Genomic DNA, 121,896 nt, shown 5'->3' with positions numbered 1-121,896 from the left:
CTAAAATATAACTTCACACAAAACCTGAAGTTTTTCAGCTCGTAAAAATGCTGTGAACACTTGTACATTTCCCATCATGAAAAAAATTATAACATATTGCTCCCAATTGTATATATTGAGGTTACTTAATTGTATTGTCCTGAATGACTGCTTATTAAAAGATTATTCATAAATAAGCAAGAATTTAGGGGCAATGCTCCTTCTGATTGATAAAAAGTTCATGTTTATTTATTCAGGCTGCCCAGTACAACACGCAAGTGCCTGTACAACACACAAGTGTCCCGTACGACACACAAGTGTCCCGTACGACACACAAGTGTCCCGTACGACACACAATTGTCCCGTACGACACATTATTTTGTTTATGATATATTGACAGAAATATTCACCTAATAGCGGTTTCTAACCTAATGAATGTCTTAGTTTGATGGGATTATCATCAGCCAAATAATGTGATTGAAGAAGTCAAAGTGACATAAAGTAAGAAAGTTTGGCTTCAATTTAGAGATGTCCCGTACGACACATTTTGAATGTCCCGTACGCCACAATGTTCTTGAAAATTATAATTTGCTTTATTTATTCATGAATGTTTATTTTGCTTTCTTTTGTAAATGTGTTTGTTCTTGGGTAATTGAGTGTCAATTTGAGTTCAGTTTCTATGAAATTTATCTGCCCAACTCACAGACTTTTGAGTACAAACTTGAGGTTTCTAAAAAAGCCACTTTTTCTGCGTCCGTACGACACATTACTATTTTTAATCTGTAATATACAGGATGTGAATTCAAGTCATGTTAAGTCTTGGTTTTTCTTACACTCTGGTAGTAGTTGATGACCACCTATAGTTACTGGAATATTTTTTGTTTTTTCTTGTCAAAAACTGTCAAATATTCTCTAAATGTCCCGTACGACACGTATGGAATCACCCATAAGACAGAAAATTTGCTTGAAAATGGGTTGAAAAGTTCACCAAGACCAAAAATTTTGTTAAAAAATTTACTGTACTTTCAATATATCGACAGACAAATCATTTACACCCGCTCCTGAGAGAGAAAAAAATTATCACCATCAATAAAGAAATTTAGGCTTTTTATATCACATAGCATATGGGGCAGTTGCTCGTCTGTGCGTCAAAAATTTAAAAAAATGAAAATTCTAATAATTTTCTTCACCTTAAACAGATTTTTCTCCAACCTTCACCAATGTTTTTTCATTATGTTTCTATTTTTCAAAAAAACTTTTGTCAGGGTGAACTTCCTTTTTAAAATTAGACAATGAATAAAGGAGGTATGACATTTTAAAAAATTGCATTATATTGGTGAAACAGTTCTAAGCATGTCTTTATCAATATTCAATGAGCAAACTGATGTCATATCCCCACTCGTTTTTAAGTATTTTGTTTAATGTTCATTCAAATTTTGTCCTCCAAAAAAGGTATAAAAAATAATTGAATGGACACTGATTTAATGTGCGAGATGTTCATTGCTGCAACTTACTTTATCATAAAGGGAACATACCGTATACTCATGTATGAAAATATGAATTATGACATCGTTAGCCAATAATGAATATTCATGATGTGCATATAATTGTTTCCATAGAATACTGCTGAACTTTAAAATTCAGTAGCTTCATTATATTGTTTTGATAAAATGTCAGCATTTTGCTCAGTGAATTTACTCGATTTATTTAGATACAAATTTTTTTGGGCGGAGAATACCCCTTTAAAAATGAAGGTCCTCTGAGATGACCTAGGGCCCGTAAAACAAAGCTTGGCAATGATCGTAAAATTGACTACAATGTACAATCAATCGTGAAAACCAAGCGTACGATCAATCGCTAACCTTTGTGTGACGGGACCCTGGTAACGAGGACACCTTCCCAATGGGCAGCAGCACACCAAGTAGGAATCAAACAAGAGTCATCAGAATCCCCCCCCCCCCGAACAACTAAGCTATAAGACTGAACCTCCTTCATATATACATTATATCCTGAATTTTTAGCTGTCAAATAATGGCAACAAAACTATATCATTACCAAAATCAGAGAATATTCAATGGCGACACATTTGCTCTGGGCTGAAAATTTCATCAAAATATAATAGCAAAGTTATTGAATTTTAAAGTTTAGCAATATATTGTAACACAGTTATATGCACATCTCATGAATATTCATTAGATGGACTGATTATGTAACATTCCCACTTTCCTTTTTCCATTATTACATGAAATCAATCATTTCATTTTGTTCATACATGTGAATATGTCGCCATCGTAATGAATTAACTTGCAGCAATGAATATCTAATGCACTTAATCAGTCGTTATTCCAATATTTTTGGTTCTTGAAGAAAAAAAAATGAATAAACCTAATTTCATATAATAAAATGCAAATGAAGTGGGGATATGACATCATAGTTTGCTCACTGAATATTCATGAAGCATGCCTAGAACCGTTTCCCCGAAATAACGATAGTCTTTAAAATGCCATGACTTTGTAATTCCTTGTCCGATTCTGATCAAATTTTCAGTATTTTGTTTGTCTGATGTTGCTCAGTCTGTTCAAATCCTATTATTTTCAGCCTGGATTACCGCTTTAATTTTGTACAAGATGAAGGGTTAAGGTTGCAAAAGGGTTTTATGTTAGGCTTAGGGTAAGATTTAGGGTAGGTTGTAGTGTTAAACCAAGGGTTGAAGTTGGTCATTTGATTAGTGTGTGGAATCTAGAGCCGAGTAATTGTCGCCAGAGCAATTGTTATGGAACCCATTCAATAAATCAAACCATCACAAACAAATATTCCTTCTTCTCAATTTATTTTGTTAGACTTCAGTATAATAAAATATACAAGCTTCACTATATTCTACTCCAGTGCATACATATATTTGTGAATTGGTACACATGTACATACGATCGTGTAAAGAAATTACAACAAGGGATCTTTATGGCCAGTAAATCAAAAGCCTTCAGACAAAAACCAAGTAATTACTACCACAAATAATGCAATAGTTCTCATTTATATGATCTTTACAACATAAACCTTGTCTTGGCCATTAAAATAAGAGTACACATTTTTTTTTCATTGTTCACACACATAAAACAGTCATAAATACTAGCAACATACATTATTACATGAACTACAGTATTGGTTATATTCTCCAACAAAGTATGGACATAGTTAATCAAATTGTAACCAAAAACATTGTGCTTTGCTAATGGATCCTATTTTCCCCCAAAATTTCTTAAGAATTGTAGTGACAAAATAAATGAAAACATGAATAACACTTTCAGACTAATTTCATGACACTAATTCTTTTCTTTTTAAGCTGCATTGTTAATGCTACTTGCAAGCTTTATTCTTTAGATTTTAACTTTGCACTTTTTTGGACAAATAGGAATTTCTTTATCATTATCGAGGTGAGATTATTTCTCTGTATAATCTCTATTTTTTAAACCCCAAATGAAGCAGACATGTCAAGACAAATGAAATAAATATCCTAACTGGTTTGCCTGTCTTAACACCCAAGCAAAATCCTACTATCACAACACAAAATGCAGTAATGGTATCGTTCTGAAAATGTTCACATTTTCATTCAAAGTCAACTGAAATGTTTTATGAACATCGATCATGTTAACATAAATTTTGAAGCCATTTGTTGAGCAACTAAACTAAATCTTGATGCCAAATCCTTGTGAAAACCGACATACAAACTTTTTCGAGAAGTTGGCCCTTTACATTGACTAAAACTATAATGATTCTCATTCTAGAAAACACTGTATTAGTATTCATTTTAGAAAACTATTTTGTTGCCACTTTTTTTCAAATTCATTGTTTATGGCAGTTTCTTTCAATACTGATACTTGAATACAACTTTGGAGAAAATCAAATGATATGCCATAGTAAGGAAATGGGTGCAAATTTATGTACTTTGTGGAATGTAAAAAAAAAGTGATTTGGGGGCAGGGCGAAAAGCCATTGTAAGTGCTATCATTATTGCAAGAATTAAAAGAAATAATTGCTTTAACCTATATATTTAATTGTCACTAGTAATCTCTCACATACCAGCTGCAAATTGATAATCTTTTATGTACAAATCTCAATGAAAAAACAACAAAATCATAAAATATTTGGAAACCAAAACATGAATTTCCACACAGTATCTATGAATAGCAGCAAGAATTTGATTGGTAACATCTTAGAAATTATATTCTCTCACTTTCTGATATATTTTCATGTTTCCTCTCTGAAATAGACCAAATGAGCCTATATAATTCACAAATCCCAAATCATCATTTTACCTTAATATCAAATCATCAGTTATGATAAAAACAAAGTTCATTTGAATGATAGCAGTAGACAATTTCATGCTTTCTGTCCGCTATAAATAATGATTGTGCTATGTTTGTGGGGAGAAAATGTGCAGAGTACTTTCAGAAAAAATCAAATTCTTGTTGCCATTACAAATACTCTAGAAAACATACAAAACAATATACAAAAAATAGTGAAATCTACAATTCAAATGAAAATACTTAAAATAATACTGAGAGTGTGCTGATGTCAAATATGCATAGAAAAAAAATTAATCTATAACTAAAATAAAATTCTTGCAATCAATGATGTATGTCAATTTCTACCAGTCAATGGGATCAAAAGAAGAGCTATGGCATGAGCTTCTGCAATATCATCAAAACTAGTTTGCGAAGTCAGCATGGACAGATAATTTCTCATCAAAAATGAACTTGACAGTTTGACTGAGATACTGCTATAAAGAGATAGAGAAGAAAAAAATCATGAATTCTCATTATGATTAAAATACTCAAGGCCAATGCCGAAACAGGGCTATCGATTGTCTACCCTTCTTCATTATTTTTTCCCACTTGTGTTTTATTTTCATCGCGCCAGCAATCCCACGATATTCCACAAACTAGGAAAAGAAGGCCAAAAACTAGCAAGATGCATGGATCATTCATAATGAAATAACTAGACAGAAATTGGTTACAGCCGTTAAAGACATCAAAAAGTTGATTTAATCAAGAGAGGAGCCAACTGGAGTTTTGAAAACTTTCCTCATCCCCCCCCCCATCCCAATCAAAAAGGAAAAGTTTGACAGGAAAAAAATTGTCATATTGCAAATGAAATTGCCAGCCTACTTGCCTTGGACACTATGTACCATTCATTAACTCCATCCAAAAAGATAGGAAATATACTCCAATATCTCACAATTTGTACCAGATAGAAATACAGAGAGAGATAGTGAGAGAGAGTTCATAAAAAGTCCAAAAAGGCAGATGTTAGCTAGATAGGGCATTGTTTGCAACTATGCTTTTTATCTGTCATAACTATCCTACCGGGCTTCCCTAAATTTTATTTTCATAATGAAATTCGCAGGAAGTTTGGACAAGTGGCGAAGTGATTTTGATATTCCATGGTTGTCAAAAAACCAGGGTATGATATGTGAAGCAAAAAAAACTGTTTTGACTTCAAAGGGGTTCCTGTTCGATCCACTTTTGTTTGTTATCATTTATTGTATGCATTAATTTTGCGGTCGACAGATTTTTCTGGATTTTCTCACGAGAGCAGTGTGTAGGATAATTAGGAGTTCAACCACCCAATTAAAATAGACCTCAAACTCTTACCAAGTTCAAACCAAACACCAAACTTTCTAAACAGACATCCATCATTAAAAAAATTAATAAAATAATCTTTCCTGAAAGGAAATTATCTCAACATGATATCATCTCATGCAATGCCAGTCTGATGTTTAAAAATCAGATTTTCTGACACTCCTTTACACTAAGTAGAAGTAACACGCAATTTGTGACAAGAAATTTGAGAAAAACCAGCCGATTTGTTTGCAGAGTTGAATCAGAGATTTTCTTGTCATTATGAAAAGCATTTCCCTTTGAATGACTGATCGGTTGATATTGATCAAAATATGACATGTCAACACTGTAACATACCGTTGCAGTTACATGTCTGAAAATCGAAGAGTATTTGGTTCCAAAATGATTACTGCAGACAAGTGCCTAGTTTTTGTAAACCGGTTATATAATATTACAGCAACATGTAAACAAATAAAGAAAAAGAATGATTAATCTGGCAGTTCTTCGCTTTTCTTTCAGTTGTTTTTGTGACCTTGATTGTGAATGACAGTTTACAACGCTAACTTCCCTGAGAATCACAAATTGAACAAACAAAAAATAACTTGTGCTATTAGCAACATTGATATATATACAATGTATATAAAATGCCCGTCATTGATTTAGCAAAGTTAATCAAACTTCACAAAAGAAACAACAAAAGAAGTCCCATTCCACATATTCAAGTAACCAATGATCAATACAAGCTTTTTTAACCCTCAAAACCAATCTCTGTACTACTTTGGGTTGTTTTCTCCCACGAACAGTTTTCTCTCTTTTCTCTCTTATTTGAAGATTAATCTATCAACATATTTGGGATATTCAAATTATGTTAAACCAGAGGCATCTTCAATTGATACAGTTAACAGCATTAAAAAGAAATGAAGTGAAATAAAAACAAGTGTCCAAATTATTAAAAACAATGAAATGAAATGTACATATACGCCTACTTTAAGTAAGGGCAGGTTACATACCGATCCCGATTTGGTTTGATGGAACGTTAAATAAAGTCTCAGACCTTTTAAACTTATGCCCTTTTTTCAGTTGGAAAAGATGTGAGCGTTTCATGAAACAAATCAACAGTGATCGCCACTGACAAATTAGCTCTCAGTCAATCAGATTCAGGCATTTCAGTAGCTTGTCACAGTTGCAAATAAAAATTCATTGACGAGTCACTTCATGAAACACTCCCGTTGGATGGACCAGTTGGAGCAAATCAATGAGGGTAACCCTGACCAGAGAATGACCCTTCCATTTAGGGCTGCCTTTCATGAAACGTTGTGTCTGTCATTTCCATTGGCAATTGTTACAAGCTACTGAAATCTTTGCATCTGATTGGCTAAAAGATAATTTGACTGTGGACATCACTGACAAGATGACTGATGAAACACTCCCCTGTACTAGGACAGATTCTGACGTTGCTAATTGGTCTTTAAGAGTGTGATTCCAATAGTGTTATCTTCATAGCAACTCATCTACACAAGATCACGATTTAGAAAATCTAAAAAAATAAAAAGTTCTGGTGGTAACATACAAAACTTGAACTGTACTTGAATCTCCTTTATAGAGAGTATAACGGGTTTATCATTCTAAAAGAAAGAGTTTTTAAATATCATGAACAGGCATTGTATATTTCACAGTACATGTATTTGAAATGTATACAAACAAACACCCTTTTTGCCAAGACAGGATTCCCATCGTGAATTTTGCATCAAATGGGCAATAAATTACGGCCTAAATAAAAATGAATTTTCACTTTTGATTACAACATACTTGGATAAAACTAAAAAGGGCCAAACAGGGGGGGGGGCATTCTCACTTTTGCATGGTATATGCATCATGTGGTACAAACTGAATATGAAATTTCACCATTAGCAGATAAATATACTACTAAAAAAAAGTCTTGGCCCCAAGAGAATATTATGCAACTAGTACAATATACTTGAATGACTGGAAGTTATCACAAAGACTCATTTCTAAAATTGACCATATTTTTCCAAAGGGACGCAAATATGTACCATCCATAACATGTTAACATTAAAGGGCATTACATTTCTAAAATACCACTTTGATGTCTACAATCACCAATCATCACTTCTTAACCAAGTTTGGTGGGGGAGGTGTGGCAAATAGGATCATTTTCAAGTTGGAAATATCACATGGAGGGGGGGGGGGATCAAGGTGCATTACATTTCAAACAGAACCAAGGAAAATAGTTTTTTCAAAGGGTTACGAAACCAAAAGAAAAATGGTGTACTTTTATCAACAAACTCACATTATATTTGACAAAACAAGTAACAATAGCACACACAAGTTTTAAGCAGTTCATGGCTCCTTAGTTCACAAATCTAGCAGAAGAAAGAACCACAACTTTCGACTCCATTTCAAATTTGAAATTTATCCAAAAAGGGGGAGAATGCGGTTTCTTTCCTTTTTCCTTAAATATGCACTAACAGTTTAGACTACGAGGTGAATAAATACGGTTTTGAATGCTGTACAAACAGATGTAGTTTTCATATTCAATTTTTTTCCATCATAAGAACAAAGGTTCACAACATCACATGTATTCTAACTTTTAAACAACACTCATAGATCATTTTATCATAATCAACAATCTTAGCACACTACTTGCTTCATCGGAGCAGGTGGCAGATACATTTTGTATTTCTAATTAGACGACAGTTCTTCGGATTTCCTATTTACAACAAACTTTTTTTTTCTTATGTCCTTTTTTCTTCATATATTACACTTTCTCTAAAGTCATACGCAAAGCTACTGTTAAATTCTGTACATTGTTCAACTGAACAAAGTCTTTGGTTTTAATCAAAACAAATTTTAAGGATGATAAACTGAAGCTCATGATAGGAGATATGTAAATAAAAATACCCAAATAAATCCTCAACACATGATTTTGAAAACACCTTTATACACCAAGACATTAAGCTAGTTCATATTGCCTTATATCTTCAGCAAATCTGGTTTCATGTCCATGATATACAGTACTTTAAGCAATTGTCCATTTCAATTTCATTCCAAGGTTGTAATAATCTAGGCATGACTGTAGGATTAAAACCAGTTTTCTTTCTTACCAAACAGGCAGCTGAAGGGGTTACAGCATAGGATTTTAATTACACATGAACATGATTACCCTTCATAATTTGATATATATATTATATAAATTTGTTATATAAATACTGATTCACATTCAGACACTGAATTAGTCCACACATACATATATCCTCATCCACAGATTACATATCATTTGCATTCTCAATTTGTTAATCATCACAATCATGACTCGCAGCGAGAGTGACTACACTGCTGTCAATCGTAAATATCACGCCCTCAATCCGGAGTAAGTACAAAAAAACCTATTTCATGTTAAGCTGATTTTGTTTCAAGTCATTTCTGAGGTATCGCAGGTGTCTCGTTAGCTTTTCGTTTCATCATACCGAAGCATTTTCTGCATCATGCCATATACATAAAATTAAGTAATCATTCATAAATACTTCCATATTCATGATACTCAAAAAGAGATTACAAGTTACAACTTCCAATAAGAGATCAAATACTGGCTGATATACTCCAAAGCCAGACTCTAAGCTCTTTGCAAAACATAATTGGAATCCTTTGTAATATCTAAATGACGTTCCTATATAACAATGCCAAAAGTACATCTTTAAAAAAAATGGTGTAGCATACCATTTCAAAATTTACCCTGTCGTAAATAAATTGCCTTTGGGGGATGGGATGCAGAGAGAGTTCAAGTTGATAACTAGCTGGGAAAATAAGCACCAAAAATGAAGAAAACAATAACACGAGATGGATGAATCTACAGCATGCACAAAAAATAACCCTGATGGAAGCAAGAAATAACAAACAAAATCATCTGATATCATTCCTTTCCTTAAAAAAAATGTACAAGTTTGACAATTTTGTCATACTAACAGGTCTCCCTCAAGAGAAAACGCATATATGTATATATAAACATACAAAATAACATCGCAAAACCAAGGTCTTGGAAGAAAAGAAATTGGAAGCTCTCCTGACTAAAGTCACGTAGGACTTTCCCACAAATGACATATAAAGGTTTAATCAAGATTGTGTGTAAAAAAAGGTGGGTGAATCAAACTCAAATAATTCAAGACTATGAACTCAATTGTGGTGCAACAGGTGGGGTTCTGCTGTTGGATCTTTCTAGGGCTAACTCCTTATTCTGGGCTAATTCTCTTTTCAGGGCCATCTCCCTGGAGAAGGCTTCTTCTCTATTCAGAGCGATTTCACGGTTGAGAGCCTCTTCTCTTTTAATTGTCATTTCACGCGAAAGAGCCTCTTCCCTGCTGATGGCCATCTCACGAGAGAGAGCTTCTTCCCTGCTAAGGGCCATCTCACGAGAGAGAGCTTCTTCCCTGTCACGAGAGAGCACCTCTTCCCTTGTATGGGCCAACTCGCGAGCTTCTTCTCTGCTATGGGCCCTCTCGCGAGATAGTGCCTCTTCCCTGCTATGGGCCAGCTCGCGAGAAAATGCCTCCTCGCGGTTCATTGCAATTTCACGGGCGAGAGCTTCTTCTCTGTTAAGAGCAATCTCATGGTTGAGTGCCTCATCTCTGCTCAGGACCATTTCACGGTGGCGCTCTGCTTCTCGGCTGTATGTTGCCTCCCTGCTCTCTACAGATGGAGCCAAGCTGTTCCTCATGATGACTGACCCAGAATCTTGAAGATGGAGGCTAGTGGGCTGCTGAATGACCGAGATCTCATTGGCCTTTGAGTTTGCAGCTGCTGCGGCAAAGCCATTCAGAAGATGAGGAGGAGGGTAGTGGTAAAAAGCACCCTCTGCAAAACCTGGGTGCATGCCGAAGAGATCCCCACGGAAGATCTCTCCTTCTTTGGGGCTGACAATGAATGGAGGTTCAACAGCGATGCGCCGTCCCCGTCGTCCGCCTCCATTCCACATATGGGTGCCAAGATGAACCTTCAGGTTGCCTTTGGTGGTGAAGGCTCGGCTGCAGATGTGGCAACGGAATGGTTTCTCTCCTGTATGCGTGCGCATATGAATCTCCAGGGCACTGTTGGTCTGGAACTGTTTCCCACAGACAGAGCAGGAGTGCTTGAATTGACTGCGCTTGTTGGCTTCTTCTGGAGAGACACTCAAGCTGCGCTTCAGGGGTGGGGTTTGGGAGTTGGTAGTGGTTGTCTGCTGTAGAGGGAGTTCCTGGCTAATTGGTTTTGGCATGACTGGAGATTTGGCATTGGAGTTTCCAGGGATATTAATTGGTGAATCATATCTTGGCATGGGCATATCTCTGATTTTGTGTGTAAGCATATGCTGCTTGAGGTTACCTTTGGTTGAGAACCCCTTGCTGCAGACATCACAGCGGAATGGACGCTCCTTGGTGTGGCTGCGATAGTGGATATTCAGGGCACTGGTGCATGCAAACACCTTTCCGCAGTAGTGGCAGGTTGTGTTTGGTCTCATAGGCCTTCTGCTTCCAAGTTGCATGCTAGGGACACTCATCAGCAAGCCAGCAGATGTCATATTTGGCTTTACATCTTCAAGATAATGACCATCATGTTGGTAGTAGCCTGGCATATCACCAGTATCTCTAGAATGTGGAGGAATGTTTTCCTGAGGAGTTCCCTTTGGTCTTAAATCAAGTGCTCCGCTCATATCAGTATCGTTCTCCTCATTTTTATAGTTCCCATCATATTCTTCATCAGCCATGCTAGATGAGATAGATTCAGGTCCATCATGGTTATACATGGCCATATTGATATTTCGATTTTCATCTTCAGACATCATTGATTTTGTATCGACACTGTGTCCAGGGCTTGGAGCAGTAGAGGAATCTCCATTTGCCATGGAACTAACAGGCTGCAATCCAAGGATACTTGGCATGAACGGTCTGCTTTGGAGCTGACCTGTCTCTTTTTCGTCATCAGATGCCCGACTTTCAGATGCATGGTTTTCTGCTGGTGGCGAATTGACATCTGATGGGAGGGTACCATCTTCAGGCTTGTCACCTTCAGGAAATGTATCATCAGGGAGTTCTCCTTCCTCAGGTGTTGGAAGGTCATTACGCTCATCCACATCCATGTGGTTGTCTTCACCAACTGTCTTTTCTATATCATCTTCATCGTCCTTCATGTGCATTTCTTCAGATCTTGGATGATCCAGATGTGGAGGTATTGTCATCCCTTCTGCTGCATGAAGGCGCAAATGCTGTTGTAGCACGAGTGGGTTGCTGAAGCGCTTCTCACAGATGGGACAGTCATGGAGAATTCTGATTGGTCCTTTACTTCTATGGACAGCATAATGCGTCTTGAGGTTCCCTTTGGTAGTAAATGAACGACCACAGATTTTACATTTGAAGGGGCGTTCACCAGTATGTGTGCGATAGTGAAGCTGGAGAGAGCTCTTGCAACTCAGAACCCGGTGACAGATGACACATTGGTTTGGGTCAGTTATTTTCTGCTCGATGTTCTCCACTAATTGCTGGAGTTTGGATGTTTCAGATGCCCGCATACCAGCCTCGGCAAGGTTAGCCAATGATGGAGGTGTTTCAGGTTTGACTGGGTCTACGTCTGCAGCACTTTTGGAAGACTCAAATGGCATAATACCATTCTGGCCAAATGCCATTCTCGGAAAACCAGTATATGGTAGGGGATATCCAGAAGACATCGGAATACCACCTGCAGACATGACAGGGAAGACATTGGAGGACAGGGCAATGGAAGGAGAGGTGGATGTGGTTTGCCTCCTTTCATTTGGGGATAAACTTCCAGACTGACTTGTTGATGGACTGTCATGATCATCATCACCATTCCTGTCAGCGCTGTTGTACTGCTTCATCTCTTCCTCCTGATAATGCCGAGAGCTGTCTGCCATACTTCCTTCAGATTCTCTGGGGGAAGTGCTCTTGGATGGTTGATGAGGTAACATGTCTTCTTCATACATAGCTCTGGCTTGGTCATTTGGAATGGTGGAAATGGGAATCTGGTGGATTGAAGGTGGTTGGAGAGGCTGGTCCATAAGAGGTGGTGTTGGTGGATGGTGTCTGACATCCATATGGATGTGGGGGTACCTAGACTGGTGGCGCTGGAAATGTACCTTCAGGTTACCCTTGGTAGAAAATCGGTTCCCGCAGATGTTGCACTTGTATGGTCGTTCACCGGTGTGGGAGCGAATGTGGATCTGGAGGGCACTGTCACTTCCAAATACTTTGTGACAGAATCTGCATTTGTGACGGAAGAAGGGATCATCAGCACTGAATTTGGGGTCAAAAACTGAGACATTGGGGGGCTTTGCTTTTTGGTTACCAGAAAGCAAACTCTCATGATAAGGGAGCGGTGGCGGAATTCCAAGAGGGTTGAGCGGCATATGTCGGTTGGCATGCTGTTGAAGCATCTCAAAAGGTGACTTCTGGCTAGGCAGATGGAATGGTGGTGGTAGAGGTGGCAGCAACCTTCCTTGAGCATGCATGGCCTCTATAGCAGATTGTTGCACAGCTGATGCTGCTGCAGCTCCTGCAGGAGACAATATATGTGGTGGATGAATCATACCAGGTATGGTAGGGATTGGTACAATGGGTGTGGATGGAATGCTAGATGTGGTAGCAGTGTTTGTGTCAGAACTGGGGGCTGGTTCAGTTTTGCTTTCTAAAGGCTTTTCATCAAGTTCTGGCGATTCCTGACTCCCTGAGGAATCTTTTGGTTCTTGTTTCGGTTGATTTTGTTGCTGAAGCTGCTGAAGTTGTTGGTGCTGAATCTGCTGCCTTTGTTGCTGGGCAGTTAAGTGGTTGATCTGGTGCTGGATGCTCTGGATCATATGAAGTTGGTGAAGATGCTGCTGTTGAAGGGCATACAGCTGTTCTCGTATCATCACTACATCAGGGTGCCCAGGAACCATAGCAGATTCTCGAGGAAACTGTGCCACAGCATATGGAGTGTTTTCAAGGTTATCCAAGGAAACATTTGAAGGTGGGAGACTTGGGTTTGGGCTTTGATCTGAAGACCTGCCAGGTTGTTCATCCTGCTGTTGAGCTTTTCCTTCAGAGACATAGTTTGGTTCAACGGATTTCCTGCTATCAGGGGTCATTGAACGATCAGAGGCAGTGTCCTGGTCTTTCTCAGACATCCTGCTAGAATCTTCCATCTGCTCCTGTCCCTCATTGTAGATCATCACGACCTGCTTCTTGATGCAGTTCTGCTTATGTTTTACAAAGTCAGCAAAGACAACAAACTCCCCACGGCAGTTGCCACAGACATGGACATCTCCGATAACTTCATCATGTTCGTCTGAGTTCATGGCATCTAGAGGCTGGTTGATGCCTTCAGATGAACCTGTACATGGGAAAACAAAAAGAGAAGAACATGATTTAATAAAAATGTCACAAATCATCAAAAAGCTTTTTTTAAATATATATACATACTTTCAATTGAAGTACATATAATGTACAGTGTACATTAAAACAAGAACAATCTTGCAATTATGGGCTATATACTCTATATCTCACTCCAAAGCTGGTGAGGTAATTTCATTTTTATGATAAGAGGACAAAGGGCAAAACTTGGTTGTTTTAAGGAATTAGTGCCATGGATTAAAATTAAATTTAGACATCTGACATTTTTCAATCAAGAAATTAAGTACATATAGAAAGTGCTTGCAATTGACAGAAGTGAGGGAAATGCTAATAACATGAACAGAGGCCGTTCCAACAACTACATATTAAAGAAACAAATGTTATCATAGACAACGTCCTTCACTCAGCAGCTATACAAACACCAAGTTTCACCCTTGTCAAATGCTTGTGTAATTCTATTTCACAAACTGATAAGAGGTGCCCTCTGAGGAAAGAACTAAACCTCATTTCCTTCTGAACATTTTTTTTTTCTGTTTTGGTTTATGTTCTGTCAGGAGGCTTGTATCAGTACAACTGGTAATCATTTCATTTTGACAGTGCTCTCAGTAACCTAACATGACCAGTTAATCATTCATTTGCACTTCTTTTTACGAGGTTGACTGAAATAAGGTAAAAAGGATCAGTACATATTTGAAATGAACTACCAATAATAGCAACACTCCCCCATAAAGAAATTTCCCCCCCACAAAACAAAGGTATCAACACAAGCTATGAAATAATTAGCAACAATAGCATCACCATGATTCTAACTTACAAGTGATATGATGTATGAAAAGCAAGTGAAATGTAAAATTCACGTCAGTAGAAAGATGAAGAGAACTTGACAAATATCTTAAGTGTACAACACAAGCTGAAAGCAATCCAAGTAAAATATCACTATGGACAGTGTCAAAACATTAGTGTACGAAATTCAACATATTCGGTTTGAGGTCCAATTTATGTACAGGCTCCGAGATTTCTTTCCTCTTCCAGTACTAATCCACAAGAACAACTCAAAAGTGAGCAAAATATGTTTGTTTTTCTACATATCTGGTAAAAAGTCTAATGTTCTCTTAAATGACAAAAAAGAGCCAAGTCCATTGAGGTTCATTTCCTCTTCAACACAACTGATTCCTTTGCATGGGTAGATTGGATGATGCCCGTCAATTGAACAGCAAATGCGATAAAAAAAACTGTGAGAATTGAAAGTTGTCTATTCAAACAGAATATTATTTGACAGTATCTATTCACTGAAGCATGAAATTGTGCACATGACTACATCACTTGAGCGAATTCAGATCAGGGAATCAGAGATAACCAAAGAGAAACGCTTGCTATCCCCTCATCATGTAATCTCCTAGAGATCTCTCAGCGACAAGCTTGTTACCGTTCTCCGGGCGGGAAGAGAGCCGAGCCGAGGAACATCAGCTACGCATGTTTACAGTCAGAATATCATCGCATTTATGGGTGACACATCCCCGTATATTGGCTGGCTGGATTATTATGATAACAATAATAATCAAACATTGGTGAGCTCTCCAATGCATAACATTATGATATGAAAAGCCTCAGCAATCTTTTGTCGCTCTGCCATCAACTGACAAAAGCGTAAATAGACATTTTTTTTTCTTATCCCTCTTGTAAATAGCATGCTATGATAGCAGTGAATGGCTGAGTGGGTCGGCTGTTGGTCGTGATAACTGAAGTGACACACTAAACCCTCGGGGCACAAATTAATACGAGTGGCGCAGTGATGCCATAGATATGATCACATCATTCATCAAATATTAAAGTGGTAGCGTCAAAATTCATCTAATCGCTTCAATTACTTTGTGGTAGCATTTTTTAGGGTTGCCCATTTAAATTCAGCTGATAATGCAATATCATTTTTCATCTATTGGATTGGTGTGCGATGGTAATTGGTGATTTTGTTAAAGTCACCCTTCTCATGTAGAACAAAAGCTCTCGTCGTAGATTGAATACACGATTTCAGCTCAAATTGCATCGACGATGAAAATATATACAAGCCCAAAGTTTTCAACCCTTTTTAATGGCTCACACAAAAATGAATACCCTTTAAATCAACACCAATGTAAGGGGAATAAAAAACCCTTATCATTTAACATCATTCCTTTGTGCAAAAATGTCATCTTCATTTATTTTGCTGCCATTTCCTTTTGTCATGAAACTGTGAAAAATGGGTGAATTCATCATTTAATGGGACATAAATTTCTTTTATGCCCATGACATTCCCAATATCTGGTTGATACATCATACAAGAGTGTTTGAAGAAGATATTAGACCCAGCCATGATATTTCATCTCAAAATGACTATGGTGATTTGGTTAAGAAAAGGGGGCACATCAGTTAGCTGTTCTCCTTACGTGTACCTCATTATCAGATGCCGCTTGCAGAATTTTTTTTATGACAAGAGCCGTGAAAGACGGCAAAATGAGATTGGTATGATTTATGACCGCTGGAGCAGCAGCTTAACAAAATTGAATATGAACAATAAAACGTGATATCGCATTTGGAAATGAATTTTCTAATGATTGATATGATCATTATGTTTGCCGGCAGAAACACCTGCTTTTTTTCCCCTCCTCCACTTTAATGATACATTTTCATATCATCCTTTCGATATTGAATAAATGAAGAAGACCTCTGCGAATATGCAATTAAAATTTCTGATTATCATCTCATAAATTTTTGACTCATGGGTGATACCTCACGTTTGAAATGCATTGCATGATGGATGTCATTTATTTGATGATTAAAAAAAAACATCTTTTAATCTTCTGATTCTATTAGCGATGAAAAGGATATACAAAGTATACACCTTCACTATGAATATACATATGATAGTAACTGGAAATAGAATATCATAAAGTTATTCCGAAAATGAATTTGATAAATGAAAGAATTGGATGGATTGGACTAATAAGGATAAATTTGGAAGGGAAGGGTATGATCACAACACTATTGGGTTTGAAATGATCCTTCTTTATATGTCATGTATCAATTAAAATTCAAAGTCATTAAAATATCCTTAGAAATTGAAGCAAGATCTTAGATTCTGAGCCCTCAGGCTGGATGGTGTTTTAAGATTACCTAAAAAAATACTAAGGTAGTAGTTTCATAACATTACATTTGATTTATTCTTTAAGCAGGTATAATAAACATGGCAAAAACTCTCTCCATATCTAGTTCATACCTTTCTTTCTTTTGCTCCCTTTCTTTTATTTCCTTCTTTTCTTTTGTTCATCTACCATTTTTTCTCAAATCTTTTTTCCTTCAGATTAAGAAATCGTTCCTTCATCCCAACTGCAATTTCCACCTCTTAACACCATTTCACATCTGAATTGAAGGGGGTTTGGCGCAGCCTCCCATACAATAGTAAGATAAAAAGGAGTCACATTTCATACATTCTTAATTCTCTTTAGTGCTTGGGGTCGTAGAAATATGTAACTGATGCGCCGCGCTGCCCCTTCCAGCCGACCGAAAATTGATCGCCTGGAACAGATCCTCATACAGGTGGAAGTGAACGTGCAGGGTTTGGGAATCTGATATATCAAATATTGATAATATCTTTCACTTGAATCAGTCGAGTATTTCACATTTGCAAGGCGGGCACTAGCCCGATAAATCAAGCATAAAAGGGCCAAGCGTGGCTGAATTCATGAAGTGATACATGCTTGCATAAAGGACGCTTTTCACGCAAAAGTATAAGCTGATAATAATAATATCAGCAATGCATAAATAAATGTATTGTAAAACTAGCTGTAGATGGGAACAATAAATAAATGACAAATGCTTGACAGAAACGAGCATCAAATAAGCAAGTCAAAAGACAAAGTAACATTCTCCGGCTTTCGGACACCACGTATCATAAAGATGATGATCATGATGAAAAAATTGCAAATAACCTCTTTAATCAATGTCATCCAACAGACACATAATCAAATAAACCAAACGCCATAGGAAGAGATCAAGTTTGTATTTAGAGACACGAGATCGAGAAAACATGGTTCTCCGATCACCAAGGAAAAGAAGTTGAAAAGGTACACAAGGAAATAATGTCTTTATTTCACCTGTAGCAGATGTGTACCATGACTGAACTTTGCATCAATTTAATTAGTTTTTTAAAGGGAACTCAGTCAAGCGCAACCTCGCTCCGACTTGGGATGGGATAAAACAAGGATGCAGCGGCTTTCTCGTTGTTAATCAACGTTACTCCAGATTCGGGAGTCCTCCTGGTGGTGGTGTGTGTGTGTTCATGATATCTGTGACAGAGATCATTCCAACCATGATGGAATCATTCAGACACTTAATCTCCTGTTGCGCTCCCCCAACTAATCCCAAATTGATGCTTATTAGCAGGCCACAACGGTCAGGCCTGCCAGATCAAGAACCCTCCCAGCCCTATGATCGGAGCATTGATCATGAGGAATAAATGAGAGGGGGGGGGGAGGAGTTAAAGAGAGCGAGAGAGAAAGAGAGGTAAAACAAAAAGAGAAAAAAAAAGACGGAAAGAGAGAAATGAGAAAAACAAATAGACACAAAGATAGATTGAAATATTAAAGAGAAGCAAAAGGAGGCGGAGAATGAGAAAGAGAAACATTGAGCAGGTACTGATAGAAAAGATCATAAAAAGAAATTCTCCAACAATAAACAATCTATTCATAACGTGACGTCACAGACAGGAAAGTGATTAAGGGAGGCTCATCCAGACAGAAGTTAACAGAACATTAAAATGTGAGAAAAGCATATTGACCAAAGTTTGGAGAAATGCATGAACAAGAGTTATGAATTCCTAAATTTTCTGACATCACACACGAGCTTCTCACCCATATGTCATGTGATATGAATTTCATAAAATGCAATTTTCTCAGAAAATTGAAAATGAATTCAATATTTAAAATCAGACATATTATTTCATACACGCTTCCATGGGGGGAAAATGCATTCCATCATCATGAACCATTAAAAATGGCAATTTATGGAATGTATATCGTGTGATTTATGGGAAAGCTGCTGGCATGTGACATCACAAAATTAAAACGATAAAAAATTCATAACACTGTTATTCTTTAATGGATTTTTGCCAAGGGTTCATCTATATGATTCTCTTATTTTTCATCTGCTAACTTTTAATCAGCTGGACATAGAGGGTAGATTTGAAAAGGAGGGGGGGGGGTGTGAATGGGAGAAGTTTGTATACTACGGAATCCTTGTCCTACCAGTATTGCTTTTTTAGCTGGTGAGAGGAGATTAATATTACCTATCCAATCATTCACGTGCCGCGAGACAGCTGTGACCCAGTGGTCAGTTATTTTGCACCACAAGAAGGAGCAAGGGTCAAGTCTGGGTAGATCGGCTGGTTTGAAACAATTAAATAGCAACAATGCAATGAGCAACGTCTGTAAGAATGACCCTAAAGCATCCAACATCACTGGATACTTTCCGGCTATGGCTTATACCACTATCTTTTCTTTGTATTACTGCGAAAGAAAGAGTGAATCAGTAAGATTGCTCTTATTATTTTCAAAATAAGTTTCACTGATTGAATTCACTTGTCAGACAGCATTTTACATCAGGTGATGAAGCCTTGGATTGATTAATTTAGGACCAACATAATAATATAATTATACACAGCCTATTCACTCTCCCTGTTGACATAGGGAGTCATGTGAGATATCATGTGACCAATGATGAATTTATGCCATGTGACAAGAGAACAGTATAGATCTTGTGTAGCTTCTAACTTCTCTTTATAACAAAAACAGAAATGGGATTTAATGAATTTATAATCCCTGTCAACTTTGGCAAACACCTAAAATGTATTGAATCTCGAGTCTTCCATGCATTTCTTTTCCTTAACCTCCTTGAAATATGGCATGATGGGGGCCCTTTGGGGAAAAGGAATTAGAGTTACTCCATTGTATTACCAGGTGATGAAATAAAATTTGATGCAATTCCCAAAGCTGTATGAATTGCAAGATGAACCCAGAAAGAGATAAGAAATTCCTCTATACATGAAAGGGCACAATAACAACAATCTTGCGATGAAAAGGTTTCTCTAACTATTTATGGCATACTTTCATTTCTCTATTGTGTTCTGGTGGTCATTCATTGGTTGCTATCGGCAGAAGAAAATCCAGACATCACAATGATGTGCGAGGCGTCCGTCCGAATGGATATATGGACAGTCGCCTAAGAGCAAGAGATTATAATTCAATGCGAAGCTTCGTAAACCTTCACAGATAATCTCCTCTCAATATTCGTCAAAGCATATCTATACATGATAACATGCATCAGCCACAATGTGAATTCTTATTACTAATCAAAACTCGCCTCTTATTCCAATCGACATTGGTACTGTAGGTCTACATTACATGAAAGCAGACATGCTTCTGAATTCCTCGACTGTAAGGTGAACTTCAGACTTAAAAAACAAAAAGTAAAAGTGTACTGAGGACCTTACTTAGGCCTCCTATTAATGCCAAGCCCTAGGCCATCATTCAAATGATATAAGTTTATTTCTAGTAAGATGGAACTATCTATCATTTCTACCTGACGTAGGCGAGAGAGAGAGTCAACAATAGGGGGCAGTCATCCATGTGCTACACTACTCCTGCCACAGAAAATTGGGCGATATAATCCCTAAGCTTTTTTTTTGCATCATCATTTTCTTCAGGGGGTTATGGTCATTCACAATGAATCATGGCACAATTTGCAACACTAATCCTCATAACTGTACCAATCTGTACCTATTCCATCTTCTCCCTCTTTAGACTCTGCGAATTCTTCCTTCAATCCTGTCTTATCCATTCTAATTGTCTAGTTTCAACAAATATCTCTTCCTCCCTTTGTCTTTCAAACATCTCTTATCTTGTAAAGATGATAGAGTTATCTAAAATCCAACCTTTTCCACATGTATGTATATAGGTATACTTTACTGAAATGTTTTCAACAGCCCCCTCCCCTCCATCTCTCTATCAGAGTTCTATTCTCCATATTTCTTTGTTTTCTCTATCTTTTCCTATCTACCCTTTTTACACCCCTCCCTATTCACCTCCAACTATTTATATATATGCAATAACTCAGCATCAATAACAATACATTGCATTCCATAAGTTTCTTGGTTGAAACTCACAAAGCCATCTCTCTATTCAAAACGTTTTTTGGGGGAAATTTCTTTTCATACTTGTAAGAAGTAGAAGGCTGATTATTATCCCGAAACCCAACAACAGGCCCCGGCTAATCTCACTTTTCAAAATTTCAAGTTATTCATGTGAACAATCCATAGAATATTTAATACATGCGATCGGTGAGATGGTATGGTTTTCAAGGTACAATACTTCAAACTATTTCTTCATCATTCATTGTATATGTGTAGCCTATATCCTTCATGTTCAGACATTTCTAGACATTTATATATAGATTGCCATCTTAAACATATGGTCCTTGGTCTCATTATATAAAAAAATTATTGATTTCCTTGATAACTATAACCATTAAACGTGTCATCAGGTATGTTTCAATGGGAAAATTGAGCTATTTTTAACAAGGAAATTGTACTTTTTAGTGGTGTAACAGTGACGTTAGACTAATCACCCTTATATTTTTCATGACAAAATAATACACCTATCCTTTCAGATGCCACAATTTTGATAGACAATGATTGGTTATCATGTCTCCTTTTAAAAAAATGCTTTGAGTTAGAACAAAATTATACTGATATGATTTATAATATGGATATATCTTTTTCTTCTACAAAATGAGTTACACTTGTTCCTCATATGCTCCATTAAGACATCAAGATGATTTACAAACATCAAATTCATAAGGTTTTTTGTGAAATTGCTTTTTTTATTTTCACAAAAAGATACGACTCACAATCGTTCATGAGATTATTTACCGATTTATTGTTAGAAGAACGTTACAAAGACAACATCCTTCTGATTCTGGAGAGCTATCATACAACATAAAGGGTATATCGGTAAAATTTGAGTTCTTGAGGGGCTTTTACTGACAGACCATCGGCATGTAGGGTTGGTGCCCTTCTGTCTCCCAGCAGCAGAATACATAATTATGTAGATCAAGTTGAAAGTCTACCAAAAGTTCACCATAAAGGGAACCAAAGACGGAGGAAAATTGCAAAGTGGACATCCACAACAAGGCAAGACATAGGCCAAGTCATCAAGAATGGAGATAGGCATTAGCAGATACACCAAAGGGGACAATGTCAAAATCGAAAGCTCTCACACAATTTATGCTCAAAGTTTATTCTAGAGGTAGTGCTTAAGACCCAAATTAGCCCCGAGCCATTCAGCAAATCAGAAATTTATGGATTCCTGTATATGAATATCATCCCATACCGATCCCATTCACTTAACATCTTCCTCAGTTGCGACACACCTAATGGACAGCACTGATGGAATTCTCTCAGTCCACCCAAGAAACCTTTTTTTAATTTTTGGCCAGTCCGAATTGAAGTCATTTCGCCCCTTCCAAGATTTTCAGATTTAATTTTGATGTCATTACGTCCCCAGGTAATTGAATTAACAGTAATATGATTTAATTGCCAGTTCTTTAATAAGCTAGAGCCATCATGCACAGTGGGCATTCATATTACCTTGCATAATCATTGTCGGGCCCACGTCTTTATGAAAGTTCATTTCCTTTATCCGCAGACTTCAACTTTCATTTCAACTACTCTTCTTTCTCCCTCGGCATCTTGCTCTCCTCCCCTCTCTCTCTCTTTTTTTATATCCATCACAATATCTCTTCATTTGAGTCTCTTGTTCCATGTCCCCCTGCAATCATACAACCTTCTTACTCATTACGCATCATGACAGCCACATTCGTATTGAACACACAATGCTCTCACTGCATGATGGATGGCCAAACCACGATTAATCGGTCAATTCCGATGAGCGTTGCTTAATAAATTCCCTCGGCCCTTTTTACAAGATGAAATCCATACACATCTCTCCCACAATGCATTGCAATGCTGCAAGACGAATCGACACTGCGGGGTTGGAATATTGCACAAAACAAACATGGCACGATTCTGTTCCGAAAAAATAGAAACCACGCTCCAATTATTAATTTTTTAGGCTATTTACAGATGGGCAATATTTGCTTACACTGTGGAAGCCGAGACTAACAGGATATTAAATAGGAAATGGCAGAGGAAAATGGTTACATCTTTTTTGTATGCCCAGACGACGAGTCAAAATTAAAAAACTGAAAGTTGCATACAAGTACGGAATATTGCCTACGAGATCTGTGACATAGCATTGTGTAGATTCCTCTAGAAATATTTCATCACATTATAGTTGAATAAGCTGGAAAGAAAATTATGACCAATGACCTAGTTATGCTACATGTTTAAATTCCCAGAATAGAAAGAAAAGGGGGTCATTCCTGTAAATGTTGATTGCTCAGACAGCCTCTTCATCAGTAAGCTTATACATCGTGAATATATTTTGTCTATCCAAGTTTACCTATGTATTTTTCAGTAATATCAATGAAAATGAGAAATCAATAAAAACAGGCAAGGATACATGAAACCTGATCTACATATTTCCTTTGTCAAAGATACTATTCCATGAGAGATATTACTTTTTCACGATGCAATTAAACACCTTGACAGTGATTTTAGAGAAGTGGGCCATCTTCTTTAGCTCTTTCATTTATGAAAAATGTCTGTCGAGAGTGACGGTTACAAGAGATGCGCTCCTCAGAAACGTCAGCCTCGACCCTTCCCCAAATGGGCAACATGATTTTCAAAAATTTCTTGCCCTTCAAATTCAGTCTGAGGGAACAGAGATTGCATCAAAATAGAAAAGTGTGTATTGCATTCAAAGGCAGATGCCAGAATGAGAAGGAAACAAAATAAATAGCTGGAGCAAGGGTACCTTTACTTCGCAGCTTCTCTTTGTGAAACAAGAAATGTAATATAATTATTAACTACCACTGCAATTTTTAAAATGTTATCATTCAAACGGGAAAAAGGATAAATGCAGGCCTATGTTTATTTCAATAGGTAAATGGCAGGTCTGTGATTATTATATTTTTTTCCTCTTGCATTTTCCCATTTTTCCCTATTTCCCTTTGTCTGTTTATGTTTTCCCTGTGCACTTTTCTTCTGCCTGATACTCTCCTCCCTCTCTCTCTCTCTTCTGCCCTTACTCCCTCTGTTCCCCTCCCCCTTCTCTCTCTAACCCACCCCACCCCCACTCCACCTCTCCATCTCTCATTCTCCATCTCCAAATCCTTCAAACAGTGGTAAAAAGTAAAAATGAGTTGAATGACATGACAACTGAAATGGGTAATACACCATATTCTGACTGATCATTCATCACAAGACATATCCGAGCAAAAAAAGAGCTGTAAATGGAATAAAACTCTCCATTTTTCTCCTACAATAATGCCCTGTACTAAAAATTGCCTCTGGGCGTGTCATTCATGTAAACACTATCATAAATTGTGATTGTGCTAACAGAGAAAAGGAATTTTGACAAAACATGTGACTTAAAAGAAAATGGAAAAAAGTTAGGACGTGGAGGGTTTTCTTGAAGGAGAAAAAAAGATAGGCAGATCAACAGTAGAAAGACCGACCTGAGGGTACCGAAAATGGAAATGCTACAAGTTTTTTGAACCTCAAAATTATTCTTGAGGGGAGGAATATCTGAAAGCAAGCATTTGGCCATTCCATCTTCACTTCAACACCTGTGCAAGGTAAACAGAGATCAATCAGAAAATAGATTCCATAATTTGATGGGGTTTTGTTGATAACTGGGAAGGTTTGAAGAAACAAAATCAGACTATCAAGAACTGCATGGCAGAAGCACTTTAAGCCGATGTCTGTCAAAAAATAAATCAAGAAATGACAAAACAAGCCTCTTCTCCAACTAAAATTTTTCAACCAGTTCTTTTTTTTTCATTTTATTTTATTTACTCAAGGTAATTTAGGGGGACTTTAAAGACAATTGCACCAAAAAATGGCAACAAAAGCTTGTTTTCCGACTACAATTTTTTAATCATTTATATTTCACTTACACGGTGCTTGTGTAATTGTTGAGCATCGGTCATCAAATCAAAAAGAAAAATGAAAATGTCACAAATCTTTCCCGTCACAACTAAAGAAGACTCTGTGTACGAATGGTCGGTCAATGCGCAAGAGCGGGCCGATGCTTCTTCAGTCCTGCTTTTTACCATGTCGTTGACAGATGCAAAGGTAACAATGGAAATGAGAAAGCGCTTGGGGGATGTTTATCCCCATTTTCCACAATCTGTAAAATCCATATCGGTTGGATTACAGATGTTTAGCCGAGCTGTCAGGACGAGTAAGGGCAAAGATGATTTTTATGATTTCAAAAGCCGGGGATGTAGGCCTCATCAGTGAGGAGGCACAACTCCTTGCGTTGATCAAGGGTGAGAAGGAGGATCTGACTCAGAGTAAATTGCTTGTCAGACCTTATAGCATCGCAAAGGCATTTCCGGATCTCTACGCTTACTCTACAAACAATAGAATTAGCCCATCAAGGAAAACACGGCAATCATGACTTCTAATCAAAGAAAACAAGATCCTTTCAATTTTTTCTGCTTGTTCTTTTGATTGGTTGAATAAGAAATGGGTTGGTTTTTTATATAATTTCTAAAAATTCCTAGAAAATGACATTTGTTACAGATTTGAATTAAGTAAAAGATTTGTTTTTATGGTCTCCATATCAGTGGTCTTTGTAATTAGTCCAAAAGTGTAGGATAGTCAGATAAGAAGTTTAACAAGTCGAAGAGGCAAAAACCTGGAAAATGAGTATGACAAGCAAAACTAGAACATCTTTAAAGCTGCCGTGGTGTTTGTCAAAACTAAAACATGAGAACAATTGCCATCATTCTGATGGATGATTCAAATTTCCTTCTTTTCTTTGAACAAGGAGCATCATCCAATCATAGAATGTTGTGAAATCATTTATCTCTCCCAGTTTAGACCACACATCAGATCCCAATGTTGACATAAAAACTACCAAGCATCTGCGAACAGGAAATGCCGAAGAAAAAAAAAGCGTAAAGAGAAAAGAGGCAAAAGCCCCATAACAATTTACCAATTTTCAATTTATGGCCCTAAACCCTGAACTTCATAACCTCTCGCTACTCATAACCAGCTACAATTTTTTTTTTCGTTCTGTCTTTTTCTCGCACTTGCACTGAAGCTTAGTTTTGATGTGATTATTAAATTATAGATAGCAAAGTGGCTAAATGTTTTTCACAAATGCCACCTTATTTGGCATCAAATATTACTGCTGACGGACATGAAATTTTGCTCACTTTACCAGCCCTCTTTCGTGTCATTTTATCGGCATCTATCTCTTTTTTTCTTTCAAGTTCTAGGTCTTTTATTTTTCCGCGGATCACATCTGTTCCGAAAGTTTCCATTCCGAAAGGTGACACACAGATCAAGAAAGTGAACAATGAATGCAATAAACAGGTCATAGAAAGTATCTCCTTGTTCATGACAGTTCATGTTTTTGTTCATTATTTGTTCATCATTTGCTCATTTCATTTGTATTTTCATCAAAGGAATATTTTTCCTTCCATGATAGATACAAAACAAAATTCTTAGAAACTAATTTGTTAAATTTAATCTTGCAAACATGTCAAAAAAACTATATCATAAGAAAATCATAGAAGAAACCACTGTTTTAGATTCCAATCAAGATCAGTTTTACTGAATTTGCATTATAGAATTTAGCAAACCAAAGGCAACAAATTGTAAACTCTTTAGAATAAGACTAAAAAAAATTCAATAAAACTCAATAAACTTGATAGAAATTAGCAATAGAAACTAGCCAAGTCGATACCTTCATAAACTTCTTTGAAATTCACCAAAAGATCAATTTCTTTCAGAGCTAAACAGAACTTAGCAGAGCAAAATCAACACCTGGTAAATTACTTTGAAATGTACCCAGGGATCAACTTTATTAAACCAGCTAAATAAAAATTAGCAAAGCAAAATCAGGATCTTGTAAAGGTGTTTAGAAGTGAACTCTCAGATACAAAATAATTCCTTTCCCCCAACAAATCCAAGGGCAGACAACCTTGAACTCCCACGAAGCAACCAAGAGGACATATTAGAACAAGAAAGTGCTGCTGTTGCATGAAGGAAAAAATTCAGCAGGAAATATTAGTCAAATCAGGTGAGAAAAATCAATGATAATTTCAGGAGAAAATGACTCGAGATGATATGACAGCTAGTGAGGTGCATGCAAAAAAATGCATAAAGATTTGTCCTCTCTCTTTCACGGATGGAAAAACATTTTCCTCCCATTTCTCTCACCCGTCTTCTTTCTTTCTTCAGAATTTCTCATCTTTGGGGGTATTTCTGCCAATTTCACTTTATTAGGCAGTCGATGAGAAGTGAGATGGAAAGAATTTCTGAATATTTTTTTTTGAAGTAGTAAACAAAATATAAGAAGTTTGTTGATCTCTTACACTCTGGGCACTAAATGTCACATGCACTAAATGCAAGTAAGATTTTTTTTTATTCTGGAGACCCTGCTGAATTCAGCTTTAGTTTAATAGAACTATATCATCTTTATCTAGAAATTGTCAATTTCACAGCAATTTTTTTCTTTCCAAAAATGTGATGCTCATTTAATAACATTATTTCCATATTTAGCCCTTTGCACTTTTAGCTTGATCTTTTTTTTAATGCAACCAATTTCCTTTTATTCTCTCCATAAGAATATTGCATATTTTTCATATTAGCACTTTCATTATTATTTTTCTTTTGGAAATTGTGATTTCAGAAGTTAAAGCCTTATCAAAAATAATTATAATTGCTATCTTTTTAAATATTAAATAAGTCAGAAAAAAAGGTTTCTAGAAATTAAAAACGACTTTTAAAAACTTTCCAGATGACATTTACGGTGGTAGCATGAGTGGGTCCATGATTGCAGGAAGGGTGCAGAAAAGAGAAGGGGGTCATGTTTGCACCCCTGCCATGCAGGAGTGATTGAGAGTGATTTTAAAGAGGCTGTCATCACCCGCTGCCCCTGGCGACATGTTACCCCAAATGCCTTGCTAACAAGCCTAGTCTGCTCCTTCCAGGGACCAGTTTCATTCCTCTCTTTTTATGCTCTTTCTTGATTATTTATCAAATATCATAACATTCATTTATTCCTTGACTCTATGCAGATGTTACTCTTTTACCTTCCTAGGTTTCATCTTCTGCCGACCTTTCCCTCCTTAAAGTTGAAAAATAATCCGTCAAGATCTATTTCATTAAGGGAGAAACATTAATTTTTGGAACAAGCATTCAATTTCATACTGTCTTGTAGCACCACCCCAACCCAAAGAAAATTCAACACAGCTATCCACCTAGAATTGATATTTATGAAAACATCACATTTTCTTATAAATCACATTTGGTATTTGTCAACAAGGAAGCTATTCTTTAGTCTACATAATTCATTACCATTGGTTGTTAAAGATGAAAATCAACATACATTGCTTTGTTTTTTCGGGAGGGGGCCATGAATACCAATATATTCTAGGTTCATTAAGGGAGCAATTAATCTAAAAATGACACTTTTCCTCAGCTTCAGGCATGGTCAACAAATGCAACACTTGTGACAACCTTTCTCCAAAGTCAATAATTTTTATTACTCATAATGGCATACTTTCAAGCGCAATGTGCTAGTTAGTTTGTAATGCCCCAATCAATTGAAAAGATGGAGCTGTGAATTTTGACACTTGGAAGATGGGTCGACTGCCCAATTTTTCTCAGCTATCGATGAATGAGTCACAACATGCTGCACATGAACAGGTTTGGTTTGCAAATCATACATCATCCTTTCAGCAACAGAAGGACATCTATTCAAAGCGAACGTCTGCACTGTAACAAAGATCCTTCTGAATCTCAAGTGACAGTCACGTCATATCAATGCATTTCAAGTGCAGACTTTGGGGGAGCACTAGGAAAACAAGCCAAAAAGCCCAAAACTTTTACATTCTGCTTTGAGATTGGAAAACATGAAGCCGAAAGATGACAAGGAGATAGGAATTACGTAAATCAATTGGGTTGAAAGCAGGTGCGGTAATTTGGAGAGGAAATATCTGGAAGACGAGAAATGAAAATAATAGGGCAGCACCTGGTGATAGAGCACAATTAGCTGCTCCACCTGTTGTGGGTATCATCAATACAGAGATTAAATGGACATGGGATCAGCAAATGGTATGAATCATTGGTTCAATGTTTGTTTCTTCATGACATCCTAATCAGGACAGGAGTACAGATATGAAAATCAATTTTGAAGCAAAATGCAAGCAAATCTGACTTTTTGCATTCAACCCATTTACTTGATTGCGTTTGATGCTTGATAACATAGATAAAATAGCTATGATGGCTAATTGCTTTAAAACATGGCATTTCTTACAGTGAAGTTGCAGTATTGTACCAGAATGAGGATTTTTTTCAGTTAACAAATTAGTATAAAATGACTCTGTTATCAACAGCTAATCAATCAATGCTGTATAGGTTCTGTATTTTGAACTTTAGGAGGGGTTTCTTATTTTCATTTCATGATGAATGTAATCAAGAACACCCTTCATAAGAGATTCCAAAAAGAAACAAATATCAAACGTGTATAAAATATTACAAAAGAAACCTGAAAACTGTAGGCCAAATGCCACAATCTCCTTGCAAACATTAAATTTCCCTATCCAAATGGAGCCTGAGAAAACAAGAGAACACTTGAAAATTCATAAAGATATAAACCTTTTAGTTTGGTTTGGACACCCCCATCTCAAACAGCCCCAACAATAGAAAGAGAGAGAGAGAGTGAACATATATCTTAACCAAACTGTTTTCTCATAAGCCTCAAAGCCATAGAAGTCCTTGCTATACTTTATATACACACATAGAGATGAGAATTAAAAAAAAGGAGTGCCCACAAAAAAGAAAGAAAAAGAAAAGGATTTCACTTGCCACAGGAGTAACTCAAACAAGATAATATTTGCATTCATACAATGGGGAAACAGAGCTGCATGCTCCAATGTACATATTTACTTCAATTTACCCTCAAAAGCAGTTTGGTAAGAACAAAAGTGAAACCAGTATGCTATATGAATAGATAAAGGTTACATAACAGCGTCTTTATGTATAATAGTCTTTTGACATAGCTATTCAAAAGGTCCACATCAAGATATTGCTTGATATATTCTAGCTTATCCTTTCACTTTTTTTATCAACATATTCTCAAAATCCTAAAAATACTAATACTAGTCTAGTGAAAGTTCATCTCCCTCAATCATCTGTCTACAGGCGTATGAAAAGATTTAATCCACATCTTTTTAATATCTCAAACATGCTTGAGAACTATTAAAAAATGATTTATTCTTAATTTACTTACCACAAAACAAGTTTTTGATAATTTCTACGAAGATGACCATCAACATGTTGATGTTACTTGTGTATAATTTCCATTACATCTTGACCTCAACCACATAAGGCATTATAATTTAGTTGCGTCATTGGCCATTTATACAAGTAATACTTCAAATTCCAAAATGTTTTGAAAATATTTTTACTGCGATTCCCAGGCCATGAAGCAGTAAAGCATCTTCTTTTCATAAAGTAACAATAAAAGAGATGACTTCATTACATGTATCAATTACAGGATTATGCTTTCATTATGATTCATTCCCGACTCTTGTTGTGCAATCAGCGTCTTGTAGTGTGCAGAGCAAGAAATTCAATGATGAAATTAAAATGAACAATCAGATTAATTGCAGTAATTAGTAAGACCTTATTTGATTACAGCTAATGCAGTGAAGTCAGTCACCTAAATTACCTACACTGCAAAGTAAAACCAGAGCAAGGCAGGCCGGAGATGGTATCCGTTGCACCGGAAGAAATTTTCTCCTTTTGCTTGTTTATGATTAAGTCAGGTAATATTCAGAAAATATTGGAGTTGGAACCACTTAAGGATTGGATAAAATAATCAGGCTTATGGAAAGGGCTTCATAATCACGGGTAACGGTTTAAGAAAGAGCTGCGATTTGCCACGCTCGCTCGATTAGCCCCCGCTTGAAAGCCATCGTTCATCCGTGTCAAAATGCACTCGCAGAATGGCCGTAATAATTTCATCAATATTTCCATAATTATCGCCTGGCTTTGCAGCTACATGTCTCGCGGAGGGTTAATAATTAACAGAATTAATTCAGGCACATTTCTCCCCTCACACAACATACTCAGAATCCCAAGGTTTTCTCACGCTTATCTTGTCATATTGCCAATTTGCATGTTATTTCCCTTTTCTTTGTCCTTTTTTGTTCCACTCTACCCAACTATCTCATTCCATTAATGGTCTACTTCAATTGTCTACCTTTTATATCTTTATAAAGCTTTCAGTCACTGATTAGTGTAATGCACTGTACTGCATATGAATGTTTCATCATTAGAAATTCTTAATGCAAATACCATTTCAATTTGGCCCACTGAATACATGCAAAATTAAGCATATATGTATAATCATTCCATGGTCATGCCAATTACTGTTAACCTTTCTGACCTTTAGGTTTTGCTATAAATACATTACATACAAATATTTCTTTCTGATACGATACTTTTGTATAAACACACACAAAAAATGATAGATAAGTGAACAAATTGATAAACTAGAACTTGAAGGCCGCACCAACACATCGAATGTAGGTCACAGTCTATGAAAAAATAGAAAATGTATCAATTAATTGCTTTAATGAGAGCATCCGCCTTGGTTGACATATATATTTAAAAATATATACATGAAAGTATACATCAAATAGTAATAAAATTGGTTTTCATATCAATTCACTTCCCTAATGTTTTTTTTTAGTTTTCAAAAATGCCTCTTAATTTCCTATTCATCACTTTCCCCTTTTCTTTGCTCGGCAGGTAGATAATAATCTTGGAAACTGCTGTCAATGAGCAGCCTACACCCACTCCAGGAAAGAAATATGATTAGATGGAACGTTTCTTCCCCTTTCCCTTTCGTTCAGCCCCCATCTCCTGATCCAAGGGACCCACTGCTCCATGCCTCATCTCCAAACGGCACTTAGTCCATCAGTTACTTGATAATAAGTCATAAATATAATTGCAATTAGCTCCGCCGAGCATAAACCCCTTCATGTCTTTCTCCTCAACAAGTGTGAAAACGCTTCTCCCCTTCAGATGACAAGCGTCCGACCATTCGCTGAATAATTCATCTCTGCCCGATTCGGAGCGGTATCACGGGCAAACCGAAGGGTGCTGAGTTGCTCCTCGATGGGCCTGTTAGCTTTGCATTCCTTGGAATCACAAGGATGGTGTTGTTGTTTTTTCAACTAACTCTTTGAATAATGAAAGATATCTTCGCTTTGATTCTTTCCAAATTTAACTTCCAACTTTTTTGTCAAAAAACAATGGCATCTCAAAAGTTACCAAGGGGGAAAGGGAATACGCCTGCATCATGATGTAATGGATGTTAGAGGTGCTTTAGCTTCATAAGGTTGCTATTTCTACCTAATTCCTTCCTATCTTGCACTACTATTCTCTTTTATTAACTCCCCAATGATTCAATTTCCATTGCACTTACCTCCAATCATTTCCCCATCCCTTATTTCTTTCCCTACCCTTAAAATTTCCATCAAGAATTTCAGGTGTGTGTTATAATGAATGAGCCATTCCTCATCATCCATCCAGCCTGAAACACCCCCATTCTCTTACCCCTTCACTGCCTTCACACCAACCAAAACACCATAAAGACTCTCACCCATCAAGCCCCGGAACATATGCCAAGCCCCCAGGATACACTGGGCAAAATCAGTCACAAACCCTCAGAAAACTAGGAGGCAGCAGCAAAATAAAAAAGTGAAACATTTTCTAAGCTTGGGTGCATCTAATTCGTCATTAGTCCGTTGTTGCGCAAGAAGCAACAGTTTCTTGTAGCATCGTTTAGCGATAGCATGCCCCGCGGCCATGCTTGGGACGATTCTGATTCTATCGAAGTAAAATGACCCCTGGAGAAGTACAAATCACCTTCCTTTTCAGTTCTCGTCTTGTTTCCTTTCCCCCACTTTACCCTCACGAAATTAAGAAACTTACTAAAATGACCACAGTATTATTGGGCTTTTATTACTTTCTACATGTATTTACTTGATAAACAAACTCCTCTTCCAGTCGACTCGATCCGAGTCCTAAAAACAACCCAGATTTGTAATATCAGGTTAGTTCCTATCTCCCCCGTTAAGTACAGTTTATATGAATCACAAAGCATCTAACTGTTATCATCAAAAGCAATAAAGAAAACCTTTTAGGGTTTGCTTGAATTCATCATTATAAACCAACTAAATGCTGCTTGTACAAGTTGAGGTACTCTTTTTTACCTAAAAGGGTTCAATTTTAGTTACCCTCCTCCTGATAACTATCTTGGACATCAAAGAGGCAACGGAGCAAGGGAGAAAAGAAAAGGCACAGAAATAGATCACACGAGGAAAAATGAGCAAAGCTTTGACGCGAAATAAAAAAAACTTATCTTCACGAAAAATGTCTAATAAGCTCATAAACAGTGAACCAAATTATTGTTGATCAAAAAAATGCTCCCATCTTTATTACATTCATCATCATGTTGAATCTGTTACTCTGATTAATGATACAATCAGGTTTTGGTGCTTCATTCAGGTATCGATTCGCAGCAACGTGCCTCATGCTATCCTCATTTCCTCAATCTCCACCCTCCCCTTTGCTGCACCACCGACATTCATATATACAGACAGCCCCCCCCCCCATGACATCACTTGAATAATAACTAGCCAATTTACCTTTCCATAAATTAAACTGCCAATAACACATATTCATTAGACTTCCTGATGAGAAATTCCTTGTTGCATAACAGCCTCTAATAAATATTTGTCCCTCCAATGTTCGCTGGCTCGACCAAGACGCCTTTCTAACAAATGAGATAAAGGATGGACGGCTGCTACTTCATTTGAAAGGAAGAAAAATTAATCTTGTTTGTTGGTCAGCCCAACTATGGGTCATAAAGCCATAAACTAACTCATAAAGGACCCTCTTTAAATACATGTAAAAGCAATACATGTCAATTTACACAAACATGGAGGAATCCTTTTCAACTTTGATGAAGATATTTTTTGGGGGTAGTAAAACCAACCTCACAAGGATTATTGTTGTAATATAGGTGGAAACGAGGCCCATATGTTAATTTCTTCCATAAACGGTAGGAAGCATTAATTTCGTATCATTTCCTTTCATTTTATCATTTTCATTAATATTTCGATTTCATTTTTTACCAATACAATTTATATTAATCATAAGCAATCCTCAGACAGATCGAGAGTGCAATGACTTGGAATAGTAAACAATCACAAGACAATTGAGCAACATGACATGTAGGCCTATATTCATAACCAAATCCTTGTTTTCATAAAACCAAAATTCATTGTCATGTGTTGATATATGATTCATGGGCACAGTGAATAGGCTTATAGATCAAATCAGCCATAAAAAATATTTCAATCAATATTTTTGCCAATCAGGAAACTGAATGTTTACATTCACTGAAATAATGAAATATATTTATTTTGTAATAAGGTGTATGGCAACAATACTTGATTTCCTTTTTGACATACATCTACATGTAATAAATAGGAAATTAATGGTAAGACAGTGATTCTTTCGTGCCCCACACATAGGCCTACATAGAAATCTCCATAATTTCAAGCCTACCGTAAAATTTATGTATGTGAAAATGATTATGTAGGCCTATATTTATAATTTTCAGTATGACAATGATGAAGGAATATCATAAAAGAGGATTAATGTAATGACATTGGCTTTCCACGAACTGTGGGTCTCAAAAAAGTTCTACTAAAAAGGGAATGATTTTATTTACTATATTATAAGGCTTCTGTTAGGTTATATAGGTATCGGTTCTTTTCATGGTACAATGACCATGTCCACTCCATGGTCAATTACAAGTGCAGAAAAGGATGACCAATTAATCCCCTTGGTCAAGATAATCTCCATACTGGACATAAACATATGACCATCTTTATTGTCAATACCTCCCCACTCCCTCCAATTCAACGCCCCATTCAGAAACCACTGCCCATATTTATCCAAACACAAGTCCCTGAACAAGAAAAATATTCCAAAAACTGTTCCATTGTTTGAAATCAGCAGTCCAAAGGGGCACATTGCATAATCATATACACCCTAGAACCATGGAGACCTATTGTGGGTGGACAAAGAGCAGTAAAACCCCCCAAACTGACCATTCAGAGTGACCATTTGATTAAGTATGCGTTATGCACCCCAGCTATTCATATCTGTATTTGGCCTATACCAGGAAATTGACCATTGAATCAACATTGTGGTATGCAAAACACTTGGGGTCTTAATACACATACTCCATGTCATAATGTGGGGGTCTTTGTGATATTATAAAATGAGTGAAGGATTATACCATAAAAAGAGGATTACACAGTGATAAGAAGGTATATGGCAATTTGAATAGATAGGGAGAAAAATTGGAGAAGGGTTTAATCACTTATCTTAATGAATAGTGTGTTACTGACTCATGGTCAGAATATTTTCAGTGATCAAGATACAATTAAAATGAAAATAACTTGTTGGTCAAACTTTGCACATAATGTAGGGCTTACATGCAAAATAAAACATCTTCATTTTCCATACTTCTTGATTGTAAATAAATGTCAATATTCTATGTGATTTTGATTCAGTATCGAGCTATGTAGACTGAAGACCAAATGAAGTGAAAAAAAGTCAAAGGGAAATATTTCCCTTTTTAACTTCCAATTTCACATCAACACACAACTATACTTACAAGCATGATACAAGTCAAATTGTAAACCTTCATGCCACCCCACAGTGCTATGACATTTAAGTAGGTGGCTATTTATATCTAAGACCAATGAATTACATTCATCATTCTAAACCCCCAATTCAGAATAAAACCACAGTCCACTTTCCTATCTTATTTACTGTATCTTTATGTCTTTAAGAAAATGCCCACCCATAGATCTACTCCTTAAAGGGATGCCTACAGTAAAGATCCACCAAGGCAACTCCAAGAGGACAGATGTCCCTAGCATTGCTAATTAATTTCATTAATTAAACTGGGAATTTCAACACATGGCAAACATTAGGCATAAACAGTCAAGCCTTGCAGTTACATGTAATATTGCCATGCACCGCCCACCTCCATCATCTTCAGTTGTTAAAATTACTTGGATAACGAACAGATCTCTATCATAAGGACAAAATAATTACTCCCAGGACTGGCCACTAATTACAGAAAAACATACTTCATATTGAGTGGAGTGCTCCTTGATGTACGTATCAACATTCTATTCAATATGGCACTTAACGCAATGGACAACATATGGTCGTGATCTAAACATTTCTGGAGTGGAAGAATTAGATTCTACCAAAGATAAAGCCAATTATTTGCTAATTATGAATAACCTTTCCCAAGGACAGTGCCCCATCTTTTATTTAATAATGGAATTTTATGGAAATGTACACATCAGGCAGTAAAATTGGTAGTCATTAATTAGTAATTAAAAGTATTTCAAGCTCGAGGGCTGCCATTTCTCTGATCTGTCAAAGTGAAACCTGTAGGCCTACTAGTTTTATGTATCTGCATGACTCGACTAATGGCAATTTATCATTAATCAATTAAAGGACAAAAATCCATCTGCTGCCCCCCCCCCTCCTTTCCACAATAATAACAATAAATATACGCACAGATTGAATAGGGGGATGGCTAAAAAAGGGATATAATTGTTCATTCAGTACCAGCTTGGGAGGTGGTCATTCCATTAACACAGTGGTCAGGCTGACCATTGATATTGGATATTGTAAGTATATCTACATTGTATATTGTTTGACTTATAGCTTGGATGGTCTCATTCTTGGAAAAATGTCCTTTTTGTATATTAGGTGGATGTCACTGACCCCTGTTAAACAGACTGTCAAATCCTTGTGTTATGAAGAATTGTAGAATTGGCTCTTTTTTATCAATGTGCTGTGTTTTCACAAATGCTTCATATTCCTAAATGAATGTACTGTACAACTGGACATAGAAACAGTGTTTTGATGTACGGGATAAAAAAAAACATACAATATAAAGTTTATCACATGCATAGGTGGACATCTCTTGATCATTGTTATCTTACCAGGAAATATGAATTTACCACTCAAATGGAGGATACAACAAACTATTCCCTGTCATAAACCAAGCCAGTATACTAATTGAGTACTTCATGGAATTCAAGCAATTTCAATTCACACATTGAATTCAGCTCCAGATGACTTCACTTCCTGCTTGTTGCATAATGATAAAGAACACATTGAAAACAAAAGCTGGTTAAAAATTATTACAGAGAGAGAAAGAAAAAATCAAGATTACTCATACACCTATGGTTTATTCATAACAATTTTCTGAGGAAAGGGAAGTTATACAAGGAAATGTTCAAACATGCACTACTCATACTGGCTTCACATTCAATAAGATGAAGTAAAGCAAAATACAGGAATTCAAAATTAAGTAAACAAAAGGCAGTTATAATGATTATATCTTTTAACTGAAATATCACCTGATAGTGGATTATAAAAGAGGTAATCAAATAACCAAACCAGAAGGCTTATTCGAGAAGATGAAAAGTAAAGCATACATAGCATACTCAATTATTGAATGAGTAAACTAAAATGGCTTCGAGCTTGTAAAAAAATCTTCTTTCAACAAACTTCTGTAATTTCAATTTCCCCTTTTCACTCACTTTCATTTTACTCTCTTTTGATAATAGTCTCACTCTTTATGCTCTCTATATTTTAATTCTCCTTTGATATCAAAAGAGGATGTGTTCACGCTCAATCACTTTGGGCGAAAGTAAGCATTTTAAGGATGATTTGGTCCTTTTTTGTTTCAAAATACATGCAGATCAAAAGGAGTGATCATCATTTACTTCTGAAAAGAATGCATATGCATTTTGATTTTTAGAAATTCCTAGAGTGACAAAAAAATAGATTCCTAGGGCGGGATATAAAACTTCACAGATGAAAGTATTTTTAAAGATAAGCTCTTTCTTGTGTTTGGGAAATTTGAGTATGAACATGTGTTTTTAATCTGCACAGGCCTATACCTAGTGTGTTTCAATTCCGCATTCAATAAGACTAAACACACCCTAACTATCCAGAAAGTTCCCCTTGACAGTTAAACAGCTTGGAGGACATTTCCATAATCATAAATATTTTCTCAGCAGTTGACAATCGTCAGAGTATTGCCTGAACCCCAGCATTTCTAAAGCCTTTCTCTCCAGACACCTTTAGCCCGACTGCAAAAGGAGCCAGCGTAATACACACCTGAACAAAAACAGAGCGTAACTGAAGACAATAGGCAATCTTTTGTGAGGAAAGAAAAGTCTGGAGGAAATTGACACCATCTCAAAATCAAATTTCATACTGTTTTCCATGCAATTTTGCAGGCCCAACTCACATTAATCGCCAAGGGTTACGAAAGAAGCAATAGCTGCGACAATGAGGATTAGCTTGAAACTTTCATCTGGTATTCCAGGGAGTTTGCTGGGCAGGAGATAGGAGAAAGGTGCACTAGGGAGTCCATTGCTCCTACTTGAGAGCACCACTTGGACATGGATGCCTCCATGTCTTTGATATGAATGGAAAAATGAGGAGGAAAAATAAACAGATTGGAGAGGGTGAATATAAGTTTTTTATGGCATGAAGCTATGAGAAGGGTAATGTAAACAATAGTATTGTTGTATCAAGAGCTGACAATGGGGACCTGTGGCACCCCTGGAGCCAAAATGGAATATGAGTGACACCGGTAATAAAGACCTGGGAGAATGGATGAGGTAGAGGGGGGAGGATAGGGGATGAAAACAACTACTGGAAGACCAGTCTTTATAGATGGATTGAGATGGATGGGGAGGATTTGATCTACACAGAAATTTAAGGATGAATAACAAAGGGGGTAAAACTATTTATTAACCTTGAGGAAACCACAACAAAATAGGAAACTGGTAACATTTCAAGAGAAATTAAAACAAAAATCAAAGGCATGTGACATTTATCTGCACATGAAAGCCTACGCCTCCTAACAAGGGCTTGCTAAATTCAACAACTGATCAACATCATGTTAAACAAAGGAAATCGGTTTCCAAATGTCGTACACTGAATGTACACAAAACTTGGGTTAAACACAAATGTTGATCAAATAGGACCCAAAATAAAGAAAATCTGAGAAAATACCCCCCCAAAAAAAAAAAAAATTCTTTCAAATGGGTTAATATTAAGTGCCCTACAAACCCTCCGAAGAAAAACATGAAGAAATGAAACGGCATCGTAGCAAATGCTGGGAACCAGTGGGGGAGAAACATCTAAACAAAATGGAAAAAAGCAAGACAGTTGAATAAAAAAGAAAGAAATCATGGGACCAGGGTGTAATTAGAGATGGAAAATTGTTTGATGCCTGGGAGAGGTGCAGCTAACAAAGAAGTAGAGCAACCAACGATCACAACTCCAGCTTTCCTTGGGAGCAATGTATCGACGCACGAGAACAAGAAGACCAAAGAACGCCCGGTGACTTTCATCCCCTCCCTACCCTCGGATATTGAGTAAAGGAATTTGTCGCTTATTACACTAGAAAAGCGGGGAGACATACGACACCAAGTCCAATAGCCAACTTATCAATATTGCTTGCAATTATTTCATTTGTGAGGGGTTGGGTTACAACCCTCCTTTAGTCTCTCTCGAATGTTCTGATTTTCTTTGGACCTTCCAGGGAAATTATATGATCTGCGTTCTTTGTGCTCTCAGGGCAAGTTGAGTTTTTAGAAAGATTGATAACATAAAAAAGGTGAGCATCTTCTCTCTTTCCTGACTGAGATGTTGACGAGAATTTCTTGTCTTTTTCAAGAAATGAAAACCTCTAGGACAATTGCAATCATATATGAAAAAAGCAGGATTTTATTGGATTGCAAAAACTGTGCCCAGAGTTCCTAGAAAAAGTTAGAGCTCGATTTTTCTGAGTGATAAACAAAACTCATCGAAGACAAAAACAAATGTGACTGAATGACTGATGGTCATGTTTTTGAAGAAAGAAACTAAAATGGGTTTAAGATTTTCAATCGCTGAAATTGAGAGAAGAGACAAAACATAAATATGAGGTGATGAGTAAGAATTGTGTTTGAATATCTGATACTTGGCGATAGCTTTGATTTCCTAAATATTATGAATATTTTTGGGATGGGATGACAGACGTCGTCGTCGGACTGCACATATGGCATCTCCCATGGCACTTAGCGGACTGGGACTGCACATATGACAAATATTGTGACATGCCGTCATTGCGTATTTATGAGAGCCACTCTTGACTTGAATGAAAGAGCAACAAGTGTAGTTACAATCCGTGCCTAGAATAACTGTTTTTCTTGGATGAAACCAAACTAGGCACTTTGGCAGAGCAGAAATGTGTCAACCTACCAAGCGTCTTCAAAATGGAAAAAAAAAGGAGAACCGGTGAGAATCGAAGACGAGATAAAAATTTAATGGCATGGGAAAAGAGGTTCGGTGTAACAGTGTCCAAGCCGTCATCTCCAGTTGCTTCCGAATGAATAATTGAGCGGGGCGCAACGTAAAGAAATCTGTGCTCCGCGGAGAGGACGATTTGAGAGGGGAAGAAGAGACGCTGGTTGGCAACGAGCGCAGTGAGATAGGGAAAAAACAGACGTGGGTAGCGAGAGTTGACATGAATTCATGTATAGGTATCTTATCATCCAGAGAAAAGAGAGATGGGGGTAAGAGGAGAAAGTTCTTGCCGATGCACAGGAGAGGGAAAAAAAAAACAGTGGAGTTGGAAAAGCGGTGTTCCGCATCAATCGAGGAACACAGAGGGGAGAAGTGTATTCGGTGTCAAATGAAGAAAGCATGAACTGCCCTCTTGTAGGAGATTGGATCTCGTGTCAATCAGAGACCAGAGAGGGAGAGAAAATAAAAAACAGACCCGTTGTTGAATTGGAGATTTTTGTCTTCACCGTAAGGAAAGACGGGAGGAGAAAATGACGGACGTCTGTTCAATAAACTGGAACGGTTCAATATATATGACAACCTCGGCTACTTTCTTTCTATGTCCCCTTATCCTTTCTCTGGTTGAGAATCTTGTGGCACAGTTATAATTCAATATTCCCACCCCTCTTTCTCCTTCCTCCTTGACCCATCTTGTTTCATACCCTGCCCAACAACCAAGATGTTCCAATGACGACGACTTCATCCCTGGAGTCGATTCGCTGACTTACTTTCTCCTAAAATTCCCACAATTTCCTTTTCTCGGAGAAAATGTTTTTCTCAATTTCATCATCTCTTTGATTCCATAACTAATATCCTCTGTTCCCCAGTGTAAGTAATAATGGGCTTCAAATATAAGCTAGATAACCCTACATCCACGGAGTCTATGTCAGGCAAGACTCAGTTACATAACCAATATTCCCAAATTAAATCTTATTAAAACATGACGTATTCATGTGAAAACTCCTTTTTCTTATACGTAATAAAACATTAGACCAGTGATTTTCATAAAACCATCTCTCAATATTTTAACTTTACCAAAATGAGAGCATTTTAATCAAGACAAACCCTCTTCTGTCCCTCGCAGAAAGATGGAAACATCGGAGTGAATAAATCCAAGATAATTTACTGCCCTTGCTGAATACAGCAAGATCTAATCCAATACATCAGTAATCTTGCCATTTTTTAATAAATCACAGGTGCTGTATAATCCAGCTCTCTGGGGAATCTGCCTATGATACAGCGAGTGATATAATGATATACAGACACACGAAAGGTGTGTGGTTTCCGTGGCGATCAGCACTCTGACGGAAGAGGACATGATTCTTGTATGCATCATTTCGTTGTCAAAACTACTCCCCCTCTATAAATCAGAAACTCAACCCTACATGAGGGGAAAGAAGAAGCTTGCTATGATAATCAGGGAAAATTTGTGGCAAACCATATTTCCTTCTTTTACTCTCTCTGTATACCTGTTATCTCCTACCTTCTTAACTTCGTCAACGTGCAGCTCTCGCAACGATTTACAGCTAATCAGCCTCTGATTTCCCAGGAGTGGCATTTCGCTTTTTCTTTGCAAATTTTCAAAATTGTCCACTTACGCTCCCTGCCCCAGTCTTCGGGCTATTCCTCATAAAAAGAGATGGAGGCAGGAGAGAAGAAAAAAAACATTTTAAAAAATAGATATCGTTCATAAATCATAATCTCTCTCACTCTCTCTCTTGTGGGGAACGTTCGACAAACTTCAAAGCAAATTTAAGGTATCACTGTTTCCGTCCTCGCTACGCAAAAATAAAAAAGACACGAAAGACATAAGGAATAGATCCTATCCAATACTTCTCAACAAAGATGGCCCCAATTCGATCTGAAAAGATGGAAGTCATTGGGTTTAGAGGAAGAAAACCATGGTGCTTGTACATATCTGAAAATAGTCTGGAGTATTTGCCTGGTTAATTTAGAGGATGGCCTAATGCCATAAAAGACCTGATATGACCTGACAGGCCAAATGATCCCCTAGGAAAATAATTTTCAAATCAGATTGCCCCTGAATTTGGTGATCTGTCTCTAGTTGGTTGAGTGAGGCATTATCCTTGCTAAATCTAATGATCATCCAGAGGTTCAACACCCTTAACTTTCACTGCCATTGATCCGCTGCTTAGCGCTTGACCTGATGCAAAGGAAGATCTGGGCCACAGGGTTGCTGGGCTATACTGCCCTCTATAGAGAAACTCAAGACAAGCACAATTAGAGATTTGGCAGTGTGGCAAAGAACAAGCAGGGCTATTGAGCACATTACATTTTGTGTGTTACGCCGAACAGCAACAGATGTTATGAATACAGAAAGAACTGAACATTTGCAATTTTCCTATTGTCAAGAAAGCCATAATTTTACCCCCACTTAATGTTTCCAGTATCTTGAAGAAATAACACAAGTTGCTATTCATTTCTAATAAATAATAATACATGTGAACCAAGCAGACAAATGTGTTTCTGGCATGCATTTTGATGCACAATTTATCAATGGACATTTAAACTGGTTTGTCACTTCTTCAAAGATCACCTGGGACCTGTTTTTTTTTTAGGTAACTAAGCAATCCGCCTGTTATAAACAAAACTTAATATCACTACACTTTTTTTCATTTCAAGGGCTTTTGTAATGATTTTTGTTGCTTTCTTAGAAATTTAAGAGGACACTTATTTTATAAACTCCCACATAATGTCAAGAATCACAGCCTTGATGAGTCGAATAAGAGAAATTTTCCAGCATATACAGAACTATCCACACAACAAATTATAAGATGGCAGGAATTCAAAAATAATAACACAGACTCTTCCTTTGCGCTCATTTTCACACAGGAAATGAGCAAGTAAAATGGGGAGGGAACGTAAATTTGTGAAATTAATTTGCAATATTGGTGATGATTTCTTTCCTGATAAGGAAATTGGCGAGCCCTGACTCTCATTACACAATCAAAAACTTTGAAGCTGTTTTGGAGATACATGTATATGGGTAGTGGGTAATTTGGATGAATAATATTATGACAAAATAACTTTTAGTGCCATCCAAAAGATACAATTTTTCCCCTAAGTATGTTCAGGTGCACTTATTACTTGTCTACCTTGGTTATGAAATTCATGAAATCAAAATGTTTACAAAATGCAATAAAATCAGCTTAGTTGATTACTTTTGTAATTCTTTTATGTTGGCTATACTTGCTCCATTTTTATGTTGCTCATTTTGACTTGCTCCATGACACTGCAGAAAGAAGTAAGACTATTTACAAGTCCATGCCTTCTGTGCACAAAAGGGGTGCAATCACCACATAATTAGACCTATGTTATGAATGAATTATTGTTGCTTCTTTTTTTCCTTTGAATAAAAAAATAGGATTAAATTTTTAAAATCTGACATTTTTTCATTAAATTTAATTTCCTATAGACATCCAAACTAAAAGAAGTGATGTCATTTGTTTTCAGGAAAAAAAACTGCTGATGCAGCTAATATGATTAGCTATTATGTGCCAAATTGTTTTTGGACTAATGAATACATACAATTATTTTCTGATCTCCATAGGCCTACTTGTCTTTGAAAAAAAGGGTATACCCAAGCCATAAACAATAGATATTAAGACTTATTATATGGCATATAAATGTTTCCCACCCTCATTTGTGACTTTTCAGCCTTGGGTTTTAACCTCACTTCCTCTTCAACTTTTGATAAAAAATTGTGACTGTAAAAACTTTCATTCCTAATGATAGCAAGACATGAAATGGTGAGAATCGTGAGAATTTCTACTTTTTTCAGATTTTCATATTTTCAGTTTGCTAAAAATTGAATAAATATTCAACAAATACACCATATTCATGATACACTGCATACAGGATATGAAGAAAATGAATAACCCTGTTTTAAATCATTTATCAGATCAGTGGGTTTCAGAATTTATTTGAAAGATCTGCATTTATGGCATGGGTAAAAGCAATTTTCAAGGGGGCAATATCATTCTCAAATAAGCTACATGTTTTTGTACAATCTACAATCTTTTTAAAGAAGAATCAGTGATATTCTTCAATAACTTGCTACGAAAACCACCTTGTGGGTTTTTTTTTTCAATAAAGGACAGAATGAAGTGTAATAGTCCGAATCCTTGATCCTTTGAGCGATTTGGATTATCTCCTATCTACCTCCATCTTATCCACTAATGTATGTTTAAAGCCAATAATTTTTAAGTTGTAATGTCTTCTGGGTAATTCTTGGGTTTGAATGATAAATCCTGATCATTGTTCCCCAAGGTTATTATGGTTAAAAATAAAAAGGCAAAGTGATAAATGCAGAAAAGGCTTAAATTGCCCACTTAAAAAAAGAAATTTATGTTTTGTATATTAGTTGCAAAACTTCTTGTTTTCACCTGTATTTGGATAGTACTATTTTTTTTATTAGGAAAAACAATAATACAGAAATATTCTGCAATCTACATTGATCAAAATTATTATATAATCCTGAACAACCTCAGAATTAAGAGTTTCCTTGTAAATGATCCTATCTTTAACCAAAATATGACCAGAGATTGCATGATCTTTCAGTGATATAAACTAGCCCCATAAACCAAAATAAACATTTTTATTTGAAATTGTTTAGTTTCTGTGTTACCTCTTTCCATTGGGAGATAAGATGAATCTACTTCTGTCATCTTTGAAGTGTAGGCTATATGGCTGGCCAGTGAAAAGTCTACAACAGAACCACTAATTCAATATCATTGTCAGACTTGAAATGAAAAACAAATTTATTGGCACTTACAAATACAAATTCCCCAATGTTCATTTACTCAAGCAAAATGAGACTAAAAGTCGAGTAAATTCCATTTGATCAAATTCCCACTTGTTTCTAACAAATAATTCCTATAAGTAGCACAGGGAGGAAATAAGAGTTTGCTGATGTCTAAATAACTGCATTCAATTGATAGCAAGATTGAACATAATTAAGCTGACCACTGAACAATTTGAGAAAATTTCATCAGCCCACTTTCTTTAATAACATAAAAGAGTTTTATCCTAGATTTCTTAACTACATGTATTACGTCAATATTGCTGTGTTTGAGAGGAGAAACTGGTACACTGATCTTGAAATCATCTGTTCCATTTCACCAGAAGGCAACCTCTAGACACAATGACACAAGACAATATCCCTCTCTCTCTCCAGTCTCGACCACAACTCTTCGGCAAGTTCATCGCTCTTCACCCGGCCGCTACTCACCGGCGGGCTGCCTTTGTAATATCTCTATTATAACAGCGCCGCAAATATTTATCTGCATTTAGAGCCTCACGCCAAGAAACAAATCCAATACTCGGCTGCGCTCACCGTCCATCCAACCAACATGTCGGGGTGAGATTAGACCGCCGTGATGATGCGCCAATTACGCCGGAGCCTCCTCTGGGATCTCGTCAATTTTTTCGCAATAAAATTCATTCCTCCTGATGCATCTATCCAGAACTATGAATCACCAATAGTGCTGCTGCAGCGGCTTGCGAAGGAGCAAAAAAATACTTATCCTAATTTTCTTGCTGGATATTTCCACTTCCAGACCAATATTTTTTCCATTCATCAAAAGGTCATTATATTTCATCTCTCCTCGGCCACATTCGTGAGGATGATATATCAAGAAATAGTTTGGGACGAGAGCAACATTGAATGATGAATCTCAATATGAGAACTCATCATCGACGAAAAAGTGCAACAGGTCCCCCCTCTGAGGGAAATGAATTCCAAAGTTTTTGAAAAGGCATTGCCACTTCAAATACAATGATGGGACTTTCATTCCCCTTCATATAAAATTTGCAGTTTTGGGATCTTATGTCTTTATTGATTCAAATTTCACTTCATCAAAAAGGAATTTCCTTTCTTCACAGCAATTTTCTCGAACTCTATAAACAGTTTTTGGTATTTTATTTCTACATGACAAAGAAATTGGATTTTGTTGTTTTGTACCAAGAGGTCAATCTAAGAGAATATTCAGTTTCTGTTTTTGTCATGATTTTATTTGTCTCTTTCTTAGCAATTATTAGACAGTGTAACAATTTGATAACCTTGATTTCTATTCATATACCATGATGACTCACAATTGAAAAAAAAAGGATGATGATGAAATTTGGCTCAAAAGGAACATCTGAAATATTGTAAGAAACTGAGAATATGAACGGGTGGGGTCATGTGAATGTCATGGTGATACTACCCCCCACATAACAGAGAGGTTAATTATTTACATCCTCTATTAGCAACTTACATGTAAAATGGGGAGAGTGTGTGAAGAGACAATGCATTAATTTCATCATTATTTTTTTTAACCCTACTTCCGAGTCATGACAAAAGAATATGCAATTTGAAAACTCGATGCATCATCAACCTTTGATTATCAGGGTTCTTACTGAGCAGTTAAGCAACAAGAAAATATGGAGTCTTTAATAAGAACCAATATGAGACACCAATTACAGGATGCAATATGAAAATCAGCATTCATCATTCTTATTCATTAACACCTCCAGACCAGCGTACAAGCTGCTCCATAAAAGTAATTACTCTCCTGATTGGAGCAATTTGATTTCCTTATACAGGAAATACAACACCAACATGCCCCTTGTCTCCTATCGCAGGAGTTGTTGAACAATCGGGTCTCCCGCCCTGGCCTGGCTATAGGTAGGCTAGGCTGGCCCAGAAGTATTAGAATTTTGCATATTGTTTATTCAACAAACTATTACATAACATTTTTTGCAGGAAGTATGATGGTAAGGAAGTCAATTTGATTAGTTGGCAAGACAAGGGCTATATTGCTTGCCCTTTTATGGAAATGAAATCCGTTGTTTCGGCCATTTCTATGCCAATTTGGGAGATACCGAATCAGGCGATTGAAAGTTCATTGCAATATCTTTTCCTCACCTGTATTTTTCAATTTCCTATTTTGTCTGTTTTATTAAATTTAATAAACATGTATGTGTTTATCAAATGAAAATCTGTAGAACTGGAGCTAAAATAAAATGGATACCAAGCACTCCATTTTAAAAATGCTGAAGAAATAAATCAAAATTAATCAAGCACAGGCAAAAATAGAATAATAATAAGAGTACATGTATTGTTCTGTTTAAATTAATACAGTACATGTACATATAAGTCATCCCTAAAAATGAAAGAGGGATGGGAGTTAAAGAAAAAACAGGGAGGATGGGAGACAGAGATGAAAGGAGTGATGAACTGATGATGGTGGCTTCAAAATATCAAGAGATGGAAAAAACATCTTTGACATGGCATAAAGTCACACCTTTATGTCACATGTTGTTTCCGATGATGAGCATATTAGAATTCAGTGGTTGTATTGGCCACCCTCGAATCAAGTATCCCAGAATTCCCCCGACTCCTCATCCTTAAAATAATGCTTTATTATGAAAAAATCAGTCTCCATATTCCCCTAAAGCAGTCACTTTTAGCTTAGTGGCTCCATGTTATGAATGTCAATTTTAGCGAGCCTTGTAAACAGAATTAATATTTGGCCTACATGCATTGTGCGTGTTTCGATCTGCAAATGCAAGATTCTCTTTGATGAAAAATTCATAAAAATATGCTTGCTCTTGTTGCTTTGTAAATTACTTGTTTCATTACTAATCAATATGCACCTGAATATAATCATCTTGAATAATTTGCATTTTATTAATATCAATGCTTTTAATTTAGATTAATTTGTCCACATTTCACACCGACAATTGATAGCTTGCATACACCATATCTTCTTATTCCAATCAAAGTCCTTTATGCAGCATCAAATATAAAGCTTAAATTAGGGTGCATACGCATATCCTTTCATTTGTATAGGCTCATATAACTTCTATACTGTACTTTGTTTTACTTCAAAACATCATCCTATACGCTCTGTCCAGTCCTCACATGTATATGGGACAAGAATGTGACATATCAAGGTAGATACTGACTTTCATCCCATGTGCTGCAAATGCCACAGCAAAGAAAATTATCATGGGGAATAGGACGAAAGAATCAAAAAGCTATAAAAAGAGAACAAATTCTTCAATTTTTAGCCACAGGAGGCGGGCGGGGGGGGGGGGGGGGTGGTAACACAGGCACTTTGAGAACGATGCAAAAGAATGGTGATAAGAGTGCCATCCTGGACATCAATTTGTGCATCATCTGTCACTTCGAGACAGCCCACATTTGTGAGATGGGCTCCCCTGGGGTGGGGCACCATATAATGGAGAGGGGAAAAGCCAGCCTTCGACTATCAAAAGAGAGTGGAAATTGGACTATTGAGAGTCTTGCATCGACACTTTGTGCGATTCCCTCTTGATATTTCCATAGACATTGGATGAGAGGCAAGGACATGAAATTCAACAAGTACATTAGTATTTTCCTATTTTTTTCATGTTTCAAGATGGACAGCTAATTTCATTTCTTTAAACCTCAAATCAATTTTTGACAATTAAAAAAAATGAACAGATGACCATATTCAGTAGTTAGTACAATTGGGATATCATGTAAACAACTTTGTTTGACTATATTAAAAACATTTTTTTTTCAGAGGGTGTTTTGAATATTATCAAACCTCTCTTTACAAAGCTTTATAGATATAGTCAATCATTTTAAACTTGTTTAGAAAGTGTGTAAACAAAATGGTTTATGTATGCATGCAGCTGGGTGCACTTTTAAAGCAGGTAATCATTGCACAAAGTGTGCAGGATTCTTAAAAGTCAAATACCTTATAAAAAAAGGCAAAATCCTTTTAACACTTTCTGTTTCTTTTCTCGAATAAGGACAGTGAACTTTTACATATTTTTTTCTTCTTGTGGATGGCAAAGAGTGGAAAAGTCAATATTCTATCAGCCACTGAGCATGGCTAACATGGTGCCAGCACGACACAGTAAAGGAGAAAGTAGTCCACAAGATGCTGAGATAATTTGGGCCGGGATGTTAGTCCAACACTCCAAAATGGTCTCTAAGTTAATACCAAGTGTTGATTAGGTTTGATCTAAACTCGACAGTCTCCTCCTCCATTTAGATGAAAAGTCACTCGCCCTGCTTTAAACAGGGAAATTACAAATTTTGCAAATGATTTGTAGGTGAAGTGGCTCCCTGTATACCTATATGCCAACACCAAGTCATTTCCTTACGCAAGCACCCTACATAGAATTGTCTTTGTGGGGCAATGGAATAGCGGAAAATGAGGTCGGGGAACTGGTTTGGGGTAGAAACATGCAAAGTGCAACCTTATAATGGCTTGTTGGAACAGGTGAATTTTCATGTAATTTATAGAACTGGCTGGCTACTACAAAAAGGTAAAGACTCAAATATAACAAATGCAACCAAATTTTGGACTAATTTGTTGAATTGAATGGGATGAGGCAAAGAGATAAGACAAATATTAAATGTAGGCCTTCACTGCCAACTGAAGAGAAAGAGGGGATATTGACAGTCAAAGTAATGGAACACTTTGAAAAGTGTTTTAAACCAAAAGGCAATCTGACAATCAGAAGAAATATTTTAATAGATTCAGTCTGTGGCATTTACCACATTCAACCTGAAAATACAACTGATGAAGTAAATGAAAACAAAAGTTCACACTATTGCACTCAGTCAACATCGCACAAAAAGTGGGTGCATGAAGTGCAAAAATGGGACATCGCAAACTCGCGACCCCAAAATTGCTCTGCACATTACAAATCAATGCAGTATGCTACACGTGTCAGGGATGAAGCCAAAGGAAAAGGATAATAAAAGTGGTGGTGGAAAGAAGATGAGATGGGTATATTGGGGATGAGGGGAAAAACCAACGAACCCGGGGCATCATATCTCAAGTGCGAGAGATAATATCTAGCACACCTGCAGCCGACGAGAGTGCGGCAAATATTGGGGGTTGGTAACAGATTGACGAAGAATTGGAGTATGCTTGAGGAGTACGATTCAACAGGGAGGGGTGAGAGATCCACAGTAATGCAGGTTACAACGTATAACCAAGGTGAACCTATACTGCACTTTCGACTCATCCAAGAATTTCCTCTATTATTTCTGGGCGACGGTACAGATCCCAAATATGGGGGAAAGGTGCTAAGTAAATGAGAGAAGCTAAAACATGCATATCGCTGCACTGTCGATTAAGATGAGTGGCACTCATTTTCACGCTCAGCGTCGCATCCGAGCGCGAGGTGGACGCTCACGGCGAGGAAATCGATGTCGCCCAGTGCCATACTAACAATTCCTTTAAGCTTCTATGATCACTCACCTGTATCGATTAGACCTATGAAAATGACCGCAGGGCGCGCATATTGAATAATTTTGGGGAGGCGCTGTTTCATATCGTTATTTCTGTTCGCCCTCCCCCTGCATCACCTCACTACACTAATTTGTTTTTACAGCGACACTTTTCACCCAATGCACATTTCAATTTTCTTTCGAGTTCATCAAAGCAGCCTCCATGGAAGAAGCAATACAGAGCCAATACATGTACATGTAGATGGAGTGCACTGCATGCAATAAAATTTTGAAACAAATAAGGGGAGAGACACAGAGAAAAACGAGATCAATCTATCTGCATTTCCATTCCATTATTCTAATTGATACTTTTTCCTCGATAAACATTCGAATTCACGTTCCCAAATTGGAAGAATAGGACCATTTTAAATAGTTGACCCCCTCCCAGCTCACCCATTCTGTTTTTATAGCATATAATTTGTCAACCATAGCTGATGGAAAAATTGACAGACAGGGAGAATCACTCAAGCGTTATAACGACCGATATCGGGCAAATCAGATTTTGACGAAGATAACGTATGAGTTGATTTGGATGGGGAGGGTGGCAATCAGATCTTAACTCAGTGAGCCTGCCTCTCATGTATTGCCGGCGGGTACAATCACGTTTCGTTCCATCAGTGAATCATACTGCAAAATTATGGATATTCCTCTGCCCTCGGGGATAACACTTCGATTGACTGCTATATTTGACACGATTTGCTGTGCTAAGGAATAAATGGGGATATTTCCATTCATAATCAATTTGCTCATACTGCAGTTCAGGTGTTAACCGAATCTACATCATCAATAACCCATGGGAATCGCTGAGAGAAGTCCATTGGATTTCTCAAATTAAAAAAATATGGGTGTTCACAGCATTAGCAAAACAAAAATAAAACAGAATAAATTCTAAATACCTATGACTCGAACTTCGTATTTTCACTGGCAGCCTGGCAGGATGCGTAACATTTGAATAAATAAAGGGAAGATTTTTGTAAAAACTACTCTGGCTGGTTAACCGTGGGAATTTATAATCAGATTCACCCTCCCAAAACAAAAAAAAATTGACAATCACCTAGCAATCATTTTAGCCTCGTTCTCTTGCTCACAGAAAGGTAAACTGAGACCAGATATGGAGAAAAGTAATAAAAATCAATGTTATCCTGTCCAATGATTGAACTTTCTAAATTTTGTGGTCTTAGAGACAAAGGAATAGTTGTGATATTACTCCATGATACCATTCCCAGCATTCAAACCCTGTTAAAAATTGCTGCTGATTTATAAACATAACAATATGATATGTCATGATAACAGTCAGTTGGGTTGAAATCAAAACTGCTTGCCAAGCAAGAAAGAATTTGATATATGGTTTGGGAGAATTAGATCTATATTCGGCTAATGCAGGAAACAAAGAGAATAAACTGTGATAAAACATATGCTCAAGGACCAAACGCAGCTCAAGCTTGTCATAAAGTTATGTAAGATTGTAAATTAACAAAATGAATGTTGACCAACTGGTTGCTTGTTGCTGGGCAGCAGGCCAGTTTATGATGGTCGGCTCATATGTCATAACTGGATATATTCCATACACAGTCTGTGCTATCAGGTATTATATAGCAGAGGGTTGGAGACAAAAGGTGGTAAAATTTTGTGTAAAGTTGAAGGGGTTATTCCCTTCTTGTTCTCCAAGTAAACCTTGTCCAAGTACCTTTGATGTGGGGTTAACCAGTTTTAATTTAGCACAAAGAAAATTCAAGATTCAACTGCTTTTGCATTTAAAAAGAAATATTTATGATAAGTTGATGACTTGTAAATACAATAAATAAAGCAGGAGAAGTAGACAGCCAAATTAACACATCTTTGTCACCATACACATTTGACCAAATAGGACAGCCTACACGTAGGGCTGTACGTCTTTCTACAGCTTTTTTATTTCTTTATTTCCAATAGATAGTCTACATCCTTTTGATATTAGATAAGAGGATTAATTGGAGGCTCTTGGTCATGGAGGAAAGCTTGAAAAGAAACAAGGAAGGAGGATATTTATATGGAATCTGGAATATGAAAGGGTCTTTAATCCAGCAATTGTTCTCTCTCACCCCCTCCACAAGAAAATGGGGATGATAAGTTCAAGAGTAGAGCTAGGTGTGGAAGGCATTTCTTGTGTAATGGGGAGGAGAGCTATTAAGTGACACAGTGAAATAAAGGTTATCAGAGTTCCTTTATCAAAGCCTCATATGTCATCATCTGTTGTTCTCCCGCTGACCATTGTAAACGGCTTATACATGGGCAGTCATGGGTGGAAAGAAAAACTTTTTAATACACACATGAATTGTGCTCATGGCCCCCCATACATTGGTCAAAAGGGGGGTGTTGTGTGTATTGACGTATGCATGTCAATAGAAAATTCCATCGCAATTTGCATGTAATGTTTGCTTGTATCCCTTAGATCAGGAATATTCAATGGTCAGTGGTTTCTTAGACCATCTTTTTTTTGAAGGAAGACCAACAGTGGTCACTCTTGACTGGACTTGCATGAAGAAGGATGAAGAATGGTCAGAAAGGAGGATAATAGGCCAGAGCTGGACTTATAAAATAACCCCATCTTCCTTTGTTATTGATCAATATTGGCTGACATCTTGGGAATATTTCTTCACAAACAATCGCAGGAAAAAATAGAGCGGGGTGGCATCAATGCATAAATGATGAAGCTAGTCAAACTATTACCACTAAAGCATTGTACTTTGTTGCAGATATGCTGATGCATCTCAACAAGTAGTTGCGAGGATATTGAATATGAAACAGCATTCAATTTAATATCAAACTATTTGGGGCCTACATCATTCAACCTAACCCACGTGCCTAAAATTCTCATATCGACAAAAACAAAAAGGGTAATTCACCACTCCTTTGGCCATTATCTGTTCAAAATTTCTACTCTATATTCTTTCTTCAAAATATTTCTTACTTCACCATCAAGTAAGGAAACCACAATTGCAAAAAGGAGAGCATTTCACTTTAGTGGAAATGGCAACCCCTGCCCCGACCCCCTGCTACAGTTTGGTTCTAGTACAAGCTGTCAATCATCTGACTATGTGCAACCACTGCCCCCCCCAAAAAAAAAAATAATAATAATAAAATAAAAATTCAAATTAAAAACTAAATAAATAACATAATTATAAATTGAAAATTAAACAAAAATTAAAAAATAAATTATCAAACAGAATGAAATAGAATTTACAAAATTCAAGAGTGCTGATCATGGTGGAATAGACAATTCAAAGATCTAATGATCTCATTACTATCCATGTTCAGGGCCATGAAGGCCAGGGATACACACATTGGTCCTTAAAAATGGATGCCATGGGGTTAGTTGGCAAAGAAGAAATGGAAAGAAAAGAGAAGATTGGAGAAAGACGACATTTCATTCAATAAAAAACGTTGGATGAATAAATCATGGGAAGTCAGTCTCAAATATCTTTCCCAAAAGTCAATGTGAGAATGATTATTTATTTAAAATCTTAGAAATGATGCACTCGTCAAACCTGTGCCCAGTGAACCCTGTTTGTATGTCGTACAATACTTGTTTCAAAAAGGTGTTCTTCCATAAATCTCCTTACCCTTTTTCCAAAATAACTACAAACGATCTATTCTTTGTTGATACATTGAACTTGGCCTTTATATTTCATGTACATTTATCTATGAAAAATGAACTACTCAATTTCATATAAAGGGATCAATTGGAGATAAATTGATTTAGAATTCCTTCTGAACCTCCAAACTCAATTCCCTTATAAACCTCCTAGCGATTCAAAGTATTTTTCTTTAAATCATTCAAATTTGGATCTCCTAATTTAAGAGCACGGGGGTGACTGAAGATTCTTTAGTATTTCATGCCTGATTGATCATAAGATAGATACAGAGACAGGAAAATCAGATCAATATAATGTCCACCGCATGAAAGAACTTCCATGGCCATTATGAAGATGATGGGCTTGTTTATGACAAAATTCCTTGGAATTTCTTTTGTTCCAACTTCAAATTGAAGGTCCACTGCCCTCTATTTTGAAGAATATAGCCACTGGGAACTCCTGGTACATTTTTTTAATAGAGTTTGAGATAATACCTATTGTGCATAAATAAGTATGGATGTGAAGAAAGATGCACGGTTCTTGCTCCAATTAAATTTCTTGCAATAACTTACTGGATTTCCACAGAAAACAGAACTACTTATTCAGAGTTCAACTTACAACATGAAATCCACTCTTCTCTAAGGCATTCATCTCTCCTTCATTTCCATCCGCTTTTTTCCTCTTTTTTTTTTTGGGGGGGGGGTCAGTTTTCACTTTTCACGTTCATACTAAAATAAATGCACGTTTTCAAAGACCCCATAATTTCCCTTCAAATCCTTGATGGAATGATCAAAGTGGGTAGATTCAAAGACGGAAAAGAAATCAATCTGTCAGAAAAATACAAAAAGACAGAAAATCAAGAACACAGATGTGATTGAGCCTACATCCTTGGCACATAGAATGATTCTGAATACAATATGAATTCATGCTTGTTTGAGGTCTCCACTATCCCCTCTCAACTCTCGACATTTCCACACCCCAAAGATCTATCACATGCAACATCCTCCACCTCATATGATGGTATGAAACAAGGAGGGGAGAGAGGGAGGGAGACAAGGAAGGGTTTCAACTAAAAATTCATAAAGCAGCCATCTTGCCAAGTTCCATCACAACTTTTTAATCAAATCCCAATCAAATGGCGTCAATATTTTCTGGGAAACAGCCACTTTTGCTCAGTGGATGCGACAAAGATCCAGCGCGGGGCTCCAGGAAACGGGCCTACACAGCGAGAGCAGAGGAAAGACATCTGTCTTAACAATATCATCTTCTATCTTTCATCATCACTCAAACAAGATGCAAGCAGCTGTTTTATCATCATCAAACCCACATGAAATTATTTCTGATCCAAAAGAGAGCCAGATATTACATTTTATAAATACAACTGTGCTGACTGACAATACCGAACTGCGGTGCACATGAGTGTGTGATATGTGGATGTTATGCAACAAGCTACACAACTGAGAACTTTGGGATCCTTTTAGGAACAGCTTCAGGGGGGGGGGGTATAATACAAATGTCTAAATGCACATTCTAATGACTTAACAATGTCACTCATATACAATTCGAATGTAAAATGTTCAACTGTTAGAACCAGAAAGACGTAAGTTCCACTTCTTAATGAATGAGGTAAAATTTGCTGGCTCCAAACACTGTTAACAGAATAATATAATTTCAAATCTTGCCTGACATAAAAAAAATATTGATTCTATCGTCGTCAATAGTAACAAATCAAATCATTGAGGTGGATAACATTACACCCCAGTTATGATTTACAGTGAAACTGTCTCTATTCAAATTCACAAATTGTTCTTTGCTTTACATGTAAGTGAACAGGAGAATTTATAATTAACCTTTGCATTTTGGGATACATTGATGATTGACAAAAAGTAATTTGTTATAATCTGCCTTCTACATGTATATGCATAAGTTTATGGATAGTCTTTTAAGTTCCATACTTATCCCAAATGTAATCCAATATAAGTTTTTAGTTGAATTATCATTTTCAATAGAATGTCCTTTCAGCAAGTCGTAAAGTTAACCAATGGCCTCCGAGATTGACAATAAATCAATTAAATAATTCTAAAGTCTCTATGACGTACCATTTGATGAAACATGTAGTATAAGCAGCAGTATCGACCCCAGATTTTTCTTCATTAATTAATAGAGCCATGGAAATATGAGCCGAAGGCTAGAACTGATTAAGAAGTTACCTCTCTTAGCATTGGAATAAAAGTCTAGGAGTGAACGCACATATCACTCTTCTCCAATTACATCTTTAACCTAATTAGGAACCATATCATGCCTTATCAATTTCATCTACATGTAGTGTTACCCTGTAATATCTAGAGCACTAAATATGTTTCCCTTGCTTAAAGAGCGAGGAAGACCTGTCAGCGATAGCCCTTTACTTCGCAAGCTCTCCCCCCCGAATTATGACAAATACCTCCTCCAAACACTCCCTTTTACTGATCTCAAAGTGTCACTGAAAGTGTGATTGACAAATAAAACCAAATTTATTCCGCTTAACCATTCTGAAATCTAATTATTGATACATTTTCAGTGGGGAGTTTGAGGGCCGTCTTCTATTTTTTGTTAAACAGCACTTGGCCATATGCCTGTCGCTCTCTGTGCTAATCTGATACAAAATGATAATCGTGCAGCGAAAATTTTCAATGAGATCACTCGGTTTAACGGAAAAATCATTGGACAAAAATAATGTAATAATTGTATCCGTGAAACATAAGGAGAATTTTGCAATTCATGATGAAATTTATACCTCGGGTGCTTGCCTCTTCATCTGACTAGCGATGCTTAATAAATGTCATTTGCAAATCATCTACTGCCAATTTGAGTCATAAATAAAGAGTGATTTCAACAAGAATTTTTTTTCTCTCTGAAAATTACCTCCGAATATTTTTTTTTCATGCACTATTTACAGATGAATAAATTCATGCACTGTTCTGATACACGTCTTCATGCACTGTTCTGATACACGTCTCACTCACAAGGTTTACTGATCACAACAGTATACTGATATATAGTACTCTGTTACAGTCACTCTGTTAATATTTGACCTCTTGACAATTTTGTAATTACAAATTACAGAACCTATTTCAATTGTTTTTCCATTCATGTCTTGCCGATTAGACGCCAATCTCTCACTCACCAAAAGTGACCATCCATTACGATTGTGCAATATTGTTGCACTATTCCATGCAAAATAGCCGAGACCGACAGCTCAATTCCAATAACCTACCTGCTACAATCATCATACAGCTGAATATAGAATAATAATTACATGACAAAATTAATTTTGCAAATGCTCGTCTGGGCATTCTCTCGCAGAGGAATGTTGACAAAAAAAAAGGTCCCGTACAGGTTGCGATCCACGTTTTGACAGTGCCGGGAAGCCGAGCCGTGACAAACGACATACGACAGAAAAAATGATGCGGAGACGAAGAAATATGAAGTGACTAGGACTGTTAATCCCATTTAGATCGATTAGGGGGATCTGGTAAATAACTTGCCTTTGAGAGAATAGGAGAAACATTCCTCAAATGTTGTCATCAGCAATTGAATATTAAAATTGATGTCTGTTTACTAAAGGAGAAAGAAATTAACAAATATTAGTTTTGAGCGATTAATACTAGATGAGAGTATGTTGTAAATATGAAGCAATATCGCAAAGGGGTTATTAAAATCAATTACTATTAAAATCAATTAAAATTTAAATATCAATTTTGGACACCCCCACCCATTCCTTTTCAATTTAATCATGACAACTAAAAAATAATATCAAGGTAACAAACAGGTTATTATCATATTAATAATTTTAACATCTGCAATATTTTAATGCCAGGTTAATATTTCATGACCAATAAATTGCTTCAAGTTCGACTGAGTGAATCATGTTTTCCTTTTGGGGGAATCACAGGAAATTTCAAGGGTTGAAAACTGAAATTTAATCATTACATTAGAAGGAATACAAGGGGCAAGACAATGCAAGAGATTAATGTGCTCAACAATTGACAATATGAAAATGTCTTCATGAGAACAATGATCTTGTCATTCTAAGTTATGTAACCTGTTATTGATTCATCCTTCATAGTTCACAATGAAAGTGGATACACTACCCAAATAGAGATGAAAATTATGCCAAGGAGACGGAGAGATTGTGCCCCTTCCTGCGAGGCATATTTCTTGCCAAATAATCATGATTTTTCCCGAAGTTTCTTTTCTCTTTCTGTTTGCACACTTGAGGGGGCTTCACATAGGCTTGTTTTGATAAGAACAATTTCTCCCTCTTCTTTCCGACCAAACCTATAGATGACAAATAGGATTTTAATTCGTATTCTGCCCAAGCGGCAAATCTTGACACTGGCAACAGGTGTGAATACTGCGCCTGGAACTGGCGCAGCGTATGTCAATTACTATTCAAAAACTGTGTCACAAAATCCATACAATTATCAGGGATTTAAGTGGCCTTAAGTCCCTTAATTCCTATGTATGCCACTTCATGCAGGGTTTCAGCAAAAAATAAAAATTGTTAGCATTGGGATTATGTGCGATGAGCAGAGAGAAGAGAAAAATTAAGAAGTCTTATCTTGGAGTGGATGAATAGAAAAGAATGTCTTGATAACTTGAGTTATGATTCGGTAATAAGCTCTTATGCTCTTATTTACAAAAAGGATAAACTCCCACAATTCTTAATCAGTCATGTGGTATCGGGTTTCTCATTGGAAAATCTTTAATCTATCAAATTTCAAAAACACGATCGATTTTCCTACTTTGATATCATGGAAAACTGCTGGAGGCATGGATAATTTCAAAATGAGATGGACTTTTTGTTCACCCACCGTTTTTCTCATGGATATATTGTGTGCATATACCCATCCCACAAGGGCTCAGAATAACATTGATGAAGTTATCAAATGAAACGTGAATAAATATATCCTCCTTTTCACAAAAAAGAGAAAGACCGAGTAGCTTGATATATTTTACATCGTTAATCAACCTTATTGTAAAAGAGGGGTTCTAATCAAATGAATCACTTAAAATCACTTAAGTTCTGCAAAAGCACTCTAATTGCATCAATCTTTTCATGTATATTTTGTTTGTGTGAATTTTGTTCTAATTTTCAAAGCAATATATCTACCAGATACATGTACATGTACACAAACAATTATCTGGTATTTTAGTACAAAATTCACCATTAATCATAATAAAGGCCAAAACCCCCCCCCCCCCAAAAAAAAAGGTTAATAATAAAAAATTACCTTTAAAAAAATTTCAAAACAGAATTGAAATAAATAAATACAATTAGTAAATGCATGGATGAAAATGACACCCCAAACTACCAAATCATTGTTTTCTTATTGGGGAGATGCTAGTTTAAATCATATCTAAACATATGCTCCCAATATCAATATTGCCTAATTTTGGTAAAAGTAAAAGAGGTAAGATAGAATACATTGACTACTGAATGAATATTCTATACAACCATAACAGAGAAAAACACAAGCTAAATTTTGACCAAAGTGACAGACAGACAATTACATGTACATGTTGAAAGACAGTATATCTTCAGCAACTTACCATCAATGTACTGGATTTATACGGAATTTTGATTATCAGTTGAAAGGAAAAAGAGGTCAGCCTTTTGTTTTTAGCAATTGCTTGTTGCACTTTGGGGGGAAACAAGTTTCAAGATTTGTTCTCACAATAGGCATGTTTATTTTCCTTTTTGTGTTGAAATATCTCTCCCAAATTAAACTTAAATTCTAGGGAAAATATTGAATATGAAACCCTTGAGGGCAATTTTCATTTGGCAGATACACTCCGCTGATCCAGGGAGAGTAGCTTTTATTTTTCTTTGGAATTCTGAACTTGTAGTGATAGGCCCGTGCAGTAATCGTTGGTTGTTATGAAAGATTTGCTCGGCAATGGTGCTGCCAATCTTCAAGGATTCTTACGGACGCAATGCCCGACATATTTCGGGAGAGTCAGAAAATCTTCTAGTTAACTTCAACACCTACCCTCCCGTTTACTAAACTGACAGCTATTCTCTGGAAAATTAGAGGAGATGAAGTGAACTAGAGAGCTGAAAATGTTAGGATTTGATTTTGCTTTTCTTCCGACACCGAGGAGAGGGATGATCACGGCCATAGACAAGTACAAGAAGGATCAAATGGTAATTGTGCAGAAGGTTTTAAGGCATATCTTATCAATCAGAGCTCTTAGTTTGCCGATACAGCCCCTCAAATCTGAACAAACATGCAGCCGATAAGACAAGATGTACATGCTGGGGAATATTCGCCCTAGCTCTCCACTTTTAATGGGCATTCATGAGCACAGGACATGCGCGTGGCAATCAGTCGTAATGCCACTAGGCGCTGAGCGGGATGGATCGTGTCGTAAAAACGAAGATTGAATCAGAACCGAATACAGATACAAGAAAGAGAGAGAGAATGAGACACCGTGTTAACCCACACACTCACACACACACACATAAAAAAAATCATGCTTGTTCTCATCAAAATGGAAAAGAAATTCACTTGTTTGATATTTATATTTGTTGGTTGTCATTGATGGATGTTCTGACACACGGGGAAGAAGTGTGCCCCCCCTTTTATGAGTCTCAAGATTTCTGCTTAAATTTCTTAAGTGCTCCCCTCGTCAGCTAGTGTCTCTCCCTTGGTATATGGAAACATCTCTGCTGTTTACTTCTGGTTTGCAACAAATGGCCATCAATGCATCATCTCTGTTTGGAAATAGACACAAGATGAGTTTTATGGCACCACCTCGCTTGCACCGGGATGAAAGATACCCAAACTTGAGACAAAAAAGAAGGGGGGTAGCTCTATAATTTTATGGCCTGATCATTGATAAATGGTATTTGGGATTTTGTGTCATATCTAGGCAACCACGCCAAGTGTAGGTCAATTAATGTCAGTTGAATTAATGACCAACATTTAGTCGCGTACTATGGCAAAAGTAAGTTTTCTAATGACGATACATATGTAACAAAGCAAGAAAGGTTATGAATGTAGATGAATGGGTCACATTCAAGCATTAAGTATCAACAAACTCTTTTTAAGGTATTTCTCCTATTTCTCCATCATTCTCTGTCTAGTAATAGTTCTGTCATAATATCACACAGACAGAAAAGAACTTGAAACTTATTCAGTCAAAAGTTAAAAGTTTTTCATTTCAGGTAAAATGGAAGTATGGAACCGAAATATGCACTCTTAAAAATAATATTGATAAGTCGAATTCTGTATCACCAACTAGCGAGGTAATATTTCTGTTTATTCAAAAGTCTTGGTTCTGAAAATGGTTTTGAGGTGAAAAAGGACTTAAGTTACATTACCATTATCTCATATTTCAGCTCAGTGGACCTTTTGACTTCACAGACACAATGGACCCACACAATACAAACTTGGCGCAATGATTATGAATTCGGATCAAACTACAATCTTGGTGTTTCTCAAGTATGGGAATGCGACACGGGCCTGGACGGGAGAGCTCTACATCTAAAGTAAATAACCACCACGGCAGCTGTGCTCCACTATTTCATGTAACATGACTACAAAAATGAACAACTACACCAAGACATCAACCATTTTTCCCTCACAATCTGTAATTTTCTTCTCTTTTTAAAAATAAGTATTAAGGATGCATGATTTGTGTTACGAGATCATTTCAGATGAAGTGAAGCGTTAAGGGAGTGAGCAGAGATATTGGATTATGAATATGATACTTGTATCACAAACAATGGTCATATAGCATTTCCACAGTTTACTCTACCCGTTCATTGGAACGAGCTATGATCTAAATTAAGTCTGCTGGAACAACGGAGGGAGCAGAGCGATGGCTAGCTAGCCGAGAGAGGATGCCCTTCATGCCTCCTACTCCTACCCTCCTGAAAGATGACAGCCAAATAAATTCCTATCATGGAAATGAAGCGCCAATGACATTTTTTGACAGAAAGATATTGCATGTGAGTGTGGATTACTCTAACGAAACAGGAGCATATCCCACACCTGTACCATCGTTAACACACGGCTGGGCCCACCGATAACAGAAGATGCGCTGAAAGGATCACCGCAGGATCCCCACAAAAAATCAAAAGAAATGAATCGAAATGAATTTAGAAGGTGTCAACGATGAATTAGGTTTCCACACCTGTCCCAGACGGAAAGATTTATCATTTGTGAGGGTCGAAAGAAAATGGATTTCACAAATTCACCGCTGCATTCCCAATCAAACGAACCCATCCCTCAATGTCTGGCCCATCTCTCGATATTAATTTTTGGTAGTTAATTGAATCTTAGCCTTGATGCAAGCTTCCCCGCATCTATCGTGTCTGTTTGGCAAAATGGTTTCATACATCAGAAATTAAAATATTAATTTCTAACATTTATCAATTATTCACTGTGTCTGCATGCTGCCTCTTTCAATTAAAAAGGAAATTTGAGGGAGTCTGCTCTTTTCACATGCTGAGGGTTGCATCTACTCTGTAACTACAGAAAGCCAAAAAAAAATGTAATATGCCTATCCTTGAGTAGCACAATATATCATCAATTTCTCTTCTTTTTCAATTTAGTTTTTGCTTTATGGGATGGTACATAAAGATAGGGGCAGCTGAAATATGAATACAAGCAATCAATTATTCAGCTTGTTTTTGGTGCTCAATAGATTATTCTAATAGAGAAATTGAGCCACACAGCAAGAAACACCCTTGGTATCATAAAGTCATAAATTATCACTTCTGAAAATATGATGAGTAATATACTTTACATCTGACACCACCTTCAACAAAACTTTTAATTGATTTTTCAATCCCCATTGGAAATTAATAATGCAAATCCAATATCAATATTCAAATACAGAGACAGCAGGCCTACATGTGCCACCATACCACCCCCCCCCCCCTCTTTAAAAAAAGAAAAGAAAACCGCCCCTAATCAAATTCCTAAAAAAATATATATGGAAAAAAATATGCAAGGCCTATGCCATTCAATACTAAACAGAATGATGCTGTAATCTCCATATAATATGGCAGTGTATCCAAGAAATATGATCTCATCTTAAATTGATTTTTTACTGATGTTTTATGATGTGAAATTGATTTTTTTCGTTTTTAAGAACTCCAAAATCAATCCTGCTTTTATGTTAGTGGGTGTGATTTCACAACATCATTTTTCTGTAATTTCAATAGGATATCAAAAAAAAATATTAAAAACCCATCACTGATCAGGTGAGGAAATTGTATGTGTACATCAATTTGCACTAAATGTCTGCATATAAAAAATGTTAGGTGCATTTTCCAAATAACAATAATTTGAAATAATATTATATTATTGATACATATATGCAGCAAATTTGAAAAAGGAAAAGTTTTAAGTGCTGAAATGATATATAACAAACACAAAATCAATATGACAAAAAAAAACACCCCAAACTTTCACAAAATATATTTCAACTTCCTGGAAGTAAGATCTCGATTGATTTGGATTTATGCAATGGCAGAATAGTGTTAAAGCTTGTTGTATTTAACATTCAATATTACCAAAAACACCAAACACTCAGCAATGCCTTTACACTTGTCTATATTCTTTCTTTAACACCTAGTTCATAGAAATGAAACACAAGCTCACATACGCTAGTATGCTTCTTTGATAAACTTGAATATAAATCCTTAAATGTACACTGCTTCTTTAAATGGATACAGTCCATGTACAAGCATCAATTCAATTAAAAGACCAGAAAAGGAAATATCATGTCTTTGCCAAAAGAAATCAACATATATTTAATCATAGGTATATTATAGGCCTATACATATATATTTTTTTTAAATACATAAAAAGATAATTTTCAAGTAAATAATGAATTTGTTAATAAAAAAAAACCTCAATAATGTGACAAACATTTTCAATACATGATCATAATCTGTAGGGCAGAAAGCCATGTGTGAGTAATCACAAATTAATTTTTCATGATGAATGTCTTAAAAACAATCCAACATGCATAACTCTCCTTTCCAATAATTCTACATGATCCTCTTTCACAAAACACTGAAATTTTACAACCCGTTACATATTTGTGTAAAAATTTGAACAGGTATCCAAAGTTTTCTACATATTTACAAAACCAGATCACACTCGAAATGAAATCACTTTAGACTCAGAGAGAAAATCATCTCCCCATTCTAATTGAATGCCCTATCATATGCTTATACTATGCATTCCCAGTTTTACAAAATAATTAATAAAACCAAATTCCATACACATATAACAACACCCTGATAATAAATCATATTTGGATATAAAGACAAGACATATCTCAAACAGGTATTTGTCATATTTTTATATGAGTGGTGTTATACTTTTTTGGGTTAAACTTTCAAGAACAATACAAACTACAATTGATCCAAATATATATATATATGTATCATGTTTTCAGATTTCATAAAGGGATCAATAGGTCAACCAATCAAAATCACTTTGAAACCACAAACTAGCACATAAAAGAGTGAACTTCCAAAAGATGACAACCAAAATGATAGGGTGGAAAAGAAAGTAACTTCCTCAGCAAATATTGGCAAAATCTGACAAAACAATAGATGAACCAACATCTGCAAAATTCATTTGTGGCATAATTTTTGTCATGCAGGGGGGAAATATAAAGCTTAGAGCCGTTTCCTTACATGTTAGCGCCGGGTGAATTCTCTTATGAAGTACGGGCGTCCGGATGCAGAATTGACACGAAACCAACATAACGTCAACAAGTACTTCTGGCGGGTGGGTAACAAAAACTAAAAGAAAGTTGTAGCTGTCAAAAGCCAAATAGAAAAAAACAACACTGCTCTGTGCCTTCAACTAAAATGGATCACTTTCTCTCAACTTGACTTGAGTCAGGTAGCACTGGCTGGTAATTTTCTTTCTTCCCTATCTTCTTCTGTTATTACATTCTGAGTGCAATTCTGTGAAAAGATATATCATTTCTAGAAAGAAGCAGCAGTTTTGTGTAGAGAACATGAAAACAGTTGAAAAGGCGAGTGCCACTGCTCGGAATGCGAAGCGGAGTTTCCTGTCCGACTATTGCCGAGTGAGCGGCGTGGATATCTCGTTCCACAACGGTGTAGAGACTAGAGTAGAGGAAGGCATCAATTCGATTACCCCATCACAATTACAAGTCCAAGCTATGAAATAATACCAGAAATATCTTCATGTCCTTAAAGTGGTGATATATGAAAGATAACTAACACATCAAGCACAATCGAAATGAAGAAAATATGATTGGATAGAAAAATCGAAGAAATGACGCAGTGTGATTGAGCGCTCGGGCTGGAGGTGTTCCCTCCGCGGGAGGATGCGGCATGGATGCTCCTCCAAATTCCGCCGAGGAATAGAAACAGATACCACGTTTCCACCAAGTGGCAGCTACTACCGACTACCTGACATAGAAGATAAAAGTTAGTCTACCTACCGTTCTCAATGGAAGTTAGGGGGTTCCTCTCGCTTCCGATGTGCTGAGGTTTCGCCTGCTTTCGCCGCGACATCATGGACGGGAAAAAGCGGCGTCCAAGGTGAAACCAGGTTTTTCTGTCAAAAATCCGCGATCTTTTCGAGGTGAAAAAAGTCCGATCTGAGGATCCTCGTATCCTAAATGCGCTCGATTACTTAGGTGCATTCAATCACATACTGAAACGTAAAATCTCATAGTGGGGTATTCCGCATATTCATACACATACAGGAATTGTGTGTGTGTATGCGGTGAATGCCGAATGTGTACACACACGGTGTTGGGAGATCCGCCTACATGTGTGCGCATGTACACCAATTTATGATTTATGCAATAGAGAGCTTGTTGCTCCGCTATGAATGGTCCTTTCTGATTGGTCGATATACTAATTAGGTGTCGAAAAGTTTAACAAAACTCCTTTCGCGCGGGCTCTCTCAATCCAAGTGCCATTATCTGTCATTTTCAGGGACAAACATGCTCTATTGACCACTCTCATAGCAGACTCTTCATTTTTTTCGAGGAATGTATTCAATTCATTTTCGCCTGCTGTCCGAGTTACTGGGCAAAATCAGATACTACGTGTGGTATGTCATGGTCGCTTTGTGCCTGACGTGAAACAATTTCTGACCAATCCAATTTTCTATCGCGATCGTTCTCTGCAGATACGCCTGATTAAACCTGCCGACATACGAGCATATTAAAATTTTGATGTGTTACGTAACAGCGTACTTATAAATGATAAGGGAGTTTAACCTTTAACCATCAATCACAATTTGCAATTTTTATTATCTTCTGAGTGATAAGAAAATGCTGTTTTGTAGCCCCGACAGGAAGAAGATTTAGTCATGTTTAATGGCAGATGAGATGATACGGAAGTGTTGGAAAGTCAACGCAGAAATGAAAATTACAAATAAACGAAACCCGACATACAACCTTCGATTCTTTACATAATAGTCTTTTCAGCATATTTCAGGAAAATTTAGCACATACACAATGATGAAATGTAAATATTATGATGTAACATTAACTGATAGTTTTGCAAACAGGCCTATTAATGGTCAATACACATAAAATATGCCTTCGGTTTCTGCATGAAGGCCCTCAAAGAAAATAATGATTGTATCTTCCTAAAAATATATAAACTTATATTACGAACCATGGTAACTGAAATACAATGCATCGCCCATGTGAAACGCACTGTGTTTATTACTCACACTGATGCAGTTATCATAACTGGAAGAATACATATTTTCACTTTTGTTAGAGAGGAATTTGAATAAAATGCTATATACTCAATATCTTTTAGTGAACATAATATAATTAAGAACAAAAATAAAGACATCTTGATTGAATTTCAACTAACTGCTAAGGACTACGTATTCATATACATATTTTAAAATTTCAATCTTTTTATTTTTCCGTTATTGTTTGCACATTTCTCTTCTTTCTTTTATCTTTAAATTTTTTTTTTTGGGGGGGTGATGCCTCTGCTGCTATGATTTTCCTTATCCACAAGCAATAATTTGTAATCATATGAGCTGGCTGGAGAAAAACATATATTTTCAACCTCACCCCCCCCACACACACACACTCATCTCTCGTCCTCTCATCTCCACGATATTTAGATTGTATTGACGCGACCAAGAAAAGTGGAAGAGAGCGCTAAAAATCACTTGAGGTATAAAAACCTAAATTCATTCCTTTCGCGTTTATTGACGTTGTTTCCTTGTATATTTCTCTTTTAATTCATTTCTTTCGTCATCCATTCATGTTTTAATTTATTGACCTTGTCTCAAGGACATTCATATTTTGGTCCAGTTAAAACCTTTACAAGGTCTTTTGCTTCATTCTCCGGGCCCCTCCCAATCTTACTTTTACCAAGAACCCCATTCTTACACAGAAAGAGATAATGACGTCACATTGAAAACTAGTGACTCGATTAGCAATGGTATTAACTAATGTCCATAAACTTGCATCATCTCGAAGGCCCAGGCCCACGCCCACGTAACCACCCAATTGTACAAGCCCATTTTAATTGAAGATTATGTCGTCACTATATCATACATGCAGGGGGAAACATTTTTTTTTCAAACTTCACACGTCCTTTCATTATGATGACATGTAAGTGTAACGAACAATAAATATCATGAATGCATGTCTGAAATTAGCCATCCGTTTCGCCCTATCAAACATACCCCTCCTCTCGCCAAGCAACTAAAAAGGGGTCATACATTGGCCCATATTGTCTTCTTTTGATTATGGCGTGTTATTTCTACATCTATTGTTTGTCATACTCCCATTTTGGTCCTCTCAGAGCAGTATCTCTGGTTAGAAACAAGCCCTTTTGTCCTCGAGAATTAAGGTTTTTTTATTGACCGGAGAAGCACATTGAAATTCGTCTAATGATTTCTTTTGACCTACTATAATCTGATCTTCAATAAGACTCAACAAATAGGCATATTCAGCGTTACGTAACAAAAGTATACATGCATATCTGCATTCAGCGATGCATATATTGTGTGTGTAATATAATACATCAGGTCGATATATCACATCGGTATTGCATATTATAAGCGGCACAGAGCAAATGGTTGTTGTTCATTGGTGAGACTATAAAATTTCGGCGGGTGTATGAATCATAAAGTTATTACGCAAAATTGTGTAATATGATACGTCACTCATAACCATATAGAGGAAAATATATTGGCCTTTTCATTACATCTGATATGATTATGATGAAAACACTCAATAGAAAAAGGCTCAGTAATTACCTATCACGGTATACACGTGCAAGTATCAGGTCCTACTGCATTTAAATTATAAAAAAAAACTAATTGTCGAAAATGCAACGTGTGTTTATACCAACCGTGGAACACATCGTGTGAGTTTAATCGCACATTCCAAAACTCACACATCCAAAGCAAATTAATAATTACCGTACATGTTGACGTAGATATTTACTGCGCTAAATTAAAGCACATGTACTGATGCGTGCATGACACCTGCCCTACATAGCAATGTTAATGTGAATTCGGGTGCATCATTGCGTCACAGAAAAATAAAGACAAGAAGAAATATAAGAGCAAAAAAGAAAACATTGATACAGTGTCGGCATGCATCAGTATATAGTAGTTTTAGTACAAGTATAGCAGTCAGTGGTAGTGGAGGACTGGAAGTAGTAGTAACAGTTGTAGTAATGTAGTGGTGGTGGTGGTAGTAGTAGTAGTAGTAGTAGTAGTAGTAGTAGTAGTAGTAGTAGTAGTAGTAGTAGTAGTAGTAGTAGTAGTAGGAGTATTCTTATAATTAGTAGTAGTAGTAGGAGGAGGAGGAGTAGTAGCAGGAGTGGGAGGAGTATTAGTATTAGTAGTAGTAGTAGTAGTATGAATAGTAGTAGTAGTAGTGTAGTAATAGGAGTAGTATGAGAAGTAGAAGTAGTAGTAGTAGTAGTTGTAGTAATAGTAGTAGTAGTAGTAGTAGTAGTAGTAGTAGTAGTAGTAGTAGTAGTAGTAGTAGTAGTAGTAGTAGTAGTAGTAGTAGTAGTAGTAGTAGTAGTAGTAGTAGTAGTAGTAGTAGTAGTATGTTGCTAGTAGTTGACTCATGAAAATGACAATGGTAAGTAACATTGGTAAAAATATTGTAAAATTGTAAATATAATGAAATAATTAAATTCTCATATTTTCAATGAACACCAAATGAAATTTCTCTGGAAATAAGTATTATTTTGCGCAAGGAAATACACCTGTGCTACGTGATAGGATAGAAAATATTATGGAATTCACACAATTGTCGTCATTAACATCAAGTGAGAAAAGGGCAATATGATGGAATTTATCTTAAAACTTGGTTCAGATAATTAAATTTTAACCTGCATTCTGCGTCCCTGGCGTACACCTGTATGCGGGTGTTAAACGCAACAATATTATGTGATCTTTGAAGAAAAAAATTCGAGGCGTCCATTTCGACGGTCCGATACTTTCATGAATACTCAATATTCGCAATTCCTTGGACAATCTATTTCTCCTTTATGATATACATAACCGGCCCGAGATTAACGTGCTAATTGAACACACACCCTTATCCTGTATCCAGTGTCCACAATAATACGACGAAAAATTGAATTCTCCCCCAAAAGCAATGAAACTATAAATCGACACGCGATATTTTCTGAGCGGATATATTGAAATATTTCCGAAATATATTCATGGAAAGATGTAACCCGTAACCGCGAGACCTGTATCCAGTAGCGAAACGGGACACTGGGAATTATATCAATATGGTTTAAAATGTCATCCTTTGCTACTCAGGCAGAGCAGATCCAAGATATTGAATATATTCTTCTTCTTTTTCCCCAAATCCTTCTCGTTTCCTACCTAGCTTTGAAGGGTATCGAAAGTAGTGATTGAAGCCTGTCAGAATGTCATGAACGTCTAGCCGATTTTCAAGCAATATTTCCCATCTTTTGTTAGAATCAAATTTAAAAAACTCCCATTTTGGACCATATTGCCCACCCCTTCCTTTACTTCTTATCATTATTCGTATCAAAACTGTGGTGTTAACCGGTGTACATAGAGGACCACACCAGTTATTTTACACCGGTGTTAAATTGGTGGTGTTAGTTTTACACCTATAGGTGTTATTACAACACCTATGGTTGTTTCTTTTACACTCTTTGGTGTTATGTTCAGTCTCTAGGGTGTTATTTTAACACCTCAGGGTGTGGTCCTCTATTAACACCAACTGGTGTCAGTTTTAACACCACAGTTTTTACAGTGTAAATTGTATTGACGTTTTGATGTTTTACATTATTTTGATGCTGATTACCATGTACAATGATTCTTGAAGGAAAGTCCGTTGATCATTTGGCAATAATATGGGCTTCAATCCATTTTCAACAGCTGAGGGGACACCACTTGCACCCGAAGTACCATGATTTCTATGTTACGAGCGAGTGAAGCAAGCGATTAAAAGGTGTTGAAGATCCACACGGCCTTGGTCTCTCTGAAATGTTCATAATAGGAAGATATTTTTTTTTCACTCGCTTCCTTAAATTGTTTGCTTTTATAAACACCATAATATCAAAAAGCGAATTGAGAAAATTAAAACAATACTGTTTGACAAAATACTAAAAGAAAATAACAGTCAGGCACCTTGCGGTTATAATGTGAATGGTGATCGACATCTATAGTCTCAATGATAAGAGCGATTGCTATAAACCACCCTGAATAAATATTTACGAGAGAGCGTGGAGAGTGAGTAAAAAATCATTAACAATCTATGCTACAAAAATTTCAAATGGGGAGGGGCGTGTCCTATTTTTTAATTGAATTTAATCAAATTTATTTTATACTTCACAAGATAACAAAATAATAATATAATACAAGAAATACATTTGATTACATAGAAAATACAAAGATAATGGCAGTAAATAAAGTGAAATATGAAGGAACCTGCATAAAAAGTCATTTTTGGTCACCACCCCTTCTCTCTCCCTTTCTCACTATGTCCTCCCTTTTATTTCTTCTTTCGTATACTAACCAAGTGCACCTGAATATTATTTCACTCATTTCTCATTGATTTTATATATAATATATCAATATTTTAAAGACAAAATGATATCGCATAATGATCAATAAATAATACCATGAATCTAACAAGTCAATTCCAATGCAGTAGAGGTCTGCGTTTGTCTTTAAAAATCTTCTCTGCTATGCCGTCAAGCTTAAGAAAACGTATATCAACAAAAAAAATATTTAAGCACTTGCTACATGTGCGGAAGTCAAATATCATTTCATCGTGCAAACAGGGGGAGATATCCTACGCAAATACGGTCACAAGAGAGAGTTGCAAATATCATGTCAATTCCATTACATCTCTCCTCTCTTTAGCTATCTCCGGGTCTCCCTTTCTTGATTTTATTTGATCCCCCTCTAATCATTAGCGTATATTGGGGGCGTGGGGGTACTTGTCCCCAAAAGAGTCTTACAGCCAAAGAAACGAATGAAGTATGAAATTATATTTAAAAAAAAGGTGAACGGATGCCATTTTCTGAATATTATGCCAAAATCTGTCACAAGATTAGATTTTCATTTATAAAAGGTCAAAATTTTAGCTCGCTCGCAACTTTTTGGAAATTTTTGTCCCGTTCGTCATGTTCTGCCAATTCTTTTTCTTTTGGGGAAGGGGTTTATATATGCCATGCACTGCCTCTCCTATATTTCCCTTCTCTCTGTCCCACTCACTATCTCTCTCATACACCCTCCCCATCTCTTCAAATCCATTTTCAAGCTATCAAGCTATTGGTTTTTCCGTTTGTCAATATTCCTATCATCTTATATTTTTCTTCATTTTTCTTTTTTCAATCATTTGTTATGCTTTCCTAAAACACTGTAATTTTCTAATTTCAAATAAATTTTCAGTTTTGATCTTCATATGGATTGTCGTGATGGTCACCCCACTTCTCCCCCCCCCCACTTCTCCCCCCCCCCCTTCTCTCTTACCTATATCTATTTCTTTCTATCTCTCCCCACCCTGTACAGCTGTGAATGATATACAATATTGACAATGATCGAGTCACCTTTCATTTCTTGCGTTCGATGACAGTGACTGAAACCGATTAGAAAGTATTACTCGTCTGCCAAAACTTGACCTTTATTTGCCTCCAATTCGACACACATTTTCACAGGGGAAGCAAATAACCAAATATGAATCATATGCCAATATGTCTAAATTTAACGTCCATGTGGGTAACAGAGTTAAAGAAATTGAATTGATTCTTTAATGTGCCTCCCTCTCTCTTTCTCTCTCTCTCTTTATTGCTCACTCCCTCACTGCCTACAGAGTGCATAAGCGATTGCAATAATGACATTAGCAATTATGATGATTATGAAATTCACAATATTCAATTAAATTCAATTCAAATAAACATCTATTTCTCTTTGACAATTTAAAGCGATGATGATGATGGTGATAATAGTAAAAATAATGATTAAATGATTATAACAATGGTGATCGTGATAATAATAATAATAATAACAATAATTATAATAGTAATCAAAATAATGATAAAAATGATAACGATAATTAAATAATGATAATACTGACTAACAGAAATAATGATATTTATAACATAGAGAATATATTTGAAGAAGCAAAAGAGGAAGAAGGGAAAGAAAAAGGAAAGTGGAGAAAAAAGAACAAGGGAAGATGAGGAGGAGAATAGGAAGAAAAAAAGATTAAAACAGAGGAAGAAGAAGCAAAAGAAAAGAAAATAAGGAGAAGAAAAATAATGGAGAGAGAGATAGAAAAGAAGAAAGGAAGGAAGAAAGAAAGGAATAAAGGAAGAAAGAAAGAAAGATAGATAGATAGATAGATAGATAGATAGAAAGAAAGAAAGAAATATAGAGAGAAAAAAAGAAAGAGCAATAAAGCAAAGAAGGATAAGGAGAAAAGAAATACTTCCAAAAAAATGGAAATGCAAAACGAGCAACAACAACAACAAAAATGAGAGAGAGAAAAAGAGAATGGGGAGGAGAGATGAATTTGTCGATAAGATCTCAATTCAATGAATGTGCCTGGAGCGTGCTCGCGTGGCGGAGCAGTGTCAACACAACTACACAAACAATAGATGAAATAAATATGATTATGATTTTCTATACGGCCATTGACTCCCTCTCTCATTCATTCTAGTGTGTCAACATTCTATTTTGAGATTGCTCGCGATTGCTTGATCAATATTTGGAATCTTTATCGATGATCCTCCCTAGTTTTCCTCGAACCTTTTGAAGATTGGATGAACTTTTAGTCGAAGCAAATGGAATTTATAATAGATGATTATTATTTATTCCATCGCATTCTCTGGAAAGGTCATGATCTGATGATTTTTTTTTCAATTCTTCTGATCGCTATCATCTTCCTCTCACGTCCCTGCTATCATACTCTCCTCATTATCATATAATCTTGCCTCCCCACTCTTCACATGCACTTTCTGCGATAATGAGAATTAATGAATTGCAGGTTGAATTAGCGTGATCGTCATGTGAAATGTACCCAACATTTTTTTTCCATTTCAGTCACATACATTTCTCTATGCTGTTGTAGTTGCATCCGCTGTCAAAACTATTGTCAAAAAAGAAGAAAAATACGGTGTCGTGTGATATAACCCAAAATTTTGTTTTCAAATCACGCTACTTGCCTAAATCCTAATTAATTGTATGTATTATGATTCAGGTGAGTTTGCGTAAATAAACAAACAGTGGACATTGGAGCCTCAGATTGAAAGCACTGCTTTCACCTTCGAAAAACAAATTAACGCATGCAATCCATGTTTTCTCTGAACTTTGATTCATTGTACCGCCAAAACTTTACATGTCACAGAATACGACAGGCTGAACCAATCTCTTCCCCGTGTAAGATCCCGTTTCATGTATCTCTCGCAATTTCTTTGCCTCCTATTTCTAAAACAATCCATCATTTTTGCTGGTTTTGTTCTATGAAAGTTCTATTTATTTGTGCATCGATCACGCGCGTTCGCAATACTCCGCACCATCCATCATTCCATTTCCTCACCAATCTCTTTCTCTTCGTCTTTAATCATGACATCTACGAACGATAATTCTTTGTTTTTAAATCTAAACACTATTTCAACTTTCTTGTTGCCAAAGGAAAGAAGAAATATGGGCCAAACTTTCCCCGAAGGTTTAAATGCGTCATCAAGCGTTAGACACAAATCACAAGTTACATATATTTTTTTCTGATGCATTCAGAGCTGGAAATCGCATTAATAATGTTACATAACAACTTGAATAAAGTGTATCTGCTCCCCCATATACCATTGGAGATGGAATAAGTAAATTAAATTCCAATTACATTTGTGCATAATAACCTTTATTTTCCCAATTTTTTAAATACACAGTCGAAAGCAATTCTTTCTTAAACTGGTTAAGGGTATACGAGGTCAAACATGTCAAATGAGGTATCACATGCGGTGAAAATGAAATATGAAAATAAATTTTACTGTAGCAAAATTATTGCCCGATATAATACTTTAATTTTAAAAATCACTATGTGTATTATAGTGTTGATGTGTATAATTAAATCGATCCTCCTAACTTTTCTTTATTCCTAAAAAATGGAAAGTAGATCTATATGAATAAAATGATTTCATTTATAGACATATCTGTTCATGTCCAACGAAAGTGGAGTATTATATAGAAAATGAGAGAATTTTATCATTTACATTTTGCCCCCCAAAATAAAATAATCTTTCGATGGGGGCATGTATGCATTCTCCTGCATGTCTTGGTATATAGTTTCCACTAAGTGCCATTTTGAAATGGTTCATAATAATTAATTTTTATTTCCATACGAGCATGCATGAAATATCTGTTTGATGAAGAAAATGCATACACAGAATCATCATCAATGTATGACACTTTATGGAATTTATATTACTTTACATGAGAAGAATTTTTTTTAAACTCTGTTATTGTTACCAAACTTTCATCAATATGTTTCTTTCATTTTTTCGTATTCTATGAAACATCGTGATATAAGGTTGATTTCCTCTTTAACCTTATTCAATTTAAGCCTTTTCAAATCTTTAAGTGAAATAAACCCCATTCTCCAATATCGGGTTGGTCATGTCCAACCAATGCGAAATTTGGAACAGACGCCTGGAAGCTAGGTTGCCAAAAAATACTAACTTGAAAAAAAACCACAGTAATTTGGTTTGATTTATTTGAATAAAAACTTAAGCATGATATATAAAAATAAATTTGTTCAAACTTGATAATGCAAGAAATAATTTAAATGACAATATCTATCTGTGTTCATGGTCATTTCCTTTAAATGGGATTAACTTATCTGTTACTGAAACCTTATGAATAATGTTACCAACATCATATTGTATGGAACTCTTTTGAGCTCGATTTTATTTGTCTAATATTTGTTGTTTGTCGATTTTTTATACTGCAAATTCTTATTTCGGTAAAGTTAGTGAAATGAATATGATGGGAGTGGCATACAAGACACAAAATTAGCGCTTGTGAACTAGGCCCTATATATATTATCTGGGACGGAACTGTAATCGTATGTTGTGTACATTAGTGTTAAAACGGTCTTACAAAAATAATGGAAGGAGTTTCGGGAAACAATTTTTTACCGTTGATGGCTCAAGTTGAGTAAAAATAGAAAATCTTAATCACTATTTCAAATAGAACTCTTCTTTACTTCGAACTATAAAGTAATTTTTAAACTATGTCGAAAAATATTTCAGCGGAGCACTAAACAGAGAAACAACACTTATGAAAATAAATTGCTGCCATTTACAATTTTCCCCAGAAACGACTCGACCGAGACAAGTGTGTATATATTCCCACGTCATCTCGAAAATATAACACAAGATGTGAAACACGCCTCATCATGCATTTACCCAATAAGTAACGCATAAACAAAATAGAGATGCATCTTCTTATGTCTTTATTTGTGCGATGCAATGACAGGTTGTTATTTGTATAATATGAAGCCATAAAAAGGAGGAGAGGGGTAAGCTTAAGAGGAGAGAGGCGAGAGATGAGAAGAAAGGGGTAAGAGAAGGACACGGATGATGATGTATGGGACTAAGGACATTAACGATGTGCTCATGCATCATCTAGGCGAGGATATTAATGCAGAGCCAGTTTGTTTCGGGTTTCATGGCTTGCTTGCATCTCCCCGTCTGAAACGACTATCCATCATCCAAGAGGAGTTTGATGTTTGATACTATCGTCATCATCGTCATCATCATCATCATCACCATCATCATCATCATCATCACCATCATCATCATCATCATCACCATCATCATCATAATCATTATCACCATCGTAATCATCATCGTAATCAATATCAACATCATCATCAGCGTCGGCATCATCATCTCAATTACCACCGTAGTCATCATAGTCATTATCGTCGTCATCAGCATCATCATCATCATCATCATCATCATCACCATTCTCGTCATCGGTATCGTCGTCATCAATATCAACGCCATCATCAGTGTCGGTATCATTATCTTCATCATCATCATCAAAATCGTCATAGCCGTCGTCATCATCATCATAATCAGTATCACCATCATCGTCATCGTCTGCACCACCAGCATCATCGTCACCATCAAAGTGCATATGCCTAATGACGATTACTTTCATGGTCACAATTACCTATCGCCGCCATCGCTGTCATCGTCATCATCATTAACCTCAAATTAGTTTGATATTATGGCATTGTAAAAGAAAAATATTTGTTCAACTAAAGATTAGTCTATATAGATTATAAGTATGTTTGTGTTTTATTATTATGCTCAGAGAGATTTCTACAATATGTAAAAGATTTTATTCTGTATTATTCCTTTTGTGATTATAAATTGTTAATTTTTATCTATTTTTTTTAAATGAATTTTGATTCAATTATGTTAATGATTTCATGTAAACCATTATTTTCATGTGTTATATATAATGATGAAAAAATAAAATATGCTTTTAAAATGTTATCATCATGATAACTTGCGCTAGATTTGTCTTTTTAGAATATCAGACACGTCTTATGATAAGTGCCATATATTAATTTCGGTAGGTGTTTTTCTTATTCGTCTGGCACTTGATAAAGTTTCCTTACGTTGATGAAATAAAAATCGTTATTGTATCAGCATAAACAAATCCGAAAGTACAGTTTGTGAACCACAATACTTTGTATTAATATTTCCATGATGAAAGCACTGAGAGCCATTATTACCCTATTCACGTAATATTGAAAAGCACAAAAATGCCCCGGTCTGTTTTTGATATTGTTTTCCCCCTTTGGTTGCTTGTGTAGTTTTTTGAAAGATCGTTCAAACATTCTAAGAGGTTGATATTTCCCATCAATAAATGGCATTCGATATGACAACCTCTCTTGTAATCTCAACTCCCTAATACAAAAACGATTGTTACGACTCTCTGCCGCCAACTAATTCTTCCCGACCTGCGCTCCTCGCTAATTATTTTAGACGTGCGCGTGACGCACACGTGTGGGTGGTGCGTGCTTCCATTTTGCGAGGGCGAATTAAATCTAGTTTTTGAGACTGTCATCATGAATACAACCATCCGTCATACTTGTTGGCAGAAAGCGGGCCCGCTCGGCCGTAGCTGATTAAGAAGAAAGCCATAATTCTCCTCCATCATATTTGAATAAACAGAATTTGGGGATTGTCCTGTATGGATATAGGCCTACATTTGGGAAAACACGACGAATCCTGGCGGTGTATTTATGAATGTTTGGAGAGTATGGATATTGTGGCTTGAAGTACGGTCGCTCGTTCCCGCGCACTCTTGCTCAGTCGCGTACAGCATAATTAAAACATTCCTGTGATGAATTATGTGTGTCAATAAACTTGACATTGGTACGTTGTAAGAAATTCTCCCTCCCCTTCTCTCTTTGTCACCATAACTTACTATCTTTACTCTTCTCTTTCGACGTCTCTCATTTGTGAAGCTGTCCATGGTGTTCCGCTTCTTCACTAGTACATTCACTCTAGTTGATCGTTATTATTCACGTTATTATTAATCCAGGATAATTTCTCCAACATAATACCCTGTAATATTTATGTCAGATAAATAAATAAAATTAAATTAAATCAAATGTGTTCCGATTTGATTATAAGTTTATGTCGACAATTGTATTTCGAAATTCCTTATTAGAAATCTTTATATGAATTGCGGCATAATATTAAGAATAATTATTGATATATCAGCTCTAACAAATATCACTATAAACCCAAGAATAGGAAATCCAGACCCTGATGTTGTTTTTTTTTCAATGGAGGAACATTTCAAGTTAAAACTTCTTTTCGGAATATCTGTTATCGATCATCAGGGTTGAAATCGATAGCTTACAATGCTTAGCAACTAAAACTTCTAGCCAATCACGACACCCCTTTTCAACGTAGCCGAAAACGCTCTCTGTTACTCTATATACCATGAAGAATATTTTCTCATGGTAATGATTTGAATTCTGTTGAATTGGGTATTTTAATAAATTGTCAACCTTAATGCATTGGTAAAAGTTTGGCACCCCTACCTCCCAGCCCATTCGTGAAATCCTATTTATTTATTTATTTTTTTTATTCATTTATCTATTTATCTATTTTTTATCTATTTATTTATTTTTCATTATTTTCATTTTGGGGGAGGGGTTCGAATTTATCAGAATACAGATGGCTTTTCCTAAAATGTATCTTCGTTGAAAAACTGTTGAATAACGGATTTCTCACCCCAAGTGTCTGAATTGTTTTGTAGTCATACATTCTCATCATATTTTGTGTTGATTTTGTTAGTTTCGATCGGATCTCTTGCACAATATGTGTTATCTAATAGTGAATTCATACTTTTAGATTAAACATTAATAATCTTATTATTTCCTTAATACAAAAACTCAATACGAGCTTTGATTTTCCATTATCTTAAATTTGTGTACTTTGTTACCATGCAAACATTGTATTTAGTTTGAATTGTGTGATGTATTTTTTTTTCATTTCTGTTTAGACCAAATAAAATTCAGTCAACCCTTTCACCAAACCATAATGTTTCTCAGTAATTTTTAATCCAATAAGATAATTTTTCTAAATGACATTATTCTTCTATTTAGAACGCGAGTACGTTTTATCACATGTTTACTCAAAGGAGCATAATTTTTTTTCTTTCAAAATCATGCTTTATTTCTTCTTCTTAATGTGAAAATAATGGATAACATGAAATCATTAACACAATTGAATCAGAATTCATACATAAACAAATTAAATTGAATATTTCAAAAGTAAACTTAGAATCAATCTGTATATATTTCTATAACAATTTAAAATCACAAAGAGAATAGTGATTTACTGATAAAAGTTGTCTAAATATTCGAGATATCTATATGACTAGATGATTTTTTTCCTTTACACTACCAATACATCAAATTAATTTGAGGAAGTTAATGATAAAACACACACACCATAAATGGTAACACACATAATGGTAATTTTCTTTTGTTTACAGATTTACCTTATACCTTCACTAATGTCAGTTTAATGGGAGTTTCTTCAAAGTAATAAATGTTAGCTATCTCGAGATATTAACTGTTCAATATTTTTTCTTGGGGCAAATTATCAACAAGAAACTGACCTGCGAAGTACTTGAGACACAACCAACGGTGTCTCAATATATCTGTTATCGATCACCAGAAATCGATACCATGCGAAGCTTAGCGACCAAAACTTTCAGCCAATCACGAGACTCCGTTTCACCGCGCGCGTACACATTAGTCTGCAATTACAGACCTAATATTTATAATTTTTACCAATTATACCATATTAAGAGTGAAGACTAGAACCCAAACATGTGTCCAGAGGCAGCAATATTGCATAGTGAATTTAGTCTCACTGCTTCAGGCTCTGCATTATACGCACAATGCGAATTGTAAAAAAACAAAGGTCTGTTTATCTGCCTGAGACTACGTGCAAGTCTCCGTAATACATGTTCCGAAATCGGTACTGACTCTCCGCTATGTATGTACGCCAGTGGAGAGTCAATACCAAAAAAGTTAAAAGATAAATAAATAAAAAATGAAATGAAATAAATCAATTAAAATAAAGTGAAATGAAATAAAATGCATAAATAAATCAATAAATACATAAATAATTAATGAAATACATATAAATTTACATAAATAAATAAAAAAAATAAATTAAATTTTTGAAAATGAATAAATAAATAGAAAGAGGAAAAGAAAGAGTGAAATGTTAAATTATTTCTAAATATTATGTAAAAATATTTTGCTCGCTCGCGTATTAATGTAAAGAACTATTGCTCCATGCATATCTGACCCCTCAAAATTTTTGGCTTACTATGCCGCTGATGCCATATTTTTTCTCCGAGTGATCCGATTATTTAACTTCCATGTTTGAATGAAATATATTCATATCACGATCATTGAATTGTATTGAAAATCGTGAGATCTTCAAGTTTATATCTGCATATTAACTTCATTGTTGTCGCCTCGGTATCTCACCGTTATCACCTGCCCCCCCCCCACAAAAACCCACAATCATCATTCTATCATGGCTCATTTATCACGATGAGGTCACGTCCAGAGATTAGGTCTGCAACATAATTTCATTGCTTTTGTACCTGTGAGCATGCAGGATTGTTTTGAGCGAGGAAACAAAATCTAGGATGTCCTCAAGATCCCCAAACGCCAAAACCAGTTGATTCTAAGAGTAAAATATATAAAGGCCTCTCTCTTTGCGACGTCACTTACAAGTCAATCGCGTTGATTATAACCGTATTTTTAAAAGGTGTCGCGGGCGAGGCGCTGGGGCGGGAAGAAATTGTGAAACATTGTAAAGACGGAAGAAAAACGCAGCCATTGACTTTGATGAAATGACGAGACGAAGCATCTCGACATACTTGCCGATTACATGCAACAAAATGGTCGCTTGAATGAAGGGGCTAATCGCGCCCCCGGCGTATTGGAAAGAATTAGCCAAGCGCCAATTAATACTGCGTCTGATAAAAAAAGTTCACATGTACTTCTTCATCTTACACTTCCAGTCCCAACACACGTGGACATCTATTCGTTTAATAAGCGTAAACCAAAACACAAAACATTCAAAGCGAGAAATAGATATAAAAAAAAATAGTCAAGGGGGGGGGGGACAGAGGGCTACATGAAGATAGAGGAATGGATTATGTAGATTGATAGAAGAAAGAGAAAAGGACGAGTGAAAAAGAGTGAAGAAGAAAGAACTATACAGAGATAGACAACAGATATATCCGTGACAGAAAGACGGATACAGCTAGACAGAGAAAAATCACCGTTTTTTTTCTATCGTTATCATGATTATGGAAAATAACCTATGAAAACACCTTACAATTTTGCGTATCCACAATTCCCCGAGTGACGTCGCTGGTAAAAAAAATTACGTTTCTCATTATCACAAGTTTTGATGGTGGTAAATGATTATTTTGAGGTGTGTTTCGAAACCGTGAAACAATATGTAAATTCGGAAGATAAATTGATTACGCTATAGTAAAAGTTTAATCTTGTTTTCCACTTTATAGATGACGTCTCGTCATAATTATATTGTGACGGAACTCTCTTTTATTTCACAGAGAATGCGATGGAAAATTGCATTGGCGAATCACTGTTCATATAAAATGAAATCTAACGTCACTTTCAATCGATTTTGTTTAGTTATATAGTCCATATAATTAAGTAATCACGCAGACGCTGTTAATTGCCGCATGTAATAAATTTACAAAAGCAGCATTGGCAAAAAGTGAAGTATATCTATCCCCCATTCTTAATTCCTTTTCATGTTGTAAAAAGATAAAAGTATTCTTTATTAAGTGGATAAAGAAGAGAGATTGCAGATTATGCATATCCGTCCCTTTAACTAATCATGTTCATTTCTTAGATAATTTAACTGCACTTCGCCGGAATTTGGTCTACAATGGCTCGGTCTTCCCATTGATATCATACAACTCATGAAAATCGATGTCCATTAATCCATTGTCTCGGCTTGCCATGCATAGTGAATAAATATAATATTAAAAATATTAAAATCAAAATCAAAAGGAATAAACAATGATACATAAAACATTTTTGCATCGCCCCCATCCCCCGTCCCCTAAATGCACGTGCATTTAAATGCCCACCCAACAGACCTAACGGTATGTTAACATTCTTCGTGGGGAAAAGGGGAAAAAAAGCAATCGCAAAAAAAAAACAGCGATGATTTTACATGCATTCATCACTTTCACACCACATTAGGCTTAGATATAATACATGTGATGTGAAACAAAAACGCATTTCCGATCCAATATGCATATGAAAAGAAGATATATGCATTCACACCACGTGAAAGATGGAGGAATGGCATAACTTAAGAAACCAAAAAAGAAATGCTTGAGATCATTAGGGAAAGAGAAAGAATAAAAGTTAAATTCATGCATTCACGCTGTATTAGACATTTTGAGAAGTTACCATACACGCCGGATTTTTCACGTCCGTCATCTTGTGAAGATGTAGAAAATGACGCGCGATTAGTTACGTTTCGTTTGGGATACCCATGCAGGCGGCGAAGATTCGGAGGGAAATACAAGAGAGACGCAATGAGACAATGGGGAAATAGATGAGTAAGAAAGAATGACAGTATCATGGAAGCAATGTCTGTCCTCGGGCTAATCAAGTAGAATCATATAAATTTGATCAGTCACGTGTGAAAATTCTTCATTTGCATAATTCTTGTTTTAATGTGTGACGATGATGACGGGTGAAAGGAGATGAGAGAAGTTTAGTAGGATGCTAGAGAAATTAAAGAGAGAGGGGGAGAGGGAGGGGGACAGGATTATGAGAATAATGGAATTGAATGAGAGAGAATACATCAAAATACAGTAAGGAAATAAAGGTATAGTCAAAGGAAATTACTCTTATTTCTTTAAAAAAATATTTCTCATCTACCCATCTTCCAAATTCACAACATTAATTCATATATATAAATAAAAGGAATAACTCAGATAGAAAGAGAAACAATAGTACAAATGGGGGGGGGGGGGTGACAGAAAATGAAGGTGGAAATGGGGGGGGGGTGACGAGGGAGAAAGAGTAGAAACGACAGAGGGGCAAAGAAAAGCCACTTGAATACGCCTGAAGAAATTCTTCTCCCTTGGTTCGTTCCCTTTCCCCTCTGGCACAATTTTTGTCTCCATCCTTACGTCTCCTCTCCTCGTCTATAAACACTCCATGACATTTTGAAACAGAATCCTTTCCAACGATTATTGTCAAAATTTTTGTCTAAACTGTTTTTCTTTTCCCCCCACCATACTTTCCTTGCCGACGGGCGAAAGACGCGCTGTATTAAGAACTTATCGAGCGCGAAGCACACCGAAAGTGCAACGGTGTGTCTTTTTGGTTTTTGTTTTATGTCTTATTCCCCCTTTTTCGGATATTTTCATTGATTGCTTTACAGCTGACCAGACTCTAAATTATCTCTCTATTTTCTCACGCAATTGAGAAAAGTGCCAAAGTTTTGTTTTCTTACAAGTTATTATTTTTTTCAGTCACCTTACTCACCTATTCAATGATTCGGGGGTTAAACTAACTGACAATATTGATGTACTTTATTTAAAGGTCGAGTCCACCCCAGAAAAAATGTTGATTTGAATCAACAGAGAAAAATCATTCTAGCATAACGCTGAAAATTTCATCAAAATCAGATTTAAAATTTTTAAAATATGACAATTCAATGTTTCGCTTATTTTTCACAGAGCAGTGATATGCACATTTTAGTAATATGCTAGTGAGACAGCCAATGATGTCCTTCACTCACTGTTTCTTTTGTTTTATTTATTGTTTGAATAATATCATTTCATTTTTTACAGATTTTACAATAATGACCAACTTGACTGAAACATAGTATTAATCAATTTTAATTCCACATGTTCAGGGAGGAATTAATTGTTGTTTCACTTGACAATGAGAAAATTAGAATATTCAATGTTTCCTATAGTGAAGTATAAAAGAAATAGTGAATGGATGACGTCATCAGTCTCCACATTTGCATACCGAACAGGATGTGCATGTAACTGTTTCGTGAAATTAAGCAAAAATTTTAAATGTCACAAATTTCTTATTTTACATCTGATTTTTATGAAATTTTCAGTTTTATGCTTGTTGGGGTTTTCTGTTTTTACAAAAACCACTTTTTGTCGGGGTGGACTTGTCCTTAGAAAAAATGCATTTCACGAAGCGAGTGTGGATGAGGCCTGGGTGAAAATGAAGTGCAATCTCATAAAACATTCGAAATGTTAATTGAATATGGAAATGGTTTGAATTGTATAGAGGCTGTATATTGAAGAAGGCAGTGCTTAATCATAAATCCCAGCACTAATATTCTGTAAGCATTAAAATAATTCAGAACTTTAAATGAAATATTCCCATAATGTTTGTTGTTATTTAGCTGGCAAAACATCTACATGAGCATTGGAATATTTCGCAAAGTCGCCTTTAAAAAAAGTATATGATTTAACCCAATCCAAAACTTTGGAGAACGATAAATCAAAGAAAGAACTTTAAAAATCTTTATCAGATTATGGGCACTTGTTGCCTTGTTAAAGAAAAAGGTGTTTTATTTTTTTTTGTTATTTTGACTTCTTTTTGTAAATGTCTTCGTTACAATTTTATAAAAACAGCTAGAAGATTTACTGCTCATCCATTATACTTGTTATGTTAGTAATCCTCTTAATCTTCCCAGTCAATGCCTACTCATGTATATGACGTACATGATTAGATTATACATTGTGACGTTCATAATTATACAAACCTTGTATACCCGTTTTTTTTTTCATGTTAATTCATGCAATCGGTTATAAAGTTAAGCACACCATAATGTTTTGCGACAATTTACGATTCAATAATTTCAAAATGCCATTAGTCACATTAGTAATTCTAATCAGAATGTTAGCACGTTTTATCCTTTCATATATCACGCGTCACGTGATCAAAGTAGCGTGATGTGCAAATTAAGCATTGCAACTTACATGTACCTTTACTTCATCTAAACAAATTATGTAATTTCCACCGGTAATTTACTGTATAGAAATATTTTTTTAAAGAACAAAGTAATAAATCTAAGCCTTATGCATCGTAGAATATTCTCAGTTTTCTTTCATACAACCCCAAATATGAACATATCGACTGTTGATTAAAGTATCATTGCATTCAAAATGATTTTGAATCGCCATAACAAACGGTTGGTCCGTTGATATTTGAACCAACTTTGGGGCTGGTAAGAAATAGAGTTCTGAGAGTGAAACGTAACATTCATTATTATGTAATGCCGATGGTCGTCTCCAATGAAACTGACTTTGGTTCGGGTATGCATCTCAAAACACACATCCTCTCTCTTTTTTTTTCAACTAGCACGCAGCATGATCAATTTTCGATAGCGGAATGCCACCCCCCCCAAAAAAAAGGGGAGAACTTCGAAATTACAAATCTTTTAATTATTGAATGTACTTAATTTACATAATTCCATCTAAATTATTTCATTTGAGGTTTGTCATTTACTGCGTAATTTCGTTGGATGAGTCTCCTCCCTTCAAAGGAAATAGGGTGCAATCTGAAATGCAACACTGCGAGCTTTTTTGGGGGGGGTGCAACATTGCACCTAAGAAGATTTTCTTATACCTTTAAGGATGCAAGTAACCACATTTTGCACCATTTAAGGGTAATTAAGTAAATGTGCATGTAAGAAGTTTAGCAATGAATGAAGACTAAAAACTCAAATAATTAATAAAAAAGGCAATAGATATCAGTATACAAACAAGTTATCGGAAATTTAGCAAATTATAGCTGGTTCTGATGCTTTTTGCAATCGTTCTGGACAAATTATTGTTCTTATACTAGCTATCGAATTCATCTAAAAACTAAAATAACGATATTCTATATTATCCTCAAACATAATGAGTTCTAACAGAGCCTTGTGACAGGAAATGAATTTTACCATTAAATTGAATTCTATTGTGGTATTTTCGTCATTTTTCACTATGAAACTTCTTTTGCCACACACACGTAACGTGGTTACGTAGAAAGACGAAGGCAAACTGAGAGATGCATAATATTTGTCGAAAGTTGTTTTATCGTTTTGCCTTGAATATTTACTCTGTGGAGCGTTGTGGCCCAGTGGATTAGTCTTCGGACTTTGAAACAGAGGGTCGTGGGTTCGAATCCCAGCCATGGCGTAATTTCCTTCAGCAAGAAACTGATCCACGATGTGCTGCACTCGACCCAGGTGAGGTAAATGGGTACCGGTAGGAAGTAATTCCTTAAGAAGCTGTGTGCGCTATGAACGCCTAGCTTAGCCGGGTAATATAGGAGCGCCTTGAGCACCTAACAAGGTGGAAATGTGCGCAATATAAATATCCTATATTATTATTATTTAAAGCTTTAAAAAGTTACAATAATGATTATTACTAAAACGTTCAGTAATGTTTTGTTTATTTTTATTCTCTTTATTTATTATTTCTATTTTTCTTTTTGCATTTATCATTATAAAGCTTTTCTCCCCCTCGACTACTCAACCCCTCTTTTCCGTTTATAAATTTCGATTTCGTATTTCCTACATCTTGCTACATCCACTTCATTCATTCTCTTCACTGAAATATCAGTGCAATTATGATGAATATAACCCCGCGACAATGCAGTAACTACGATAATGGCCCGACTCTGGTGATCGGCATATTAAGCATGGTCGTACTTAGGCAATATGTTGTTTTATTGTTTGATAGAAACATTAAAAAAACTCGAGATAATGGATCCATGCATCACAAAAATATCCAGATATTCCCTTTCAATTGCACTCTACCTCTCCGATTTAATTGTTACCGTCGTAAAAATATAAACACGAGAGAGTTAGCCCGATAAAAACTTGGTCACAAACGGTGGCTTGTGCTCGCCCCTAAAGCCCGGGGGTCAATTAACGAAATCTCAGTAAAATGCTCCAAATGTGAACTAAAAGCTGCGAGAAAAATCCATATTATCGCAGTTTGAAAGTTCTCTCTGTCTCTCTCTGTCTTTCTCGGTCTCTCTCTCTCTATCATAAATACTGTTGGCCATATTTTTCATCTGGCTGGAGGAAACGTTGACAAGGAGCATTAATAGCAGTCGCGTTGCCAACCGACAGGGCCTGTATGATATAGAGCCAACAAGAAAATGCTATTATAAAAAATAATTGGGCTCTTCGGATAAAAAATTATCAATATATTTGGAGATCGCAGTTAAGTGACGGCGATGCGTTCGTGTAACTTGTTAAGTGCCGATGCGCGCATTTTGAGCTTATGAATATACGACCAGCCAGCATGCTGGATATTATAAATGGATTTTTGAAAAACTGATGAGTAAGTGGTTGGTTTAGATGGATCTGAAGCTGGCAAGCCGGGCCTTTTAAATCTCATGATTGGAAATACAATAGGCAGCATCGCTGATTAAGATTTATGAGGATGAATTAATCAAAATAGCTCTCTAAAATAGGAAAAATGTTTATGGAACCGCGAGCGATGCGCAACTTGACATTGTTAAGTGATAAATAACTTAACCCGGGTCATTATTATGCTTCTAATGAGTTTTCAGTTTGGAAATACGAACTTTTTATCACTTCAAAATAGTTTTCTTTCTCAGATGAGTGAGTAATAGTCATTGATATAGGCCTGTAGATGTAACATCCATTTGTTGCACGTGAATATGATAAGTTTGAATGAAAAATTAACAGTCAAGCAAACAGACAAAAAGCAGTCTAAAATAATCTGTACCACTATCATCATGATCACCAACGCCAGAGTCAATATCATCATTATCATCATAACTGACAAACCATCAACACTACAATCATTACCACTAGCACCGTCATAAACACCGCAAAGAGCATCATCATCACCATCATCATCATCACCATCATCATCACCATCATCACCATCATCATCATCATCATTACCATCATCACCATCATCATCATCATCATCATTACCATCATCAGCATCAGCATCATCATCATCATTATCACCACCATCATCGACATCATCTTCAACAACATCACCACCACCATCATCCTCATCATCATCAACAAACAAATCACTTCAACCATTGCTTTGTACACCATTAACACTTGAACTAACACCATTCCCACGTACAACATCGACATCACCAACAACATCAGCCCCAAATATCACTTCAACATTTGACGCCAACACCAGTACTACGACAACTATCACTATTGCCCTTTACAATATCATCAACAACACCACCAGCCCTGCCGACCACGAACTTTCACTTCAACAACTGACCTTCACACCATCCACACCCAACAATCGCCAACATTATGTATCATCTCCTTTATCAGCAACACCAAAGACACCACCGTCATCAACACAAAGACATACAACCACCGACATGAATGACACATGAATAACTCAAGGAACACCATTAAGCTCGTGTTAAATCTTTACGGTCTACTTAGTTTTACCCTCTCGTATTCGATCTTGAGAATGATGACTTTGTCTCTGAGCTGCGAGAAGACAGCAACGCGAGACTTTCACATCTTCCCTAGATCTTCGAGCGTCTTAGTGTTCTGACGCGAAACAGGAATCATTGTCGAACAAAATGGAATGAAACGACCCCTTTTCAAAAATAAAATAAATGCAATTCAGGAATATCTAGTTCAAACTGATTCGCTTTTCCCTCTTTTGCATCAGTTATATTTGATAATGGTATATCCGATCATTAGGGGTAAATCGGTCCATTGGGCCTTGGGAATAAATGCTCCTTTAATACTTCAAGCATATTTACGATTCACTGTTATAAGTAATGTTGAATTTCAATAACCATTTACAATCACTGACGGCGTAAGGTCAAATTGACAAATTGGTCAATAGAACACTTTGCTTCACCAAACCTTAATAAGCATGCTTAGAAAACATGTTTTAATTGATTCTTAATATTTCATTTTGTAAGTTGTTTATCATACAAACTATAGAATGTATGTCTGCATATTCTTCTGACCAGCTCACGACTCGTTATTTAATCAATGTTCAAAAAGTCATGCTTAACCCTCACAAACGGAGTAAGTCGGATAAGCACTCATTCAAAATAATTTTTCATTTCTATCCACCATGGATTCGTCAGCTTAAATTCTGAAAATTATTTCATTTAGCATATACATCATGCCGACTCGGATTCAATGTTCAGATTATTCCGTAATATTTCAAGATTTCTTTACCACGTTGTAATCGAAATGGCAACCCACCTTTAAAAGATAAGGTAACCACGTGAGAGAGGTTTATTAATCATCATTGTAACCACTGAGTGAGAGGATATACACGCAGAACTACATTCTTCCTCATCCAGTGCATCTCATATCCCGCGTGCGCAGCCGAGCGCGCCTAAATTTGAGGGATGAGAGGAAAAAAAAGGCGGGATTAACGATCGAGGTGTATTTTGATGAGGTTCGATTAAAGAAGAGAGAAAAAAAAGAGAAAGAAAATATAGAAATTCAGAAAACAAGACAGGTGGAAACGAAAAGGATGGTAACATCGAAATTGTCTATCGCTGACCTAATCAAGCGTGGTCATATCAAAATTGATCAGTGGCATGTATAGCGGGGAGGAGTCCTGGTATAGATGCTGATACTTGTCTGGTCATCGGAACACCTTCCTATCATGTCTACCCCTCTCCATTTTCATGCTCTGTCATATCTTCTTCTTTTCAGCTTTTATAATCATATAAGTCTTAATAGAGGGGCCTATATTTCGGTTACCTCTGTATTTGGCGAAAATGCCATCTTTTTTTTTAATTCACAGTGTATCGTTTTCGTATTTCATTAGGAATTTTATGATTATCGTAATATCAAACTGTTAAAGCTGTATGTCTGTCAACATTGATGGGATTACTCATCCAAAACGAAATAAATTTTATAGTGAGCACGAAAAATTGTGGCTATATTAACTCGAGTGCAGGGGGAAACATATCTGCATATAAAAGGACAGGCTGAACCTTAGACTGACTTGGAAGAGTTGCACCCAGTTGCATCCAAAAAATTTTATGATGATTTCGAACTTCTGCCTTAATGAAGAAAAACAACAGAATCAATTTGGAATACTTATACTATTTTGATGATATTAGAAAAGCAATATTATCGCCCAACCCCCATAAATTGGTATCTATTATGGGCAGAATTTATTCCTTATAGGATTTAGAATATTGTTGGTAGATGGATTTAAGATGCCATTATATGTAAACTCATCATTGTTTCCCCCTTCTTTACACCTTTTGCTTCCATCCTCCATCAACCTTATCTGACTCAACATCGTACCGTCATCATCCTTTTTCCTCATCCTTGTTCTATTTGGAGGGGAGAGGGGGGAGGGGGTAAGAGACCAAGAAAATCAAATACCACAATCATGTGAGATGGCATCACTTTCCTCATCATCACCTGTTTCCTCCCCGTTCACACTTCCATTTTCCACCTTCCATTAATCCAAAACATGGATCCCCCATCACCTACCTATTATCATCTCCCCTCTCTTCTCATTTTTGTTTTGTGGGGGAGGGGGTCTCCTTAATTTTGGTGACCACGAAAAGCGCATCACTTCTCCAAATCACCCGTTTCCTCTTCGTTCACACCTCTCATTTTCATCCACAACGCATCTCATACACCCCTTATCATTTCATTAATCAATGGGCATTGACATGATGAAGGGCGGAGAAAGGGTCGTGTCTTGAAACCCCCAACAGGTGATGATAGGGTCATCATTTGGGGTGAATTCCTTACACCATGATAATGCATCCATGCATATACCACTTTGTAACAAATCTGTACAAATCATATAAAAACACTAACGGGCAAGGAGCATTCTTCATTTCGCACAAATCCCATTTCGTTCACCCATCTCTCTCATTCCCGTTTTCACTCCACCCCCTCTCCCTCTCTGACTGTCTGTCTTTCACCCCTACGTGTGTTTTTTTTAAGATCTTTACTTTGCTTTTACTCAAATTTACACTTCACAATCACAAATAATATTTAATGAATCGATTTTCACTCGAATGTAATACATAATCACAAACACCCACATACCCACACCCGCAGACACCCACAAATCCACCTTTTTTTTTTTTTACACATATTCACATACCTTCTCTTCTTCTATCTCCTATACACACACACATACACACCCACACACAGAGTAACTTTCTAACTCACCCATCCATTTTACACACACACACACCCGCGCGCACTATGTCTCTCACTCTATCTCCCTTCAACAAAATCCATTCTTCCCTCTTTAAATCTCATTCACATTCCCCTTTTCTTCCTTCTAGCATTGGTTTATTGCTTCTATTTTTTTCCTTCATACAACGTAATATTTTAGTTACAGTTGTGTGCTATATATATCATGTTCATGATTGCGATGAAAATAGGACATTCTTTAGTACACTCTTAAAGATATGATTGAATGATTAAGATAATCAAATGCTTCTTGGATAATTTATACATTTTTACTACACGCAAGATAACATAAAAGAGATTTAAGGTATGTGATACACCCCCACACACACAAACACACACACACACAATTATAACCTGTTTCGGTGCATGTGATATGGGTAACAGCAGACTAATAAAAAAAATAAGAAACATTAATTGAGTACCCCCTTGATCTAGGGTGCAATTCAATAGCTTTCTCTAAGCATTTCTCCGGTACAACAGATTTATCGACTTTCCAATGCTGTGATGTATATCTTAAAATTGCTAATGCTCTTCTTCAAGCTTTATCAGCGGTTTTTGTCAGCTAATGAGGAAGAGATATCGACAGCTAAGTCAAGATGGTTGGGGTTAAAAACAAAGATATTTGCGACGATGTCTGTATAATGCGACCGAGATGCACCAAGCGAATCGGCCGCTGCCATGATCAGCCAGCCAGGGAGCGAAGAGCCTACATACGGCCATCCCCCGACCTGCCGCGCAAAGAACGTTTATGAATGCGCATATATCTTGAAATATGAACTGAGCAGTGGTACTTCCAATGCCGATCACTTCAAGTGTTTACTCGGCGAGATTTTTTTTCTTCTGCTGTTGTATACGTCGAGATAATCGCCCTTATACCTCGCTCACAATTCACTTTAACATGTCCCCTTTTCGACTCTATCTTCTTCTCTCCCCCTCTCCCTTTCTCCATCTTATCCGTCCCTCTAAGAAGGTTTACGCTGAATGACATTGCAGAGTGGTGATCAACTTGTGTTTCTCACTTTGCAGAAATAAGACATCTTTCTCAGCGAGTTATAGGTTGCTTGCTGGAGGGGGCCTCCCCCACTATCGGTTCTTCATCTGTGCTCGTCACGAATTTGTCAACTGAAATAGAAAGATCCCTTTATCTTTTCGAGAGTAAAATTCACTCCATATACCGAAGCCCCATGTAATTTCTAGATGATATCAGTATTGGCCTATCATTCACTCATTTATATTTTATAATTTTTCAAATATCTGGATAAATTGATTATTGTTCAGCAAAAATAAAATGTTCACGATAATTACGATGGTTGAAATGTAAATCGTAGTATAATATTCATTTACTCTGTCATGTCTGTAGTTCGATTATGTAGTGTAACTCTTATGATTATAGGACATCACTCACCAATTTAACCAATAAATTTTCATGCTCATATAATTAAGATGATGTATGCCCGATCTTAAGAGCAATTTACTTCATGATTTTCATATCTTGTTCAAATAATAACATTGTGAATACCTACTGGGAGTTGTGACGTATGCCTGTAATTTAAAGGCACATAGGGAAAGTTAGAAATTGAAGCAGAGGTTCGAGGTTCGAGTCTCAATCATGCCTTTCGGATGGTGACATTCAATGTCGATCCCAGCCATAAATAATCATATCCGATTGATAAACGTTTGTTAAATCTCAAACACACACATAGTTATTACAATCGAATAGGCCTAAAAGCAATTATTGTCCATCGTAATATCATTGTTGACGTGAACATCATTCAAAGTGTTGTCGTTAATGTTGTCTTTAACTTCATTATGTCAATGAAATGACCAATATCATTACCAATTTAACATGACTGTATAACTACAAATATAATGTTAGTGTTATTATTATCGTTATTATCATCACTATCATCATTATCGCCATCACCTTATTGAAAACAGTACGTTGCTCATTTTATTGCAATAACCGTAATAACTATGATATAACTTTTTCACTTCAGTACAGCGTGATAAGTAGGTTAGCTGTTTTGATACTTTGTGGAGATATTCGAAACGATTTTTTGTTGATGTCTGGATCACAATCATCGCCGCATGGACACATAATAAAGGCAGAGATGAAGACGCTATCATCACTATCATCATTATCATAATCACCTTACTTAAAACAGTACGTTGCTCATTTTATTGTAATAACCGTAATAACTATGATTATTGACAATTTTTCATTTCATTACCGCCTGATTAAATAAGTTAGCTGTTTTGATACTTTGTGGAGATATTCGAAACGATTTTTGTTTGTGTCTGGATCACAATCCTCACCACATGGACACATAATAAAGGCAGAGATGAAGACACTAGCAGTGGAACTCGATAACAACTTGAAGTGCTTCATACCTGTAATCTATGGGCGTATCATAAGGGCGTACTTGTAAGGGTTGGGGGCTCGTACCCCTCACATTTTTCACAACATTGGAATTTTTCAGATAACGGTATCGTATTATTCAACATCATGAGCATGATAAGTGAATTGAATTTTCTGTAACGCTTGACAGATGAGGCATTTTAGCCAAATCAATCTAGATTTATGCAAAATAAAACATTATTTGCAATATTGTTGTTTTTTGCTCGTGCGCTTCGCTCGCTTGCAAACTTCCCAAAGTAGTGCACCATTTCCAAAAATCGAGCCCCTGATATCATTTTATACCTCATTATGTTATTGCTATTGCCTATATATATCAGACTATCACATTCCACTGGAAACTGCTTTTTTTTAAAGAATTAAATGGTTTATATACGGTATAGGTCGAGTTATATGCACTATTCCGTCATAATCTGATACAAAAATATTGATGATTATGATATCGGAATGTAAAAAGTTGGAGGTCTTCAAATATTTTGATACATTCATTTGAACATTGTCATCACAAAACAGTTCAAATTTGGGCATTTATGATATGATTACTCTTCATTGATACTTTCATATCTACTGTTGATGACGGGAGAAAAAATATCAGCGATTTCCATCAGAATTCTTCAACATGAATGGCTAAAAACAAATCTGTCATTAATTATATATCCCCAAGAGCAGAATGATATTAATAAAGAATAAAGTTATATTTCTTGGATTGTATACCTGTATTCTCAAAAGAGTAATTGCAAATGCTTAATGATAACATCGTTCCATTTACAGATTGAATGAAAGTTATATGTTATTGCATATACCTATGAATAGTGTTTTTTATGGGGGGTAGATAGGCGTTGACGAGCCTCATCAAGTAATCTTTTTTGCCGTTTCTTTAGAATATTGGCCTTTTATTTCTGCTGTTATGAATTCCGCATAAAATCTGCATAAAATCTTCACAATAAGATCTTTATAAAATAAAATCTTTATAACAATAATCTCACCAAATGCCATGCTACAAAACATGTATGAATGTTATCCATGCACGTTAGAAATATTGCCTTTCGAACTAATGTATTCTTACAAAGTCAGTATATAAGATCATTTCTGAGATAGAGGCCTTGCAATTTAATTCGTATTGCTCTTGAAATATAATCATCCATTTAGCGCCGAAAAGCTGTACATAATAACAAAAATTACAGTGTATAGTTTTCAGTCTTTGATTGTGTATTCCCTATGAAAGCTTTTGATTTTTATCGGCGGAAATTGAAGCAAAAGCTGGACGATAAACGTGGAGACATTTTAATTGTCTCACATTGCGGTGTGCGCCTCGGGAATAATTCATTTCCTTCTTTGAAGTCTACTTTGTAAGATATGGAAATGCTATATCGCGATAATTATTCCTCAAAATGTCTCTCTGATCTTATCGCTCTGCTTACTCCGTACATTGGCGCTCTGCACGCTAGCCACATTAGATTTATATCTTACAAATAGACACAGATGAGCATTCGCCAAAAAGGATTAATGTATTTATGAAGTACTCTTGGCTAATAGGAAGGTTTAAGTCGGAAAATGCGTTATAAGGTTCTTTTTCCGATATCGGATGTAGAAAAAAAAACACTTCCCCCTTTACCAGTGCCCCCAATCCTGCCAAATTCTTGTATTCCCAAAACGAGCTGGAAATTGTCACAAACAAGCAGCGCCTAAAGACGCCCGTCCGACGCTTCAAGAGATCAGAAGAGAGCATCGGGAGAGGGGGAACAAGAGATACTTTCTCCAATAAAATCTCCATTATATATGATAATCAGACCCGTTTTTGAGATTTTTATCAAGAAGGCATGCATTTACGCACACAGGCGATCTTATAACGGCTTGGTAATAAGATGTGTTTGGTTTTAAGAGACAGATGAAAGTGTCCGCATTTAGGGGAGCTTTATTGCGCCGCAATGTGAGTGCCTTGATAAACTATCCCCTTAAAAATAAACCCGTGTGTGTGCATGTCGGAGAGGGATGTCGTGCACCGTAATATCCCATGTGCGCGTCTCCCTTTACTTTATTCATCGTATGCGCACTACTGCTGTCAATCATTACTTGATATAGATTTAGTTATACGTGTGAAGCCGACCTGAGGAGTGCCACTTCATGGCGCTGAAATAAAAAAAAAAAGAGTAAGGGGTCAGAAGAAAGAAAGAGACATCCATTCCAGTCTTTTTCGGCCATGATGTTGATACTAGTTTTCAGAACTAAACCCCCTTTTCCTCCATCTGCGAGCCCCATCCTTGTGTAATCTTCTCTGATGATCTTTGTCTTAGTATGAAAGTAGATACCCGCGCACGCATTTCTGTGGTATCGCATTCTACGCTTGTACGACAAGTAGGACATCGCCAATTTTACATCCTTCTGCTACAACGTGAGAAGGAACATTGGCAAAATCACAAGATTACACAAAGATAAACCCATCCTTTTGAGGATAATAATATTGAAGGGGGAGAGGTGGAAACCAAGATGTCGAGGCGAAGAGCTTATTAAATTTAAAGGTGGGAAAAATTAAATTGTCGAGAATTTAATGAGGATCGGGAGAGTGATTAAAGCATGGGGGATGGGTAGGTCGCATCGTGCAAGGTGGAAAAACAAGAATATGAAAATATCCATGTTTTGCCTCGTACGCAGCGTGAAGGTATGCAGCGTTGCGGGAAATATTATATTTGAATATGGATCGGGTGTTATACCGTGGCTTCTTGCTTTCTTTACATCTCGGCTTGTGGACGCAAGCGGGATTAATTCCAGTTTGTGATCAAATTTGCATTTAAGATGGACGCCTTAATACAACAAGCGACGAGAAACCCTACGATTTCGCGCTCATCTGTATCGTCCTTTTAAATATCTGTTTTCCCAAGCTCCATCCGCTTTTTGTATCCTCCGACCTTTTTTTGTTGGTTTTACCGCTACCCCCCCCCCCCACCATCCGCCGTCTCTCCACTCTCTCTTTCTTTTTTCTTTCTATATTTCTTTCTTTCTTTCCTACCCCCCACCCGCCGTCTCTCCACTTCTCTCTCTCTCTCTTTCTTTCTTTCTTTCTTTCTTCATTTATTTCTAAATTTCTAAATAGATGATTTCCCATATTTCCACTAACCCCTAACATGCCTATACCCACTCTATTTTACACACACACACCTCCCTCAACACACGCACGCACGCACACCCACCCACCCTCATCACTTTCGCACACACTCGCACGCGCAAACATGCCTCTCTTCTTTTCTCCCTTTGTTCCCTCCGTCCAAATGATGAGCCCTTTATCTTTCCTATTACTCCCACATCATTTGAATTACAACTGAAACTATTTCTCATCTCCCTCTCTCTCTTAATTTATTCTAATATTTTCTGTTTTTCTTTTTATTTTCCGTAGGTCTGCCTCTCTGACTCTCTCCTTCAATTCATTTCTCCTCTTCTGTTCGGGCATTCTTTCGTACATTCTCCACACTTCTCCCTGAACTCACAAGTCTCGTCCGGCCGATATGGCTCTCGAAAACTTACATTGCTTCCAATTAATGAACAGTACTTGCATGTAATGCATATCAATCAGTGTTGGGTCGAGTAAATATCGTAATATTATATTCTTCTCCATGAGATACTCACCGTGATAGCACGCCGGACCGCTCGTGTAAGGGCTGCAACGTTATCTCTACCCCTCGTGCGTCGCACTGCGTCAAGTGGGGGATATTAGCCGCCGAGCCTAAACTCCGCATTGTGACAAAATCAGAGGAAAAGGGGAGAGAGAAAATGAAGAAAAAGTAAAACCCTCGTTCTCTGTTTCAGCGCGGATTCGCTCTTGACGAATAAAAAAGTGTAATTTAACGAGGTTTGAAGAATGATATAACACCCAATACTGGTCGTGTCAAGAGATGGATAGTTTTTTAGTTTTAATTTGAAACAACGACGGTTATTTGCTATTTAATCAAAGCTATCACAAGGTGTGGGATATTGGATGGGTGTTATTTCCAAAATGAGGTTTACTTAAATCGTAATTCTGATCTGAGTTTGGGTGGAAAAATGTGTATAAAATATCAGGCATTACTAAACTAATATTTCTATTCCTCGAATTCCTGATATGCAATTAAAAGATACTGTTATGGGCTTTTGGTCCTGTGCATCCGCATGAAAATATTTCTGCCATAATAAAATGCATCGCAGAAATTGCGTGGTAATTTTCAAATCATCTTATCATTTCACTTAACGATGCCAATATACACACTTAAAATGTTGGGCAAAATACTCTCCTCTGTGTTGGGTAATGAATGTTGGTAAAAAAATATACATATTCTTAATATTATTATCCAATTGAGCAATTTTTTTACCCAATTATTAGTTTTTAATACCCAATTTAGGCAGTTTTTAACCAATAGTTGTGTGGACAGTATGTTACCCAGGATTGGTAACACGTTGGGCATTTTTTGCCCAACTATTTTAAAAGTGTAGACTTTTTTCACTCAGCGTTGTTGTCTGAAAGAGCTAGTGTGAGATTTGTGAGTGTGTGCGTTGAAAGGTATACGTGTGCGTGTGTATCATGTGGTCTCTCTCACTCTCTGCCTGCCTGCCCCTTCCCTTTATCTCTTTCCATACAAATATATTGTGCGTGTAAATGTAGTTTGACTCTCATTAAACATGTTAAAATGAAGTCGAGTTACGTCTTATATCGTTGGCCTACAAATTATGAACAGTGATAACTTTTTCGTTCGATTAAAAATAAAAGTTCGATCGTAAATCTATTTATCATTTTTTTTTCTTTTCTCTCATAACTTAAGGATGAACATTCAAACTTGAACCTGATTTTTTATGATTTCTGAAACTTTTTGTTAATACTGTATAATTCACTCACCTGCTGAGACACGTCCCCCTGTGTTATCTAATCGTCATTTTCGGCAACTTTTGGCACATGATAACAAAAATGATGATAATAATAGTTATGATGATGACGTATTAATAATATGATATTCTATTTTCATTGATTATGATAAGATGTATATTTGTATTGTCAGAATCGAGACACTATTTATTCTCATTTCGTAGTTTGTGTATATTCGTCACCCCGAGCAAAATAGACCTATTACAGTCAATGTGTACTCAAAATGACTTTGTTTTATCAACATTTGAATTTATAGAAACTGCAAAATGAAACACAACGTTCTATTTCTAAGTAAGTGTAGTCGTATTGCTTATGCGTTTGAACTACTTCACGTTCAATCATTAATGTAATGCCCTATTCTGTGACCTTCTAAGGTCGCCCCCACATGAGCATTTATAGTTTCTTTAACAAACATACTAATGAAATTAGATACAAGCATTTAGGTTAATAGGCAAAGGCCAGGGGACAGTACATTAAAGGTGACTTTTCCCCGAATAAGTAGTGAATACTTAAGTAATCGACCATCAATTGACCGGGTATCAGTTGCACTGAGCGCTTAGGTACAGTCATTATACCACAATCAGTGCCCTAGTGGTGTCAGGCGAATCACATCATGTGTAACATAAGCAAAGCACAATGAAATGGCGCCTTTGCTCAAACAATTTGACCTTTTGCTACCTGAGGTTTTACCCTCTGCTCCCCTCTTGTTTCTTTTGAGGGAAGATCGTTTTTTCTGTTCCAAAATACCTTTCCTGACCTACATTTCATGGCGCAATTTCCATAACGGTGAGCAGCCGACAAATCCAGGGCGATCGATGAGCCTACCGGATACAATTATACCCTGGTGCACGCGAAAATTGAAAATTTTTGAAAGCCGAGTCGCGCCATGCCCAGCAACGCTTTGCAAGAGCGCTATGGATTTCAACGGAGAGGCCTGGCGATAGAAACTAGCGTTGATAGGGGGTGTATTTCGACACAGGTCGCCTCTGTAACTGTAGCGCTTTAGACTACCGCTCTTGCCAAAATATTGTTTCTGTATTGACAGCGCGGCCGAGATATGATATGTCCTCGCCAGCGGTTGCCCATCGCTGCTCCGTCGCTGGCGGGCGTGTTCTATGCGACCACGGCCTGCTCATCATGCAGCGATGATTCGCCCGATTTCTAATTCTTTCTCCCCGCATCATTTCACTCCTCATTTTGTCCCCTTTCCCCAGCTTACGCATGCGTGTTACCTCGCTGCATGCCCCCTGCAGCGATCGAACGAAAGTAACTAGCCCTCGAAAAGTATGCCTGCTGATTTTTCTTCGCATTTTCTATTCCTTTGTAACCCCAGACTGGGGAGAAAGTTAGACGCACTTTACGTGATTGACATCCCATCGATATTCCTTCCCATAATTCAATCGCATTCCTCCACTACCTCCCTGAAAATTGATAAAGATGAAAAGATAAACATGCCCTTTGCATGAATTTCATCCCTCCTTTGCTCTCTTTCTCTATCCCTCTCTAGTCTCTACCTCGCGTTTTCTGGGTTTTTTGCCTTAACGTCTCTAGTAGTTCACTCTTACTGGAGCCACACGGGATGACTAGCTAGCATCCATCTCTATTTTGAATGCCGTCGCGCCCGTGATATTACAGCCATCCAACATGCGATATTGGGGTCAGAGTTGATAACCATCGTGGCATATCGCATCATCGACCATGTTATAATCCAAATTCATCACAATCATCCCGTCTTTACTCACCCACTAAACATGGTGAATCGCCGCAAAACTGTGAATGAACAGAGACCTTCTACCGTTTCCCTTGCCTCCCGCTAAAACTGTGACGACAAAAATCCAACCAGATATCGACAGCGTTCGAAAATCATCGAAGCCATCTTTTGTCATACTTCATTACAAGATAGAAACAGGGATAAAAACCCGAAAGTACAGATCGAGACTGTAAAGAGGATATCCCTTCTCCTGTTGAATTACAGATCACAGATTACAAAGTCATGAATACAAATTGGAACGTTGGCTTTTTAATCATTATCTTGCATCACGTGGTCATGTCAAGAAAAAGAACATTTAAAACATACTCTTTGAAGTTTCTAGTCGTAAACACTATTATTTTATCTAAAACTCTACTCTTACTCTGATCGTCAGTTTTTCAAGTACTGCAAATGTGTTTCTAAAAAATTACCAAAGGCTGCAATAAAGCACGAACTCCATCCAAACGTCATGATAGGTCTTGCAAACATCAAAGCCATCCATTAATCGTACACGAAATGGCGTCATATACAGTCATTTTTACGTAAATCGCATATTTACCATTTTCCCCTGTATAAGAAAAGGTAAAGTGCCAATAATTTCGTCTACTCACCAAATGGTCTACTTTCATCTAGTCTAATGCCATTCCGTCCATCAGCATTTCGTCTAACAACCATTTGGTCCAATAACCATTTGGTCCAATCATCACTTCGTCTAATCACTATTTCGTCTATATGACCATTTCGTCTCATAACCAGTTGGTCCGATTGCAATTTCATTTCAATTAATTTTGCACAATTAACACTTAGTCCGATTGCACAAAATGGCTATTGGACCAACTGATAATTAGACGAAATGGTAATTAGATATGGCAATATAGATAGTGGACGAGCTGATGGTAGACCAAATGATATAGTAGACGAGTTGACAATAAGACGAATTTCGGAATAAACATAATTCAATTTTTTGTTGAGGCCCATAGGCCCAAGCTAGATCTTGCCTATATTTCTATGAAATACTTCAAAAAGGCCATCTACTATACCGTTGGATAAGGGCAACTCATAGAAACGCCTTGAGCTTTAATACTAAGTTATATTACCTTTATTGAGAATGGCGACTCTCAGGTCTGAAGACCCGAGGTATCAATCATATAAACTTGCAGCCAAACAAATTGAACAAATTGACTTCTAAGAGAGTAAGAGGCTTTTATCCTTCTCCTGACATTTTGTAGCAGTATATGATAGATCGTATAAATAAAAGGAGATACATGTACAGAGATTCCTATCAACTTTTGCTTATTTGATGTTCATGCAAGCTCGCTCAATTTAAGTGTAAGTTATGTTTAAAGAGGCCAAACTCTTTGCCTTGAATGTCAGAAGGTGATTCAAAATCGGCGGTATTGGATTTTATGCAATATATAAAATCAGCTAATATGGCCGTATCAACTGCCACACCACTCATAATGAAGAACAATTCCCCAAAACTCAAAATTTGCCATCATTAGAACATCACAAACAACCATGGCAACATCAAAAACAACTGAGGCAACTACAAGAACACCAGCAACATTGGCAACTGTATTTTCGATGCTTTTCTAACCCAAACTCACATCTTTCGTTCATTTAGCTCTGCCTTTAGAAAGTTTTATTGATTTTGCTTGAACCTTATAATTCGCAGCGCTATGTCGCCATCTACGGAAGATAACTGTCTTTATCTGAATAAGACATAGCTTTACTTACAAGGTTAGAAGTGGTAAAAGCAGTGTCATAGGTAAAATACAATGTTAATTCGACTATGAATACATATTTTGTTGGAAAGACTCTGAAACAGCCGTTTCATGATCTAGTTTTAGATTCAATTCCCTTTTCAAGATAGCTGGTTCACTTCCAAATGTGAAAAAAGCAATGTGCCTGTATATCATGTTAATTGTTTGTATGCTTGTTTGCTATGAGGTCCAAAGCTTTGTCGCAAAAGAAAGCCAGTAAAGGAATATACCATGTCGTAAAGGTGACAAACAATAATAAACGTTGTTCATATTCATTGTTTTCAATGGAAATTCTTTCAATTTCTGTGTTTGATGCCCCTGCCATATATATCTTCTTTAAAGCAAATCTGATCACAAATATCAAATCATTTATTCCCATCCAAACTTCTTCTCCGTCTGTTTATCATCAGCTCTGTAAAAAAAGGTCACATTTACATTACTTATTTTTATTTTAGTAATATTTGGTATTTGTATATATGTATATAATTATTATGATGGTACAATATAAAGGGTGTATATACTATTGAATAGCATTAGACATCGAGATTTGTATAAGTTCAAATTATTTTACCTCAATCCTTTAAGATTTTTTTTCCAGATCTAGAAATCTTAATGTGAAAATTGTGAAGTTTTTTTTTTATCGCTATGCGACTTCAAAAGTTCAGGTCCCAGTGTTTCAGACAACACCGGGAAAATGAGTGAGATTAAAACATTAGCCACAAGGAAGGACGTTTTACTTACATTACTTGACATAATATAATTGTCAAATGAATAAAGCTGAAAAAATTAGAAGTGTTTCCTAGCAAAGTTTGAGATTAAAATAATAAGTCAATACAGGTGCATTATCTTCTATTATGATAAATGCATTAAACGTCGTCTTAAAATCGTAGATTTTCAGATGTTGTCAACTTGACATAACGTTGCAACAGAATATGGCTTTGAAATCAATGACCTGAGTGGTGGTGGCAGTTCCAATATCATGGCGGTATATGTTGTCGAGTATGATGGTGATATTTATCTCCAGAATTCTTCTTACTAGATTATGAGAAACTAGATAGAGTGATCGAAATGCGGAGAGCTAATATTTACACAATCCAAACCTTCTTCTGGGGGCCAGCGATATAAATTTCTTTGAAGTAAATAGTTCATCGTTATAGTATCGTGTTAAAACGATTTTCGCTGCGCCCCTCCAGGGCATTTATCCTCTGTAACATATATCGCCTCGCCCATTGATTTCCGATAGCGAAATTGCCCGCATCGAATTTAATATCATGAGTGAGGCGACCAGTCCCATCAAGTGTTATTTGTGTAATGCTCGGAGCACCGTCCCACCAACGAAAAATACGCACCAAATATTATAAAAAGAAAAGGCAAAATCGCTATGCATTGGAATTTAGTCAAGGGGCCCGTAACTGCTGGGCTTATTCGAGAAATTGGCAGTAATTAGGCTAAAGTTTTGTACTGATTTAAACTATATCTCTTGGGAATCCTCTCAATTTGGAAATAAATAGAAAAACAACTCAGTATGATTCAGAGAGTAGTAATTACACTAGAAGGCAGTTTTGTGGTTTGGGTGTCTTAATAAATGAAATCATGTAGTTGATATCAAAACGCCGGAAGACATGGGATATTCATCACTGCATGCTGAAACATATTGGTATGATTTTATTTTTGATTGATGCTATTTTTGATGCGTAATGATGCAAGAATGAATCAAATTAATGAAGGAAAATATTCTCAATGATTACGATAAATAACTTTGAAACAATGTTGATTAGATGTAGTGAAATAATTATAACAAACAAACGTTAAAGGTGATGTATCACATTCATTCATGCGAGAGAATTCAAGCTCACCCACCTCCCCCCCCAAAAAAAAAAAATGTTAAGCCGCTGAAATAAACAACCACTTACATTTTCCAGAAATTTGTACACTACACCCACCTGTGCAGAAGATAACATGTTCAAATGGGGTAAGATACATCTTTTCTGGTCATTTAAATTGGGAAACAAATGACTATGAAAAAAAACAACTAAATTGCAAAAGCAGTACATTACAAAATAACAGCATTTAGGGAAACTTGTGATTCTAACCTATTTCTTTATAGGCTGCTTTTTAACCCTGTTCAAGGCTTGCGCTTATTACTGATCGTTTTCAATGCCCCCTCTGACCAAAATAAAGGGGGAGGGGGTTCTATGACAAGCCGGATGAAAACAAGTACGGGACGTTGGTTTAAAACTAAGGCTCCCTTTTTAAATGCTTGTCAAAGGAAAATGAGAATAAAGATAATGTCTGCTGATTTGTCTTAATGATTGGGAAAAAACCCTCTCAAATATCATCGCCCCTACCGTAGCAACCCCATCCCATTTTTTCCTCGAAGATTCGGAAGTGGTAATTGAATAAAATTGTTCACTTGATGTATTCATGTCATTTCCCAATTTGATATTTTAATTGAACATTTAGATTTTGAACATAACACATGGTCGAACCGGTATAATGAACTAATTGTTTTTGCTTATAAGTTAATTCTCAAAGAAGGTGAAGAAAACATATTATCTTGAAAGTGTGATTGTCTTATAAGGGACTTAACAGGATGAAATTGCCATGGTGACGGCCATTTCGATGCGATAATGACTCCCGGTGACGTGTTGAGTGACGTCACAACTTGAAGCGTATATAGCGATAGCCTATGGTATATATTAGGAGAGGGTAACGGAAAATTAAATTGTAAAATATTTTGGAGTATGGCTCTCCACTTGTGGTTGAACAGGAAGCGATTGATAATATGGAGTTATTGAGAAGATTTAGAGAGTACTTGTGAGCAGATGATATGAGGGTTGCAGGAGACAACTGGATGAGGAGAGAGAGAAAGGGAAAGAGCGGGAGAAGTTTGGAGAATGAAGGAGAGAGGGGATGAGACGGGATGAGAGGAAGAGGGAAAATGAGAGAAAGCAAAGTGTACGAGAGGGGGAGAGAGGGAGGGGGTGTTCGGGATAGGAAAGAAGGAGAAAAATTGTATTTTTTTGAGAATTTCTTTCATAATTAATTTTTCATTGATAAAATAATTATACAACAATCAAGAAAACAATCATATGATATATCACACATAGCATTACAATATCAACAAAAATTGAATAGAAAAGCGAATAAAGAAGCGACATGAATTTCAACACATAGATAAACATTTTTTGAGGAATTAGAATATGGTAATGTAGAAGAGATAGTATAGGAATGATCATTATAAAGGAAAGAAAGAAAGAAATATATAAAGGAAAGAAAGAAAGAAAAAAAAAAGAAAAAAAAGAAAGAAAGAAAGAAAGAAGAAAGAAAGAAAGTAAGGACCAGTTATGTTGTGTAAACTCACACATCCATGTACATGTAACGAATACTATATGGACATAACGGAGTGGGGCAAGGAGAGGGGGAATGAAAATAGCGACAGAGAAAATGGAAAACGATGGACACCATCGGACTATGGTGGAGTTAATGGAAGGATGGAGAAAGGGAAAAAAGAGAGAGGAAAGTAGAGAGGGGAAAATTAGCATGTTGTCGCTGAAGATGAAGCAGATCAGATACAAGTTGACCTTGGTGAGAGGGTCCCCGGTGTAGCAAGCTAACTATTCTACATAACTCAATAATAATTCTTACAAAATGGCGCCATTGATTGACATCTTCGATCGAAAACCTCCTCTTTTTTTTTCTTTCTCTGCTTCTCCGCTTTCTATTTCCTCTGCCCCTTTTGCGTTTGTTTCATTAGAAAGTGAAAATGATAATCGGTGGGCCCCTTTGAAGGGGAACGTGAAGTGTTTTTACAACATCGGGCAGCGAAAAAGAAGAGGATACTTTTTGGAAAGGGAGAGATAAAGAGGGAGAAGTGTTTATAACAAAGCTTGAAATACATGTAGTGAGAGAGGGGCTGAGAGAGAGGGGGAGCACTAGCGTACCTAAGGGGGGGGGGCAGACTGCCCCCCCTGAAGAGTCACAACTCATGCAAGGGACGTTTCTCTGCCCCCTCCCTAATGAGATCCCTAAAGAGCCACAAGTGGCCCCCTCCTTTGTACTTGAAGACCCTTTTTTGTCAGTTTTTTTCTGGTGCGAAATGTCCTGTACTTGTGATAGAAGACCTTTTTTTTGCTTGTCAATTTTTTTCTGGTGCGAAATGTCCTTTCCTTGCGGTTGAAGACCTTTTTTTTTTGGCTTGTCAATTTTTGTCAATTGCCCCCCACCCCTTTGGAAAATCCTAGGTACGCCACGGGGGGGAGATAGACAGACAGAGACTTATGGGGAGGTTCGGAGTAATAATACAGAGACAGAATTTGAGAAATATTCAAAAAAAATAATAAAATGAAATATACAAACAAACAAACAAAATAAAAATATATAAAAAAAACGCTCGCTTGACATTTGATTTATATCGTATTCTATGAAATAATTTGGTTCGTCTTTGAAAGCATTATTAACATTATTGCTCAAGATGGATGGGAGTCTAGACGAAGTCAAGAATAGTAGATTTGTCGAAATAATAGAACAGTTAGCTGAACAATAAATGTATGCCATGTAATTTGGATTATAGACGTGCTATACAGCATATTACTTAAAGGACAAGTCCACCCCAACAAAAAGTTGTTTTTAATAAAAAAGAGAAAATCCCAAAAGTATAACACTGAAAATTTCATCAAAATCGGATGTGAAATAAGAAAGTTATTACAATTTAAAGTTTCGCTTTATTTCACAAAATATTTATATGCACATTATGATTGGTATGCAAATTAGGAGACTGATGACGTCATCCACTCACTATTTCTTTTGTATTTTTATGAAATATTCTAACTTTTTTCAAGTCGGAATTGGGTTGGGGCTTTACATGTAAAAACTGTTTGATTCAATTCAATTTAATTTTATTGTCTACATGAAAATTCGTTTTGTTTACATTATAAACATTTGTAATAAACAATTACATATTTCATAATTATATCACATGCATAGATACAATTATACAATATTATATAGAAAGCGACTACTAAAATACAAATTTCCAGGATAATGTTGATTTTTTATGACAGTCACTGTCAAATTTTTGTAGATGTTAACTGAAAAAAGGGCAGAACTCAGCCCCCACCAACCAGTTTCGCGCCCCTTGGATATATTCAGTTTTAACATTCATTGCAAAGCAGGCAGAAATATATATTTGGAAATATTATTTTGGGACAACTGAATTAGTGTATTTTTTATCACAGAAAATTATATCTTCTCTATACTTAATCTATAAACACTGGTTTCTAAACATCCTGTTATATAAATTTTATTGCCCTGGCGTACAAATGGGGGGGGGGGTGCTTGGGGGCTCTTGCCCCCTAAAAAAGTCATAAAATGAAAAAAAAATTGACGACGAAGAAAAATAGAGAAAAGGAAAGAGAGAAGGTAGCAATATGATATTATGTCATAATTGGATTTTTGAAATAAAATTGTCGAAATTTTTAGTGACAAGTCATATCCAGCCCCCTCAGATGATGGATTCATGGCGCCACTGTTCTATTGTAATAATAATAATAATAATAATGCTCAATTCTTGTATAGCGCATCACACATAGCATAGCATGTCCCTATGCGCTTAAAGAATAAATAGTGAAAGGTAAGAATAAAGTAATCAAGATATTTAGATTGGATCATTAGTTCAAAGTTGGTATTTTATGCATTGAAAAGATATGTTTTGAGGAATCTCCTGAATGTACATAAATCACTTTGATATCTCATTGAATTAGGTAAAGCATTCCAGAGGACAGCAGAGGCATGAGTAAAAGCACGCTCACCATATGACTTTGTAAAGACAGAGGGAACAACAAATAATGCTTTTGAGCTTGATCTAAGATTTCGGGATGGCTGGTAATATGATAATAAATCGAGTAAATAGGATGGGGCAATTTTATAAAAACAGTTGTGTGCAAAAACTAGAAGCTTGAATTTTGTACACTGCTATGGATGAATTAAAGCATTTTCAATAATGGAACATCCTGCTGCTTACGCCTAAATTATACCTACTCTAATGGTACAATGTAAAATTGATTAATCATTTGCTTCATCGCAAACAAAACAACAACACTAAAGTCATCAATAACTGGTTCATGAACTTTCCTTCTACCCTCGTTCTTTTACTTGAATTATTCTCAACAATGCACCGAAGCACGTCTAATCGCATTTACTTCGTAATAAAAAGCAAATTTGTGCCATTATAGTACAATTATACAAAGTCATGCATTGTTTACAGTGTATTAGGTGCTGATCACAATATTGAATAAGAAAACAAGCAGAGATCAACCGCGTGTGTTTTCGTCCTTGAGAGATAACCCACGGAATCCTAATATAAAAGGGGAAGTTCACCCTGACGAACCACTAAAATATTGAAATTTATTATCTTTATATTACATAATATATGGGGCAGCTACTCGTTTATGACATCACAAATTAAAAAATTTAAAATTCTAATAACTTTCTTGAATATTTAATGGATTTTCCTCAAACCTTCACTAACATTTTTTCCATTTTTTCTGACATTTTTGTAACAAATTTTTCGTTCAGGGTGAACTTCCCCACACTAAAAAAGACATCATTTTTTTTTTCAAGGGGAGGTCGATCTGCCCCCTCCAATAGAGAATGGGATATTTTTTGGCAAAAAGACATTAGAAATGTGTGTAAAAATACTTTCTCGTGGCAATGCATGGTGGGAAGGTGTGTGATTTTGAATGAACGTAGCACTTTTTTCCCCCCTTAATTTTTAGGAAGAAAAAGTGGCCCCTTCGTGCCCCTGGTAAATCCTGGATCCTGTGCTGATAAAATGATCCGAACAGTTATGATCAGATGTTACATAATCGGATTTGATCCAGAACCGGGGATCCAGAAATGATCATATCGGACCCTAGTCCGGGTCGTGGATCCGGAATGGAGTGTGCATGGGACCAATAACGTATTCAAGGTTTAGGTATATAGGGAAAGCCCCCAAAACATGGTAAACACAGACGAAAGACACAATACAGGAAAAACCTCCAGAAAGGTTTCGGGGAAATTCTCACTTCTCATAAAGGTAGACCTAAAAAAAATTATGAATTTTTAAGTTTTAATTTCATGACGTCAATTGGAAGGTGCTAATAATTATGGACGCGATACTACATGGGTTGTATAGGCATGTTGACTGCAATATTTAATGTTTTGAAGAAAACACAAGGCTCATTTCTATCATTATGCAACAAGAAAAATGAAATAAAATTTGCTCACAAAAGTGGCCTTGCATTTCTGTCATTTCTCTCTTTCTGTCAATCTCTCTCTCTGCAAATCCACATCCTGATTTGTTGAGCATACACTCAGTTATAATAAAGACATCTGATATATCATTTCAAACTTACATACAAGTGAGTATTCAATTCTTTATTATTCAAGTTTTGTTACAAAACATGATGTGCCTGAAGTATTATAATGAACCGCTTTAATACTGCATGAGCGATTGAACGCCAGTAAATGAATTTCACTTTTCTAAATCTATAGATTGGAATAAAAAAATTCATAGAAACACGGATATCTACAAACTTCGTGGAAAATCAGATTAAGCTTAAAGCAAGAAATGTACGGAGTTAAGATTAGACTTAATTTTGAAGTTACAAGCTATACACCGCAGAAACTCCAGTGTTGATTTAACACCAGCCCGAATCTATTATGTCCACACCAGAGAAGTATTGAAACAACACCAGTTTGGAATCAAACCGATGCTGTTTTAAAACTAATTGGTGTTGTAAAAACACCTTTCTGGTGTTAGACCGAAACGAAACTGGTGTTGTTTTACACTTCTCTGGTGTGGACATAATAGACTCCGGGTTGGTGTTCAATCAACACCGGAGTTTTTGCGTGATATCAGTTCAAATAATCAAGGGTATATATTCCGGGGATAGTGACGTTTTGAGTGGCACCCTTCCTCTCTCATGCGAGATAAATCTAATTTGAGTTATGCAAAAGCAGGGTCAAGTAAGGCAGATCGCAGAAAGAAATGACATGAGGGTTTTCGAAATCCTCTTAATAAAGGTTTGTTGTATGATATGAACTGTGTCATGCACGAAATCCTTGTGACTCTCCCGGGCCGACCGCCACGGCGGGTTGAGATTCAGCTTCCCGATGATTATCGGGGTTCGGGACAGGGGAGCCAAAATCCGTTTCAACTCCAATGAGCAATTCACACACGAGGGTGATGAAGGGAGAAGAATGAAGAAGAATGAAGTAAAGATAGAGAAAGCAAGATAATTTTCATGACGAGGTTTGAATAGGAAGACGTCCTGATCTTTTGGCGGACGGGAATCAAGATGGTCCTAATTTACGCAAAGTTATCAGGCGTGATACATCATGCATGCTGCATGCCTGCATGCGAGTGAGTGCGCCGTGGATAAAATAAACAAAAATATAGAAAAGGAGAGATTTCTCCAAGAGATACATATCAAAATTATGGAATGACGTGTGTATTTAAGGGTATTGTCGTCAGCGAGGGAGAAAAATCATCAACCGTGGCAGAATTGCTCTCATAACAGCCATTTCCACATCTTTATTTCGGCCCTTCGAATTATATCTTTAGAAGGGATGTGGGGATTATTTTGTCTCGGATCAGTTTTTCAAGAAATTCGGTTGTGGAAAAGATGGGAAGATTTCACACTTTCATTGTTTGCATACGGGTCAACAATTACAATATGATGTGAAGGTGTTCTGATTTTATTTCAAGAGAAGTTCCGAATTTAAATTCGGTGCTGATATGAAAGAAAACAAAATCATGCATGGATTTAAAAGAAAGGTTTTCAATATTTACCATTAAAACATGTTTCTCAAAGCCACACTGCGAGTACCTTCAAAGGTGCAATTTGTACCATTCTGGTCTTGGAACACCTTAATATATTGCAACTCTGCACCTTTCGAAAACGGAACGAACTTATACATCTCCACTTAGGTGGCATTAGAAGTGTGACAGGTGCCCATGCATGCAGTTAAACTTTTCTTTACAATTGTGAAAGTTTATGCTCGGTGCTAACTTTTCTAAAGGGAGGGAGGAAGGGGAGGGGGTTCTCCATCTTTGCTGGTCCAATTTTGGTATATGTTCCGAGACCTTGTTTTAGATATGACAGGAAAGCTCAGCAAGACAGAAAAAAAAGTTAATACTCATGAAAGAAGTGTAAAACTATGTTCGAATTTAAAGATTTTCGTCGACAAACTTGATTAGATTTTACCACCGGATTTTGCTTTCAAAATCCATCTTGTCCTAATGTCATCTATAAAGACACACCATTCTCCTTCACCATTCACCATTCATCACCTTCCATCCACAGCCCGAAACAAAACTACATTACATTGCCGTTCATGGGATGAATCTTATATAGTAAGGAATACAATATTACATTGAATGACTTCATTGATATACCTTCATATAAAAATAAGCACGTGCATGAAATGACTTACCATCGGTAGTTTGTGATAAGATTAGGCAGTGTTTTTTCCTGTATAAAATGAATATGACTCATATAATAACGCTCATTCTGGAAATAGAAATACCCCGAATGTTACATACACGGCATGCACGCCACACTTGATGCAAGTTTGCACCTTTCAGACCAGAAAGGTGCAGAGTTACACCTGTAAAATGTGCTCCCATGCTCTGTGGCATTATCAAAGTTGCTAAGTTGATTTTTTTCCTCTCTTTTGAGTGTACAATAATAAAAGCAAATTAAAAAGCAATAGTACGTTGAAACTCTTATTGAATTTGTACAGTCTAAAGGGTGTCGAGTAAAAAACAACTAACATTTGGTAAAAAAAAACCTTCGACCATCCTTGTTAATGTTGTGTAAAATAAAAGAGAAAAAGAGGTCGTTTTCACACACAGTTTTATTTGGTCCAACAATCATTCATGTCCATTTTGGCCCAATATTAGAGCGCATGATGAGGTGAATATACTTCTAGGTAAATAAATTTCATTGTTTGACCATGGAGATAGATATATCTACATGTTTTGACTGAAGCAGCTGCCTTAGAACTTCCTTTAGACTTACCAGGCAAAACTCTTCATTGGTTATTATCATGTAATCAGCATTTCGAAATGAAATCAACAGGAAAACAAAATGACCCTTCCGGTCAATTTACTCCATTTCTGGTTTCGAGGATGACGTGAAGTCCACTTTTTTCACTTCCTGTCCATTTGCAAAGAATAAACATGGACTGAGAGATAATAAAGTGGTCAACGTCTTTTTGTCTTATTTTTTTCTCTCTCGCATTTTGAAAGGAAGGAAATTTGAAGGCTCTTTCCTCTTCATAATCATAAGCAAACACAAGAAGTGAGATAAGATGATTTATTGTGGTGTGAAATGAGTGATATGACCTAATGAGTTCTTAATTGAATATCATACCATCTGGTACATGAAGGTGAGTTGGTCACCAAGCAGAAAATAAGGCAAGATTCGACCAAGAACTTCGAGATACTTCGGTCAAATCCTTAAGGTTTTTTTTTCTTTACAAAACAAATTGTTCGTCCCAGCCCCCCCCCCCCGTCAAAAAACCCGGGCGTCACCCCTGTGGAGTGGACACATCATCGGGGGTGGGGGGGTGTTTGCTTATTTTGGGGGCGGAATTTTTATCCTTGCGTGGGTACATGCCACAAGTAGAAGGGAATCTGAATCCGAAAAATGTGTATTTTACCTATAAGCAGCAAACAAAAAGTAATAATAACAAATTCAACTAACTTTAATTGTATAAGAGATGAAAATAAAGTAACGATAAAATAATCAAAAATTTCAATAATCTTACTAATAAAGCTTCTAAATTTGTTTATTCCTTCTTCTTCTATTGGTTCGTGTTTATCATGTCAAACTCTCCGTTGTCAGAGTATCAAAGTTTCAAGTTGTGTTGAGTTCAATGATCCCTTTTAAACATCCCTCATTGCACCCAGCAAGATCAAAAGTCATCCACGTTCAATCTCCTCGAACCCTTCACCCAGTTTAGCCAATTAACGCTACCATTCTGCGAAAATAGGACGCTGATGAGGCGAAATATCAAGGCAGAAGGGGAGAAAAGTGAGGTGAAAAACAGAGGGGCGAAAAAAAAAAAACAAATTAAAGAAAATGAGCCCTTCAAGTCCGCAGCAAAATTCTTTCGTACGACCGTCATCAAAAGGAGGAGCGTATATATAAAAAAAAAATGGCGCGATAATTGAAACGAAGTGACATCTCAATTCCTCGCGATACATCTATTAGTGAGAGGTCCCAAGAAATTAGTTGGCCCTCGTGGTTATAATTTCCTCTGCGTAATTCAGTAATAACTAGCTCTCCCACGACAATAAAACCAAACTGATGCTAGAAATATAATCTAGGTCTTCACTTTGGAAGTGTTAAGCGCTCCGAAGTGTGGTCTATAGAGAGTGATTGGGAGAAATTACGGTGGTCAAAATGCTGATGCACGACTGCTTGCTATATACAGCACTTTCAACACTTTCTTAAAACATCAGAATTAAGGGGGAAAAGGGTGGTGACAGACCTTGGATGATAATAACGGCCTACATCACATCCAATCTAGAAAAGATATCTTTAAGGACAAGTAGAACGCAGAGAGGGAGAGAGAGAGAGAGAGAGGGGGGGGGGAGTCCCCAATTAAAGACAAGAGATACAACATTGTCGAATGATATGTCAGGCAATCCCAGAAAGGGAATACACCATGCGGGACTCACTGCAGTCAAATTGTGCTTATTCTATATACTTCAAAGGGCTCAATACATGCATGCCCAGAATCATACAAAATAATAAGACTATAGCTTTGATTTCCGTTGGTGACAACATGACGCATATTCATTGTTTTATCCATATCCGACATAGCAGTGTCCGGTGTATTTAGCATTACTTGAAGAAAGTTGGTTAAAGTCTCCAATCCTATACCCTCTCCAGAAAAAAATATTTACTGAAAGACAGTTTGAAAGGTGAATTATAAAATTATCATTAAAAAGAAATATCCACTACGTTGTCAACGCGATATTCGCATTATTGCTTGTATAGCGGAATAGAAAAAACTTCAACGACTTATTGAAGATTAGTTTTAGATTTACAACCATCTAACTTGGAAACTTTGATTATCTGCACGCCATGAAAATATGAACTTTACTTTAAAAAAAACTATAATTGAAAGCGTTCTAGAGAAGTATTTATATGCATCTACCCACCCCCTCACACGTCTTTCGCTTTAGGGGATAGGCTGGTTAGGCTCCCCCTAATTATGAACTTGAACATTTTGAAAGAAAGTAGGTCGCGCGGTGCATGATGGGATCGTCATATTAAATGCATGAAATTACGTTTAATCTCAATAAGTGCGATGTGGTTTGGGGGGAAGGGAATTTCATCGACGCTCTAAGTGAGAGATAAGACAAGCAAGTTGGGAATCGGAGTATTACGGATGTAGAAATCTCTCTGCCGAGTTATTGGTTAATAGATACACATTATGAGCATCCGTAGCGGTAGTTGAATAGGTCGCTTTGATGCCCTGCTGGACTGTCATTCCTAATAGAAATATTCCTCGTTTGATGACCCTCCCTTATATTCCAGACCTTAGCTGGCTATTATTACCACCCCAGGGCCTGGCGCGTATACAACACCACTCATTTCATAAAACTTGGGGGCGATGTAAGACTTGGAATCGAATTTTCTTGCTTTTTCTGTCTTTGTTCTTACACTGAGACTTTCAGGAGTAAAAAAAAAGATAATGAATAATCCATTAATCCAGTTAACCCAATTCACCCGTTGAATGATTTCAAATCTTAAAGGGGGTTGATTTGTTCTTATTGAGATGAAGTCGAGTCGTTTTTCATATTCAGCCATTCCCTAGCTACGCAAAGGATGTGCGTTCAAATAACAGTGGTGCCATTGTTTATGCACAATGCATTAATATACAATATTATAAAAAGCTTACATGGAGCCTAATCAACTGATTGGCTGAAACCTATCACGTGACCACTTTTTCATTTTGAACAAACTTGCAAATTTGTCAATGACTGCATGGTGCTATTGGAAAAAGTGCACACCTAGTTACAAATAATGCGAAAAGCATTTCCATTTATTATAGAGGCAGGAGAAAAGAGCATAGGTGCCGTGGCCGGGGGTCGAACCCCGGACTTTCCATGTATAGCCAGGCGCCTTATAGACCACTCGGCCTCGGCACCTCCACTAATGGCTAGTTCTATTGACCGATAATCATATATAGTAATGCTTTATCAAATGGCAAGGCCCAACATCACTGTCTTATAAAACACATATCGTTCATTTTGTCTGGGCATTAGAATAATCAAATTCGAACAGTTCCAACATGTCCAAGACACTTCGTGCATTTTAATCCATCGCTGTTAAAGATAATTTAAACAACTCTTTTTACTATTTGGATCGCACAGTAGTTGTTTAAACAGTTTAAACAAGTGTTTGAAATCTTAAACAAACAAAAATTTGAATTTAAACTTTATTGTTTAAGATTTTAAACACTTGATTAACATGTTTCAACAACTATTTTGTGATTCACAAAGTAAATAGCTTAGTTAAATTATTTTTAACAGTATACTCATGTCCTGGTCGATGTATTATTTGTTTTATGATTTTGGGAACTTCCAACCAGCAAAATCTGCGTGTATCCATGTGCCCTATTTTGATAAATCATTTGATTATTTCTCCTTTTCCAAAATATGAAGGTTGACGGGTGTCACCTAGTAGGATCGTCGATGTGAATTGAGAGAACTGTTATATACATGAAGTGGATTTGGCAACCAAATTGTTAAATCAACTGTTTTACAGGTATTCGAAAAGGTGTTTAAAAAATGTGTTTTTCCCAGAGTACTTCATCAGGCAGTCAAAGCTCTTCTTCACTACGAACTTCCTGTTTCTCTCTTCCCCCATTCAGTTTCCTTTATTTTCCTCGATGTCCCTCGTCAACACCAAATAAACAAAATGTAAACCTATTCATCTCGCGCTAAATAAATGCTCTCTCTCTCTTTCATTCATTACCAGGTATTGACCCATAACCAATATCAAACCAAGAGCTCAACTCGTCAAGCCTACAATCAAAACCAGTGAGCAGATGACTGTATCCTCTCCAAATCACCACACCACTACCACACAACGAAATGGTTTCATTATCCCCACCCTTCTACATCTATTTCTCTTCTATGCATCAATGTTTCACCGTCCTGCTCCAAACTTTATTTCTCCAATCTTTTATTTTTTCCTTTTGGTTTCGCCGATGTCCACCAATTTAAGGTGTCGTTCGGTACTCACACCCCTTTCGTAGTGCAGAGAGAAGAGGCGACATCGCTCGGGGCGATCGCTAGGTCTTTGCCGATTCGTGGGTCTGCCAATCGCTCAGTCCATTACAGGAGCAGAGCACGCTAATTTGCCCCGATGTTCCGAAAACTTTATTGCCGCAGCAAATTTGCTCAATAATCTTCACCATTCATTCGAATGGATCTGATCATGCTGATGTACTATAGATGTATATAAACCTTCTAAGCAAAAGCTAATTCTAACGTATCCTCTATATTTACGCCTCTCCTTCCTTCCATCCGTCCTCCTTTTATCTTTATACTTACAACAACACTTTTCCAAAATAAAGAAAGAAGGTATGACCCTGGCAGTTATATTTCCACATCTATACATTACATAACATTACACCATATCAGAAACTATTTGAATTTATGAGTAAATATCTCCTGTTTTTGAAAAAGGACAAAGGCTCAGTTACGTTATGTCTCAAGATCCCCCCCCCCCGCATTGTAGGCCTACCAGTATTTTTTTTCATTGCATGTGCTTGCATAAAACCTTAGTGATATATAAAGGAAGAAAAGATTATTAGAAGATGTTAAACTTATTTGCAGGTACAGATTTTAGTTTTGTTAATCTAATTTTATGGCGTTATCATATTCTGAAATCTATTTCATCAAGGTAATTTGGGCACTATGGTAATTTATCAATGTAATTATATCCTTTCATAAATGTTATGAAATAAAATTCATGTCCAAATTTCACATATCAATCACTGCGACAAGACAGTGAGTCTTTCGTGAGACGGAATTGTCTTCAAACATGTCAAAGAGACAGATTCAGTAACTTTCATTTGTTATGTTTTTCCTGTAACAATTTGTGCAATTCTTTCTCCTTTTGACACGGGTGAAGGTTACAGCCATTAAGGTTGGTAAAGTAGAGCTTTGTTTTCTGTAACATCCTTCGTTAAAGGTTATACAGATAATTGAATTTAAATATTGTTGTCACTCAGACGACCAAAAAGAATCGATAGCTTGACATCTGAGATCGAGAAGTCGTGATTTGATGATCATTTCCATCACTTAATCGCCGGATTCCATCCCCCAACCTCGTATATAAAAACCCTTCCAACGCGCATGGCACGCCTTCAAAATGTCTTCCCCATCAATGAAACCAAAGAACCAACCCTAAACTCATTTATTCTGTCTTATCGATATTGTGACAGAACCTCAAAACGCTTCAAAAGCGCGCGACAATAAACCCCGGCCTGTCCGTGCATGCGCCGCTCCGTAATACATTCTGTGACGGCCCGCCATTTTCTTTCCAAACGACACCCAATACCCACAAAAAAGGGCCCGACGAATGAAAATTTGGAATAGATTTATCCTCTTGCGACCGCCGGAGCATCGATATGTGCATGTCCAGAATCGAATCGGGAAAAGGGTCGATGTATTTTCTTCTGTTTTGTCTTGGCTTGGCGGGATGGATGCGGTTAAAAAACGCATTACATTGGAATGAAATCAAAGAATCTATGTGAGACATGCAAAGAGACGAAGGAGAGGTAGGAAAAGGAGGTGAAAATGAGCGCCAATAGTGTTATTTCCCTACCCTCAATATTGGTCTAATGGAGTGACTACCATGACTGCACTGCATTCACACTTCGAAATTTTGTTTCAAGTTGTGGGGATTTCCATCTTAGCTCTACAATGATAAATGGTGAAGATAATCCAACTTCCACAGATTTTTTCCCATTACTCAACATATTTAAACACTTTGAAACTCCATCTTTGGTTTAATTAACTATTAGTTCATTCTTGGGACAAGAATTGAAAATCAGAGATTCATGTAGTAATTAACCTCATGATACCATTCGGAGAAATCTGTCAAAGATATCAGAACTGCAAATCACTTATCATGTTAAGTACATCTACCAATATTTTTGTCAACTATGGTAAATGGTAAAATTATCTTTTGGTGATAACTGAAACACGATATTCCATTACATTGCCATCATAGATAACCATGGTAACGGTATATCCCGTTTTGATGTTTTCCATCTTCGAAGATATCAGAACTGCAAATCACTTATCATGTTAAGTACATCTACCAATATTTTTGTCAACTATGGTAAATGGTAAAATTATCTTTTGGTGATAACTGAAACACGATATTCCATTGCATTGCCATCATAGATAACCATGGTAACGGTATATCCCGTTCATCCCTTTCATCTTCGAAAAAATTAATTCCCATCATATTTTTAATTAAAAAATGTTTGTAAGATGGAACCAAAATGTAAGTGTGAAGTCGGAGCCAGGTCCCTGCCGTAGACAGGCCGACAGGGCATGAAAGTATGACGCTTCAATTCGCGTTAAAAACGCGTTACTGAAAGTGTATCCACAATCAATAAAACATACTGCATTGGACCAGATTAGATGGACACCACGCGAGTGTGTCAGCATTTTATTTTCCTGCACCTTCCCATTTTCATCATTTTTGTCTCCTCTCTCTCTCTCTCTCACCCATCTCCAACTACCCCTTTTTATCAACTCATTTGCCTCTTTCCCATTTTCAACGTTTTTAAAAACTTTGAGGTCGTGATGATGTTTATATTGAAGAGCTCTATCTCTTTCTCTCTTTTAGCTTCCACGGCTTTTTCTAAAATCTGGTGGAGAATTAAAAGGAAAATGCATGTGTGATTGATACGCTGCGTTGGGTTTCTTCTTAAGTAAAATGGCGGCGACGGCTTGGCTAACTGTCATTGACCCGATTCACGAGGTCAAAGATTTTTAAAATGTTTTTAAAGGAACTTTCCAACAACACTTGTTGCAAGCGCCTTTTTATTTGGCGCACGGTTTTACATTCATTTCAAGTTTTGGGACGCTGCATGCTTTTAACAAGAAATAGAGCTTGTAAGCGAGGAATATGGTACCAACGACCAAAAAGAGAAATGGAGAGGGGGAGTGGGGTAAATACGGAGAGAAAATGATGAAGAGCCTATATAAATACAAATAGACAAATGGAAGACAGCCCGAAAAAGATACTAGACTACACAAAACCTCAGGTATCCACCCACCCACAGAAATCCAGAGTAAGTGACCTTGATCTCGTTCTTAAGTTAATAGTCACTCAACCATTTATCCAAATAACCGGATAATACCTTTCAAAGTCATCTTTTTAAGTTTATCACTCTTTTTCTGTTACGACATGCAATGTGTAACTGTTAACTTATAACACACTGTCAACAAAAGTGATTTGGTTTAAATACGTCTACATCTACGGTAGATTACTTATACAATTGCTCCTGTTATAACTTTACTGCGTCTCATTAATACTCTGGTACCTGTTACTAATGAAGACGTCGTTTAACATGGGCGAAAATCCGGGGGGGGGGGAGGGCGGACGCGTCCCCCTTTATTTTTAGAAAAAAGGGGGGGCACAATATCAAATGTCCCCCACTTTTTGCGGTATTTTATGACGGAGCAAAAAAAAGAGGATAAAAGAGGAAAAGAAAGAAAACAGGGGAGAAAGAGAGGAGAAAAAAAGAGAAAAAAGGGGAAAAGAGGAATAAGACGAGTGACTAAAATAAGGTGGGGAAGACTTGGAAAAAAATATTTCAGACCACAACGTATGTCAACAATTTCTGCTCGCGCCTCGCGCACGCAATAATTATTTGATTACTATATATATATATATATATATATTATATATATATATATATATATATATATATATATATATATATATATGTATATATATATATATATATATATGTATATATATATATATATATATATTATATATATATTATATACAGTGTGTATAAAAAAGTTTAAACTTGGAAAAAATCCTGTAAAATTATACATTTGTGATATTCTGAAGATTTTTCCACATTTTAACATTGGTATAGATCCATTTAAGCAAATGACGATATAACTGTCGAAAAATATTTCCACTTGAGTGAGCACAACTTACTTTTGATAAGTTAGTGAAAAATGATTTGCGCAGATTTGCGAATAAAAGTAGACCTTAAACATGAAGAACAAGTGGAATTTAGCTAGTAAAATCGATTTGAAGATATCTTTTACCCTTTTTAACTTGTTTCCTTACCCAAAACACTTCCGAAGAATGCGTTACGCCCCACCCCACTCCCCCACACACCGAGGCCATTGTGACGATATTTGCTTTACACTAAGCTGTGATTTACATGAAATGGCTTATGCTTGATTTTCATTTTGTTAATCATTGTCAAGCTTGGGGAAAGTGTGGAGAAACAAGTATCAAATTAAAAATGAAATGTAAATCCACTTTAAATGATAGCAACTTAATAAAAAAATGCTGGAGATGTCTGATATAAACTTTTTTTTTCAGATTCAGTTATGTGCTTAGATCCAGGTGGCACAAAAAGTGTAAAGGTTGTGCTTACTCAGTGTTGAAATTTCAATTTGGGTGGAAAAATTGTTACAAAATGCTTGAATGTATCCGTTTCATTTCAATTGACTAAAAGTGCAAGGGAAATGTATGAGAAATGTTTCGCAAGGTAAGTTTAAGTTCGTCCTTTCCCCTTGACAGCGTGAAAACAAGCATTTCTGCGCAAACAGATTTCTGCAAGCTTTACAAAAATGGACAGTGCTCACTCAAGTGTAAAATTCTGTCAAAACTTTTACTTTCATTGGATAGATGAGACCCAAACCCAAGATTGTATGTGAAAAAAATTACCCACATGTTGTATATTTTTTACTTCCCAGGGCTTTTTCAAAGTGTTTTTTTATACGCACTGTATATGGAAAATGTGGAAAACTCAATTGCCCCCCCAC

The 121,896-nt window shown here is 36.5% G+C and overlaps 1 protein-coding gene across 1 annotated transcript; it reads right to left on the bottom strand.

Moving 5' to 3' along the window:
• Positions 1–2,792: 2,792 nt before the first annotated feature.
• On the bottom strand, positions 2,793–77,320 carry LOC121409739 (sal-like protein 3). Its single transcript, XM_041601646.1, has 2 exons — positions 77,122–77,320; positions 2,793–13,973 (listed from the first exon to the last, which is right to left on the bottom strand). The coding sequence occupies exons 1-2, from the start codon at positions 77,318–77,320 to the stop codon at positions 9,781–9,783; spliced, it is 4,392 nt and encodes a 1,463-aa protein (XP_041457580.1). The 3' UTR covers positions 2,793–9,780.
• Positions 77,321–121,896: the final 44,576 nt, after the last annotated feature.

The sequence above is a fragment of the Lytechinus variegatus genome, chromosome 2, assembly GCF_018143015.1.
Source record: "Lytechinus variegatus isolate NC3 chromosome 2, Lvar_3.0, whole genome shotgun sequence".
In the NCBI taxonomy this organism is placed as follows: Eukaryota; Metazoa; Echinodermata; class Echinoidea; order Temnopleuroida; family Toxopneustidae; genus Lytechinus; species Lytechinus variegatus.
This window is presented reverse-complemented; position numbering and strand designations above follow the sequence as displayed.

What these genes read in the sequence shown, in the direction of transcription:
- LOC121409739 (XM_041601646.1), bottom strand. Translation starts at nt 77,320, where the DNA reads ATGAAAGTAATCGTCATTAGGCATATGCACTTTGATGGTGACGATGAT. An exon ending in CGATACCGATGACGAGAATG is followed by an intron (nt 13,974 to 77,121) that starts GTGATGATGATG and finishes TCCCATGTACAG; the next exon opens with GTTCATCTGAAGGCATCAAC.